At 39.9% G+C, this 144,179-nt stretch overlaps 2 protein-coding genes and 1 long non-coding RNA gene across 4 annotated transcripts in view; 2 read left to right on the forward strand and 1 right to left on the reverse strand.

Moving 5' to 3' along the window:
* Positions 1 to 4,991: 4,991 nt before the first annotated feature.
* Positions 4,992 to 90,708, forward strand: PTCHD4 (patched domain containing 4). 2 transcript variants are annotated; one of them, XM_065679204.1, is made up of 3 exons: positions 4,992 to 5,591; positions 33,253 to 33,733; positions 89,075 to 90,708. In XM_065679204.1, exons 1-3 carry the CDS (start codon positions 4,992 to 4,994, stop codon positions 90,706 to 90,708), a joined length of 2,715 nt encoding a protein of 904 aa, XP_065535276.1. The 2 variants fall into 2 exon arrangements, with proteins under 2 accessions (XP_065535276.1, XP_065535277.1); XM_065679205.1 differs by having other exon boundaries at positions 4,992 to 5,417.
* A 45,011-nt stretch (positions 90,709 to 135,719) lies between these two features.
* LOC136014454 (uncharacterized) lies at positions 135,720 to 144,150 on the forward strand. Its single transcript, XR_010612718.1, has 3 exons — positions 135,720 to 135,851; positions 136,551 to 136,716; positions 143,676 to 144,150. It is a non-coding gene; the product is annotated as an uncharacterized LOC136014454 (long non-coding RNA).
* OPN5 (opsin 5) overlaps positions 141,198 to 144,179 on the reverse strand; it is an 18,067-nt gene continuing 15,085 nt past the window's right edge. Inside the window, exons 5-6 of the mRNA XM_065679207.1 lie at positions 142,558 to 142,790; positions 141,198 to 141,271 (exon numbers count right to left, since the gene is read on the reverse strand). Coding sequence (XP_065535279.1) covers positions 141,208 to 141,271; positions 142,558 to 142,790 — 297 coding nt within the window. The 3' untranslated portion in view covers positions 141,198 to 141,207. The remainder of the gene's footprint in view (positions 141,272 to 142,557; positions 142,791 to 144,179) is intronic.

Raw genomic sequence — 144,179 nt, forward strand, 5'->3', positions numbered from 1 at the left:
GAATATCTCCAGTGTAGGAGACTCCACAACCCCCCTGGGCAACCTGTTCCAGTGCTCTGTCACTCTTACAGTAAAGAAGTTCTTCCTGATGTTAACGTGGAACTTCCTATACTCCAGTTTACACCCATTGCCCCTTGTCCTATCACTGGATATCACTGAAAAAAGCCTAGCTCCATCATCCTGACACCTACCCTTTACATATTTGTAAACATTGATGAGGTCACCCCTCAGTCTCCTCTTCTCCAAGCTAAAGAGACCCAGCTCCCTCAGCCTCTCCTCATAAGGGAGATGTTCCACTCCCTTAATCATCTTTGTGGCTCTGCGCTGGACTCCTTCAAGCAATTCCCTGTCCTTCTTGAATTGAGGGGCCCAGAACTGGACACAATATTCCAGATGCGGCCTCACCAAGGCTGAGTAGAGGGGGAGGAGAACCTCTCTTGACCTACTAACCACTCCCTTTCTAATGCACCCTAAGATGCCATTTGCCTTCTTGGCCACAAGAGCACATTGCTGGCTCATGGTCATCCTCCTATCCACCAGGACCCCCAGGTCCCTTTCCCCTTCACTACTTTCCAGCAGGTCAACCCCCAACCTGTACTGGTACATGGGGTTGTTCTTCCCCAGATGCAAGACTCTACACTTGCCCTTGTTAAATTTCATCAAGTTTCTCCCCGCCCAACTCTCCAGCCTGTCCAGGTCTCGCTGAATGGCAGCACAGTCCTCTGGTGTGTCAGCCACTCCTCCCAGTTTTGTGTCATCAGCAAACTTGCTGAGGGTGCACTCAGTTCCCTCATCCAGGTCATTGATGAAAATATTAAACAGCACCGGTCCCAGCACCGACTCCTACCCTACCTGCCTGGCTCCTGCGTACTATTGGCCCCGCAGTTCAAGGAAGTTCAGTATTAAATGAGAATTGCTCAGGGATTTTCTCCTAAAACCTCATTTCTAAAACTGAACTCAATACACCAGAGCTTTTCTTTCCCAGTTTGACGTAGAAAATCACATAAAAGTAGGAACGTGAACTGCTAGTTGGTCTGAATTCTGTTCTATTTACTCTCATTACCTCTTTACACAGCTTCTGGGGCTATTCTAACTATTTCTTTGTTTTTCACTGTTCACTGTCTTTTTGTACAGTTAATTTTCACTATATCCACCCTGCTATTAAATTATAACAACTTAAAATCACTGTGTCAATAGGACTGTTTGTAGCTCTACTTGTTTGTGAATCAGCATTTGGCAATCTGGCTCTCAGACACAAAACTTTACCTTCTTCAGTACCTAATCAGTGCACCTATGTAAACCCTTTGAGCCTGTTAATAATTCTTATTTAAACTATTAACAAGTTTACTACATCTCAGTAACCCACCAAGCTGAACACAGTCCCTCAGTGCAGCCACATCAGAGTCATACAGAGGGACTGTTTCCTCTCTGCTTTAGGATATCTCTGCAAGTAAGTTTGTATTGCTTGGACTTTCTGCTATGCAAAGTTTGGGGTTTTTTTTTCCAACACCATCTCTACCTTGCTTTGTGCTGTAAAACCTTTTTTATTTTTTTGTGCTGAATCATTTGTTCCCAAAGTTGTCTCCTCTCTGGGAGTAGGCAAATCCAATTATTTACCCCAGATACAGTCACATGTTTTCCAAGCTGAATATTGTTCCAAATGTTTCCAAGTCTTTTGAATGTCCGTGGTTTGTTACTTCTCTGGGGTCCAGACTCTGTGAATCATCATTCAGTTCCCCCAGTAGCATCCCTGACATGTCGGTTATTCCCCTTTAAAAAGGATTCATTGGATGACACCAGGGAGGATATAAATATCAGCATATCCCTACACTGTTTTCAGAAAAGGTGCTGATGCCCTGCTTGTTTCTGAGACGTACTTCAAATTGACTTTTTGGATCCTCCATGGATTTTGCCATTTGAGATGACCAACACAATGCATTGGTCACTTTATCATCCACGTTACCTGCGGGGTAACATTTGCAAGCACCTCCAGATCAGCAGTATCTAGGCCACTGTATAGAAACAGCCTGAATGTGAAAGGCATGATGTGCTTGCAGCACCCATTCAAATATCTAAAAGTTAAGCCAGTTTTACCAGCACTAATACCAGATTACACTTTGTTGTTGTGTACTGCCAGGGACAGGCAAGGCCAACTGTGAGTGCCCTTTGGCAATATTGCTTTATTTTCCTGCTCAGGAAGGAAGCAGCATGTACTCAGTTACACCTTTCACTGCACATATTTCTCTGCCCTTTTTTTGCATGGTCTGTGCTTCAGCAGTGCTGTTTCTGAATGCTCCACTGCAGTGTCCTGTCAGAATAAAGTTATACAAGACTGGGAGAAGCTGTAGAAAACTGTCCTTTGCCATATGTTATTTAGGCACCAGAGGGACCTGCTCCTCCTAGGGTGATCCAGACTGCTTGTATGGTGTTCCTGAACTCCTCCGGTGGTCAACAGGAAAGTCTGGCCAACCTCCTGAGCAATGACCAGTTCTGTAGAGGGCTTACTGGGCAAGGCCACAGTAATAAAGAGAAATGATTAAGGCTTTCTCTTTGCCAGACTAGGTACCAACTCCATATAAACCACAAAAGCAGTAAGTATCAAGGATCAAAAGGCTCCAGGAAGAAATTCTGCCACTTGTGTTGAAGCCCATACTGCTAAGGTATCTCTGCCAATAGCACCTGTGGCTTAGATATGGTGACATACTCTGTCAAAGGCTGTTACAAGCCTGCATGTGTAGAAGCTCTGACTTTCTGCTCAAGATCTCACTTATGTGTGTAAGCACAAAAGCTCAATAAAGACTTTGCATTTAGACTTTATTCACTTGGAGCACTCAACCTTGAGCGTAAGAGCGTCATAAAATAGACCAGTGGAGCCTGGGGTTGTTGAGGCAGATTTCCATCGTGGGCAATGCTTTAAGATAGGCAAATAGGAGGTTAATAAGGTCTTTTCTACAGAATTTCCCATTTTCAGCTGCTCGCTCTTGTTGCCTGTAAAAATTCCAGGCCACATTTGCAAGCCCTCCAGTTCAGCAGTATCTAGGCCACTAAATAAAAGCAGCCTGAATTTGAAAGGCATGATGTGCTTGCAGCACCCAGTGAAATATCTAAAAATTAAGCTAGTTTTACCAAGGTAGTTGCGAATCTTAGCCACTTATTTCAGTTAGGCAAGTTTCCAGTCCAGTGATCCCAGTCTTTCTGCTGCATCCCACGGAAGAATTTAATGCTTCCAAGCTTCTGCAAGACCTCGGGCTCCCAGTCTGAATCACTGTATCTGAGGCCTAACATGAACCCTCCAAAGCCCTCAAAGATGGGCTCCTGCTTTGCATTCCTGTTCATCCACAGAGAAGTGTGTGTGGTAGCAGTGTCTGAATATGCTGGTTTTCTCTGAAACACTGGTAGTTACTTCAGGCTGAGGATAGACTGCTGTTAGTCTTAGTCCTGGATCAGGCAGTCTGCTGACAGTCTCGAGCTCCCGATCCCACTCTCCCTCCTTCTGTTTCAGTAAGGGTTTATTATGGAAGAACCTCACTCTCTCAGGCTTCGAACAGCATCCTTGGTCGCATCCCCAAAATAAATCAATTTCTGTTTGACAAAATTAACTAAAATACAGCAAGAATTTGGTGGAAGGGGAGACACCGAGCAGAGATCTGCATTCTTTGGGTTCTGTTTTATAAGTTTGCAATTTAAGCTTATGGATTAAATATAAAGCTCCTGCAAAGCAAGGCTGCCTTTTTTCCTGCCTTGCCTGCAAGGGGCTGTCAGGTCTGCTGGGGCTGGATTTGCTGTCCCGAGCAGTCCTGGCTGAAGCTCTTGGAGGAGCATAGCTTGCTGCCTGGAGAGTTGGTGGGCAGCTCTCCTACTGCAAATGCATGCATTTGTCTGCTGCTCGCCTTTGGTCCGGGGAGCTGCAGAATTTTTCTCCACTTATGTAATGGTCTGCTGGTGTCTTTGCTTGGAAAACCTCTTTTTCAGCTGAAGGGTGTCAGGAACCCAGTCCCACCTCTCTTGGGTCACTGCTCAGGGAGCGGCTGGCGGAGGGAGAGTGGTGCCGGGCAGAAGGGAGCAGCTCACTCCCCTTTCCTCCCCTTGACCCAAGCCTCTCCCGGAGTCACTCGCAGGAGCAGGGAGGCAGCTCCCCCTTTGTGACCTCGGGCTGCAAACGGGGGAAAGGGAGAGGTGGCAGTTCGGGAGCTCTGCCTGGGGCGGTGCCCGCGTGAACCCTGGAGCCACAGGCGCAGGGGCTGGGTGAGGAGGGGGCTGCAGCAGCCGTGGGACCGGGGCGCGGCGGCCGCGGACGCTGCCGCTTTGAGAAAGCTCTTTGTGAAGTCTCCGGGCGAAGCTCCCCCTTTACCGCTCCGTCCCTCCCCGCAGCCGGCGGCGAGCAGGAGCACCCGCGGCGGCCACGCTGCTGCGGCCGGGCGAGGGAGGGGCGCGGGAGGGGGGCTTGGAGGACGTTAAAATGCAGCATCATCCTCCCGCCCCGGCAAATGCCGTGCGTGTGTGTGTGTGGGGAGGAAAGCGAGCAGCGGTGCTTTGCGGCGGGGGATGGGGAGGAGGGGGGTGCGCTGCCTGCGATCGCCGCACCGCCCCGAGAAGCGGAGCCGGCCGCGGGGCTGCGCGGAGCGGCAGCGGCGGAGGACCGGGCACTGCAGAGCCGGCAGCGCTCCGGTTGCAACGCCCGAGCCTAGCCGGAGAAAGGGGGGCACCCGGGCGGGGAGGGGGGACGATGCTAGTTGGCTGGGGGGGGAGGGAGGAGAGAGGGGGAGAAAAAAAGAGAAAGAGAAAAAAAGGCAAGGACCCCCCCACCCCCTCCTCCCTCCTCTGCCCGGTCCCTTCCAGCCCCGGCACACACACACACCCGCACACACACCCCATTGATCAATATTTGGCTGTCTTGCTGCAACTTGCTGCAGTCTTTTAAAGGAGTAGTAGAGAGAGAGGGAGAGAGAAAGGGGAACTGACAGGAAGGGGTAAGGAGCTACACATGTCACATGTGCTTTCTAAGACGGCCAGGAGCATCTGCAGGCTGGATCTGGTGGAGGATGCTGCGGCAGGTGATACACAGAGGGCTCCAGTCGTTTTTCTACAAGCTGGGCTTATTCGTGAGCAGGCATCCGGTGTTTTTCCTCACTGTGCCCGCAGTCCTGACCATCATCTTCGGCTTCAGCCTGCTCAACCGCTTCCAGCCTGACACTGACCTGGAGAGCCTGGTAGCCCCCAGCCACAGCCTGGCCAAGATCGAGAGGAGCTTAGCCAGCAGCCTTTTCTCCCTCGATCAATCCAAAAGCCAGCTCTATTCGGACTTGCACACCCCGGGGAGGTATGGCAGGGTGATTCTCCTCTCCAAACCCGGAGGCAATATTTTGCACCAGGCTGATGTGATCCTGCAGATCCACCGAGCCGTGCTGGAAATGAAGGTGAACTACAAAGGCTATAATTATACTTTTTCCCATCTGTGTGTGTTGAGAAATCAGGATAAGAAATGCGTGCTGGATGATATTATTTCAGTGCTAGAGGATCTGAGGCAGGCTGCCCTCTCCAATAAGACAACAGCCAGGGTGCAAGTGAGCTATCCCAACACTAAATTAAAGGTATGCTCTTACTGCATGCTTTTGCCAATTAAAGAGGCAGCACTTCATTTCTTGTCCTAAACAGCAAAGAGATATATAATCATATCTATCTCTCTATCTCTAAATGTGTATGATCTGGGCTTTCCTCGGGAAGCAGCTGAAACCGGTGCCTTGCTATTGTTCTGTCCGAGGAGGGAGGGAGGGGGGACTGTACGCTAACCATCCAGGAGAAGCAGGGAGTGGAGAACAGCCTCGGAACCGGGAGAGCTTGCAATGCTTTTAAGGGTTAATACACCGGGGAAAGGGGACAGGAGGTCTATGTGTGTGTGTGAGAGAGAGAGAACTGGGGCTTCGATATCACCTTTTCCAGCCCCACTGTCGGGTTGGGATAATTTCTCTTTAATGTGGCCAGAAAAAGCTTTCCTCAAATGCACAGTTAGCTCCTGTATCTCCCTGCCTCTGCGAGTGCTGTAGGAGCGGCAGGAGGCATGGGCCAGAAGCGGTTTCAGGTGTCCTGCCTTCTTTTTCTTTACCTGCATGCAAAGAAGGGGAAGGGAGGAGGAATTTTTTCTCTCAGTGTGATAGTAATTAACTCTGCCACTGACGGATGGGCTGGAGTTTTGGGATAGAGCCCGTCAGCTAGAGGCTTCCAGTGAAGGCGAAACAAGGTAAAAGGTGAAAGAAGTTTCAGTGCTTACAATTAAAAGAATAAATAATCTGGCACAAATCATCTCAGGAATATTTCTCTGGGACACAAGCACCCATCTGCTTCCCCTTTCATGTGGAGCAATCCAGATCACCCGGACTAATCTGCTATGAGCAAATAAGGTGCAAAGTTTGCAGGTGGCTGCTAAAAGAAGTTTCTATGAATTACAGTATACCATGCACAAGAGGTAGGATTTATTTAACAGTGTAAGAGACTACTTAGAACACTAGTAGCTCACAGCTCAGGTCACAGGGAAGAGGATATGGTTCTTCTTGGAGCAGAGGGGCTCTTTGGGGTCTCCTGTCCCCTTTTTCTCCCAAGAGCTCCTCAGGGATGAGGCAAGTAGTGCTCTTACAAGTACTGGCCAGATCATAAAGTTTTACTTTTTAATTATTGTTCATATACCAAGAAAAAAAGTAAAGCCAGTCCCTGCCCCAAAAGCCAAAGCAGAGACATAGATCGATTTTGCTCTAGATGTTACAGTAATTGCTTTGTGCAAAGTTGTGACTGTTTGAGTGTGTGGAAATGAAAAGGTGTCCTTGCTGCTGCAGGAAAGTCCCCAGCGCAAGGAGTGCTCAGAAACAAGAGTTATTCCGGGTTAAATATACCTGCACAAATTTTACCTTTTAACTCACTCTGAAGACAACCCTGCTATTGAAGAATTAAAGTGTTTTATTTACATCTGCTTATTTTGAAAGTCAAGATTAAGCCAGCTCTGTGGACAACACTGATAGTCTAGAGTAACATCATTATAAACCAGCTTTTTGCAGAAATAGTCATTCTACTCTCTGAATCCAGATTAATTTTGTTGTGTACAGACACCCTGACTGAGCTTCACAAAACTAGGGTGGGATCACTTGTAATGTGGGAGCTCTTACTAGGAGCATGCATACAACTCTTTTTTTAAATATAAAAGCAAATGAAAAAATAGCATGCTCTAGATTTGTGATCAGTAGGTAATTCACACAGAGGAAGGTTTTAACAAAGCATTGATATCTGTCTGAGTGCTGCTGAATACCAGCCTGGCAACTCCAGTTCCTCAAGTAGTTATGTGTCATCTTCTGGATGAAGGAATAAACACACTTAAGTATCTAGGTTTGAAGCTGGACAGAGCAGGCAGCTTTCTACCCACTTCTCAGTGAAGGGAGGTAAAGCCACCAAAATCTGTGAGTGCACTTTAGAATAAAGTTAACAATTATGACCCGTTTCTGCAGCTAGGGAGAGACACTGGTGTTACTGAGAAACATACTTGAACAGTTTTTCTCTTCTGGCATGGTAAGGACTCTTTGGTGGGACCAGGGTCAGCCCTGAACCTGGGCTGGCCTTAAGCTGTGGTGTGTCCTCAGATACTCACCTCCTCTGGTCTTCTTGGCTCCAGCTGCTGGGGATAAATTACTGCTTTGTATAGACTCACTAGGTCAACTACCAAGAGTTAGGAAGCTGTGCACAAATATTTCGTGCTGTCCTTCAAGCCATGGCCAAAATCTTGGTTTAATCCAGGCTCCCAGGATATTTACTGACCTACCTCTCTCTGCACCTCTGAGCAAAGGCTGTAGAAACCCAGGCCTTCCTTTGGGGTATCTAGGTGTCTTTAACAAAAAATATCTTGAATGCTGCAGGCACTGGGCTAGAGCAGTCTCTGGATGTTCAGCAAAGGGCAACAACCTCTGTGGCTGTAGCTACGAAGATTTCTTTTTACTTGAGTTGTGACATGAAGTTTTTGTGGTTAAACCTTATGGGTATGAAAACAAGAGGGCCAAATCTGCCTTCCCTTATTCAGCGTGGACTGTTCATCAGTCCACGTCCTTGGGAGCTTTCTCAGCTGAATTTTCCTGCACTATAGGACCCACCAAGGTCTTCTAGGTTGCCTCACTTTCTCAAAGGACAAGTTGGTTGGTTAATAGTGGTAGATTTTGCTCTGCTGTATTATGTTAATAATGGCCTCAGATTGGATAAAATTCTTCTAAGAACACTATGGTGGGTTTACAAACTGTGAAAGTGTCCCAGAGGTGCTTAGTTTGCATCTGACATGGGTCAAGTGTCAACCTGTAATGGCTTGGGAATCACAATGACAATGCTGAGCTGTTCCAACCCCTCTCCTGCTCCATCTGGACGCTGTGAAAACATCTTGTAGTTTTTTCTTTCCCTCAAGCTTTGTGAGGAACTTTCACTTTGTCCCTCTTCTCATCTCCTGCTAGAAGCCAAATTAGATGGATTTTCTCAGGTGTGGCTGGTTATGGATGAACTCTTGCTAGATCTTTCAAGGGAACTTCATGGGAGCTGTATGAGCAGGTTTCAGCAAACTGCTCTGGTTTTGAAACAGCTGATATTGGGCTGCAAAATGTAATGAAACTGCTTGTTTTTTCCTAAGAAAATCTGGCTGTGAAGGGTAATGATTGTTTAATCATTCCTTACTGTAGTGTTTCAGGAGCTTATAGACTTGAATACATCTGTCTTCACTGCCCCTCTGTAAGTCAGGAAGCCTTGGTCTCTCCACTCACCAGAGGAGCAGAGAGATGGCTGTTACATCCAGAGTTCAGACTGCAGTGTGGTTTCAGATGCCTGAGATGAGTTTAAAATCCACTCTGGCAACAAAGGGGTCACTGTAGGTTAGTTTCCTCTTCTGAGAGGCTCGGTGAACCAGGATGTAGGAAAATACCTGCTCCCACTGCTTTGGGGACTCTGTCTAGTCTTTTCACGGTTACTGCTATGCTACGCTGCAGTCTGCAGCCCAGCCAGAAGAGTGACTTGCCCAAGGTCATGCAGACAGACCGTGGCGGAGAAAGAAAACAAAGCTGGATGTATGAAGTCTTGATGAAGACTTTTGAGGTAGGTTCTGGAGCAAGATTGCTCATGCTTTCCTCAGCCCGGGCCACAGAAGCAGTATTCATGTGTTTGGGGTCTGGATTGTGCCCTAACCATGTAGTCTGGGCAAGCCTAGACTAAGCACCAACCACCAGTCACCAAACTGTGAAACTGCAAGTTTTGACAAATTCCAGCATCATTTTTGTCAATTAAGTCTTCCAGGACTGTGCCTGGGCATGACCTGGGAGATAGCACGGGAAAGGGTCCATTGCAGAGTGTATCTACTCCGTTCTGGGAAAAACAGTGTGCATCTGCTTGAAGACCTTGTACCCTGCCCCCAGGGCTGGAATATGGTCTGAGGCACATATTATTTATTCATATAGACAGAATTATTGATTACATGAGGATTACTTCTTGTGTGCCATCTGATATGAGGAAGGAAATGGGGTTTTGACCCTGATTTTCCAATAAACCCAGCAAATCTCCTGTCCTTATCAGGAAAAAAGAAAAAAAATAAATCACAACAAAGGCTGAAAATGCTTTCTGAACCCAGCTCTTACCCAAAGGGAAAACAAAAAAGAAAGGCATGAAAACATTTTTTCCGGTATTTCACCGTTTTACTGTTTCGTGTTTATGTGCTTAGTTTGTCTGAGGAAGGATATATAATAACTTACAACTTATCTTTCTGAGATCAGAACACATATGACAACTGCTGGTTAAAGGAAGACTTTGTAAGCAGATTAGTTTTTGTAATACTGCCTTCAATTAATTAAGTATCAGTCATTTATGAACGCTTGTCTAAACAGCAGCCAATAAAACTGACATCTCTATTACCACATTTGTGATAAACACATCAGTTGGATATTAAATTCTTTCTTAAGCAGAAAAGTTACTTGCATTCACTTAGCATTTTGAAACCTGTAGTTGCAGATAAGCTACTGGCCAAATTCTCAGTTTTTCTCACACTAACAGCTATACTTTTAAATGAGTCTTGCTCCGTTTTCTTTCATGGAGATTCTTTCCCACTGCTCTAAGATTAATCCCTCCTTGAGGCTTGGGCCACCCCTATGGAACAGAGAGGATATAAAAAGAGAGTCCACCTATATCGCGGTAGGCATCTGAGTAACAGAATTATCTGTAAGCTGATCATTCCTTCAGTAAAGTCAGTTCAAGTATAAGATTACTCTGGCTTCAAGGACCAGATGTTTCCTTGAAGACAATATGGCTCTGTACCCTTTTGTGTCACCACATGTCCCAGCCCAGACCTGTGGCTCAGGATCCTGTGAAGTGCTCTGTGGCAAGCAAAAGATGCTAAATAAAAGCAAAATAATAAAACATGAGCCAGGAGAAGATCAGAAGAGGAAGGCTGGAAGCTGAAGAAGATAGTTTTCATCTCAGCTTTTCAGATCAAGACAGACTTGGGCAGGCTGAGCTTGGAGTAGCTGCTCAGCAGCATGAAAGCAAGTGGAAAATATTTGAAGGCAAATAGCTTCTTCTGGCTCACGGGTTGGAAAACTTATTGGGAAAAAAAAAAAAAAGGAATAAAAAGAAAAAAGGCTCTCTTGCTCTTCCAGCTGTGTTTTTGTGTGTCCTGCAGGACCAGAAAGGGCCTGGAGGGGCTGATGGAGCTGGTGTCTGTGGCAAGTTAGCTGTGACCTTGCTGGATGTCCCTGCAGCTCCTGAGGACATGATCAGGCAGCCTGCCTGCTCCATGTGGGCAAAGTGAAATGTCTCCTTGCATTTTTAAGAAAAATTCTTCACTCTTTCCTCTGCTTAGCATACATTAGGAAAGATCTTTTTCTTATCTCTGATAGACCAAGTGTTAAGATGACCCTCTTGCCTAAAAGGAAGGCTAGACTATGAGCCCTGACTGTACCAGGGACACAAAACCAGATTAACCTGTACCACGACTAGCTATCCCAACATAAAGAGCAGAAAGGCAGAAGAAACTCATCAAAGCAAGGGTGGGATTTAAGGTGCTCTTGTTGCATTACTATTCTTCAGTTATGAACTTATATTTCCTTATTAGTCTCTGTGGTAAATTCCATCTTCACACCACCAGGCTGTAGACATCAGGTTCCTTGTATGTGGGGCTCATTTCTTCTCATCTAGCAGTTGAGAAGATCGGCCATGTCAAAGACTTCAAAGAAAATATTCTCCACTGATCTCCCAGATGACCTTGGTCAGCTACTCCATGCCTTTCCCTCACAGCTATTCCACTTTTTGGTTTTGTCAGCACTTGCCAGGGGACATGGCCTTTTTTGCTGTGCCAGGCCTTCTGGAGACCTTGCCATGATGTAACAATAAAGAAACAAATGCAAGTTTGCTTGGATAGAGAGAAAAGCAAGATGCAGTTGCTGGCCCTCTCAGTTAGTAACGACTCCTCATCACTGTGGATCTGGGATAGATGTCAACCACTTGCCAAAAGCAGGAAGTCCAGTAGCACTTAGCAATTTTCCTGCAACAGCTACTTCTGTAGCCAGGAAAAAAAAAAAAAAAAAAAAAAAAAAAAACCCAAACAAAACAACCCAAACCTTATTTCCTTTACTAAAAATTCAGTTAATGTGTGGCAGTGCTTCTGTGTGAGCACCTTCTAATCTCAGCCATACTTACGCCTTTTCAAACTGTCTTTGGATCCCCTCTCTGTACTGGCTGTGTGAGCTGTTGGAGAGCTCTGAACTTCTCCCTCTGGATATAAAATTGCTGGGTAATCTTTCTATCTGTAGCAAAAATTAAAACAAATTCAGGTCCTGCATGCTAGCAAGGCAAGAGAATGATGAGCCTTAGGAAAGATGTGCCATACTATCAGCCAGAGAAAGACACTTTTATGCAGACGAGAGGAGAGAAGAGAAAAGGAGAAGAGATACTTAACCGACATTAACTGATAAAATATATATTTTGTGGTAGAAGTGGGAGGAACTTTGTAATGACAAAATTAGATTAATAAATATGTCAAAAATTATGTAATGTCCTTTACGTATACGCAGTACGCATTGCATATGTATCTTCCTTAAGCAATGATATAGGTGAGGTTGTGTCATTTGAAAATATTAAGCTAAGAATAAAAACCTGTGTTAAATCTTTTAAGCCATTAAACCATCAAATATCCCTATGAAGAGCTCTGCACAGTTGTTATTGCAGAATAAAACTGAATAAACCTGCTGATTAGTTTTCCAAGAAGGGTGAATTGAGTTGACAAAATCATGATCTTGCATTTCCAGAGAAAGCTTTTAATTTATGCAGCCCCCAGACCTTGCACACTCCTAGTTCAAACAGTGAGACATGCTGTGCATGGCTGAGACCCGAGCTGAAAAGCAGCTTTAAATACAGATGAAACAAAGTCTTCAATAATGTAGGAAAGCAGGTGCTGGGTATGATGGAAAAGAGAGGGAAAGACAATGTGAAGCAGAAAAGGAAAGCTGTAAAATCTCTTACACCTCTGTTGCTCACTGTATTAGCCCTGGTCTCTCTTTTCCTATCTACCAACGTGCAAGATTCCCATGCAAAGAATAAATAGTAAAGGAAGTTCTTGGTAGTGGGGCCGTGAAGCATCCTACAAAGGGATTGAGGAGTAACATGGCATCTGAGCATTGCAGAAATGATCACCTGCAGTGGCACGTATTATTGCCAGGAATTCACTGGATGTGAATTGCCTTACTTTTACACTGGTTGGGCCATTTGAGAACAAGAACTTTGGGTAAAGTGTTTGGAGTTCTTTTAAGACACTATCAAGTGTGATCTGGTGACAGAGAGGGAGGATTTCCAGCTAAAAAGAATTACAGATCAAAGACAAACTGGGAATAGTTCATTGGTGGGCAGCTCTCGTAAGGCACAGAAATTCTGCTGAAGAATTTTGTAGTTGTTAACCCTGCTCACACGGTGGTGGGTAATCCTTGCACAATGCTAGTTCTGCATGCCCAGCAGCAGCTTGGCGAGATGCTGGGCAGCCCTCCCACAGCTATGAGTCTACCGGATCAGCTTTTCTCCCTGGTTTTATGTTTTGACACCAAACGTGCCCTCCTCCAACCTACTCTTGCTTCAACCAGAGCCAGGGAGCTGCAGGGGGGATAATGAGTTGTGGGACTGGCACGTCACTACCTGGTTAACGCAGAAAAAGTTTGGTCTGATAATGACCTATAACTAAGATGGCAAAAGTCAGCACCAGAGGTGTATAGGGTTTCCTGAATATGCATGATGCAAATGTTTTGGTGTCTGCCAGAATAATTCTTCTTTAAAAAATACAATTTTTTACAAAGTACAATTGCACAAGGCCTAAAACCTGCTTGTCTGAGAAGGCAAAGAACAGTCCTGCCTATGTGTCCCGTGCCTTTGAAGTCAAAGCACACTGAAGAGAATTTAGGTTTATTGCAGCCCACCTATGTAGGGCACACTGTTGGGATTAAAGATCAAGCTCATAATAGGCCAGTCTACCACAACTAATTTTCTTGTGCAGTTGGTGGGAGAACTGGGAGGTGGCACTGAATATCTCCACAGGGGACCCTGAACACCTAATGTGTATCCTCCCACAACATATAGGGAACATAAACAGCACCTCTAGGACTGGTTCATTGGACACCTAAGTGTGCCCAAGTTAGGTACCTAAGCAAGACAGAAAAGTTGCCCTTGTGTAAGACAGGGTTTTGCTTTTCTTACACCTTGCATAGTTGTTTCTACCAGCATTATACAAGTGTTGTCAGTCTGATGGGGAGGTGTTATTCTTACCGCACACATGGAGTATTTTTTCGTGTGTTGACTGCTTCACCCTTTATGGGTGCTACGAGTCCAAAGTGGCCATGGAATGTTTTGCTGCTTCTGTGCTAAATCATGCATTTACCCGTGCTGCATGTAGTGCCAGCCCACAAAATTTCAGCTGAATCTTTTTCTATCAGAAGTTACAGTACTCTTGAAATCAAAAGCATCTGTGAAGCAATGTCTACTTTGCCCTTAATTTTGTCTTGGAGGAAAAAAAGGGAAGGGCAGTTTCATTTTTGCATGCCCCTAACAAAATTATTCTTTTCTTTTTTTTTTTTTTTTTTATTTGAACATTTTGAATTTTTAGTTTATTTGAAATAATTTTTCTTTCAAAGTATTATTTCAAAATTATTTGAAAAATAGTTTGCTCTTACGTTATACTTCAGATTAGAAAATAAAGGAGAACACCAAAAGTTACTTGAAAAGGAAATGTTTTCCCATGTTCGAAATTTGGAGATGGAGACATCACTCTGAAAATCACATAGAAATGAAGCCACCTCACCAGCTCTGCCTGGAAGGACCCTGCATGGCTGAGGACACAGCCCAGATGCTGTGGACACAGTGTATTCCCCCACAGGGTGCTCTGTCTCTTGTTAATGCCATTTTTCATTGTAGACAATGGGCCAAGTGTTAATGGATCAAATTAGAGAATCATAGAATCATAGAATAGTTAGGGTTGGAAAGGACCTTAAGATCATCAAGTTCCAACCCCCCTGCCATGGGCAGGGACGTCTCATACTAATCCATGTCACCCAAGGCTCTGTACAACCTGGCCTTCAACACTGACAGGAATGAAGCATTCATAACTTCCCTGGGCAACACATTCCAGTGCCTCACCACCCTTACAGGAAAGAATTTCTTCCTTATATCCAATCTAAACTTCCCCTGTTTAAGTTTTAACCCATTATCCCTTGTCCTATCACTACAGTCCCTAATGAAGAGTCCCTCCCCAGCAACCCTATAGCCCCCTTTCAGATACTGGAAGGCTGCTATGAGGTCTCCATGCAGCCTTCTCTTCTCCAGGCTCAACAGCCCCAACTTTCTCAGCCTGTCTTCATACGGGAGGTGCTCCAGTCCCCTGATCATCCTCGTGGCCCTCCTCTGGACTTGTTCCAGCAGTTCCATGTCCTTTTTATGTTGAGGACACCAGAACTGCACACAATACTCCAGGTGAGGTCTCATGAGAGCAGAGTAGAGGGGCAGGATCACCTCCTTCGACTCCTTTTGATGCAGCCTAGGATACAGTTGGTTTTCTGGGCTGCAATCACACACTGAAGCCGGCTCATGTTCATTTTCTCATCGACCAGCACCCGCAAGTCCTTCTTTGCAGGGCCGCTGTGAATCTCTTCTTTGCCCAACCTGTAGCTGTGCCTGGGATTTCTCCGACTCAGGTGTAGGACCTTGCACTTGGCATGGTTAAACTTAATAAGAATGGTATCAGCCCACCTCACAAGTGTGTCAAGGTCCCTCTGGATGGCATCCCTTCCCTGCAGCGTATCAACCGAACCACACAGCTTGGTGTCATCAGCAAACTTGCTGAGGGCACACTCAATCCCACTGTCCATGTTACCAACAAAGATGTTGAACAAGACCGGTCTCAACACTGATCCCTGAGGGACATCACTTGTTGCTGGTCTCCAGCTCACCATTGAGCCATTGACCACAACTCTTTGCATGCGGCCATCCAGCCAGTTCTTTATCTACCAAGTGGTCCACCTATCCAATTGATGTCTCTCCAATTTAGAGACAAGGATGTCGTGTGGGACAGTGTCAAACGCTTTGCACAAGTCCAGGTAGATGACGTCAACCGCTCTACCCCTGTCCGTCAGTTCTGTAGCTCAATCATAGAAGGCCACCAAATTGGTCAGGTAGGATTTCCCCTTAGTGAAGCCACGCTGGCTGTCACCAAGCACCTTGTTGTTTTTCATGTGCCTTAGCATGCCTTCCAGGAGAATCTGCTCCAAGATTTTACCAGGCACAGAGGTGAGACTGACTGGTCTGTAATTCCCCGGGTCTTCCATTTTCCCCTTCTTGAAAATGGGGGTTATATTTCCCTTTTTCCAGTTGTCAGGAACTTCACCTGACTGCCATGATTTTTCAAATATGATGCCAGTGGCTTAGCTACTTCATTTGCCAGCTCCTTCAGGACCCACGTATGGATTTCATCAGGATCCTCTGTTCCAGTTGATCCTCTTTTCCAGTTTTCCAGGTTTAGTTTGCAGACCAATTTGCAATTCATTAAGAAGAAAGATGCTGTTAGCAGTACTTCATTATGCAATGCAATCTCTAGTGTGATAGGACCTGTGACTCAAATATAAATCACTCTTTTCCTAACTATTTTCCAGGATGCTTTCTTAGAGTAGCTTTTGATTCATTAGGAAAAATACATTAACAACTTCAGTACTGAGCAGATGCAATGTAGAAATATTCATATATATTTTCATCCTGAAAATCCACACTACAGCTTGCTCTTGTTAGAATCATAGAATCATATACTAGTTTGAGGTAAAGAGAAAGGAGGTTCTTGGTTCCTGTCCTACTGAATGAGTTTTTATTCACAAATAAATACAAAGTATCCTCCAAAAGAGATTGCACCACATGGACTTTTGGAATCAGATGACAAACTTCTTCAGCATAGAACGTATGGTAATAAATGCTCTACCAGTATTTGGGTTTTTGTTGGTTTTGTGTTGGGTTTTTTTTGTTTGTTTGTTTTGTTGTTTTTTGTGTTGTTGTTTTTTTTTTTTTTTTTTTGTTAAGTAACATTAGTTTTCCTGGCTGTAATAGATTTTCCATCCACACATAAAAAACACTGGACACCCAGTGAATGCACAACAGAGTTATCATTGTAAATTGCATAGAAAGTTGGCACAGCAGCAAAGAAACATGAGCATTTCTGAATATTTACAAATGTCTCTACAGTCCTTTTTTTTCCCCAGGCTTCAAATTAGCACAAGTATTAGGTTTCAGGTATACACCCTAACATAAATTTCATAAGCTTGACAAGCTTAAGAGTTCCGCTCTTCTTATAAGGCATTTGATGGTGTGTTGTTTGGGTTTTTTTTTGAGAAGAAGTCAAAGAAAAGGCTTCTTCTTTTTTTTTTCCCCTAGAGGAATAAAGCTTGTGTCCTTAAACTTTTCACAATCTTCTTGCCTCCAGTATAAGACTCTGGAGATAAGAGAAAGAGGAGGACATCATTGAAGGGAAATTAATTTTATATAAATGCTAAATACTGTAATTGCTTATGTTCAGTGGTCTTTTCATCAGAATATTCACCTCAAAAAGAAAGTTTGAAACAGGTTATGACACGACAGGTAATGTCACTACTTAACAGATCAGAAGAAAGCTCCTTTAGGAATGATTCTGATGCTTCTCCCGTGAAAACCCAATTGCTTTTTGAAGCAGCAAAAATGACAAGGAAAATAAGACAGGATAGGACATTTAACACTTCCTTTAGAACAGCTAAATAAAAGGTAACTGGGACAGAGAATAGCCCAGAATGAAACTCAAAGAAAGTCTACTGCACTCTTAAACCGTTTGAACGTTTTCCTATAGCTTCTTCAATGAAGATACAATGGACAGAAAGGACAACACCTCAGATGGTGTTCTGTGAAGGAGCAGATTGGGGTTTGGGATGGTGATTTTGGTGCAGGACCATATATATTCAAGAATATTCAAGAATTCATGTTCTGCTCTGCCTCAGATCCTTCTTTTCCCTACATTGATTTTCCCATCATGAAGGAGTGCTGTGGTGCTGCTGGAGAAACTCAGTCAGAGAGCTGTTGGAGTTTTATGGCCAATCTCATGCCTCTTCTGTGTAACATCAAGAGGTCAAAGACATAAAAAATTTATAAGGTCAGTCTAAACCCATTCCTTGGCCTATGCAGGATTATGAGGAAATCCTAATAGAAAAATTTATTCAGATTGGCTTGGATTGGCAATCAGTCATGTAGGCTGGAAACTGGCTGAAAGATTGTAAACGAAGAACCATGATAAATGAGGGGGAAGTCATGTATGACCAACCTTATAGCCTTCTATGAGGAAGTGACTAGGTGGAGGGATGATGGTAGAGCGGTAGATGTAGTTTTTCTTGATTTCAGTAAGGCATTTGATACTGTCTCCCACAGCATCCTCATAGATAAGCTAAGGAAGTGTGGGCTTGACGATCAAGTAGTGAGGTGGATCGAGAACTGGTTGAAAGGAAGAAGGCAGAGAGTTGTGGTCAATGGCGCAGAATCTAGCTGGAGGTCTGTGACTAGTGGAGTTCCTCAGGGGTCGGTGCTGGGACCGGTGCTGTTTAATATTTTCATCAATGACCTGGATGAGGGAACTGAGTGCACCCTCAGCAAGTTTGCTGATGACACAAAACTGGGAGGAGTGGCTGACACACCAGAGGACTGTGCTGCCATTCAGCGAGACCTGGACAGGCTGGAGAGTTGGGCGGGGAGAAACTTGATGAAATTTAACAAGGGCAAGTGTAGAGTCTTGCATCTGGGGAAGAACAACCCCATGTACCAGTACAGGTTGGGGGTTGACCTGCTGGAAAGTAGTGAAGGGGAAAGGGACCTGGGGGTCCTGGTGGATAGGAGGATGACCATGAGCCAGCAATGTGCTCTTGTGGCCAAGAAGGCAAATGGCATCTTAGGGTGCATTAGAAAGGGTGTGGTTAGTAGGTCAAGAGAGGTTCTCCTCCCCCTCTACTCAGCTTTGGTGAGGCCGCATCTGGAATATTGCGTCCAGTTCTGGGCCCCTCTGTTCAAGAAGGACAGGGAATTGCTTGAAGGAGTCCAGCGCAGAGCCACAAAGATGATTAGGGGAGTGGAACATCTCCCTTAGGAGGAGAGGCTGAGGGAGCTGGGTCTCTTTAGCTTGGAGAAGAGGAGACTGAGGGGTGACCTCATCAATGTTTACAAATATGTAAAGGGTAGGTGTCAGGATGATGGAGCTAGGCTTTTTTCAGTGATATCCAGTGATAGGACAAGGGGCAATGGGTGTAAACTGGAGCATAGGAAGTTCCACGTTAACATCAGGAAGAACTTCTTTACTGTAAGAGTGACAGAGCACTGGAACAGGTTGCCCAGGAGGGTTGTGGAGTCTCCTACACTGGAGATATTCAAGGCCCGCCTGGACAAGTTCCTGTGTGATGTACTGTAGGTTACCCTGCTCTTGCAGGGGGGTTGGACTAGATGATCTTTTGAGGTCCCTTCCAACCCTTGGGATTCTGTGATTCTGTGATAATGTAACAAGTTTATGGAAGGTATCTTGCAGGGTATCTGGAGAATTTGTGTTAGGTCTGGTCTCATCTAACATCTCTATTAATTATCGGGAAGTGGAATTGAATTGCACAGGAATGAAATTCACAGATAATATTAAACAAGGAGGACATGTCAGCAGCAGCTGAGTCAGAGAATTTACACAGACAGAACCTGAGCAGTTAGAAATCTGAACAGAAAATAAAACCATTTTCTGAAGAGTTTTGTTTACATTCTGGTCCTCAAAGGGCAGTCTAGTGTCATCCCTTGAGACAGGTTCCTCTTAGCTGAGTTTTGTGAATGTCAAATTAAAGATGCAGTTCTTAAATGATATGACCAAAGTCAAAGAAAAGTTGATGTTAAAGTTGAGATTTTGCAACTCCCACAGAAAGGGCACTTAGTTATATTTCTGACTCTGACACTGCTTTGCAAGTGTGGGCATTTCAGTACTTGGTGTTGTCCTTCATCCTTCACCTTCTTGCAGATTGAGTTCTGCAGGTCAAAGACAGCTCCATATGTTGAGTTTGAACAGTGCTTTGGAGGCTGTAAATGACGTGATAAATAATCAGTGAAGCCTTGATAGACTATAGTTTTGGCTTGGTCCTTCTGTTATCTTTCTAGAATTAAATCAGTCGGCTTCTGGAGCTTTGTGCTGTGTGGATTTTGAATGGGTCAACCTTGAGGTTGTTTTGCCATGTTGTGCCTCATCTGATTGTTCCCCAGCACTTCAAATTCTAATATCTTCAGACCCTAATTTCACAGATCGGCTCTATTTTATCCCTGTTGAGTATTGTCATTCAGTAATTATATTCTGGTTGTGCCAGGGAAAAAATTCCCATAACGGGCAGTTTTAAACTCAGTTGAGATGGATAGTTACAAAATATTCAGCTGGATCATTTCTACTATTTTCAGTCAAACTTGAGTGTGATTTCAGGCTAAGTCTCTAGGAACAGGTTGGTGATGTTTGTAAAATGGATTGTGGAGTCAGGCCACTGGGGTATTTGCTGCAGTGGATGTTTCCTAGTCTGGTCTTCAGAGCCAATCTGTGGCCCTGCCCTGCCCTGCCACTGGGGGTCTATGATGTAGAAGTTGTGGATGTTCATGCAGAAATTCAAAATGGGAATACTCATCCGAAAGATGGGGTAGATATCTTCTAATTTGGGCCCTCATATATTCAGCACCTCATCGAAACTGGTCCAGATGTGCAATGAGAGGAGAGAAGGGTGAACCTTCAGAAGCATTACATTTCACGTTTTCTAAACAACTACATTAGAAGGGGGTGAACTCACCCTTCAGAGACATCATGGACCAGAGAAAGAATGTTCATATTATGCATTTACCTTTCAGATTAGGCTAAAATTAGGTAAAAAGAATCCCACCATACATTTCTTTCAAATCACATGCAAAAAAAAACAAAACTAGTTCCATGAAATTTCCGTAAGCATGGCAATATGCTAAGTATGGAAATATTTATAGAAAATACTTATGTCATGTGAAGCATTTCTAAATGACCTAGGGAATAATCTGCATTTGAATTGACAGGAGAAAAAACTTTTCAGAATAATTTCATGGGGAAAATCAAGGCTTCTTCCCAAGTCCTTTGCAGCTTTGTCTCACACCGAATCTCTGAATTTTTGCAAATTATTATTAGATTGTTGCAAAAGAACTGAAATACATTCATCTGAATAAGGAATTAGCTTCCACTGAAGGAACCGGAATGAAATGCCACCCTTCTGCAAAATAGATTGCCAGAGATTGGCAGTTTATTGCAGCAATGAGACTGAGATTTTGCAGAGTGCTCAGAAAACAAATGCAGTGGTTTTATCATCTGGAAATGCTTTACCATCTGATTACTCTTTGGCTTACCTTATCAGAGTTTTTCCCTAAGTATTTATTTGTTTGAAAGCCAAAGGTGGCTAGATACCCTGAGGTCCCACCATCTGCAGCACTTTTGTTTCAAAATTAAAAGTCCAATCCTTCCTTTTCTGCCAGAACCAAACCCTTTCCAAATAGTTTATACTAATAGAAATTGAAAAATCACTTCACACTCCAGGGGACTTTGAAAAGCCCTTTCAAAAAGCATGTACTACATTAAAGTAACTGTAAAACACCTATTTAGGAAAGAAAAAGTTTTGATGTCTCGAAAGGAAAAGTCTCAGATAAGCTGAAAAAGTGGTTGCTATTGTTATTACTATTATGTACAATTAATACGCTACATTTCTCCAGAAATGTTTATACACAGTAACTAAATATTCATCTTGCTATCTTGAACTCATTTGTAACAATAGCATTACATTAATATATAAATCTGGAAACACATATAACTGAAGTATTTAATGAAGGTACTTAAATTAGGGTTTGGGACATTGTAGGATTTAGGAGAACTGAAGACAGTAAGAAGGAGATTCACTGTACTGAAGATCAAAATCACCCTCAGGAAGTGCCCATTTTTTAATTCTCCTGGTAGTCCCTGCATATCTAACCTTGCAGGTTTGGTTAAGCATCCTGACTCAGGACTTAGAGCCTAAGTTCTGACTTTTCATGGTTTGTGCCTTCTTCTGGCTGAAAAGGCACATCCAAGTCAGAAATTCTGCTTGAAGTTAATAGCTACTATATACTCCCAGAACAGGACAAATACTCAGCTGTGAAATACAGCCACCTTGAGGATGAAGCTATTCAGGTGTTATGTAGCTGACACCACTGCCGGACTTTGGGGTTGGAGCACAGGAATCAAAGAAACCCTCTGCCAGCTGGCAGCAAGGACAGCATTAAATCTTTCTCTCTTTTTTTTTTTTTTTTTTTTTCCTTTCCATTGAGTTTGAATAAACCTGGATTATTTTCCGATCCATTTCACCACATGCCACAGGAACTGCTGCTCCCAAGCTTGGCAGGGAGGAGGTGCAGGCTCAAGAAGGAGAAGGAAGAGACCTCTTCTTTGGCAGCATCACCAGTTTACACTGTGAAATACAGTGACTAAAGAAACTCTAGTGCCAGATGGGAAGATCTTTGGAGCATGGGCAGCTTTCTGCAGCTGTGCGTTTTGCACAGCACTTTGCACAGCAGTGTCCTGGGCCATGCCAGAACTTCACTGGTGACCTGTGATTATGGTGTGGACTGAGACCTCAGTGTCTGCTCTACTTTGTGTGGATCTTCCCAGGCTTCTGCAGCACAAAGGCTACGTCAAGATGAATAGTTTCCAGCATGTGGAGCTTGATCAATAGCAGTTGGTAGCAATTCCCATAATCTCTAGATGAAGGTTTTGGGCTGATACAAAATTGTAAGGTTGTTGTGCACTGTTTAACATTTGTTTACCATTGCAAACATGGTCTGTGCAGAGACAGCACGAGGCACCCTCTCCCACAGAGTATGGTTAAAGAAGCAAAGCTGGCCTTTGTAGTGTTATCAGACTTCCAGTGGGAGAGCTCTCCAGTGACAGGAGGCAATGAGAAACCCAAATTGGAGATCATACCATGAGCTTTATTTTTTTGACTGGAATGAGAATTAAAGAAAACATGTTAGAGAATCACACATGACAGCACCTTCATCTCTGTGGGCTACTAAGAGCATAAAAGTTTATCATGAAGAGCACGTTACAAGGTGATCTTGAGACAGATTTTACAAATATAAAAACTGCCCACTGGTGTTCATATATGGGGGTGAAAAATCTCTTTGAACATACTGAATTCAAAAGTACCTTGGGTAGGGGTCAGGTATCTCATATGCAGACTCAGAACCCCAGCTTCTATTATGTTTTAATGCATAAGTACAGGCCTACTTAAATGCCTCATTCCCACTCCCCTTTCCAAATTCTCATTCAATATTATTAAAAAAAAAAAAAAAAAAGGAAAAAACATCTGAAGCTAGACATTTTTTTGGCTCTCTCCGGCTAACAAATGGCCAAACTCATTAAAAACCAGTGTGTGCTGGAGGGAAGAGGGCGATGCTTTAGGGTAGAGAAATTGCTTCACAATGCCAAATTTGAGATTAAAAAAAAAAAAAAAACAAGAGGAAAAACTGACTAATTGTCTCTTTAAAAGGAGGAATATTCAGCTGGGAGTGTTAAGTGTCCTTAACTGTATCGGGTTTGTGCACTGACTTGCTTTATCTCATTGAGCACCGTGAGAGTGGAAGCTCCTGATAGGACTTTGGTAAGAGCACAGCAGTGCCTTGCATCTGGAGGCTGAGCTCAGTTAACCTGCAAACTGCTTAGCTGGAAATTAACCTCTAAACCACACTAGCTCCTAAATCTTGCCACATTGTGCCTGGCTCCTTGTCTGATTCTCCATTATTTCTTTTCTTCTTGCCTTTGATAAAACATTATTGCAGCATTTTAGTAGTTTGGCTGCTGGTCCCCAGAGAAACCAGGACGAGCAGAGGCAGAAAATTAGAGATGTTTGCCAACATAAAATATAATTTAAAAAGAAAAAAGCACCCTTTCCTGTGTCATTATTGAAACTTCAGATTGTAAGAGCTTAAATGGTTCTTGTGGATCTACTTTATTCCTCACTTTTCATTCTCTGCTGATTATTTTTTAACATTTCCTTTAGATGGAGTAATAAAACCAGACAAATCCAACTCCTTTTTCTTCCTGCCAGGTTTTCTTTCTAATTCTTGTGTGTATTGGACTTCAAGTGGTGTAGAGAAAACAATTAGAAGAGGTACACAGTGGGATGCAGACAAAGCAAGAAGGCCTACAGATCTTCCAGTGAAAACCTGTGGCCCCTTTTTAGAATCTCCTTTTAGGGACAATTATTGGATCCCATTCTCATTCCTAAAACCCTTCAGCTTGGGCATAAGAAGTGTGTGGTGAAGTTTCACAAACAATTTTCTGCTTTTCTGCCTTTATTTGTGTTTGTTTATTTATTTATGTATTTTGTTGATATGGAATGAAGAAGAGAAAGGAAGTTTTCTTGTTTTCTGTTGGCTTTTTTACCTTACTTTAAGAATTAGGTTCTTGTTTAGCCTATAACTTCATGGTCTTCAAAAAAAGGCTTTAGGATTGGATGCCTCACAAGAGACAGAGAGCATTTGGGTGGAATATTGTTCTGTTTACTCACATTTGGAGAAAGCTGTCACCCTCTTGAGACAACAAAACTCCTTTGGTTTTCACGGGGGTGCAAGATAGCTTTAATTCATTAATCTTTCTTTCTTTTTGTTGTTAATTTCATTCTAATCCCTGCATTTCTGAGAAGGATTTCTTTGTTAAAAATGAACAGTTGCATTCTTTCTCCCCCTTCCCTGCAGCTCATTTCACTTTTTTGTTTGTTGAAGAGCTGGAAAATCCACAATAACTATGAGTCTCTCAAAGGCATCTTCCAGCCATGTCACAGAAGACACTGTGTTGGTGTGTTGTGGTTTAGAAATGCACAGAGACTGAAAACTGGGTTAAATGGGCCACTGGCCTGCACTGAAAAAGCATTTCTTGTCCTTTCACGCTCTTTCTAATTTTATTCCTTTCCTTTGAACATTTTTAACACTAAGTTTGAGCTGTGGATGAAATCAGAATTAATATGGAGTATTCATTAATAGAAAGTGTTTATGCTATAGATCCCTAGAGTTTACAAAAAATGCGAGATGGTAAATGTGTTCTTCATACACATGCCTGCATATGTGAGTGTTTAACTTTATATATCCAAGTATTGGTGTTATATATCCAAATATTGGGGCATCTCCTAGAGACATTGCTGTCTCCTTAGTGATACCTTTCTACATTTCTTGGCACAAACAAAATCATTTGGGAAGATCGGTAGCTGTACACAAGACCACAGAGACAAGCACAGCTGTATTTTAATTGGACTTGAGTATTCTTCATGGCTTAACACCTGGCAGAGGCCATGATGTTGTCCCAGTTTGCATAGGTGGAGGGCCATAACTGTACCATGCAATGCAGGAGCCTGGATTTCCTCTTCTAAAGCTATGTATGTGGCACCTCCTTGTTAAAGCCTGCTTAATGCAGGATTTGAATATATGAAAAATATTAATCCTGTCCTGCTTGGTGATGTGAAGTGTGCAGGCCCTGGGGTAGAAAAAGTGGTTTTGAGGAAATTTCCACACCTCTGTGCAAAGCTCCTAGCTAGCTGAATCAACCCACCATGATCTGGAGCTGGCCTTGCAAATAGCGCAAGTGGGGAAACATGGCCCCTTTCCAAAATTTCCGGTAATCAGGGCATGGTTCTGTGCACGGTGAGAGGAAGCCACTTATCCATAAGTCAATTTCCTTTCTAGATAAGAGACAGAGCTGGAGTTATTCATGCAACCCTCTCCCTTTTCCCTCACTGATATAACATGTTGACCTGTTACAGGGCACAGGGGACACCCCAGAGCTGGGGATGGGGGTTGAACCCTTCTGTGCTGCATGGTTTGCTAACACACAGGGGTAGGGCAGCACACTACAGCATGCACAGATTAAAAACCAGATGCCCAGGAGTAGGCAGACACCAGCAGGATGAAATAACACGTTACCCAGCCTGAATTGTCACTTCTGGGGTGAAAATGCTTGAAATTTCCTGTTCTTCAGTTGGGGTGTTGAGGGGAAGGTCACTTTAGGGTTGAGCTACTGCCGCTCTGCTCAGTGCTACTGTATGGCCTGGGGTCCTGCAGGGAGGTGGGAAGGAGGGATGCTGGAGGGGGATGGGAAGGCAGTGACCGCTGAAGCAGGGACTGCAGTGCAGCGACTCCAGAGCAGGGCTGTGCTCGTCTGCTGCCACTGGCAAGGCAGCGCAGGGCATGGGAGACACAGGTCTGCTTTTTGCAGCGGGATGTCAAAGCAACTTTGCTTCCATCTGCCTTCTCCTGCTCTCTTTCTGGGTGGTCAGGGTGCAATGAGAACTGCTGCTTCATGACCTCTCATCCTGTATTTTCTCCCTCCTCCCTCCCTCCTTTCCACACCGCCAGTCTCTTCAGGGCACTGCATCCGGTAACCCCATTTTTATTCTACATTTACAACAGACTTCACTTCTTTTGCATCACTGACTACTTTCTTGCTGCACAAATCCCCCCCCCCCCCCCCCCCCCCCAAAGCACATTTCCCTCTTGCTTAGTTTGGCCACAGCCATCCCGCGGACAGGAGCCTATTCATGGATGGGCAGAGGAAACTGTTCTGGTCTTCAGTGACTATTTTCACTGTTGTCCTTCACCCCGGAGGATTTAGGGGCTAAATGCAGACTGAAATTCTGCTCCGTAGTACCAGAGAATGTCTACCGGCAGGGACAGGCTGTGAAAAGCAGAAGGCTGAGCCCAAGGCAGCTGCCTCGAGGGCTTTTGATCTTGGACAGGGCAGAGCACAAACTCTAAGGACAATATACAGTGGGGAGGGAGCTGTAGCTCTGTGCCTGCAACAAGAGGACAGCAGTATTTTAAAACCTAACCCGTCAGATTTATACACCCAGGTTTACCTACAACTTGAAAGGTCCTGCTGACACAAATCTCCTGTGGAGCTTGTGTCACCGGCAGCAAGTTGTATTGAGCCACCCACCTTCCCCTCCTCCTGAGTAAACCATCAAAGCAAACTGCTTTCTGGGACCCATCCCACAGGGCAGGGTGCAGCCACCAATTCACCTGCCTGAACTGTCAGTGCCAAAGCTGTTTTATGGCTGTGCCTGTGACCTTGCTCCTGATGGAAGGGAGAGAAGAGCCAGCTGTGCCCCAGCCACACTTTTCAGTGTTTCTTGTGCTGTCTGTAACCCCCCAATCTTCCAGCAATACCCTTCCCCACCCAGGGGAGGTGTTTAACCACAGCTAACACAGGTATTACTCTGCAGCTTCAAGGGTACCTCTGTGTCCTTGGGTGCACGGGTGTCATTTAGGACAGTTGGGAACAAAGCTGGGCTGGGAGTGAACTGGACAGTAGAAAGGTAGCCCAGAAAGGTCGTAGAATCCCCATGCCCTGAAGTGTTCAAGGCCAGGTTGGACAGGGGTTTGAGCAACCTGTTCTAGTTGAAGATAACTCTGCTCACTGCAGGGAGGGAGTCATCTAGATGACATTTAAAGGTCCCTTCCAACCCAAACTATTCTGTGATTTTATGAAAACCTGAGGAGTTAATAATGAAGGAACAAAGTGGGGAGGAACACTCAGAAAGACAGCATGCTCAGCTCCTTCACAGAGAAGAGCTCTCTAATAGGAATCACACTTTGCTATTGCACTCTTATGAATTCCTCCATAATTTGATTTGCTTGGAAGAAAAAGATCTGTGTTAAGAACATTTCTCTTATTCCCTGTTGTTAATCATAGATTATATAAGTCCCTTGAAATACTTTTCTTTTGTTCTTGTCTCTTTTCAAATTACCAGATCAAATAACCAGAAAACCAAGGCAATAAGGGAAAGGAGCACAGGCCCAGACTCATCAGAAAGAGCTGCCAGATGGTTCTGGTTGCCTCTTGGGTGTTCTAGGTGCACATCACACTAGGGATCTTTCATTTCCCTCAGAAAGGAGCTCAAGGTCTGAATATTTCTAACCTGCAGGACATGCTTGTGAAGAGGCCAATGTGAGCCAGGAATGATAGTGACAGATCAGCTAGTTTTGTTTGCATTTGTCATTGAAAGTGGGTTAATAGCTCCTAACTTCTTAGCCTGATAAAAGCTAGGATCGAGTCTTAAGTGATCTTATATACCTCTGCTGTAAATGGAGAGTTCATGTCTGGTTTTGACCTGTACTGTAGCGTATGGCGGATCATCCTTTAGATGTGCTTGACTCTTTCCACTGACTATAAAATAAGTTTTCTTGATTAGCTGGTGAGCTGAACCTCATCATTTCTGGATAGCTGGAAATAACTGAATTGCTGTTTATTGCAGCACAGACCTAGAGGATTGTTTCCTGAGTAGCTTCTCATGACCACTTTCATACATTTTATTTTTGCTGAGGGAACAGCCCACATGACCATTGCTGTATCACTGCTCCCAGAGAGCTGAGGTGCACTTTCACCTCAAATGTGTTTTGTTTTGGGGCTCATTTGTGCCAGATTCTCTCTCCATTGCTGACCTATACAGAATAGCTGCATAGGGACAAGCACAGCAAAGAGCCCAATGTGCATGCAAGAGCACGTATGCAACTCGGAGGGCAGGAAAGCTGCTATGCTGTCGTGTGTGACCATTTGAAAGAGATGCTTCAGGAACTTTTGGTAATTGGTGGCTGTGTAATAGGGATGACGGGTATAAGGTCTCCATGGATAACTGTATGAGGGACAGGTACAGAGAAATTGGTTCAGCTGGGAAGAAAATAATCTCCCTTCAAAGTTTAACTGTGAGGCTGAAGGGAGGCAGGCGCAACCCAATGTATTAAACCTTAAAGGAAAGGGGATCTCTATTTTTTTTGGTTTTTAATTTTGTTTTACCTTGAACATTTGAGGTGAACTAAAACAACTGACTACACCCTAATCTCTGTAGATTTTAGTGTAATACTTTCTACGACCTACATTTGATAGAGTAGGAATGTCCTTATCACAGGGAGAAACAACTGCATTGATCTCATTAGGATCTTTATCACACAACGTATTTTGACAGATATTCCTGGTTGCCCTCTGTTGAACACTTTAACGGTTTTGAGATAAAATAGAGTTTAACTAGGACTGAATGCTTTATCCTCACATTTCTATAATGCAGCTTGATAGTGACCCATCACTCCAGTTGATAAGAGGTAGCAGTTGAGGAAAATAAAAATAGAGATAAATTTGTTCACAAAGGATCTGCAAATGTACTTGAATGAGAGTGATCTGGCCATAGGATACAAGGACTCCTCTCCTAGTTGCCAAGAATCTGAAGTTACTTTTAAACCCCTCACCAGCTATAACCTGCCCTGAGCAGGGCGCTGGGAAGGCAGGCACCGTGCAAGTTCAAAAGTACCTCAAACTCTCTGTTTTTGCCATGAGAGGGAAGTCAATGGAAGATGATGCCATTCAAAGAAGGGAGCAGAAGGCATCCTGCCCAGGGCTGGTGTGACAGTTGAGCAGTGACCACACAGAAGCCCTAGGATGGGAGCTGGGGGTGAAACAGCCCCACTGAAGTTATTAAGGAAATAAAAAGGTCCCAGGTAATTTAGTAGTAAAGGAGTATTGTTACTATCCTTCTGGGCTGCATGCAGAGAGGATCTATGCCTACATTAACACCAGCAAAAGATATTTAGCTCATTAGAAGCAGCTGGTTTTGTTTAACCTGAGAGTTCCTGCAGTGGAGCAAACCAAACACCCCCATGTCATTTACACATCTTTCTAGGATATGGAAAGTCCAAACATCCTAAGGAGTTTGTAGCCTGAAATACGGTAGAAGTTTATTCTGCATCCATCCATTCACTATTAGTGATTTTTACTGTTAAATGGACAAGGAGTTTGGATTTTCAACCACATTCAAGGCCAGGTCTGCATAAACACAGGTGACAAAGGAAAAAGGAGGAGGATGTTGTCCCCACATCTCTCATTCCTCTGAGAGTCTTAGTTCTCATCTTTCTCCTTTTCAAGTCTAAATTTGCCAAATGGCCTTAGGGCATACAGGGAAAGAGAAAGGAGCACAGAAAAAACAATTTATGGTTTCTACCAAAGCAAAGATTTTTGCTTGGCTGCTGTTCAGATCGAATATCAGATGGCCCAGCAAGTGATGTATATTTCATACCATTTTTACAGATGCTCAGATCCGAAGAGAATTAGCTGCCATCAGAATGGACGATGACCCTTTTTGTCCTCTGGGAGAACAGACACTGTGAAGTTTTCATTAGATATTAAAAAAAAAAAAGAAAAAGAAAAACACATAGATACAGCCTGGGAATTGAAACTAAGGCTCCAGCCGTACCAGTGACCTTGCTAAAGACAGTTATCGTCTTGTGTTGTAGATCCTCCGGAGATACATGGGTTTAAAATGGGGTACAGCCAATAACTATTATTGTTACTCCATTTTTTACTTTGCTTTTTTGTGTATTGGATCAGAGAGTAGCAACATATATAAGTAAAATATGTAAGGGATCAGTAGTCTGAAACATGAAATTATTATGAAATTGAAAGTATCATCATGTAGGCATATACCAGGAAAGATGTGCTAATTATCAGCACATGCTTTTTTGAGTTGAGAAACTAAGCAGAATGAGGGATCTTGTTCAAAACCTTCCTGGTCTTCAGGTCTCATTTATACAAGTCACTGTGGCCTCATTCCCAAACTTCAGGGTTAGCCCAGGAGCTTAGCCATTCACATCTCCTTCTTTCACCAGTGTGGTCCTGGAGGACAACAGAGAACTTGGGATGGTGGATAACTTCCCTAAAGTACCCATAAGACACCAAGAGGTAGTTATGTCCCTGGGTTAGGTGCCCTTAGGAGATGCTGGAAATTATGTTTGCAGCTCTGGGTCTTCATTTTCCCACACTTTGGTCCCCAGCTGTAGAATGGGATGAAAGGCAATGTTTTTCCCCATCTTTTTTCTGTCTTCCTTGCTAAGATTGTAACTGTTGCAGTGACAGCCCTGCCTAGCATCATTATCTTTCTTGAAGTATATGGCAAAGACTACATATAAGATGTATTAGAAAAGAGCCCCATTTTCCCAAATGCCATGGTGCCAGGTTCGTGTTTGCATGCTATAGAAGTAGCAAAGGCCAAACCTTTGCATAGATAGGGAGCAATCCGACTTTGGGAAGAAAAGGATGGACAAAATGACCTCAAAGCAATTCAGCATCTCTGATTTCCTCAAATTCCATCTGAAAGCTTGCTTTCTATTTTGCTGACATATGAGCCAGCTGTCCTATTGTACATCAGTGTAACAAATAGCTGTTATCTTCTGTTTCGTGGGAGCTACATCAGAACATGATTTATTTGTGCCTGCTCTGTTGCCTCTTTTGAAATGTTGCCGTCATTCAGAGCACCTTTTGCAGAGGAAGGCAGATGGTCATCGCAAGTTTCCCATAACCTTGCTGGGTGTACTGCGTAGTGAATCAATGAAACCTGAATTACAGTCCATTGTCAGAGTTTGGAGCTGTGCTGTTAAAGTATCCTGCAGTGGCTGAAAACATTTGAATGTCAACACTGCATCTATACTGAGGAAATATGACATTTCTCCCTAAAGTTTCAAAGCAGTGCCAAAAGGGATTTTTAACTGTGATGTGTGAGCAGCAACTGCATTGCTCAAACCTTAATTACCAGCTTGGAAATGTACCTTTTGTGAGTATGTGAGTGTGAGGTCTGACCTCTTCTTAGGAAAATGAAAAAAAAATAGAAATAATGAATCAAACAGGATTCTAAGCTGAAATACCAGACACAAGGAATTTCTGGAGTCCAAGCAGCACCAGCTGCCCCTCTGTTCTACCTGCCTCTGCTTATATGACATTTGCAATGAGGCTTCAGGTGATTTGAGAAGCTGGCATTAGACTGCAAAGCACCTTTCATGTCAGCTCGTGCCAGGATACCCTGCCAGAAACCGTTATTTCAGTGGGAAATAACAACTGGGAATAGGGAAAAAATGAACTTCTGGAAAGCACTTTGTCACATTCCCTGGGCTGAAAACGGTGAGCACCTGCCATGAAAGCAGGCATAGACAGAAAATTTTCAGTGGGAGGATTACCTCCTTTACATACAGAGACAAGACAAAGTGAGTATACAAAACATTTTCAACACTCTCTCTCAATTTCTGATGTTTATTTGCTCTATGAGCAGACATGCCTGAAGACATCTATGTTTCATAAAGCCTGCTACTCTGCTTCATTGATTTTTCCTTAGGATGGGAATCATTGCAATGAACAGGTCTGGCATTTTCAGATAATGGCCTGCGTGCAGCATAGGTATTTCTAGAAATGGTTAACGTTGAATATAATAGATGTTAAAAGTGTCTCCTCCAAATGCGTCTGGACTTTTACAGATGACTGCTTCTGTGTGTGTGTGTGTGTGTGTGTGTAGGGAAGAGCATCTCCCAAATTCTGTCAGTCAGCTCATTCCCGTAACACATCTAGGCAAAGAGTATGATCTCATGTGAACTTGAGGCTGCAATATGTTTTGTACATTGACTGGCTTGAGAATTTTATGGTTTTATTAAAGAGGAAAGAAATCTGCAAACGTATAAAGCAATTTACAGGGAAGAAAAAGGCAAAATGTTGTTACTTGGTGTGCCACAAATATCTAACCAACGGGTTTAAACTTTTTTGATCAAAGAGATTACTTGTGCTAGGACATTCTTATCAGATCTACCAAGTTTTCTTTCTTTTTGCAGCTGGGTTTGATCTTCTAATCCACCAAGCTTCTCCTGTCTTGGAAGGGCACATCACAGTTCTCCTAGAGAACTAGAATAATCAGTGGATTAAAAGCAAGGATCCTCCTTACAGGACTTTTCTTACTAAAGCTTTCTTACAAAAAGAAAAAGCATCATCTAAATCATCTCAGAACTCTAAAAAAAAATAGTCTGGTCTTGTAAATAGATGGAGCTGATCCTGCCTGCACCTGATATGTCCTGAATGTAGTGGAGTCATTTATGTCCTAGTACACACTGAAATAAGTGAGACCAGAGCAAGATTGATATTCTTGAAATATAAAAAAGCAAATGCTGGCTTAATTGAGATGTAAGGTGGATTCTTTTCTTTGTGCCACTGACATAAATCCCTGAAATCTCAAACTCTTCAAAAAGTCTGATTTTCATTGCATTTTTATAGAGCCAGAATAGAAATTAAATTTCTTGGATCTGTCTAAATTTTTTGGATCTGTCCAAATTTACATCTGTATACTGAGGAACCAGGCCTCATTTTCTGTACACTTCCAACTTCTTAAAAGCATTTCCAAAGTGTCAGGAAATCACAAATCTTTAGAAGTTGAACTTCATTTCAAACATTTCATACTTCAGTAACTGGAGATTTGTTGTTTTCTGTCAGAGTTAGAAGGTGGAAAAGTAATCCTTTCCTGCAGGTGAGGAGCTTGCATGCTGCATTTCAGTCTCTGAACATCTGGGACCGCAGTGCGTGTCTGAGCAGTCCCTGAACTGCAGCACAGAATTGCAAATCAATCTATAATGAGTAGGGAGCAGATCTGTGGCAGGGAACAGGGATGTGTCCCAAAGCCCACTGAAGTGAATGGCACAACTCCTGTTGACAGCAGTGGCCTTTGAGTGGAGCTCTTGGCATGTCTGTGAAAGGACGGTACAGTCAAACGATATTGCTGTATCATATCTCAAGCAGGATAACCACATGCTCATCTTTTTCACTTTCTCTCTCAGGATGGAAGGAGCAGTTTTATTGGCCACCAGCTCGGAGGGGTCATGGAAGTACCAAACAGCAAGGACCAGAGAGTCAAATCAGCCAGAGCCATCCAAATCACTTACTACCTCCAAACGTATGGCTCTGTCACCCAGGACCTCATTGGGGAGAAGTGGGAGAGTGAATTCTGTAAACTGATGCACAAGATGCAGCTAGATCACCCAGATCTGCAGCTCTACTCATTAGCATCCTTCAGCCTCTGGAAGGACTTCCACCAGACAAGTCTCCTGGCCAGGGGCAAGATTTTGGTGAGCCTGATGCTGATTCTCCTGACTGCTACCCTATCGAGCTCCATGAAGGACTGCCTGCGTAGCAAACCTTTCCTGGGACTCTTGGGAGTACTCACTATCTGTATTTCCAGTGTCACTGCGGCAGGGATATTTTTCATTACTGATGGAAAATATAATTCTACTCTGTTGGGAATCCCTTTCTTCGCTATGGGTAATTATTTATCTTCATAATAATAGGATTAACAGAGTTTAATGACAGGATTATAAATTACATCCTGGGTTATAAAGTGCAGATTCTACCTTGAGTGAAATTCTAAGTCATTTTCATCTTGTTAAATTGCTCTGTGCCTTGCAAAAAAAGAAAAAAAAAAGAAAAGGAAAAAAGGGAAAAGGAAACAAAGCAAAGCAGTAGCAACAGTAAAGAGCAAATGATGTTGCTGGAATCTCAGCCAATATGAGAGAGGGGCAGTTTTATTGTTGTCTTTTACAAATTGAAGGAGAAATTGCTATTGAAAACTAGTCAGCTCAGCATAGAAAACGGTACATGTTGACCTGACTGATGGGGAGATCAGCTGAAAGAGTAAGTTAAAAAGAGAAGGGTGCCAAAGAAGGAAAGATTTTAGCACCCTTCTGGGAAGGGCTTCTCTTCCAGCTCTGTCTGAGAGGCAGAGGGGAATGGATTGGTGTAAGAATAAGATTGATGGACTTTATCTCAGAGAGGAGATTACTGTTGTAGTGTTTGTCAAACTGTAAGCAAAGGGGGCTGTCAGTGTATGTAGCACATAATTCCTTGGTCTGTGAAGTCCCAGATCAGCTGCTGAGATTTTCTATGCGTTGCAGCAGGGCAGAGGAAGGTCCAGATGAAGAGCAAACATTGACTTCAGCTTTTTTAGCAGAAGAACTGAGTTTGTTCTGTCTGTACAGATTTCTGTTCCAAGCACTTTTAGTGCATCTGTGTGGTTAGCGAGTTTGCTGGGAATGTCGGTTGGAAAGGAAGAAGAAAACATGCCCAAACCAGCTTGCTGAGGCAGTGCTTTCAGTGCAATCACATCCAAGCTTATTAGAGGTTCACTGTATCATGAGTCTGAACCCAAGCAATGACTATACAAAATCTTAACAGTGCCAACCCAAAGACCCAAACCCCTTCAAGCTGGCTTTTTGATGGCAGAAAATCTTACCTGTGGACAGAACTCTGCATCTTTACAGTTAATTTCTTAAATTCCATTCATGCTTCTAGTACTCAAGCCCAAGTCCTGTGCTTACAGTGAGAGAACTGAAAATGCAAAGCCACAAGTTGAAGTCAAGAGTTGAAGAAGAGTCTTATAGTTTTCTTAAAAATCTCATCCTCCCAAAACCCTATATATTCTTTCTCTTACTCTCAAGAAAATTCCTGTCATATATGCATCCTGCCTCTTACTTTGCCTGTCCCCTGATAATGCATCCATATCACTAACCAAGGGAACCCTACGCAATCCATACAGGCCAGGAGCATCAATTGAAATGGCAGTAATATTGCCCTCAAATTATTCATACCCTGCAGCCCAGGATGACACAAGGTTGGGAATTTCTGGAAGTAGGGTAGCTCAGTTTCCCATCTAGGATGGCGGTAACCCAGGATTTTGTTTGCTGTCTGAAGAAAAGTAATATTTATAACTTTCTGTTGTGTTTTGGCTGTCATTCTTGTCACAGCCGCTGCCAAGAGCAAAAGAAAAGAAAAGAAAAGAAAAAAAAAAACCTCTCTTGAAGTGAGTTATTTGCAAGGATTGCTTCTGTAACATTATATTGAATGATAGATTGAAAAAGAAAACATTTAGGTAACCCTTCTACAGAAATTTCAGTCAGGAATCCCAAACCGAATTGGCCACCAGCTATCATTATAGAACGGATTGCAATGCCTGGAAGCTGCTGCTGGTAAATACTAGGCAACAGTTTTATAGTTTGGTGAACTAAAAGCCAGGAAGCACATCTTGCCAAAGTCATACTGGGTTACATCCTGTAAAGTTCCATGTGTCTTTAGTCCCTTAAACGATCATGCCACTTAATGAGATCTTGCTCTGCTTGTGGTATACCCAGGGTGTCACAGACTTGGGCTCCCCACAGGGCAGGGATTTCTATTTAACCTGGTTTACTGTGAACTGATCAGACACCTTAGCGTACATCCAATGAAAATCCCACAACTGATAATTGTGTGGGTCAATACATAACTCTGGCCCATGTTGTACCAGTGTACGTTGCTAGCACAGCAGAAAGGAAACAACACATCAAATAATGATTGAATGAATATAGATTAAAAAGGGTGCAAAGTGGGGTTTCCCAGAACTGCAAATGCTAGATTTGCAAGTCAGACTTTCAAAGTTGAGCTATGTAGACTAAAAAAAACAGGCAATAACAGCCACAAAGTGCATACAAGTGCAATGTACGCAGAATACATAGGCAACCTTAATTCCGGAAGATCCTAGCTTTGGAACACTTCAACCTGACATTTGCAAGCTGTCTATTTAAAGTATATTTGTTTGGTCAAAAATATAGAGTTTTCTCTGACATTCGCTTTTCAAAGGATTAATTTGAAAGGAAATTCTGTGATGTTCTCCTGCACTTGTCCTTTTCCTTGAAGTGATGGAAGGATGCTGCCATCTGAATGACTGGAATAACCCTGAATTGTACAAATGTTTAGGTCCATAATTCCTCTTGAAGTGCAGAGATTCTGTGGGTTTCAGAAGGTGATAAAAGCCTATATAAAAGTGAAATACTTAATTTTTTTATGAATTTGGACTGAATGACCTACACATTAAGTATTTACTGTAGTCCTGCTGTGTGGAATGGTTTGCTGGGATAAAGTACATCTCTGATATACTAGGTGTTAGCTCAGATTGGCTTTTCTCTTCTTTATCCTGAAGGGGTAAAACTTCAGTCTTAAGTAAGGCATGAGGACAGTGGTAGAAAATCCTGCTTGTTCTGACTTCCTCTTCCCACTACCACAGTCTTGTCAGACACCTGCCTCAGGAAATCCAGTTTCACCAGTCCAGTATCTACCACTGCATTTTTGGAGTCAGTGAGAAGCAACTCTTCAGAAAGGTCCTGTGCGAATAAATCTCTGGCTGCCAGGATCTCCTGCAAACAGGAGCAAGAGGAGTGAATTTTTAGTAGTTCATACCCCATACAAATGGATATATGTGGTCAGTTAGGGAAAAGGTTCTTCTTTAGTTTCAGGGCTTCCTCCTTTAAGAACTGAACTGAACCTAGATATTTCGTTTGGTTTTTTTTTAAGTTGGGTTTTAGTAACCATCATGTGAAATCAGGATATGGGACAGTTCTACCTTGCATTTCTTTTCTGAGGCAAATAAAATTTGCAGTCTTTTCTGCGGGTTTGACACCAGCAGAGCTATCACCACAGATGTGTTTCAGACAGGAGATAGAGGGTCAGATTGAGTTTCAGGTTTGCCTTACATGTCAGAAATGGCTGGATGTTCACATCTGCCTTTTGTGTTTGGATTCACAACACAGTTTCAATAGGATGTTATGTACGTGACATAATTATGGTTTCCCATGCCTAATCATCATTAATTAATATAACCAGAAGGTTAACTACATAATTGAGGTATTATTGCTCCCATGATTTGCTTTTTAATGCACAGGAGCCAGACTGATATCATCAGAGAGATAATGATTTAACTCAGCTGAGGATCTGACTGTGTATTTTTAAATGCAGGTATATTAATTATGTCATTTTACACTGTAATTATTTTTGGCCAGTCCATGAAGTACCTCATTCCATAGATTAGTGGAAATCTTGTGTTAAAAATGTAAACACAGTGTAATTAGAGTGTAAATATGCTTTTGTATTATAATGTGTATATGTTTCTTAAAAGGCTGGATTCACAGTGGATGTAAGATATATTTCCTGCCCTTTGTAAGTCTAGACCACAAAGACCTTCACGAGAACAGCTGTTTGTCTTTGAATCTTTAGAGAACATTAAGGATGCCCTACAACACATTGTATACTGTTGTTGTTACTACTACCGATAACAACACCCATTACTCGCTGTGTAGTAAAGAGATAGATACAAATACTTTAGGAAGAAACAGGCTGCCCGTTTCCAGGGGTAACTTCATGCCTGATGTAAGAGTGCAAGATGGATGGCAGAGATTTCATTTAAAGTGCAGACTTTTGTGTTAAAATTCTCAGTTATTCCTTCCCATGAGGTATTCAACGGAAGGAGGAAGCAAAGCAAAAGCATGCAAGACTCCAGGAAGTTATTAGCATTTCAAACAGAAGCCATCTAACCTTTTCCCAATGGCAGCTGTTAAAATAATGGCTGGTGATCACCTTTAAGTAAATTTAAGCTGTGGCAGTATTAACATTAGTGGTAAAGTTGTGGGAAATTCCAGAAAAAAAATTCCTTGTGCAGATGAGTAAACTTCTTTTCAAACCTCAGAAGACAAACGTGGGTGCTAAAGTGCATGCTGTCGCTAGTTTCCTGTACATGAAGTATCACAGTATTTCTAACCTTTGCTTCAAGCAATGGACTGTCTGATTGCAACAGCAACTTAGAAATATTTCAGGAGTCACTCTGACTTTGGTTTTGTCCTTTTGATGCAGCAGTAAAGCAAATCCTATATGAATCTCATGTTATATGATCATCCTCTATCTGGATGAGAAGCGGATGATACTTTGGAGCATAAAGACTTACTGACATAAATTACCACCACTCCATGCCTTACAAATACAGTGGATCTGTCATTTTAGAGGTTACAGCAGTTCTTGTCCCTACCATGCAGCAGATCATTAAGGTCTTGGAAATTTCCTTGTCCGTAATTAGAAAATGTCCATTCTTGGCTCTTACAATGAGAAATAGGAATAACAAAAAAAAAAAAAAAAAAAAAACATGGGGCAGCAGGAGATATACAAAATGTTTAAAATTACCTGTTTGGATGGGCAGATATGAATATGAATTGGTTTAGATATTCTCCATGCTTGTAAAGTTGATTCCCCAATAACCTGGTAACCCTAGCAAGCCTATTTCCAGTTGCAGAGGGTTGGTTTTTTTAATTTCTATAGGAAAGGCTAACCTTCCTAGAACAGTCTTTCCTGGATTTTGTGTAAAAGATCAGTCTTCCAGGATAATCTAATACCTGCAGTCTGGCCCTGCAGCTATGTCCTGGTATCTGTCATGAGTAGGGAGAGGCAAGAAGCAACAGGACTGTGGCTGTTCTCCTCAAAAACAGACGAGATGAGGATATTTATGCCTCTGTCCTTTGGGCCTTTGCATGCCCAGGGATGCAAGAAGAAACACGGCCAGTTCTAATAACAGAGTTTGTAGCACCTAATTTCAGGTATCCCAAATGGTCCTCCCTTAACTGAAGTGACAGAATCTCAATTTCCTTTGAAGTCAATAGAGAGATCCAAAGTTATTTTGATCATCACTTTGCACATATCTGGGATGAGCTATGTTAATCTCTATAAGGCCCCATCCATCTTTAAGAAAACTGGAGTGACTGCTTAAGACCTTAACACCTAAGTTTATGTAACCTCTCACAGATATATATACATATATGTGTATCCCTTGATTCCCATACAGGTATATTTCTAGCTCTTGTTTTCCTGGAGAGACTTACCAGAAGGTCTTTTATCAACTCAAATATCATTACGCCTTACGGCAGTTGTTCAACCCCAGGAGGTGGGTCTGCAAGTCTGCTGGTCAGTGATTCTGAGGCTCAGATCAACTTGAAGCATTTATCCTTGGACCATTGCCCAAGCACAGACCATCAGTACCAGATCCTCCATAATAACAGGCAAATACTAAAGACACTGACTGTATTTGTTGTTTGAAGAGTCAGCTAAACTCCTCCTCCTGACTCTAGTGGGAACTCAACCCATTTGTCAAATGTGAAGCCTTTTATTTAATTTTTTTTTTTTTACTGTTTATATTCTTATTAAAACAGCTTCCTTAGCTCTCCATCTGCAACTAACAGACTGGTAACTGTCATTTGAGCTGCCTCAAATTTGCTGCAACCATTTCTACAATCCTTTGAAAAAAGTGGTTTGATAAGAGAAGAGAGTGTTTTGAGCTAAAAAGTCAAAGGCTAAAAGGAATGGTTTTCTTTTGCAGTTAAAAATGTATGTTTAGTACTCAATCAACATACAAATTTTCAGATAGCAAAAGTTATTTCCTCTTCTGATGCCTCACACATTTGTCTGAGCACCTCTTGCTTTCATTTTTCTACCCTTTCATGGCAACATTCATTCCTATGACTGCATTATTTCACGATATTTATTGGATGCACTTTTTCTGTGTGTTGGTCTCTTTTAGCAGGAGTTTCGTTGCTTGCACTTACTATGTATCAACGCACATTACATTTACATTTGGCTTATTTCAGCTGGAAAGGAGCTACACCATGGCAGAAATGATGTAGCTCCACGTATATCATCCTTAATAAGGCAATGACAAATCCAGCCTTGAATAGCACCATTGCTAGCAATTCCATAACCTGCCTCGACAGCTTGTTCCAGTGCTTAAACAGCCATACATTTATAAAGGTATTTCTTAATATTTTCACCGCTGCAGCTTATGCCTATAACTTCTGAGTCTGTCTGGCCTGTCTGTGGAGAGTAATTTTTCACAGTATCTATGTATTGCAAATACTTTTAGGATATTTTTTTATGTAGGGCTGTGCTTACTTCAGCTTGGATATAATTTCCTATCAGATCTTTTCTTTCCCTAGATATTTCACTGCAGTTTGCACTTTCTTGTGTGCTCCATCCGTACAGGAAGATTTGTGGTGGCTTCTGGTCTTTGATGGAGTACTGTGGATCTGCAGGAAAGAATAGATGTGGAGTAGTTCGAGCATCTGTCCTGTGCTCTTTGGTGTGTGGTGGGAAAATGCAGTCTTCAATTGTCTTTTCTCTTCTGCTGGGCAAGAAAGTTGGGCTGTGCTACCTGAGGAAGCATAGAGTGAATGATCCTATGCTCTGTCAAGCACGCTGCTTTCTTGCCTTAGGTACAGTGTTCCACTGTAGGGAAATCCAAAGTTGTGTCTCTGTTTTTTAAGCAAAAATTAAAAGCTGAAAATTCTTTTCCTTTCTCCTAGAATACACCTTGGGTGCAAATAGCCCCTGGAACTCACTGTTGTGAGATAAGATTGTGGCTCAAAATTCAGCCTGATTTAGAAAGGGTTGGATTTTTATACAGCTAGCTAAACATCTCCATTATTTTAAATAACACTGCAATGCTAAAACATTATGGTAAGACAGAAGTATAAAAATTAATGACTGTGTTCAAAAGCTAAGCTCAAAAATGGGTATAAAGAAATTTCACTTGTCAAGAAATTTTCCCATAAGTGCCCTCTTTGAGTCTGATAATTTTTCTCTGAAGAGTTAGGTAAAGGATACTGAACTCAATAGACCATTTGCCAAATGTTCTACGTCAATATTTATCTTCTATATTTGTCTGCAGCATCAAAAACTTTGCATAGAATCAAAGGCTTAAAGAGTCTATTGCTAATACAAAATCAACTAAAAAACCTTACTTTATATTCTATCATTTATATGTCCTCCTTTGTGCAACCACTAGTCAGTTGAGGTTTTAATAATTTAGTTTTATCCTTCCATAGCCAATCCCTTTTTTCACTCCATTTCTTTCCTGTGACGTAGCTTCTCCTCTTTGGTGGGGCAACTGCCTGCAGTAACATACAGCATGCTGAAGCTACACTGGCTCAGGGCTTGCTGCTCCATGAGTGGTCACAAATGACAGCAGCAGCCTACGTTATTCAAGAAGTATCTTCCATGTCCTTGGCATAAACCTGTGTTACTGGCATTCAAAGGGATACTCAGGTGTTCCAGCTGTGAGTTTCCATGTGTTAGTCCTGCTGGATGTGGCAAAGCAGGGCATGTTTCATTCACACTTGTCTGACTGCAAGATGAAGGACATGCTATTTTGGATGCCCGAAGTAGTAGTGAGAGCTGCAGAGCAATAGATATAGACACAGGGCTGCAAGTGGTACCACCAACTGAATGAGATGAAAACCTCAGGCCTTTGCAGCTTTGGATCACTAAAGATGCTCTTTATTTTTTGTTCTGCAAGAGTGGACATACTGTCCTCATTATCTTGGCTAAATTTCAGTGTGGGTAATTGCATTTCTACCTTCTTCATATCTCCCTTGCTGTGCAGGTTAAATACAGTATTGGTGAGCACTGCCTAGCTCAAAGCAGTGTACAAGTGATGCTCTTTTAAGCAAAAGTTGCTTTTTAACCCGTCATGGCTGTGTTTCACTGGTGAAATGACCACATTATGTGGCTCTGCAGTCTCTAAAATTATTCTGCATTCCTTAAGAATATGTAGCTGTCTTGGAACATTGCCATTGCCTTTTCCTGCAGTAATCTGTGGCATTTCAGCAGTAGGGAATTTTTTGCTCATACTCCATATTCTTAAAGCCCAAGGAGGAAACATTTCTTTACAGCCTCACATGACAGTTATACCTGCCTAACTCATGCATCTCAATGCATGCTCAAATGGAAATTTGCCAGAGAAATTTTAAATGCTGTAGCTTTTCCTGGTGTTATGAGCTCCTTTGCTGTTGATATCCTGCATATAAAGAAAACTCTTTTGCTAGCATGGGCAGTAAACCAATCAGTACTATACAATTTTGCAAACTTTACATAAATTCAGGCACTGCAGGTATAATCCTCTAGAAGGAGCACTTGCTATGCTCCCTCTGTTAAAGGGCCAAATGGCGGATTACTGCACATCTGGTGAGACCCTAGCAGGTGAAGTTTTCTTTGTTTCTTTAAGTTTCTATCTGATATTTTTACTATTACTGTTGAGAAATTATTGTCCTCCAGAGAGTATACAGAGTTGCAGAAGCTGAATGCAAAGAGATGGTCTGCAAACTGAGTGAAGAGCAATTAAACCTTTCTTCCTTCTAGAGGAACTTAATGCAGTTTAGCACAAAGTTTTTGGTTAAGGCAATTTAAACTTTCTGAAACTAGACTGGGAGCCCTGGGAACAAAAAATCCTGTTTGTGCTTCGAGTAGATACCGCAGCAAAAGGAAATGAACAAAGAGCAAAGCCAAAACCTTTGTAATGGACAATCTTCTCATGGGAGTAGCTGAAAGAGAAGTTGACCCCATAGGAGAGATGCTAACTACACTGCTGAAAGCATTACCAGAAAGTGCAGTGTTGGGGCTGTAAGAGAGAGGAATATATTAGGCAAAAAAATCCAGTACAAATATCCCTTCCATCATATTTCAGTCAACTTCAAGGCACTACTTTTAGGAATGAGAGCTGCTGGACTCGCCTAGTCATTGGCTTTTTACAGAGGCACTGCTCAGGGCCTGCTGTAATCCCTTATGCGGGCTTTCAGCATCTCTTCTGTCAGTGTTAAGAAACAATAAGAACTTTATCATGCCGTTAGCCTGCTTTTAAATGAATAACCTTGATAGGGTATTGAGGGAGAGAAGGATTTGCTAATCACAGATACAGATGTTTTACCTCTTTCTTAGGTTGTTTGAAGTCAGGCTTTGAGCAATGCAGTTAACGAAGCAAGTCTCAAAAGATGTCTATTATGTGGATTTTGACTTCTAATATACTTACGCTTTCCCTGAGGATAAAGTAATGGAATCCCTTTATGTACTCTTTTTTTAAAAAGTGTAGAAATTTATTATGATTGAAATCTTTTCTACTCAGCCACCGTTCTTGGTCAGGAGGTATAAAAGTAATTGGTGGACCAGCAGACCTTCTCATAGAGAGTATTGGTTTAACTTTAACATGACGAAAAAAAGATGACGTGTTTCAGGATGATACATTTCAGCCTATCAGCCCTCTACTCCGTTTGGTATATTGAGTAATATGTGAAACTGAAAGGAAGGTTTAGGTCATTGAATACAAATTCTTGTGACTGCAGAACCTTCATCTTAGGATACCTGAAATCTGAAGTTCAGTAGATAAGTATCATTTCAGCTGACTTTAACCTCCTAAAATTTGGGCACCTGTTCTAAACTTTAGTGATTTCTTACATCATTAAGACAGACTCTAAGAATGACTATGCCAGATTGGGCCAAGGTTTCATATAACTGAATAGCCTATCTCTGGCAATGCCTGGTAGCAGATACCTTGGAAAGAACAGAACTTTCAGGTTTGGGGCATCTAGGAAGCCTGTTCCAGTGCCAGACCAACCTCTCAGCAAAAATGCTTCCTAATGTCCATTCTAAAACTTCCTTGGTGCATCTTTGAACTATTCATGTGTCGTTTCTCAGGATCCCAAGCGAAAGAGCTCGGCAGCTTCCACCCCACTTTCCCTTCTCAGGAAGCTGTAGAGAGCAATGGGATTGACCCTCCTCCTCCTTTCCCTCAAACTAGAAAAGACCAAAGTCCTTAGATACTCATCATAGGACATTCCTCCCAGCCCTTTCACCAGCTTTGTTGCCCTCCTCTGGATGCATCCAATGACCTCGAAGTTTCCAGTTCAAGTTTCAGTTCAGGTTTCACCAAAAGTCAGCAAAATTAGTTATTTCTCATAAATGCCTTTGAAAAGAAATTGTCAAAATTATGGTTTTGATCCACATGAAGGAAGCTTTTTATTTCCTGAGAAAAAGAAGTGATAAGTATTTCTAGTTTTCATAATTTTCAAGTTCTTTATTTTCCACTCCTAAAATTCATTTTATTTTTCCTCTGGTTAAAAGAGAAATAGAAAACGGAAGTAAAAAGTCAGGGTATGAGGAAATAAAGGAAAATATCTGGGAGTTCCTTTTACATTTTAAATTCTAAACATGCAAGAAAGAAAAGAACACATTTTAGAAGATCAAAGATTTAAGTAAAAAAGTTCAAATGACTTTATCTTTGAAAATCTGGATGTTAAATATGATAGCAACAGAAGTTTAACACCCTACATCAAATATTTATCTGGGAAAAAATAGTAAATATAATTCCATGAAATTATTTTTTTACATGGTGCTATAATTATTTCCATGATATCATGGAAATTAGGCCTTATTAAATAAACCTGATTTTTTAAAAATTATTCTTCAAGTTTATACAAGAAAATAAATCATGCTTGTGTGGTACATTCAGATAATGGTAATTTGATTTACACCTGAACAACACTTTGACAGATGCTTGTATTTGTTCAACATTAAATCACTGTACCTTATATTAAATGCAATAACAGAACATTAATTTGTAAACGCACACTCTTCCATCTGGGAAGACATCAATAATCATGCAAAAAAAAAAAAAAAGTATTCTAAGCCATTCAACACCTTTCCTCATGTTCTGGAGTGAAAAAAAAAAATCAATAGCAGTAAAATTCTCAGATAATGCAAGGCTTGGCAGATAAAAATAATGAAAATGCAGCCCAAGCACATAGTCAGGAAGGCTCATTTGCCAACATGTGCTTTATCACAGTTAAGTGCTAGATTATGCATCTAGAAACAAAGAATGTATTCATGTTTGCAAGATGAGCAATTGCATCCCCCAAAAGAAAAACAATGAGATCACAGCAGATAATGCATTGAATGTGAATTCCTAGTGTGCTGTTGCTGTTAATATGGGAAGAAGAAATTCCTTTTCTGTAGCAAATGTGTGCTAGAGAAAAAAATTGGAAGGTGGCATCAGTTAGGTGAACCACTTCAGAAAGATGTTAATTGGCATTTTGAGTGGGATTTGCTTGATAACGTGCAGATGTCTATCATGTATACAGTATCTGTTTGGCATTGTTGAGCCCTTCCCAGGGTATATTTTAAGATACACCACAAAACCAGAGTCCTTGGCTGGGAGGAATGTGGTTTTCCTGTTGGTTTTAACAGCAGGCAGTTGTATAGGGCAGGTGGAGATGAACTAACAAGACCTAACGTTTGGAAAATGCAGTTAAACCAATTCATACCAGAATAAAAGTACCATTTTTTACACTGAAAGCAATAAACCACTGGGACATTTTTTCAGGTCTTGATGGACTCTGTATGACTCAAAACTTTCAGACTAAGACTGCATTTCTTAGCTTACAGGCTATACCTCAAAAAACTGTGATTTTGATGCAGAAATGATAGGTTACAATGTTTTGACAAATGATCACAACAGTTTTTCCTAATCTTTAAACCTTTGAAGTTTCTGTTACAGAAGAACACAAATTTTGTCTTCCATCTGGGTGACTAATCAGTTTTGCTTTTGCTCACCCTAAATTTCCACCTTCTCAACTTTATCACACTATTCCTATTTTATGCCCACTTTTAGGGAGCTTCAGATAATTGTCTTTATTCACCAGATTCCTACAAATATTACTCAGAATAATCTTATATCTTTATGTTACATACCTTTAATTTTGCAAGATATCTATAATAAAAAGGACTGTGTTATTTAATAGTATTTTATAAGACTGTCATATTACAACCAACAAATCAAAAATCCAAAATCACTTCCAAAAACTTTCTTCTTAGTTCATTTTAATAAATGCCCAAGGTCCACTGACCCACCTGATATACACAAATGTTTTGCTCTTTTGCTAATAATTGTTCTAGAACATTTCTAGCTTTTACGCTCTTCAGGACAGCTGTGACTCACCTGGCAAACTCTTCTAGACCTACATGTCTCTTTCCTTGTTCCTCCAACATGTGTGAAATATACTGGAAAGCTATTATTGTTCCTATGGCTCTCTGGCTTTGGATCACATTTTGCTTGTACTCATAACAGCACTGTGTGAAATGTTGCATCACAAGGATTTTCTCTAAGCAAAACATAACAGCATCTCTTCTATTAGTTTTTGTTTTCTTATTATTTTCAGCTACGCATTAGTCTTAATAACATTGCTCTTCCATAAACCCACCCACTGTTTCTACCTTGCGGCTAGTGTGGAGTCCCAACAGAGAGCCAGTGAAATACTCATATATCTATTAAACTGTGTGTTGCCTCTCAGCACAAAGATTAATTTCACTTATTTCCCTTATCTGGTACTTTGTAAATGGTATTCCTCTTTAATACTTATCTTTTGTTTGCCTGTACAAGAAAGCTAGTTTCAGTGATTATCAATTGCTGTACTCTACATGATGTACTACATCATTATTAGCTCTTCATGTCTTCAGTTCTTTGGCATCCCTTTTTAAGTCTTTCCAATACAAATCGGCAGCAATTCAGTGAAGCTGGTCACAACCATCAGTCCCTTCACACTGGTATGGTAGATGGGAAAGCAGAGTATTTTGGCTTTATGAAATGCATTGAAAAAAGCAGTCTCAGTATGAGCTGAAATTCAAGCTCTTCCTGGTCCAAGTTGTAGCACTTGCTTCTTAACACACTATCTGATTCTGAGATAATCACAATCTGGATTTCACAACAGTGTAAAGACCATGTATGGTGTCTCACAGAGTAACACAGGGCAAAAATAGACTACTTAAAGTTTTCTCTCAGAACAGCTGTTTATGACTTTCTTTTGGTAGTTTGCATTCCTCAGATCAGTGCTGGATAGTGAATTTCCAGTACAATACATGAAGGCAATATCCAAACCTTTTGGAACCTAGGACTTTCTGGAAATCCGAAACTGCTGCTTTATGCAGCCTATGCTTAGAATTACAGCAAAAGGGAAAAATTTGTAGGGGAAATGGAAATAAAGCAGGCTTTGGGTTTGTTGGTGGTTTTTTTTTTTCCCTTTTTATCTCTGTTATGGCAATTTTACTTGCTGCTGGCCATCTCCTGGAAACACTGCCATTATCATTTCCCTGTTTCCACAGATTCATCTAATAATACATATTTCTTCCAGTCTGTATTTGCCTCCTATACTCCAGGCTTCTTGTGGTCCTTCTAGTTCATTAAGTGTTCTTTCTTCATCCTTTCTTCCCACAATCTTATACGCCTTTGACTCTTCAGCATCAAACTGTGGTGTTTCTTGTTTCTGTTTCCAGTTACAGCATTTGATTTCTATTTGCATCAAGAGTGTGACATGTGACCATGAACCTCTTCTAACCACTTTGCAAATCTCTTCTTTGATTCCTAAATAATGCAGGATAACAGTGTTTTCCCACTACCTCTTCTTCTTAGAGGCAGCATCCTTGTAAATCCCTCTGTGCCAGCTGCATGCTGCAGGTGCAAATAATCCTCGGGTGAGGTGACACTGTTGAATCATAATCCACAGTTTCCTTGTTGCCTCTTCATATTTGCTAACTCCTTTCTTTTAACAGTTAGACACAATAAACTTCCAAGTGACAGCTAAAACCTCAGCTTATCTGCAGGCAGTGGCAGAGGATCAAAGCAGCAAGTAAGGCTAGAAGGGGAATTTGCTTCCAGCTCCATTCCAGCAACCATGAAATATGTGCTGCCTACTCAGCCGGGTGTTGATTTGTAGTGTTTCCCCACATCAGCTTCCAGGAACAGGGAAAATGCAGATTCCTGTGGAGGCTGGGAGTGGGATCACAGTAAGGAGCAATGAAGGACCTGACTGACTAGAAGATTCTTGGCTTTCAGCATCCTGGCACCTTTTCCTACATGTTTTGAAATTATCATATTGCTCTTCAGAAAATGTATTTGTAAAATGATCTAGGCTACACTATTCATCTGCACTTAACATTTGGGATTTTGGTGTGTGAAAATATGCCATGGGCCACAGTAGCTGTGTTGCTAATTGCGTAAGTGGGGTCTGTTCATGTTCCTTCTGGCCAAGTCCAGCTCTTAGGTATTACTTGTCTCTCAGACCCTCATCTTACTTGATCAGAGGCAGTCAAGTGCTTACAGTAAAGACCTCCATTGGCTGGAGGGAGCTCTGAAGAGCCCTGCAGTGCCTGTGTCAAGAAGGACTTGCTGTTTTGGTCCTGCTATGAGAAAACAAACAGGAACATCAAAACAGGAGAGCTCCTTGTACCAGATTCTTTTGAATGCTTGACTAAGATGTGTTTGTATTTTTCTGCTAAAATCCCTAAACAACTCCTAAAAAAAAAAAAAAAAATCAAAGAAAAAAAAAACCAAACCCACAAAAAACCCAAAACCCAAACAACAAATATGGTTGGCTTTGTAGTGAGACAAAAATATGTATGTGGCATATCAGAGAAGGGGCTTTTCTGCTTCACCCTTTGTCAATTTTCCCTCTTCCTGAACTGTTCTCAGTAAATCAGTGTGGAAATGACAGAAATCATGCCCTTTTCTCCCTGGCTTCTCATTGTCATGGCTGAATTCACAGGATGAGTCTATCAAAGTCAATGGAATTGCCTCAGAATTTAATTTGTCTAGGATAGGTTGCAACAGATGTGCTTTTGGCTTCTGCTTTTATTATTTCTGTGCTCGTAACATGGCCCTGTTGTGTGAGATCCATTCCAGGCCCTGAGGACCCTGCAACATAAACTCACTCCAGAGACTGAGAGAAAGGCAAACAGAAAGATTTGACCAGTGTTACAGAAAAGACCTGGCTTTAGAAATTTAACGTGGCCCTCGTGTCTTCCTTTCATGATCTGACTTTGGACCATGCCACCTAAGCTTATGTAAAACACAAGTGGGAGTTTCCACTGAGGAAGCCAAATGTCTGCTTGGAAAGATGTCCAGGGTTTGCCATCACTACATGAAGAGAAAGAACAAGGCACTCAAACTATTTTCTAATTTCATACTTGTGATTAAAATAGTTTATCTCACTACAAAGGAACCCCAGGTACAGCTACAGGTGCCTGAAGGGGGGCTATAAGAATGCTGGGGAGGGACTCTTCATTAGGGACTGTAGTGATAGAACAAGCGGTAATGGGTTAAAACTTAAACAGGGGAAGTTTAGCTTGGGTATAAAGAAGTTCTTTGCTGTAAGGGTGGTGAGGCACTGGAATGGGTTGCCCAGGGAAGTTGTGAATGCTCCATCCCTGGCGGTGTTCAAGGCCAGGCTGGACAGAACCTTGGGTGGCCTGGTTTAGTGTGAGGTGTCCCTGCCCATGGCAGGGGGGTTGGAACTGGGTGGTCTTAAGGTCCTTTCCAAACCTAACTATTCTATGATTCTATGATTTGTGATAGATGCAACTGAACTCGGTTGGAATCGGGATATGAATTACTTGGCTAAGGAGGATGTTGCAGAAATGGTGGAGGTGCATTGCACCACCAGGTTATAGGTGTTTGCTTCATGTTTGGCCATGAGGTACCACCAAACCTTTATCAATAGGGTTGAGACAGCTGCTGAAATTATATATATGCCCATGCTACACCCTCTGGGACCTCCATTTAAGTGCAGATTAGCATATAAGGAAAAAGAGGTTAAAGGATGGAAGCAGCTTGTTCATCTGCTGGTCTGCACCTAGCCATGTCCACCCAAATCATTACATGTAAGGAAGAATAACCATATACTCTTAGGAAAGCCATAATGACAAGGGGAAAGTCAGAGCCTTGTTGGAAATACCTCAGGCATACTAGACAGTGGCTGATAAAGCAGAAAAGAGGAAAACTCTTTGCTCAATGAAAAGGTAATGAACAAGAGTATCAGCCACAGTGCCAGCAGAATTGCTGCAGATGTCAGCTTCACTGGATAAATAACAACAGCAGTGGCAAATAATAGCTCATATAGCATCCTTCTGTTCAGGTATCTAGCTGAAGTCGCAGCATAATCAACCTTGGCTGGTTTGTAAGATCAGACACATCCTCAAAAGTCATGCACTGAAAAAATATATAGTTATATATGTGAGTAGGAAAATCATATAAAAATCTTACCAGAGAATTTTCATATGTCATTTCACAGCTAAAAATGAGTGTTTATAGGAATGATTATGCTAAAGGTGAGATATGAGGCTTAAGCCTTTGTAAGAGAACTTTTTATGCGTCTCAGAAATAAGTGCATCCAGAATCACAAATGGGATGAGGCTCAGGTACATTCTTTCATGGTTACCAAAGTACTAACTATGTAACTAACTATGGTTATCAAAGTACTATTGATTTGGTGTCTTCTACCTCAAAACTCAGTTCAGTTGTCATGTGCTTTCACACCAGAAAAGACACTACCTCCACAGACAACATCAGCAGGCAGCCTTGCACAGCTGTTCCTGCATTGTATAGTGATTTATGAAGAGAGTCTTATTTTTTGGTTTAGTGGCTGCCAGCCCATCTGGGATGGGCAAACACTAGCCATCATTACAAGGGTGTCAACAAGGCTTTATCTTATTTCATCCTCCAGCATTGTGATGTATTTAAGCAAGAAAAAGTATTAAAATTACTGAAGTTACCACTTAAATATGGATCAAAGCCAGATTTTCTCCTTTAAACACATTTTATTAAGAAGATAAGAAGGTTAAAACTTGGAAAATTATTCACTAGGTTTTTGGTCTAAGAACCGAGCCTGGAACAGAACAAGCAACCATAAGCACATTTATGGTCTTCCACCAGTAATACCTTTTTGTACACAAATGGAATATCTATCTAATATGTATAAAGTATGGAGATATACAGTTTAGACTGAAGGGTGTCCATGAATGGACGGAGAGATTCAAGATCAGGCTCAGGAGAGAAGAAAAAGAAAAAGAAAAAGAAAGAATAAGAAAGGGGAAAAAAAACACCCCAAAAGAAACAAACACAGATCCCAACTCTTTTATCTATTCTAATGTTTTCATGACTTAAGTTTCTACTTTGTGTTAGTTAAAATATTTTGAATATCTTTCTATAAAAAGACATTTCTACTCTGACAGAAGAAAAAGCATAAGTTATATGCTCTCAGGAACAGCTCCTACAATTACACTCTAGTTATGATGAGACAATAGCATAGCTAAACTGCAGTTAAGTTTGAGATACTTTTCATGTCCATTTTCTCATAACTGACAGTTCATCTACGTGATGGAGTTGCTGATGCTTTTCTCTATTTCATGATTAAAAAGCACAGTTTGTGGCATAGAAGTGGTAAGTAAAGCATTTTAGCCTAAAATACAATTATAAAGAAGCATCTTGAAAATTACAGTATAATGGTATTACCCTCTACAAGCAGTTTTGTATGATGAAATGTACAACTCTGAATGTAATACTAACAACTTTTGAAATGATCAGATACTATACTGGCAGTTCTGGTAGCAAACCTAAGTCAGAGATCTTGAAAATATCAATGGGTATTCCTTTATCTGGCATATCAGCTCCACGGAAGGGTCTATGCTTAAAAGCTGCAATTCACTCTCCCTTATTGATTTTAAGTAGAATATTTAAACATACAGATTAGTATACAGTATATGGATACTTTGCTCATATACTTATTTTAATATAACTTTACCTTTACCTTTCGGTCTTCCCAACATACTCCAGTATAACTAGGAACAGTTTGAAAGTAGGAAACTGACTTTTGAATTAAAATGTGAGGCTGATAATTAACAAACTACAGTAGAAACACTGCTGTCTATTTTGAGCCAAATGATATAAAGAGGCTAGGGGGATTCTTTAATAACAATAAACATGCAACTGTAATTCATTTTTATGCTGTGATCACATACAAAAGATCTAATAAAAATAATTGCATTAAATGTTCTATTTTTAGAAAAATGCATAGCTAATATTTAGGAAGACTCTTATTGCTCTGATTTATCTATTAATGAAGCAAAACCTAGTTAATTACCTAATTTGCGTGATATTTTGCATCCACATAGATGCTAGGATGAGCACTGGGGAGAGGTTTTGCATCAATCCATTTTTAATAAGGTAATGAAGTTGGCTGTGCTGACTCTGCAGATCAAATCATTGAATGTTTTTCTGCTGTTGGACTGAGAACTTGTCAGTTAAGGTACAGATCAAACAAGCTTGTGACATGGGGAAGGAAAGAATATTCCTCCTCCACTGCCAAGCTTGTGTAACTGTAGAAGATTTGCAAATCAGCAAGCTGCTTGAGGTTCCACAATATTGTTCCGTGGCCTAGAGTGGAGGCACTGAAGAGGATATAGTGGCTTGTATCTTCCTACATCTTACCTTCTTCCCTGCCTATTCTACTGCATTATTGCTCTGTTGCAAGATGAAAACTGCCAACCACAGCTGGGTCAACAATATCAAGGCAGAAAGTGGTAGGTCTACTGCTGCTTTTGCTTCCTTTTTCCATCACACCTTCTGTGCTCCATGGTATATCTTCCCACTCTTTGTCTGTCACTCCTTTGTCCCCCTGCATCAGAATGCCTTTTTTTCAACCTACCCATGCTCCCACAAGTGTGTGCTTGATGTTTTGGCACCCCACATATCTGTGAGGAGATTCTGCCTCAAGTAAAAAAAAAGTCAAAACAACTTACTCAATTTTCCCTGAGGCCTTCCTACACCCTGTGCAGCAGAGGGTCTGATTTGCAATGTAAAGATGATATTTACAAAAATGCATCTTCCCTAGCATTAGCTATTTGAAACCAAAGCACCTTTTCTAAGCCAGGTAGTTTTCCAGGCTGAGCCTGTGGTGGCCACACAAAAAGCCCCTCCAAGGAGAGCTTCTTCCCATCCTGTGGTTGGAGTGGGAAATACCTTTGAATCCCCATTGATTTTTTTTCCTCTCTCTGCTGACAAGAGGGGGAGGGAAGAACAACAAATTTAGATCATACACAAAACTATACAAGACTAAAGTTAGGACAGATTCATTTCATCATTGGGGTCTTCTGAAAGCATACTCTGTGCAAGTACAGAAGTGCCATTAAATACAAAATCTCATCAAAGTCTTAAAATGCAAACATCTGCCATTGCAGAAATTAGGGCATTTGGCAGGAAAGAGCTTTCCAAAGAACAGTCCATAGTTTTCTAATCTCTGCTGCTTCAAGTTACAGCTACATATGAGCCATTTAATACTGAAAAGAGGGCAGACTGTCATCACTGGAGATAAATTACTAGTTCTGGATTCCCATCAATGACACATAAGTAACAACCAGCTAAAAAAATATACTGTCCTAATTACACAGGGTCATATATTGAAATATGGTAATTTGGGTCCTGAGTCACCAAGAGTGATGATGAAAATGTTTGTGCTATAAAACAAAATTGGTGGTCTGTGTTGTCTGTTTTTAAAGCCATCATTGGGAATAAGATAAGTGAAACTACATGGGATTTTGATTTAATCAATATAATTATGTTTGATTTTCATCCACTGTTATTTTTAATACCTTTGGAGTTTTATTCAGATTATTTATGATTGGGTCTAAGATGAAGTTTAACAACCAATGTGATATTGAAGCTCAAAGAACAATCTGAAGTCCTTATTATCCAGGGCAGAAAGGCTGTGGCTATCTATCTCTGGACCCAGCTGAGAGAGGTAGATGCCTACATGAAAGTTCATCTTTGAATCTTAGCTATTCAAAACTTAAGCTTCTGGCCTAATTAGTTGCTTGACGTTTTGTAATTGCTGGTGACAAGCAGGTATCCTAGAAAGGTATCAATCCCACATATTTTGCCTGCTTAGTGGTCTGTGCCTGTCTCTCTCCACTGATTGTGTATGGACTCTGACAACTAGTTTATATTAGATGCGTAACTTCCAGACCTCTAAAATTAGAGAGATGAATCCCACACGTGCAGTAGATGGATAACTTTCCATGTGCACCTAAATTTAAAACTGCATTTTAAATTTAAAACTGCATTTAGAGCAAGCAAAGGTCATATTTTTTCCCTGATATTGTACAGCAGTCCATTCAAAGCTGGGGGACAAGGCGAGGGGTGTAATTTATTTGATCTGGTGCTGATGTGGAGTTATTGAATCAAAAGTTGCTAAGACAATGAAATTTCTAGCTTGTTGGACATTGAACATAGATACCATTGAAAGATAATACCTGCCTAAAAGGGCTTTCAAAAGTAAAAAACTACAGTTTAATACCAATGGAAGCCAGTAGGAATACTATTAACTTCAATTAGTATTTGCACCAAGATAGCCATAATCAAAGGAAATGTCTGATTAGGAAAGTACTTTATATTGATGTTAAATCATATAATCATAGAATAGTTAGGGTTGGAAAGGACCTCAAGATCATCTAGTTCCAACCCCCCTGCCATGGACAGGGACACCTCACACTAAACCATCCCACCCAAGGCTTCATCCAACCTGGCCTTGAACACCGCCAGGGATGGAGCACTCACAACCTCCCTGGGCAACCCATTCCAGTGCCTCACCACCCTAACAGGAAAGAACTTCCTCCTTATATCCAATCTAAACTTCCCCTGTTTAAGTTTTAACCCATTACCCCTTGTCCTGTCACTACAGTTGCCGATGAAGAGTCCCTCCCCAGCATCCCTATAGGCCCCCTTCAGATACTGGAAGGCTGCTATGAGGTCTCCACGCAGCCTTCTCTTCTCCAGGCTGAACAGCCCCAACTTCCTCAGCCTGTCTTCGTACGGGAGGTGCTCCAGTCCCCTGATCATCCTCGTGGCCCTCCTCTGGACTTGTTCCAGCAGTTCCATGTCCTTTTTATGCTGAGGACACCAGAACTGCACACAATATTCCCGGTGAGGTCTCACAAGAGCAGAGTAGAGGGGCAGGATCACCTGTTTCGCCCCACTGGTCATGCTCCTTTGATGCAGCCCAGGATAAGGTTGGCTTTCTGGGCTGTGAGCGCACACTGTTGGCTCATGTTCATTTTCTCATTGACCAGCACCTCCAAGTCCTTCTCTGCAGGGCCGCTCTGAATCTCTTCTTTGCCCAATCTGTAGCTGTGCCTGCGATTGCTCCGATCCAGGTGTAGGACCTTGCACTTGTCGTGATTGAACTTCATAAGGTTGGCATCAGCCCACCTCACAAGTGTGTCAAGGTCCCTCTGGATGGCATCCCTTCCCTCCAGCATATCAACCGGACCACACAGCTTGGTGTCATCAGCAAACTTGCTGAGGGCACACTCAATCCCACTGTCCATGTCAGCGATGAAGATGCTAAACAAGACCGGTCCCAACACCGATCCCTGAAGGACACCACTCGTTACCGGTCTCCAGACGGACATCGAGCCATTGACCACAACTCTTTGTGTGCGGCCGTCCAGCCAGTTCTTTATCCACCGAGTGGTCCATCCATCAAATTGATATCTCTCCAATTTAGAGACAAGGATGTCGTGTGGGACAGTGTCAAACGCTTTGCACAAGTCCAGGCAGATGACATCAACTGCTCTACCCTTGTCCATCAGTTCCGTAGCCCCATCATAGAAGGCCACCAGATTGGTCAGGTAGGATTTCCCCTTAGTGAAGCCATGCTGGCTGTCACCAAGCACCTTGCTGTTTTTCATGTGCCTTAGCATGCCTTCCAGGAGAATGTGCTCCAAGATTTTACCAGGCACAGAGGTGAGACTGACTGGTCTGTAATTCCCCGGGTCTTCCATTTTCCCCTTCTTGAAAATGGGGGTTATATTTCCCTTTTTCCAGTCGTCGGGAACTTCACCTGACTGCCATGATTTTTCAAATACGATGGCCAATGGCTTAGCAACTTCATTCGCCAGCTCCTTCAGGACCCGTGGATGGATTCCATCAGGTCCCACGGACTTGTGTGCGTTCAGGTTCTTAAGATGGTCTCGAACCAGATCCTCTCCCACAGTGGGCCCAAGGTCTTCATTCTCACAGTCCCTGCATCTACCTTCTAAGACCTGGGTGGTGCAGTCAGAGCCTTTGCCAGAGAAGACCGAGGCGAAGAAGTTATTCAGAACCTCAGCCTTCTCCAAATCCTGTGTAGCCAGTTCTCCCGAAAGCTTCCTCAGGGGGCCTATGTTGTCCCTAGTAAGGGGGCCTGTGTTGTCCTTAGTCAAAAGTAATATGTCAAAAGTGAAATGATCCTGAAGAAGAATATGTCCAACACATACTTAAAGGCTGTGCTGAACTGAGACATTTTGGATGACACCAGAGGACAGGAGAATGATGAAAAGATCATTCTCATGAAAAGCTGTTGTAGTGCAAGTATGTGTCTGAACTACTACTGCTCATGCAGACTTGCTTTTACAGTCAGTGGGGAGAGAGGCAGTTACAAAGTGCTTGTGATAACATTCATATCATGCTTTCCTGTTTGGATGGATGGATAGATCCTTCCTCAATACTTTTACCTGGTGTCTTTTCTGATTTTTAGCTCTAGCAGAGTGTGGACTAAATGACCTGCTGTGGACAAGGCCATTGTTCACCTGCAACTTCTCTGAGAACAATGTGAAATCTGGGTAGCAGTCATGATCATGAGATAATCCTCTCATGTCATTCTATGTAAACCCGGTGGCACATAATTCATAAGAGAAAGTCTTCCAAATACAGGCCTTAAAAAGTACTGGGTTTCACTGAAAATGTCCTGGCAGCTTCAGTTTCCCTTGCATTGTGCAAGGGAGAACAAATGCCATCTGGTAATGCAAAAAAGAAAAGTCTCAGCTCCATTCTAAGGGTAAGCAACAACTTCCTCTGTTTTCTAAATATCTCCCTGAGCTTAGTCCAATAATTGCCTGTGGGCACTTTTGAGATTTTGATCTGAATATCCTAATTGGCAGAAAGACAATTAAGTAAGGTTAGATCATGACAAAAAGCAAAATGCAACCCAACAGATTTCAGTATTAATCTTAGTTCTATTATCATAACATAGAAAATATAATACAACATTGGGACCCAGAATTCTGTAGCAATGTTTCCGTATACTCCTTCCTATTTTAAATTCTGGTCCTCTTGAGGAAAAACATAAAAATTTCCAGTTTGATTAGGCTAAAAATTCCAGTTCAAAATAGCACAAAAATGTGTGGCAGAACTAGCATAAGTCAGTCTCTTCAGTCCAATGAAGCTTACGATGAATTCAATTCTGCTGTTTTACCCAAGTATTTTTCTCTGAGCATTATTTTCACTCCTGAGCGATGCACCAGCAGTGCCCATTGCTTCACACAGCACAGGCTCACAGACACAAACACATACAACAGTACTGTGTTTATATTTGAATGATGGCATGACAACCAAATATTGATGGGCTACATTTTCTAACTAATATGCTGGAAAATTACACAGAAAAAAACAAGTAGTAAAACCCTGTTTGTTCCAGAATTTATAAGGAATCGGTGACTTGAGAAGCTTACTTTCATTAAACAAATTTATGAGAACAAAAAGGAACAGAAAATCATCCCCTAAATCCTTTCCTCTCCTTTATACATTTTTTTTTTTTAAGTTTTTTTTGGAAGAACATCTTTCACTGGCATCTTAAAATCACTGTAAAAGTCACCTTTGGGAATAATAGTTCAGGCATCCATGAGCTTAAGTTCTGCTTGAGAGCAAAATCATATGATTCCTCTCTAATTGCTATAAACTTAGCACACTTAGTGCAACTGGATGTCAAAATTTTAAATTCCCTAATCAGGCTGGTATTTACTTACTCTATCCTGTGAGACTGGAAAATGATCTTAAAATAGAAGCAAGTATATGTGTTTGTATTTCTAAAGATAGAATTAAAGTGTCTTGTTTCATTTGTGAAAGCCTTGCAGTTTTTTATGCAGCTGAATCTGAGGTCTGACAAAGCAGGAATATGCTTTGTGGGGTGTTTAAACAAAATGAATTTAACAGCCTTGGCAAATTAGTGTTGAAGTTCTCCTGACAGTAATGCTGCATGCTCCACCCCTAAGAGGTGGGAAAGGATTATTTCAGGTTTGCTGAGGGCTTGGGTTTTTAAGAAGTGTTTATTGCTGTATTACTCTGGGCTAAGAGATAGAATCATAGAATCACAGAATGGTTTGGGTTGGAGGGGAACTTAAAGCTCACCCAGTTCCAATCTCCTGCCACGGGCAGGGACACCTTCCACTAGACCAGGTTGCTCCAAGCCCCATCCAACCTGGCCTTGAACACTGCCAGGGATGGGGCAGCCACAGCTTCTCCGGGCAACCTGTGCCAGGGCCTCACCAGCCTCACAAAGGGAAGACTTTTTCCTCATCACTAATCTAAATCTGCCCTCTGCCTGCTTAAAGCCATTCCCCCTTGTCCTGTTACTATATGCCCTTATAAAAAGTACCTCTCCAGATTTCTTGTAGGCCCGTTTAGATATTGGAAGACTGTTAGAAGGCCTCCCTGATCCTATTCTTCTCCAAAATTAAAAACCAGCTGATAATGGCATTGTTCATGTAAAATTCTTTGTAGGACAGAATGAAAAAGGAGACCATTCAGATTTTCTGATGTGACCTCCCTTTCAGGACTGACAACAGAAATTCTTAAATTTTTGGAACCAACTGAATGAAGAGAGAAAAGAATGAAGGAAAATGATCTCTCATCCTGCTTCTGCTGTTCCTTACCTTAACTCCATTGAATTCGGTGTAAGCCCTAGATTCATGACCCTTGAGACAAACTTAGAAGATTTTCTCAAGATGGTACCCCAGAATAAGTGGAAATATCTGAAAATGTAGGCTGAAATCTTGTTATTCCCCAAGACCACTGCTTTCGGTCAGACAGAAGGAATCATGGAATCATAGAATAGTTAGGGTTGGAAAGGACCTTAAGATTACCCAGTTCCAACCCCCCTGCCATGGGGCAGGGACACCTCACACTAAACCAGGCCATCCAAGGCTCTGTCCAACCTGGCCTTGAACACTGACAGGGGATGGAGTATTCACAGCTTCCCTGGGCAACCTATTCCAGTGCCTCACCACCCTAACAGGAAAGAATTTCTTCCTTATATCCAACCTAAACTTCACCTGTTTAAGTTTTAACCCTTTACCCCTTGTCCTATCACTACAGTCACTAATGGAGAGTCCCTCCCCAGCATCCTTACACACCCCTTTCAGATACTGGAAGGCTGCTATGAGGTCTCCATGCAGCCTTCTCTTCTCCAGGCTCAACAGCCCCAACTTCCTCAGCCTATCTTCATACAGGAGATGCTCTAGCCCCCGATCATCCTCGTGGCCCTCCTCTGGACTTGTTCTAACAGTTCCATGTCCTTTTTATTTTGAGGACACCAGAAATACACACAATAGTCCAAGTGAGGTCTCATGAGAGCAGAGTAGAGGGGCAGGATCACCTCCTTTGACCTGCTGGTCACGCTCCTTTTGATGCAGCCCAGGATACGGTTGGCTTTCTGGGCTGCAAGCACACACTGAAGCTGGCTCATGTTAAGTTTGTCATCGACTGACACCCCCAAGTCCTTCTCCACAGGGCCGCTCTGAATCTCTTCTCTGCCCAACCTGTAGCTGTGCCGGGGATTGCTCCGACCCAAGTGTAGGACCTTGCACTTGGCATGGTTGAACTTCATAAGGTTGGCATCAGCCCACCTCACAAGTGTGTCAGGGCCCCTCTGGATGGCATCCCTTCCCTCCAGCATATCAAGCGAACCACACAGCTTGGTGTCACCAGCAAAATTTGCTGAGGGTGCACTCAATCCCACTGTCCATGTCACCAACAAAGATGTTGAACAAGACCAGTCCCAACACTGATCCCTGAGGGACACCACTCGTTACTGGTCTCTAGCCAGACATTGAGCCATTGACCACAACTCTTTGCATGCAGCCATCCAGCCAGTTCTTTATCCACCGTGTGGTCCACCTATCCAATTGATGTCTCTCCAATTTAGAGACAAGGATGTCGTGTGGGACAGTGTCAAACGCTTTGCACAAGTCCAGGTAGATGACGTCAACTGCTCTACCCCTGTCCGTCAGTTCTGTAGCTCAATCATAGAAGGCCACCAAATTGGTCAGGTAGGATTTCCCCTTAGTGAAGCCACGCTGGCTGTCACCAAGCACCTTGTTGCTTTTCATGTGCCTCAGCGTGCCTTCCAGGATAATGCCTTCAAGGAAAACAGGCAACAGGTAAAGAACCTAATGATGGTAAGGAACCACGTATTGAAAAAATACAACCCATCATCGTCATCACTGTTTAGATATTTCCCCACTTGCAGCACCGGCTGATACAAGCTTAGAGTACTCTAGAGAGCATGGCTGAGGCTGCATAACATCCTAGTTATTGATAGGAAGTGTATTTCTTTTTTCTGTTTTTCTTGTTCATTCCTACATGGACAGTGTTACACCTCGCTCCTGTAACAATTACCTAGTCTTTACTCAAACAGAAAAAACCCTCTTAAAGCAAATACTCCATCATAGCACAGGTTAGAAAATGGTGACATTAATACAGTAGGGTGAAGTTGGCATTGCCAGATGTTGCTTCCCTGATGTACATGCTCTTCTAGGTTTTACTATTACATTGCCTTTGCCTCATTTTTTATTTTCCTTAGAGAATGATACAGAAAATTCCACCTTGACTGGGTTTGAAGACAGAAAGTTGTCAGGAACTGTTTCTGAATTAGACCCTTCTACGACTGAAGATTAGTTTCTTAGAAATGCATCACATCTATTTGACACCTTCCTTTGATGCACCTTGAGGCCCCCTCTGCTTTCCCCTACCTTCAGGCACTTATCCAAGATAACCTGCTTTCCCAAGGCACTCTCAATAGCCAAAGGGAAAGAGTTATCTCCAGCAGGGGTTTCTGATCTCAGCAACCTCTCTTCCCAGTGATTATGAGGAAGGCCAGTGCAACTGACTGCTAGTGTAGGTATTTCTTATTTCTGAAAAATTAGGTGGCATGAAGCCAGAAAGCAGCAGCTAAAAAATAAATGCCATGTTACATGTAGAACATATACAGACATTGTACCCTCCCCATACCTTAGGCTATTGCTGACCTAAACTAGATGAACTTTTCTTTAAACCAGGCAATATGAAAATCACCTTCTCTATCTGGTATTTTTCAGCATTAACCATCCCTATTTATTCCACCATTACTCACATGAATATCCGGATCTTCTCTTCCTCTTTTTTATTAGATTGTAATTCTCCTAACAATCTTCATTGTGACTTTTTCTGTCCATGAAAATAATTTTGTTGAGTTTTGTCACTGGCATTTTTGAGACAGTCAACTCAGGCTAAGAGAAAACAGGTCGAAAAGAGATGATCTCCTTTACAAAGAGGCAGAGCACCCACAATTCCTGGTAAACTGAAGGTAATGTCTTATTCTTCAGTCTCTCCAAAACTTTACTTGCTTTACTTCTTAATTACTGAATCGTGTGTACGATTGTAAGCAATGAAGCTGGAGCCTCGGAGGCTAAAATATGAGAGCAAAATCTCATCTAAGCTTTGCAGACGACTTCTGTGATAATTGTAGCTAGTGTCATTCGGCACCACCAGGGAACATTCCATGATTTATCATTTTAATCTTTTACTTTGCTGCCAGTTTTTGCCAAAAGAGAAAAAAAACAGAAAAATCTATGGATTAACTATTTGACTGATGTGGATAGGAATATTCCAATTAACACTGCAGGCTTATGTTTTCTAACACCCTGCAGTGGATTTGGTGCTATTTGCGTCTCATAGAAGAATGTATACATGCAATAAAATAAAATACACCTTGACACATATGTGGTTTTGTAAGAGCCATGCTTCTGCAAAATGTTTTCCTTACTGCAAAATTGCACAAGCTTTTAACTATCATGTAAGTAAAAAACAATATTAGTAAAGTTACAATCTCCTTTATTCAAAAAAGAAATTAAAAAAAAAAAAAAAGACATACCAGATACTTTCAGGGGCCAAGCAAAAATTTCACATTTACTGAACTGGAAAGTGAGATAGAGCAGCCCTGAGAAGAGATTCAGAGCAGCCCTGCAGAGAAGGACTTGGGGGTGTTGGTCGATGAGAAACTTAACATGAGCCGGCTTCAGTGTGCGCTCTCAGCCCAGAAAGCCAACTGTATCCTGGGCTGTACCAAAAGGAGCATAACCAGCAGGTCGAAGGAGGTGATCCTGCCCCTCTGCTCTGGTCTTGTGAGACCTCACCTGGAGTATTGTGTGCAGTTCTGGTGTCCTCAACATAAAAAGGACATGGAACTGTTGGAACAAGTCCAGAGGAGGGCCACGAGGATGATCAGGGGACTGGAGCACCTCCCGTATGAAGATAGGCTGAGAAAGGTGGGGCTGTTGAGCCTGGAGAAGAGAAGGCTGCGTGGAGACCTCCAGTATCTGAAGGGGGCCTATAGGGATGCTGGGGATGAACACTTCATTAGGGACTGTAGTGACAGGACAAGGGGTAATGGCTTAAAACTTAAACAGGGGAAGTTTAGATTGGAAATAAGAAGTTCTTTTCTGTAAGAATGATGAGGCACTGTAACGGGTTGCACAGGGAGATTGTGAATTCTCCATCCCTGTCAGTGTTGAAGGCCAGGTTGGACAGAGCCTTGGGTGATATGGTTTAGTGTGAGGTGTCCCTGCCCATGGCAGGGAGGTTGGAACTAGATGATCTTAAGGTCCTTTCCAACCCTAACTATTCTCTGATTCTATATAATTAATCATATCACCTAACTGGCCTCCCAAAGGAAATTATTTTCTAACTTTTCAGTACTAGTGAGAGCTTCCCTTATTTGTATATTGCTTTAATAGATGAAAAAAATTAAGAAAGGCAGTCTGTAAAAGCATGCAACTTTCTTTAAACTTCAAGGTGTTGGTGTTTCTCCTAAGAATAAAATAGGCACATAAGTTTATGTTGTTGTAGTTTTATAATGGATGTCTCGAACAGATGGCACATTTTAACGAGGTTGAAAAATCCCTATGGGCTCAAAAGAACGGAACATCAAAAACATTTCATAAGGAAGCTAAATCCAATATATTTAAAAAACAAAAGAAGACTTTTTCTCAGTAGCTAGCCTATGTATTGAATGTTTTTATTCTCAAGGGTCTTTAAAACAAAACAAACCCCAACCATTTGAAATGTGCTTGAAAATCATTTTGGTCTCCTCTAGGATGTTTTTTATAAACGTTTTACCACTGGTATCCACCATAGGCATGCTTGAAGCATTCTGTACGGAATTCAAATACAACAAATTTAAATTTCCTAAAGTTTGTGATGGAAAATAAAAATAACACCCCTTCTTAGATGACTAGAGATTTACTTTGACTAATACGAAGCTGAACCAATGCAGCTCTATTTTACAGAAGTGAATCCAAAGTAATTTAAGAAATTTTAGGAGATGTGCTTGGGTTTAAGACAGTATAATAGAGATGGTAATTCAGAAAGGTATTTAAGCACAGACATAACTCCCTCTCTGTTCATGCTTAGCTTTAAACATGCATTTAAATCCAATCACTTAAGTACATGCTTAAGTATTTTCCTTAATGGAATACTTTTCTGAATTACAGCCTAGAATCTAGAGTGATGTTCACATTTTATGATGTGCAGTATATTTAGGTAATGTCACACTTCACAAGCACCCAGAATGGGAAACTTAAAGTGGTAGTGATGTTTTAGAGCAACCTTATTGTTTATTATGTTAACTTGGCTTGTGGTTCTGTGTTTAAGGCTGTTTTGACTTATTTTTCTACTGGGGAAAAAAAAAAAAAAAAAAAGAAGAAGTTCCTTATTTTTATTCCAGAGAGCTTCAGCTACTTCACCATTATGTTTTGACCTCTTAGTAGGCCTGGACAGCACCATGAAAGATGGTGAGGAAAAGCAGGTGAAACATACTATATAACGAGCAATGTACATGGAATTTCAAAGCTCTGTTGGCAAAACTTGACAAGTCAAAAAAGTTAACTATTGAGATAGCCACTATTGTTTCATATCCAAGCATTGACAAAGATTTCTTTTGAAAACGCCTTATGCCTATTTTGTCAATAGGCTCTGAAGTGCAAGATTTGTGATACTTAAAAATTTCAGATTTTGCTCACCCATCAGCCTTCGTAAAGACTCTTGAAATACTAACCTTCTTAAAGAGATCAGTCATTACAGGAAAGAAGATGAGGAACTTGAGAGAAAAATATCTCATTATGTCCTGTTCATTGTTTAGCATGATTAAGTCTTTAGAAATTATTCTAAAATAAATAAGCCATAATTACGATCATGTCCTGGTTTTGAGCAGCAGCAGTCATTTTTCTCCTTAGGAGCTAGTACAGTGCTGTGTTTTGATCTTTTGGCCTTGGAACAGTGGTGATAACGCCGATGTTTTCAGTTGCTGCTCGAATGTTTGGTCTGGCCAAGGACTTTCTGAGCCTCATGCTCTGCCAGGGAGGAGGGGAGGCCAGGAGGAAGGAGAGACAGGACACCTGACCCAAGCTAACCAAAGAGGTATTCCATACCACAGCACGTCATGCCCAGGATGTAACTTGGAGTTACCCGGAAGGGCTGGTGGGACTGCAGGGTTGGACGAGGTATCGGTCGGTGTTTGGCTGGGGGGAGTGGGGCGAGTTATCAGTCAGCTGGTGCTGAGGTGTTGTATTCTTTCCTCTTGTTATTTCCTTTAGCATTATTATTATTGGTGGTAGCAGTAGTGATTTGTGTTATACCTTAGTTACTAAACTGTTCTTATCTCAACCCGTGGGAGTTGCATTCTTTTCGATTCTCCTCTCCGTCCCTCCAGTAGCAGGGGAAGGGAAAGAAAGGGGGGGGGAGTGAGTGGACGAGGTTTGTGGTTGGGTTTAAACCACGACAGTTCATCAAATCACTTTGTAATATTCCTCAGTAGAAAGAAGTACCTATCTTAAGTATCTGGAGGATGTCTTTTCTCTCTTCAGTGTCCAATCAGGGAGCAGAGGTGATCATTTTGGACCAGATTCCTTTTAACTTGGCCAAAGACTAGGCAGATGACTCCCGACTACCCTTGGCGTCCATAACATTATCTTCGCTATGGACTGATCCACTACTGCAGCAAAAGTGTCTCTATTTCCAGACACTTCTCTATTCTCTGAGGCTACAAGGCAGTAGCTGAGGAAGTCACAGTGTGGCATCAATTATGGCATTCATGCAAGCCAGTTTTAGGAATTTGCATTTACGTTTTCTCACTTTTTCTTTCTAAAACGTAGCTGATCAGGGAAAAAAAAAATGTTGAAACCATGCTCAGCTAAAGAATTTCTCCAAGAAGTACATACTTTCCTCCTGGGGTAATGCTTGTTTAACAAAAGCAAAAGAAAATTATTGACTCTGCATTTCAGCAAACACTTGTTTCAGGCAAAAAGCAATACTTTTGACTGGTAAATATCTGGTGGTTTCTGAAACTGGTTAAAAGATCCAGCTACCTGCAACTGGAAACAGTAAAAAATTTCAGACATCCCTTGAAAAAGCTTAACCAAAAGATGAGCTTTCTGTAGAAAATAGCTTGTTTTTTCTCACTGATTCTGATATTCTGAACTGTTCTTTATAAGCACACCTTCTTGAAATGCTGTGTGAATGGGATTTGCCGTGAGTGTGTGGTTAATTTTGTAGAAACATATCTACTGTGTTCACCTACATCTGTTTAGATATCTTGCATAAGAAAAGAGAGTGGGCTGATATTTCCTCACGCTTCAGGCTCTTCATGTTCTCTACACCCTCACATTGCTGAACTGATAGCATTACTGGTGCCGCTACCACAACACTGCAGCTGAATGCTCTTGGCTACTTTTGCAATTAGGTTTTTGTTAGATTAATGTAATAGAAGAGGACTTCTTCCTTCCCCGACTTTGAATCCTTTCAAATGATGTATATTATACTCTCTGAGTTATAAAGAACCTATGCTAATTCATTTCTAATCCTAACAGATGTCTCAGGACAATATTTTAGTAAAGTACATTTACTGCCAAATGGCTTTTCAAACTTAATGGTCCATTGTTAAAAATGGTATCTCATGGTAATTTGAGTTCTTTCTGAATTTAAGACACTTCACTGTTCAAGAATATAACCTCATCAGAAAGAAAAATGAATTGAGTAGTATCCTGCTTTAGTTTCGAGTTTACACTTTCTTGCTCAATACAAAATAGATCTTTTTTGCAAGAGAAACACACAGAGATATAAAAAACTTTTTAAATCTAAAAAGTGTGGTTTCCAAACCTATTTTTATGAAAGCTTGCAATATGTTTTGCTGGTATTACATCTGAAAGAGAAATGTTTTGGGGCTTCCTCATCTGGTCTTTTTAAAAAATGTTGGCAATCTGATCCAGTAGAGTAGGAAAAGGGAAAAACACAAGAGAGGCTGCAAAGCTTTTTCTGCCTCGTGACACAATGCATACAGTACAAATGTATTGTATGACAGTATTGGTAAGACATCCTTTGTCACATTTCCTTCTCTCAAACTACAACCCCTCTAGTAAATTAGTGACTTTTTTTTTTTGTGATTTGAACTCATATTAAAGTACATAACAACTGTAAGATGTTGTAAATTTGTCTCCAAGCTGAACTACAGATTTAGATCAAGATAAATGCTTACAAATGTAAAAAATGGTGTTTCTTCATATCTCCACCTGACCATTGCTAAGATAGAAAGGAGGAAAATAACATTTGATCTCTTCGTTCCCACAGTTACAAAGAGAGCAAAGCCTAAGTTTTCTGTATAAAACTTTTTCATTTATATTTACTCTTTTTTGGTCTTGATGTGTGCAAGACTCTGCCAATGTTTGCTGACCTCACAGAAGAAAGCTTGCTGAATATTGATTGAAAAACTTAACTTCCAGACGTCTTAGTTAATACAGATGATGGGTTTATAACAAGGTATACAATACTTTTTTTAAAAAGGCACCTTGAGAGATTGTCATATTGCACTAAGAACGTCTTCTTGCATTGACAGCATATCCTTAGTCTATTTTTTCTAAGAAAGTATTGCAGTAGAAAAATTAATTACAAAAGCTAGAGAGCAAGACCCAAAAGAAAAATAGTGGAGGAAGACATTCTTTCTTAGCTTTTGAGAAAAAAGACAAGCCAAATATATTAATTTTCCCTGAGCTGTAATGGTAGAGAAAAACATGTAATGATGGGGAACACTACCTATAGGTGGATAAGCTAAAGAAACATCACTGATGGAACTTGGTACCTGCTAGTGCTGTTGAGAATTATTTCCAAACATATTCTGAGAGTACCTATAAACCACTGAACCTTTGGATCATTTTCAGTTTTCTGGAAGCAAAAAATCTAGTTCTTGCTTCCACATTTGTTTAATATGGCATAAACCAATGAATGACAAGATAAAAAAATCAACCACACTTACCTTTATTTTCGACTTGACAAGTACTGTTATTAACTTCTTACGTACTTTAACTACTGCTATTCTTGGAGTTTTCTCTAGTCATTATCATATATTCATCTTACATATTATCCTCTTTGTAAGTATTAAATTTACACATGGAGATTATACCAGTCAAGTCTGTCATGGCAAACCTGATAAGGAAGGGACTCCAAATGGGATCTTCCAGGAAGAAGGTTTTTCTTTCTTTGAATGATTCTTCATAGCCAAACAGGGGTTACATAGAATTTCATTGCCAGACCATGGTAGCTGTATGAAAGCAATCACAAAGACCATTTCTTGACATTGAAAAAGAATCATGGCCAAGAATGGAGGAGAAGGAGGTAAGAAGATGGGAGAAATGAACCAGAGAAGGCAAATCCAGGTATTAGATGAGGTTTGCATCTACCTGTCTCTGTTTTAGAGAATAATAGACAAGTTTGTCTGTTGCAGAATGTTCTTTGCAGAAGAGTTCACCTGTTTTTTTAAATTTTGCCAAGGAGATATGTCTCAGCTTGCAAAGCTTTCCTGTTTGTCCATTCAGGAACATGCAATCAAAACACACAAATAAAAGAAACATCTTCTCTAGGCCTTCAAGTCACAGAGAAAATGACACTCAAGTCAGGAAAGATAATTGAATACAACAAAAACACAGAACCTCAAAAATATTTCGATATCAGCCATTGATAAGGTGAGGGTTAAGTTCCTGTGTATTTAGGAAAGGCCAGAGGCTTTTTTATTCATAAAAACACTCTACCAACCAGTTAAAGGGAGAAAAAGCATAGAATTACTGAACTGTGTTAACTATTTATTCTGACAGTCTGAACAAGCAATTGAATTGAGACAGTTTGGGAGTCTCAGTTGAATAATAGGCGAGAAATATTCAAGGGCTTAAAAGGAAAGGAGTGACTTGAGAGTGAGTGTTTATTAATACATGATCAAATTTCCTACTCCAAGGAGAAGTTTATTAGGATATTATAGCTCTTTGGTCTCCATTTACAGAAAAGGATAATTTGGAAGGGCCTTAGAATTGTTAGGCAGACTGAATCATAAAATCATTACACCACTAAAAAGTTAGAGGGAAAATCCTGAAGGAGAGCAGATAAATTGTGCATTGATCATTAGTCCAAAGCAAAGTGCAAAACTAGACAGAGGAAAGAAATAAGGTAACTATTTTTTATCTAGTGAAGACCAAAATCAATTACACAGAATAAAACAATTATTAGCACTGAAACCCATAAACAAAACAGACTAATCTTGAGATTTTTTATTTGGTTTAGGTCTCTTGTTTCAGTATTATGTTGCCAACTAACTTTTGTTTAGCAGTAAAAGCTTTGTAAAAATCCAATTAAAATGCATTTATAAATCCTGAAACTCACAGAAGCCAGAAGAAAAAGATGAGAAATGCACAGTATAGCTGTCTGAGCTGGTTCCCTTTGTAATCAGTGGGATGAAAAAGGCTGTTCTGCTTTAGAAGTCCTCTCAGACAGAAATGAATTTTCCCCTAAAAACATTCCTCTTTCATGGACTAAAAAGAATGTCTAAACAGCTAGCTCAGATTTACATGTGTTCAGATGTACCCTACTCCAGATGGTTTGTCTATTTGATTTTAGGTAGAATTTATATGTAGCAAGGAAGAAAAAAAAAATACTTATTTATAGCTTGGATTACCATTCTACTAAGTATTTATGCATTTAATAACCACTTGAAGCAATGTCTGCATCCATACCACTTACTAAGACTGTGCTACTGCTATTTCTTTTTTCCCGAAAGCCAACTGGCATTATTTGACAACATTCATACATTTCAAATCTCTCAGAAGAGTGTGGCCATCTTGAAATTTCCTATTTGGAATGGTTTCTCACCTACATTACATCCTAAACTGCTGCGAACTCCTCGTGAGAATGCTACTTGGCCCAGACCAATCTTGTGCCAGGGACAACTCTGACAATCATAAATGTGGCAAACAGATTTTCAGTACCCATTTCAGGATGTTGTTTAACATTCTGATATAGAGGTACCAACTGAAAACAGCTTTAAGAAGTTGGCTTCAATAACCCGTAGCACACTTCAGTAGAGACAGTGGCAAAAAATTATCTCAGTGTATGCTGGATCCAGCTCCAAATTATCTTGTCTCCATTTTGCATAAAACATAGAAATTTGGAAGCTACAAAACAAATTGATGATATAGTGAGAATGAATGACAGCTGGTGCTGATAAAGGGGAATATTTGCTGAGTAACCAAAGTATATATGAATATAGGACTTACAATCAATGGGAAATGGTAATTAAAGTGATAGCTGGCAAATAACTGAAGTTTAAGCTGACCAAAAGAATAGAAAATGACTACATGGTTTATTTCTGATCACTTCATATAGTGACATGAAGTAATCACAACAACATAGAGTTAAGCTTACAGCTTATCTTTTGAGTCAAGAAAAGGATAAACCTGGAGTTCCACAATATTACACATTGGTAAATGAGGAGTGGTTTAGTCTAACAGTGGGTATGTTCTAACAACTCAGGCTTGATCTCAGTAGGAATAGGTGGAATATGAACTTCATCAGCCATAACGCTAACAGAATATCTAGATGAATGTGAAAACACAGACTTTCAAGGAGTGCAAATGTGATTAAAAGCTAGCTTGGGCTCTTGGGGAACAACAGACAACACCTGGATAGTTACCACCAGGCTTTCCCTAACATCACGCTAATTTTAAGTAAGCAGTACAATAGGATTAGTACAAAACATTAACTTTCATAGAGGAATAATATTATAGTGAAAACAGTATTTGAAAAATGAAAATAAAAAGAAATTATTTTACTTAGGAATAATAGTTGATTACATATCTTGTGCAACAGAAGCTGATTCCATTGTTTAAACAACTCTGTCTACAGCTGGCAGCAGTTGAATTATGTTAAGGGACATTACTTTAGAGACCTATGGGAAATTAATGCTTTTCTTAAGTCACAGGTAGAAACCCACTAAGACGTGAAGAGACCCTGTGTCATTCTCCCTCCCTTTGTATGTGTGTTAGGCGCTCAAAGGTATCTAAAATGTCAGTGTATATCTACTTTCCCACTACTGGATTTCATCACTAGTAAACAAACATAGTAAAGATAGCTTTCCAGTTGATCAATTATATTGGTCCACTTCAGGATGTGCTGAATATTTTTATAGATTTCACTGACTTTTGAAAGTGCTTCCGTTGACTATGAGATCATTAATACTTACCTCCCAGGTGAATGCCTGCACTGCAGACACTGATATTTATGTTCCTGAATCTGTACCTGAATCCTTCCCCTTGCAGTGAGTGTCTGAATCTACAAATAAATTCCGCTTTCAGGACCCAGTTCAATTTTCTAAGGCTATGAATCCAGTCAATCATGTTTGAGTATCTTGAATACTGAAGTCCTGACACTTATGTTTAGGCATCTGAATGGAGTCACTAGCGATTTGGGGTAACTGTATATTGTCAGGTAAGATAAATGTTTCCAAGCCAGCAAAACCTAATGAAATTTATTTTCTGAAAGTTCAAGAAACTATCTGAAATAATCTTGTAAACTTTAGTAATCATTCTGTTAGAAATTGTAGAAGCCAGGGCAAGCCCCAGAAGGTGGGAGTAGGGAAACATTATACTTATCTTTACATAACATCAAAAAGGGAAGGATCCAGAAACTTACAGACTAGGAAACCTAACTGGGAAAGTCAAAAAGATAGAGAAGAAGATTGTTGAGCAGTTAACACAGGATGAGACAGTGATAAGAAACAGCTAACATGTATTTGTCAAGAACAGGTCACATCTAACCAATCTGCTATCTTTCCCTGATGGAGCTGAAGCAAAAAGTTTAATGTAAGGACATATAAAGCAATTTATTTTAGTGATACTTTTATTTATTTTCATTTCCCCTTAAATAATGGATGTCAGATCATTAGTCTCTCTTCATGTGCTTTTTATATCTTGCATGTGGCAAATGTCTCTGTTTAATGTGTGATGCATTTGCTAGGAAAATGTCATACTGTTAACTGACACTCTGCAGTCATTGCCATACCTTGGTGAGAATTCTATAAGGCATATGTACCAGAATTTGTGATGGAAGTATTGCCACCATGAAAAATTACTCACATCCTTGAGGGGTTTCCCCACTTTGAATCACAGTTCTAGATCTGCATCTACTATGGTCAATATTTCTCAGTTAATCACATGCTGCATTGATGCTGTCAGCCTGGTTTCCCCAGTACTTACACTGGTACTTAGAATGCCATGATAATTAAACTACAGTGCTGTAAAAGAAATATGGCTCATGCTCTTGATTTACAGAAACAACTAAATTCAAAAGGCATTTTAGGGGAAAAAGGTTTCAGTAAAATTACTTATGAAGATGCAAAGTCCTTAGGATTTAATATGAAAATTATTGACTAGAATTTTTTAAAGCCCAAGGCTTTACTTAATGCTTTTCTGCTACAGCTGTTACAAGGTAAACGTCTATAGTGTTCAAATTTCCCCCCTGCCACCCAGTGAACTTTTTAGAATGGACTCCTATTCATATTTCAGCACATGAAACCTGCACTGAATTATAAGTTTGCTTCCAGTAAAGATTTCAGCAGCTAGAAAGATGTATGAATACTTAATAAGCTTGGTGCACTCATCTTTTTCTGCATATAGATTGTCCATATTTTTGCAGCTATTTTTTAGTTTAAAATAGTTCTCAGGAAAATTGCTAGGGTGACACTCATGAAGTTGAGCATAACTTATATTTCAGAAGTGTCTAAGGGAAAAATGACAGATGTTAATGTGTCTACACATTCATACATAGCAGGATTTTAAAAAAGCCTTTGAGATAACTGAAGAAATTACTTAGATGTCTATCAGCCAGTTTAGAGGTCTACATACATTTTCTTATTGCCTTTTTAATGTTATGAGTGCCTAAAATCTCGATGTTGGCTCACTTACAGTTAGCAGTCTGAAAGTTAGATTTCTAGACTCCTTCAATAGTCAGTGATGTAAGGCAGGTGTCCCCAGAGGACAATCCATCCCATCCCACCTTTTCAAAGATCCAATTAATCTGCCTTTTTTTTTTTTTTTGTTTCCTAAAGAGGAAGCTCAGGTGTCTATCTTTGTAGTGATGTCTTTGAAAAACAGACAAGTAATATCGGGACATACCATGTACAGCCTTGCAGAGAAGACAGCTAGGGATAGGAAGTAGGAGAGCAACTGTCTGGTTGTTTCCAGTTTTACTTAATTATGGACTAAAAAATGAATGTGAACAAGCTGAGCATGTAACATGTTAGAGTAGGACTGTATATACTAAAGCATCAAAAATTAATATGAAAGTTCTCTGACAAAGAAATTTCTAGGTTCTTCTTACAGTCTGCTTAAAAGTTCTTCAAAGGTATTTTCAAAGTTTCTTTGAAGTCTATCAAAACACCTGAAGATTTTCTACAGGATAGTTCATCATGGATTTGTAAAACTCAGGTTCAAGGTGGGGAGTCTCAATCTTAAAAACTTGCACCTAGCGGTCCATCATTTTCTTGCCAAAATGCTGGAAAAAATAAATTTGACATAAAATGTTCAGTTCAGCCCAAATCAAAGGACTTTCTTAGACCCTCGGGGAAAAAAAAAAAAAAAAAAAAAAAAAAAGAAGGAAAAAGACTGTGTTAACAAATGATAAAGATTATCCCTTTCCTGTCAGTAGACCAATGGAAAAAGCACCTACACTTTTTTAGAGCTGGATTCAGGGTTAATTCCCTCGTATGCCTGAGAGCATCAGTGCCCACTAGGTTCACAGTTCAGCACAGTCTCCACAGCACCACGCAATAGGAGTACTGAGGCTGAGACAGTACCTGTCTAGGCACCATTAGTCTTCCCTGGCAATATCTGTTGAATCAGTGATTAAATTCAGGTATCGTTGGATTCAGTCCCAGATGAGTAACATAATTCCCAAACAAGGAATTCTCTGTTCTACTCATTTTGTCTCACCTCACAGGGTTTATGCCTTTAAAGGGCACTTTTATAGCCGACTAATAAGAACAGGGGAGGAAAGAACTATATGTTTTTTTAAAAAAAAAGAAAAAAATCACAAAAAACATTAGTTGGTTACATTTGTACTCTGTAAATTTATAACAAGCCAAAACCAAACTTTATGGTACAAGACAACAAACAGAGTGAGACATAATCACAACGATTCAGTCCTGAAAGAATAACGATAGAAAAAATTTCCCACCAAGATTCCTCAGTTTTCCAAATCTACTCTCAAATAAGCCTAAAAACACTCCTATGGATGCTGAATGTTTACCAACAAGACTAAAGTAATTCCTTTTCTTTAGAAACAGTAAGAGATGGATGGAAATGATTATTGAGACATGATAGGGTATTTCAAGAGCAGTGAGAAAAATTGCCAAGTATAGCCTCAATAAAAAAGTTTGCAGCTAACTTAGTTTTATTAACTGCCTCTTCAACTAGATAGTCAAGTAAATCTGTAACTGTGCAGGTTAGAATATGTCTCCAAGGTTCTTCTTCAAAGGACAGTGTTTGTGGGATAAATTACAGTGTGAACAATTTCCCCAGCTAACAAACTTGGAACAGTAGCCAAAACAGGACCCTTGCCTTAACTAACTTTTATACGTGTGTTTTTCAGTTTAGGTTCTTCACCCCTGTAGCTCAGGAACTTATGATCGTTACTTCCTTTGGAAAAAAGTTTGTGACTTCCCTCAGAGGTTTGTCTTCTGTTTAATGCAAGCTCAGGCTGAGCTTTTTGCATTTACAGACAAAAGTGGGGGTCATGGAAGAAGTGCAATCTTTTACAGCAAGGCTGGGACTGGGTTTCCTGCCATGCTGCAAGAATCACTGCAGTGGAAGTCACCAAGTGCCAGGGAACACTGAGCACCCTTCTACCAGTGGATAAACACTGGAAAAGAAGAAAGTTACACCTGAACAAATAAATCTGTAAAAAGCAATTGCAAAAGGTCTCTCAACCACCTATGCTGAAAGAAAGAGAAGAAAAAGAGATAAAAGCGCCAATAAGAGAAAGAGTATTTTGTTTTCTGTTCTACTTAGTTCATACCTGAAAGCCCAGGAAGCAGACAGAAAGGAGATACATGAGCATACCCTGCCTTCATCTGGGCTGCTGGCAAGTGTGCTTGAACATACCACCTCCCATTCTGCTGTTCCAGAAGTAATAAAATCTGCCATCATCATCGTGATAGTGCCAAAGGCAAAGAAGAGCTTTCTGCAGAATGGTTTGTAAGAAAATTAATTGATGACAGGCTTCTTGGCAGTTTGCAATCATAACATTTACATGATCTGCTGACACCATGGTTTTATTCCGTGCTAATCAGATATTGCTCTCTTTACTATGAAAGGGCATCTCTTCTAGCTACTGTGGAATGGAGAAGGCAGATCTCCGAACAGTAATAACACAGTTCATATCAGCACATATTTTTATAAGGTCTCAGAATACTCAATGGAAATAACCCCAACACATAACAGCCAAAATGTGACAATCTGCCTGATCACTTTATATTGTAGATATCCAGCTTTTCCAGCCATCTCCTTATCTCCAGTACCTCACCAAATGAGCCAGCTCCTAAGTGATAATTTTGGACTTCATTTACACAAACCTGAACTCATCCCACCTGACATAACTGAGCTGTGTACAAGAGAAGCTCTGTCTTCTCAATCTTCCTCTAAGTAAATGGAAGGAGGCAGACACCTGTAGATTTCCAGACAGACATGTGAAGTCATCCTGTACTTGAAGGGGAGGGGGAATAATATCAGACCTGAACATGACAAGCTGTGGGATGGGGTGCTAATGAGGGCCGTCAGCTTGTTACTCTGAGGTGTGGTGGGTACACTGGAGCACACTTGAAGTGTTACAAAGATGAGACAGGGATCCTGAGGTACTAGAAGCAAAGAGAAAAACCCTGGTGAAATACCTCAAAGAATTAAAAAGTGTTCCTCTAGGAAGGTGACATGATTGACAACCCAGCTGAAGTGCCTGTACACCAGTGCCCACAAAGCAGGCAACACAGGAGGAGTTGGAAGCCACCATGTTGCCAAAAAGCTACAACCTAGTTGCCATTACTGAAATTCGATATAACAAATCCCATGACTGGGGTGCAGCTATCAGTGGCTACAGGCTGTTCAGAAAGGACAGGTGAGGAAGGAGAGGTGAAGCAGTTGCCCTACTTCAAGAAATGGATAGATTGTGAAGACCTGTCTGAAGAATAGCCATGAGCTGCTTGAAAGCTTATGGGTACTAATTAGGACCCTGTGATTGAGATCTACTATAGGCTGCCTGATTAAGTGGACCTTATTGGTGAAACCTTCTTATCACACCTATAAGAGGCATCTTGCTTTCAGCTCTTGTCCTGTTGCGGGACTTCAACCAGCCTGCCATCTGCTTGAAAAGTGACATGGCTAGTTGTAGGCAGTCCAAGGAGTTTCTTGGAGTGCACTGAGGATAACTTCTTGAGACAGGTAATAGCCCTACCACAAGGAATGGTATACTGGACCTGATGCTCACAAACACATTCGGTGACACCAAGACTGGAGGCAGCCTGGTCTGCAGTGATCATGAGATGATGGAGTTCACAGTCCTGAAGGATATGGATCAGGTGAAGAGTGGGGTCAGGATCCTGAATTTTCAGAAAGCAAAATTCCAGCTGCTTAAGGACTTAGTAAATAACACCCCATGGGAAACTGCCCTCAGGGGCAAGAGAACAGAAAAGAGCTAGCAGTTCTTTAAGGGCGCTTTCCACAGAGCACAAACATTCTTGATCCCCAAGTGTAAGAAATCAGGAAAAGATGGCAAGAGACCATGTCTGAGGGATGGGATACCACCCAGAAGGACCTGGACAAGGTTGAGAAGTGGGCTCATGTGAACCTCATTAGGTTCAATATGGCCAAGTGCAAAGTCCTACACCTGGGTTTGAGAAAACCCTGCTATCAATACAGGTTGGGGGGCTTAAGGTATTGGGAGCAACTTTGTAGAGAAGGGTTTGGGGGTACTGGTGGATGAAAAGCTGAACATGAGCTGCAGTGTGTGCTCACAGCCCAGAAAGCCAATCATCCTGGGCTGCATCCAAAGAAGGGTGACCAGCAGGTTGAGAGAGGTGACTCTGCCGATCTACTCCATTCGGGCAAGACTTTAGCTAGGAAATGACATAGTCCTGTTGGAATGGGTCCAGAGAAGTGCCACAAAAATGATCACCATGTCCTCACAGGAGCATTTCTCCTGTGAGGACATGGTGAGAGAGTTGTGTTTGTTCAGCCTGCAGAAGCTGAGAATAGGTTGAAAGTTTCATAGCAGAACTCACCATAAAGTTGGCTTTAAATTTCTAAGAGTGGCACAGGTGAAGAGAAGAGAGGAAAAGAAAGTAATATTGTGGCTGTTTTCTGCTCTCTTGGTAGCCACATGTCAGAATTTAGGTGCCTTCTTTGCAGACTACAACTGCAGAAAGCTTCAGTTTGCTCATCTGAGGGTCAGGATTCTTGCATACTCCTGGAGCTGTTGGAGGAATCCTGGGTACCACTATAAGCCCTGAGAAAACAGCAGAGGCTTGCAGAAACCTGGTGCTAGAGCAGCAGGTCTCTGTGTATAATGACAGCGCAGCTGCACAAAGGTTTCATCTTCCCATTTAAAATGAAAATATATTTAATATTTTTAAACATTGCCTAGGTAAGAATAAGCTTATATCTAAAAAGAGGTTCCAAAATGCAGGTTATGTAGTCATTTTTTTATGGGTAAATGTCTGTTTCAGTAACATACTGCTTCTCCTGAAAAACATACTTTGGAAGACACAGGGTACATCTTGCAGGCCACAGATAATGTTGTAAGAAATTTCATTTTAGTACTCCTTGCTGTTACATTTTTAACTTTGTCCTAATGATCTGGTTTGTATTTAGCAATCTTTTAAGTTTATACAGTGCAGTTGGAGCCTTATGAATGAAAATACCATCATAACAATCATTTATAAGCTTGAGAGATACAGGCTGAAACTGTACAAGTTTCTGTCTCAGTCTTATAATGATAACTTATGAAAATAGCTAAAATCACTTTTAGTTCTTTAAAACTGAAGGGAAATAGTAATTTACAATGTCATAGTTTGGATGAATGAGCAACATTCTCAGAAGAAATCATCTAAATAAACTGATACATAGGCTGCTGGAGGAGGCAATCTTAAAATTGCTTTCTAAAACAAAATATATCTTTGCATTTTGTCCCAGATTTAAATTGCAGTGATTTATATAGATATAGTTTGTTCATTCTATATTTACCGTTATTTGCCTTTCTGAGTAAATTCAATGTACTGAGAGCACATTGTGAAATGCTACTTACAAAGCTTTGCTGACATAAAAGTAATAAAGAGAAGCATGCTGTGAGATCAGTGATTCATTGAGAACAGTCAGCACCTTGCTTCTGGTGTAGATTAGAACTTTGTTCTGAGCTGAGCAAGCAAAACCCTCTTTCAGTTACAGGCTAACAGGATGCCACTTTCCAGATTTCTCTCAGTTACATCTACCAAGCAATTAAATGTGGTCTGTAGTCTGGGTTCAGGTTATCTCTGCCGTACACCTATTGCAATGACTGACAATGCCACATTTGAAAGTGTATGAAAATCACTAGAAACAGAGAGCTTGGATGAGTTTGATTCAGCAGCTTCCTTATTCCTCCTTTTTCTTTCACAGCACTGGGCTTCTTAGAAGAGATAATCTCTTGTTTGTTAGACTTTTTAGAGATGAAGGATACCTGAGTCAGCGTATCAAAGAGAGTCAGAGATCATCTCCTCAATTCCTATTACAATTAAAAACTCTCTTGTTTCTAATGGGTCAGAGAAATTAGTGAATGCACACAAGAAAGTGAGGTGAGGGTGATGGCCTCAGAACAGACAGGGTTTGATCCTAAAGCTGGTGCTAGTGATATACTATCATGATTTATTGCGTTCATGGCACTTTCCCAAATAATTCCCAGGTGCAAATTAGGCTTTGGATATGGATATTTTATTTTAGAGGCTAAAAATGTAAAATGCCATGATGACTCTCAGATTGCACCAGCTGGTCTTTGTGACAGAAAATTAACACTAGAAATATTTAATTCATTAGAATGGACGCAGATTAGGAACCACCAATGAATTCTGTATGGACCTCTGCACAACAAAAGGTTCATCAGAGAAAGGGCTTCCTCTCCAGCCCTCCTTGAGGTACCAGGAAAACACACGTGCAAGCCAATTTAATGTTCAAAACTATTTAACTCTGGAATTGTGGATATTCAGAATAATAATGGGAAAAGGGTGGTCAGCCAGCTGGCTCACTGCTCCTGAGCCAAAAACACATCCCCAAGAAAAAACACGAAATGTTCCTTAGATATTGTTTTAAGTCTATGATGAGTTTAGCCAGTGTAATAATTAAGTGAAAAGCTTAATTATACCCTCTTGAGACAGACTACTGAAGGTCAGGTTTCAGATACATTAATGAGCTGCTAAATGCTGCTGACTGGGAAAGGATTTTTTTAAGGCCTGCACAAGTTCAGTTATATTTCTAAGGCCAGCACTGGGCATATTAGATGTCTGTGGGAGTTTTGCCAGGAAAAGAAAGCTCATCTTGTCCTTTATGTACAACCATTTCACCAGGTTTTATGAGAAGCAGCTTGAAGATGAAGCCATGCACCACAAAACTGGGAAAGGGCTTGTTGGCCTAATTCCCTGGCCAGTGATTTAGAAGGAGAATCAGTGATATGCAGCGAAGAAGGCCTTTTCTGGTGACACTCCTGCCTCTTGAAAAGGCTGACAAGCAACAGGGGAAGGAGTCTAGGGCTTGTGGAAAATGCAGCAGTCATGCTATCTTCAGAATTGGGAAGCAACATATTTTAACAGATGCCTATTAGCTTGCACAGTTTACTTCTGTGTCTTGGTCTAACACCCAAGGTGTGACTCCCCAGAGTATGACATATGCATATATTAGATGATATCAGGCTTTAAGTATATATTGCAATAAAAGTCCTGGGTTACATGAGAACAGCAAGGCCTGATCAACGACAAGTGCACACTGATGGATCCCAGTAATATTTTAAAACTAGATTTCTTTTTGCCTCAATTTCCTTGGCAAAAAATCGGTGTAATACCCATAACAGTGTCACAGAGGTCATTATATTCATAAATGTACATAGTGGATGTAGGAACGAAAGCACGCACTGCCATATCGACCCATGGCAATATAATTAATCAATCTGTAATCAGTGCTGTGTACAAATGATAAAGGTAAATAGGACCTGAGACCATGCAGTGAAAGAGGAAAGTGTTTGTATCAGTTTAAAGACAGGTTTCTGAATGTTATAAGAATAAGATTAAAATTAGTAAATTCAAAACCACAAGTACCAGAGTTAAGGGCAGGGAGACTCGCACAGTTTTAATTCATTCTTCACATGCATATGGATTTTAATGCAGTCAACCCCAATAATACAGAAGGACGTAAAATCATTCAGACTGATTAAGGCCAAAGAGTTTATCTATTTCAGTATCTTATCTCTAACAGTAGCCAATGGCACATGCTTTAAAAATGAGGCTTTCAATGGGTTAATTGCACTGTAAAGTCATCCTTTTTCAAAACATTCCCCTTGGCTCCATCTGCTACATGGCTTTCTGGCTCTCACATCCAAATGTGTTGCTTCTGACTTTAATGACCCTTTCCATGCAGTTTTCCTCCATGAATACATGAAAGTCCTCTTATCCTCCTGAATGGTCTATATATTAGTGTTAAAGGTCTTTGAGCAATTGTTGTGCAAGTCTAGCTGCGTGCAGCTGGCACAGCATCAATATGTTTCAGTTGTAATTTTTTAACAGAGCTGCATAAAGAAACATAAGAAATAGGGGTTTATTTCAGTCATTTCAATACGCCATTTCTTCTTTCTTTGGTTCATATTGCTTTTCACTCTTTGTCTAATGAAAGGAAATTCTTAGATCCAAGGACAGCCTTTTGCCCATGCAGAGGCATGCTGAGGACCATTATAACCACCTGGCAGCTTGGCTAAATTAATATCTACACCTACAGCATTTCCTGGCACTGCTGTTTGACAAATGGAATAAATGTAACCTACACATCTTGGATCTGCAACATGCAATCTCCAGGCTAGATTTTAGGGACAAACTGGGAATATGAGAGAGGGATGTTGCTCCCCCACAGCATTACTGAGTGAGCAGCACAGCTTGTGTATCTCAGCGTAGGGCAGCAGTCACATTGCTGCAGCAGCTGCTTGGCAGCAGCTGAAAGGGAAGACACTTCCCAGCTCGAGCAGTCCCACTGGTGGGATGACCTGAACCAGAGCTGCAGTGCTGCAGCGGGGCACAGGCAGCCCAGTGCTGCAGTGCACAGAACACCTCCTTCCTGGGCTTGGCAAGGGCAGCAGAGCAGCCTTCCTCCACATCCTTGTGCAATGCAGAACCTGGGCTTTTGGGGAAGGAAAGGGAGATTTAATACATATTTATCAAATCGCTGAATGAGTCCTCCTTATTTCCTTCAGTCCCAGCTAACGGAAGCAAAAAGCTAACATTGCCTCCTGCTCTGCCTCGCCACCCCTGCTCTGAAGTAAACAGATGTCAGCAAGTCCTGCATTAACAGCACTGCTAAAAATATCAGTGTCAGCAGATGGGTTCATTCCCTTTGGTCTAGAGCTATCTCTTCATTGCTGAAAAAAGTGTGGTTTTACATCAAGATATGTAGTTTAGATGGAAACCTCAGTGGCTGCATGAAGAGCAGGCGTGTTATGCCCTGCACCTTAGCGTTCACCAGCTGGAGTAATTTCCAGATAGAAAATATTAGAGAAGGAATGGATTTGACCTGTATTGACTATCAAGATAGAAGTTAGCCCTGCTTTTCTCAGCTAGAACCTTGCCCTAGGGTACCAATTGAAAATGGGCTGCTTCAGCCAAGATGCAGCAGTTGTGCAAATCCCTTGAACCAAGCTAATTACAGGACCAGATCTTCAGCACTGGGGAAGAATGGTGCCTCATTAGGCTTTGGAGATGTGTGGGGAATATCAGACAGACTATATCTCTTTCAAAGGGAGATAGATGCCCTCAAAGTTCGGTCAGCCCGATGACTAGATTCACTGGCAAAGTGAAGGGTGAAATTTTTCTTGCTTATTACTTGTTACACTCTGGCATCCAGATTGCACAGACAATTGTGTCTTGTCACCAAAAGATAAAAGTTTTTTGCTTTCATAACTAGATCCCACCACTGAAAATATTATGCACTTCCCTCATGGGTAATTCCAAAAGTTGTCTCACTCTCTTCAAACGCTCTTGTGCTCCCTTCATTTGCTCAGGCTTAGCAATGCACCAGTCATTTTTCAGACACACATACTTTCACACCTTTTATTTGTTTCTCCACTTCTATTTTGTTCTCCAAATATTAACTATTTTATTGGTTTTCTGTGAGGAATCCACAATTGGTTTCTCTCTGCTGGAAAGCAGCAAATGACTGAACTCATTGTTTGAGTAATATTTCAAGTATAGATTATTTTTTTCTGAATGACAGAATCCACACTTGATAAAAGCATTTTTGGTTTTTTGGGACTCACTAGTACCTTATTCATCTGATTTTCCTTCAGATGTTACCGGATTATCAAATCCAGGTTAAAAACAAAGCATTCTGATCAGTGTCACAAGTCCATCCTACTTTTATCATCAATTAATACATAATCAGTTCACTAATAACTTGATCTAAATTAATTCCTTGTCTTCTATATATCACTTAAACTCCCATCAATGAATAGTAACTTCCATATGTGCAGTCCTTGTTTACAATGTTCATTAAAAGGCTTAGATGAGAAACAGCTAAAAGCATTTTAATTCATTGCTAAGCACAGCAGAAAACTAAGCAGGATTCCAACTTTATATACAATTTACAAGCAGTATATGTGAGCTCAAACATAAATCTCTCATAATGAGGTTTGCAGCCTGATGACTAATGACATCCATTTAAATGTTCTTTGCATTCAGCTCTGTTTCAATGCATAGGGTGAGGGGTGTTGCTATTTAATATTTCAGTTCCTTCTAACAAGAAATGGAGCTTCTAGGCATTAAAAACTGTAAAATTTGACCTTGAAATAAACTGTAGCAAACAAGCGTTGAATACAACCTGTATTCAAGTGCTGTCAGTAGGGTTCAGTCAGAAACATGTTTGCATCTAGACAACCAGGTCTTTGGTTGCCTCCAGTGCTTAACCCCAGGGCTTCTACCCAGGGATGCTTCTGGTGAAGTTCTGGAAAGGCCTTGTCAATATGAAAGATCCGAAATTGGATAAGATATAAAATCAGAGATATCAAATTCATATTAGCATTAATTATTCTTGATTCAAATCAAGTTCCCATTGCAGTGGTCTCTGTGCAAACAGGGATAGCAGTGTTTGCCTTGGAGTCTGAAAAATGAGAACAAACTGATAGAAGATTGAGGATCTGCCAAAGGGATGTGACGTGTAAGTAAATGATCACCATGCAGTTTAGCCCAGTTCTTAGTCTAGGCTTTCTATTTTGCCTGGGAAAAAAATTATTTTGAGGTGGATGGGAAAGTGTAAAGAGAGACGGCTGTCAAGGACCGTGGACCTGATTACATGAAGAAAGCAAGTAAAAAAAAGGAGACCAAAAGAGCAAGCGAACCATTGCTTTTCATCTGTGTTTCCAACAGACTGCCATTAATGTAAGTTACAGATTGCAGCTCCTTAGGATCTTAGAAATCGAATTAACAGTGGGACTCTTCTATGACTGTGGCATCGCTACATCATTTTCTTCTTCTACAGGCTTATGTATAGACTTCCTTCTGCAGTGGGAAGATTTAGGAAAACAGCGTGCAGATGGAAGACACCAGTCTAAAAGTCAGGCTCCCAGGCTAAAAGTCTCAGCTCCCTTTCCAACAGGTGAAAAGAAAGAGGCATTTTCACAGCTATAGCTGTGCTTGAGAAGTAGGCAGTATTTCACGGGAGTAGTGTCTGGCTGATGCTGAGCTCTCCCGAAATGCCATTATACAGCAAACACCAAACAGAATCAAATGTTTGCCACTCTCTCACTGTTTTTTCAGCCTCAAACACTCTCAGGGTTGCTATTTGCCAGGCTGCACTGAAATGCCCATAACAAGACTAACTCTTTTATGTTTTGGTCTTAGCAGAATTATTTAAAAGGCCTTTTGAAGTGCTCATGCAAGCAGAAATAAATGCCATCACTTGGAGCGCACATGAAGGCATTGGTAGTAGTCTGTGTGTTTAACAGAAGTGCCCCATGGTGCGGTTACTTTTTTAATTAGGTTCATGTTGTAATCGGGATGAACCAAAACTTGGGAGCTGAGTGCCACTGATGTGTTCAAGCCTGCAGAGTGGCCATAAGCTGGCAGAAATCACATTATGGTTCACAAAATTGTTAAGGTTGGAAGGGACCATCTAGTCCAACCTCCCTGCTGAAGCAGGTTCACATAAAGCTGGTTACACAGGAACAAGCCCAGGTGGATTTTGAAAATCTCCAGGGAGGGAGACTCCACAGCCTCTTTGGGCAGCCTGTTCCAGAGCTCTGCAACCCTCAAAGTAAAGTTCTTCCTCATATTCAGATGGAACTTACAGTTTGTGCCCATTGCCCCTTATCCTGTTGTTGGCTACCACTGAAAAATATCTGACCCCATCCTCTTGACACCCACCCTTAAGATACTCGTATGCGAACAGGCTATTCTCTGCTGCTTTTATTCCCCAAGGCATTTATCCTAATTTTTCCAATTTTTATTTTTAAATTTCCTTGTCCACAGCACAGAGCTGGAACTAGATGATCTTTAAAGGTCCCTTTTAACCCAAATAATACCATGGTTCTATGAAAATATCATGTCCCATTTTAAAACAGTGCTCCAGTTTATGCCTCTATCATACTAGAGTAAGCAAAATTATTGCCTCCAGATTCTTATGTTATTGTTGTTTAATTCGGCTTCTTACGTGTTGTAACAGAATGCACTTTACATATTCTCTTTGAAGGTCTCCATATCCTCTAAACAATCTTCTGTCTCACTTCTTCTTCCTTTATTATTTCTCACTATGAATTTCTTTCATTTGATTTCCTAACACAAAGTTCCTTGCATTTATCTTCATTAAATTTCATCTTACCACTTTCTGATGACTTGTACAAGTTTGAAGTCCTGGTCTGCAGAGGGCTTGAACTCCTCTTTAGTATAGCCTCTCACACAAATTCCATAAGTGTCTATATCATTAGCGGAAAAGATCAAAAAGAAACAGGCCCAAGATGGACTTTGATGTACTCTCTCTGAAAATGTCTCTGTGAAAATATATATGATATGATATATCATTGGAAAGAACTTTATATATTCACACTTTCAATCAGTTGAATATATATTTCCTATGTTTTCCTCTAAACAGTATTCCCCTAATTTGCTTGTCAGAATACAAAGTACAATAGTATTATAAACTTTCTAAGTTCAGTAGAAAGATATTAGAAGGCTTACTAAAAGAGATAGCTTCTGTCTTTACTCCCATTAGACTACTTGATTTTCAAAACAAGGAATTAGATTGACTTAAGGTTATTTGGTTTGATAAGCCTATATCAGCTTTTTCTGACTACCTTCCTATCCTCTCAGTGATGGTATTCTATTATCTTTTGAGACAGATAAGAACTAAGCTGGTGGATATTCAGTTCTGCAGGTCATCTTCTTTCTCCTTTTTGAAGATAGATGCTATACTTGTTCTCCCTGTTCTTGGACCATCCCATCTGCATTCATTCTCTAAGGTGACTGCTAATAGTCCAGAGATTGCTTTGGCTTAGCTTTTTATTCATATCCCCGGGCTCTTCCAGCTTGAATAAATTTAACTGTATTAAGTGGTCTTTAATCTGTTTTTTCACTCTTCTTGTTTCTGTCCCTATCCTCTTCAAACTTATTTTAAATATCTGCTCATAAGTACCTTTTTGTTTTGAAATGTGAGGCAGAAAAAGCATTAAATATTTCTACCTTCTCTGCAGCCTCCCTTACTTGCTCTCATAACCTCACAAGTACTAGAAAAAAAATTCCTGTTATCTCCTTTCTTCTTAAGTAGTCATAGGCCATTGCCTGTCTGGCAAATAAAAAATTGCTGTACTTCATTCATGTCATGTTAGTACCAGGGAAATTTGGCAGTTTTGACCGAGAGCAAAAGACCCCATGAACCTTCCTAGAACTGCTCAGTGAACTTAAGTCCACTTTCAATGTTGTCAGTGACATTAGTGATGAAGTTGAAGGAATAGAATTTTACAGAGTGTCTGTGGTGTCTGAATCATAAGAAATGTCAGATAATGTTCAGAAAAAAATGGATTTGTATCCTTGTTGGGAAAGGAGGATAGACCTGCTTATCTGAGGAGAACAACAAAGGCTGTCTGGAACACTTGATATTGGAGTAATGATGTGGGAAAACTAGTCAGGCAAACATTTCTTCTCGTGGCAGCAAGAGAATTTCTGCTCTGTATTTCTTAATTCCTGTATTTGTGTAATAAAGCTGAAGTTATCTGTAAAAGGGAGATAAGTGGAAATTTTAAATCTGTGTAATAACAATCATAAAAACATCAGTGCTGATTTTCACCCTCAAAGAAGCTACAAATATCAAAATTTTGTTTCTTTAAGAACATGTTCTATTAGAAAAAATCTAGAGTTTAACTACAGTATTTTAATTTTCAGTATTAACAAAAGCTCATGTATGAATATTAGTATATACTCTTGGGTAGTCTTTGCATACAAATAATCTTCACAATGAAAACTCTTTCTATTAATCATTACATACCTACTATAGAATTAGTTGCATTCATCACTGAGAATGTGATACTCTAAAACTTATAAATTAGTAACAATAAAAACGTGCTAAAGATGGAACTATGAATATAATCTTACAGGTGGGCAGATAAGTGAGATTGTGGAATAAGAAGAGAAAAGTCAATATTACTGTAAGTTAATAGAGTTGGTAGAGCATTGCTTCACCTATGGATTCTATGGAAAGTGCCAGTCCAATGTAACTTAAACCATTTCTGCAAAACTACTTATTTTCATAAATTTCCAGTCTGTAAACATTACAATGATCCACACTATTTTAACATTTTCAGAATCTCTTATTTTTTATTTGAGTTTGCCAATCATTTTTAGCTTTGATCTCTAACAAGAGACTCCGACAGTTATCCTCTCTATACATTTACATGTATAACCACAGCGTGCAAATAATGGACCCATTTCAGTGACATTTAGAATGGGGATAGATATCTCAGACACTACTACAATCTTGGAAGCTTTGTGAAAACTCATGTCTACAAAGTAGAAAAAATCCCGGGTTAGTACCTCCTAGTGCTAATCTAGGATCTACTTCCTAGTACCTAGGAGGTAGAAGGCAGAACTCAACTATTTTGTATTTTATTGGTAACATCCAGGTGGCAAATTAGCTCATGCATCTTAGCCAAGAAACCCACACCTAGCTGGTAGACATTTGGCTGAGGACATTTAGACTGGATATTAGAAAAATTTCTTCACCAAAAGGGTTGTCAAGCACTGGAACACTTTGCCCAGCAAAGTGGTTGAGTCACCATCCCTGGAGGTATAGAAAAGATGTGTATATGTGGTGTTAGGATATGATTTTGCAGTGGACTTGGCAGTTGGACTTGACGATCTTAAGTCCTTGCCAACCTAATTGATTCTATAATCCTTATCCCACTATATTAAACCACGCCAGGACACGGGCACTGGAAGTGGTGACCACTCAGCCTTGTCTGCAACCTGCATTATACTTGAATGCTTGTTTTAAGCATAATATAAAACTGCATTCAAAACTGGATTCTACAACTTTATGCAACCCAAGGAGCCAATTCTTTCTGCTTGACGGTGTGAAAGTGACAGTGTGCAAGACAGTCATGCCTTTAGAATTTGAACAGACTGACCCTAAATTTACCGGGGAGTTCAAGTTCCCTTCTGAACCAAAATGCTGATTCATAAGACAGCAGGCTTTTTGCTAACTGCAAGACTTCTGTAATACTGCATGCTTACCTTTCACTGGGGATGCTGATTTGCAGTAAAACAGGTAACATTCACAGAACTTGACGTTTATGCTGTAATTTTCCCTGTCCAGTATGACTGTCAGGAGTCTCCTTTGGGGAAAATAAGCAGCTGAAGGAATCCAAAGAATTAAAATCAAAAGGCAAGCTCAACAATCTTTTTGTTCACTCTTATACACTTCATTATTTGCAAATATCCTGTTGTCATATTTCCGGTTATGCTACAACAAAATTACCTTTGTGCATGCTGTGTTGCATGCACTTCTTGTACTGCAGACAATGAAGGCACACAGAGGCAGAGGCATCTGCAATCTGTTTCTGCTTCTTTATTTGCTCAGTAGTGTGTTTCCTTACATTGACCAGAATTTTGTCAGGGATTGATCCAAAGTGCAGAGAATGATAGAATTGAGGAGATCTTCCCACTTTCTCAGCAAAGCCCAAATATATGGTTTTCATTTTTGATCAGGAGTTTTAGTTGAAAGCCAAACGCTTTGGGCTGTGTTTTTTAATGTCAGTTTTTGTATTTGCCCCCAAATTGAAATTCTCTGATAGGAAATAAAAGACTATGGTTGTGTGCATATATATTCAATATATAAGTTATATTAAAATGTATACATGAATAGCCTTTACTAATTAAATATTTTCTAGTAAGTTTAGTTTCAACTTGATCATTCTGTCCCAAAGTTTAATACCTGTAGGACTGTGATTGTGATGAGTAAAAAGAAAGTAAGTCCGTAGCAAGCTTTAATTTACCAAAAAAATTCATACCCCTAAAATACTTCTCAGTTTGGAATACAAAGAACTTGTCATGGAGCACTGACTACATCTGACTCTTTTCAGAATGTCCTCTCATGTGAGCTAAAGGAATTCCTTCTCATCCAAATGAGCTCTGAATGCCTAAGAGAGAGACAGATGGAGACAAAATAATCAAAAAAACCCCAAACGATATGTTTTCTAGACAATTAGTGTAGACCAATGATTTGGCCAGTATTGTACTCTCCATCCTTACCACCAGCATGTCAAACTTTACAGAGTATGGAAACTTGTGTACTATCACTGAGGGGTTCCAATTTCACTCAATAGGTAGAGAACCATCATATAATTTAGTCTGGTTATTTGTACTTAATGGCAATGTATCTTTTCCTTTGTCTAGCATGAAGAACCGAGATATCGCTTTCTTGGTCACACCTGCTCATTTCTCAGATAATGCCTTTAATTTATACTCCCTGGAATAAATTCTTGTTGCTTGCATTTGCAAGTGTATGAAACTGAATCTTTTGAATGATGTAGTAATACCACAAGAAATTTCATGAATGAGCCTCAGACTTGTATTAAACTTCATGTTCTTTTATATCCTATATACACAGTTCATACGAGAACTAATTCAATGTCCATTAAAATCAATGAGTGTCTTTTAAAGGCTATTTTATAATTTTATTTCTGAGCATGGAGAGTCTCAGAATGTCAGCTATTAATTTAAGCAGCTGCATATGAATTCTGGTATCTAACTTTAGACGGACACCTCATAATTTTCCATTTGTTTAACTAGTTTCAAAATCATAACAAAATTTAGCTGACAAAATTTTTTGACTGCTGGAAGATGAAAAACCTTCCCAAATCTGGAGGGTGGTAGGACCCCCTTTATATATGGTACATGTACGTACTTTGTTTTCTCATTCCAGGTCATGGAACCAAAGGAGTGTTTGAACTTCTTTCAGGATGGCGTCGAACCAGAGAGAATCTGCCATTCAAGGACAGAGTAGCAGATGCCTACTCAGATGTCATGGTCTCCTACACAATGACAAGCTCCTTGTATTTCATAGCCTTCGGCATGGGTGCAAGTCCTTTCACCAACATTGAAGCTGTAAAAGTCTTTTGCCAGAACATGTGTGTCTCCATCCTGTTGAACTACTTCTATATCTTCTCCTTCTTTGGCTCCTGCCTGGTCTTTGCTGGCCAGTTGGAGCAGAACCGTTATCACAGCATCTTCTGCTGCAAAATCCCTTCAGCAGAATACCTGGACCGAAAACCTGTGTGGTTCCAGACCATGATGAATGATGGCCATCAGCATACTTCTCACCATGAGACTGACCCTTACCAGCATCACTTTATCCAGCATTTCCTCCGAGAGCATTACAATGAGTGGATTACCAACATATATGTCAAGCCATTTGTGGTGATACTTTATCTCATCTATGCCTCTTTCTCCTTTATGGGGTGCTTACAGATTAGTGATGGAGCCAACATTATCAACCTTCTTGCCAGTGAGTCTCCAAGCGTCTCCTATGCCCTCATACAGCAAAAGTATTTCAGCAACTACAGCCCAGTGATAGGTTTTTACATTTATGAACCTCTTGAGTACTGGAATGGCACTGTGCAAGAAGACCTAAAAACACTAAGCCAGGGGTTCAATACAGTGTCCTGGATTGAACAGTATTACCAGTACCTTCGTGTGGGTAACATCAGTGCAACCAATAAAAGTGACTTTATCAGCATTCTACAGAGCTCCTTTTTAAAAAAGCCAGAATTTCAGCACTTCAAAAATGACATTATTTTCTCCAAAGCTGGAGATGAGAACAACATAATTGCTTCTCGTTTGTACCTTGTGGCCAGGACTAGTGAAAACACACAGAGGGAGGCAGTAGAATTGTTAGAGAAGCTGAGACCCCTCTCTCTTATACAGAGCATCAAGTTCATTGTGTTCAATCCTACTTTTGTTTTCATGGACCATTATGGTTTATCAGTAACTATGCCTGTCCTGATTTCTGGTTTTGGCATCCTGTTGATGTTAATACTGACCTTTTTCCTGGTTATCCATCCTCTGGGAAATTTCTGGTTAATTCTCAGTGTCACCTCAATAGAGCTGGGTGTCCTTGGCTTGATGACTTTATGGAATGTAGACATGGATTGCATTTCTATATTGTGCCTTATCTACACTTTGAATTTTGCCATAGATCACTGTGCACCCCTGCTTTATACATTTGTACTAGCTACTGAGCACACCCGAACTCAGTGTATAAAGAACTCCCTCCAAGAGCATGGGACAGCCATTTTGCAGAACGTTTCTTCTTTCCTTATTGGGTTGGTCCCCCTTCTCTTTGTGCCTTCAAACTTGACCTTCACACTGTTCAAATGCTTGCTGCTTGCCGGCAGTTGCACACTTCTGCACTGTTTTGTTATTTTGCCTGTCTTTCTAACCTTTTTCCCACCTTCCAAAAAGCACCACAAGAAAAAGAAACGGGCCAAAAGGAAGGAACGAGAAGAGATCGAATGCATAGAGATTCAGGAGAATCCTGATCATGTTACAGCAGTCTGAAAGGCTTAGTAAAAATAATAGTATATTCTCTTTTTAAAAAGCATTGCACAGAGATGCAGGGAAAATAGAGCAAAGATCTCAGCTGCTTGTGCTGGCCAGGTCTGACAAGGCAAAGGAAGATCAAGAAGGGGTATTCATGACACATCAAGGTGCAAACTTTTTTAACAAAAATAATGAAAGTAAAATTAATCTCAAATGTTTCCTTTGGATCCTCATTCCTCACCAGGGAAGAGTTTGCTAACCATTAAGTGTTCCTGAATCTCAGACTGTAGTTCTAATGGGTATTGTTTGATCTGTCATACTGAAGTAAAGGTGAAAAAAAAAAAGAGTTACAATTAAGTAAAGAGCAGAGAAAAAGGCAGATTTGTTTGATAAAAATTGTCCAAAACCATTTCAAATGAGAAAAGGGAACAAGTCCAAGAAAGATAAAACAAAATGTCATGCTATTTTTTTCTTATTTTCTTGAGAAGCTGGTTAAGATGAAACCTATGCACTTGGGAAGTAGATGTTTAAAACAATCTAAGCCAAAGTACTTCCCAGTTATAGGATACCATGTATATCTGTAACACCACAATTAGAGTGTTATTGTGAATATGGATGGCAAGGTTACACAGTTTAGGGATAGAAGTACTGCTTATATAAGAGAAGAAATAATCGTAGCCATTTGGAAATTTAACATTTAGTTTCTTTAAATGTAACACATGACTTTTATCCCACAATGTTACAGCTGGTAGTTAACACCATGCTTACATTTTTGGTAATTTCAAATTGTGAAATTCCCCTTGAAATAACAGATCTCACAAAACTAACGAAGGTCATCACTACTGCAGCAGTATTTGCAGTTCCTACAGTGTGACATTTCTGAATTCTAATTTCTCAGTGTTGATATTAAATACTGAATATTAATCAAGCAGGCACTTTAAATGTAATGATAGATTGCATATCACAGGAATAATGTGATCATGTAACAGCTGAGTCAGCTCTGGAGCACCTGCACAGTATTATCATCATATGTTCGGTCCAGTGGACGAAGGTGTATGTCTGCTGGCACTTGCAATATGCTGCAGAAAGTGGGATTTTCCCCTTCTTTAAGCAAAACATCCGTCAAACACTGGTCACACACAAAAAGACCTTGTTCAGGTTTGCATGGGGATGAATCACCTCCTGGTTGTAAAAAGACAGATTGGTCCCCTGTGGGAAGGGGAGTGTGAAATGTCTTTACTATTATTATTCCTAATTATTTGAGTGTTGATTATCTGCAACATAAAGCTTTGTTATGGCAGTTGAAATTTCACAGGAGAGTGCAGTAAATCCGCAGTCACTATGTGACACTAGAAATCATACTGTAAAGAACTATGAATGACTTTCTTTGCTTTGTAAACTATACAGCTTAAAAGCCCAAGAGAAGGGATGAAAACAGATCTAGTGATTTCTGTCTGCTCTTTGCTCAGTTCTGCACTGGAGCTTGCCATGTCCATCTCTCTTTTCAGTATTTTAAAAGGGCTTGCATTCTACTCTCTGGAATATGGTATATCATCACCTACATGAGCAATGTCTTCCTGAACATAAAGTATCCATGTGGACACTATGTAAAGATATCACTATATGGAGTGTTTATGTCTACTCTGTATTATTTGTTGGTACTTTTAAAAGATGTCTGGAAGCTTTCTGCCTTCCAAAATGTGTATACTTGTTTATTTGTGGCTGGTTAACTCAGTCTCAAACCTGCAGAGCTTGCTGATGAGGGTGTGTACATGTGTTTTACTAAAAATCCCTCTATAAGAAGTTGATTCGTTGCTATGTGACATCTCATCTCTTCCTGCTATTTCATGGTTAGGGAGAGCCAGAAAAAATTCAGATGCAGTACAGAAAAGCCATTTGAATGCCAGTTCTAATGTTCATTAGCTGCTTCTCTTTCCAAGAAATGCAGTTTTCCTCTTCTCTATACTTTCTGTATTTGGCCATTGCCATTTGCCAAAAATGACCTCTGTGTTTTAAGAGTGGTCAAAGGTCTTGACTCTTCAAGGAATCTTTTGTGTGCAACAAGTCTTAGAGAAAGATAAACTTTCTAGATAAGCAATGCTTACAAAGTTTGAATCCAGACCAAAACTTCAGGTGTAGCTAGATCAAGGCTATTGGTTTGACCCAAGATATTCAAGGGCCAGCTGAAAAACTGAGATCTTAAAAGTTTAGTAAGGTTTAGGAGCAGGGGATGTTTTCACGTTGGATTACGGCTGAGATGCATCTCTAGCTGGGAGGTATTTGCCAACCTTGATCTGCACCTTGAAGACATTGTGCAATATCCACAATTTTTAGAGCAGTTGGTTATGAATGTCAAGCTTTCCGTATATCTTCTTGCACTTCCTCCACTGCCCATACAAAACGTGGATTGCTGGACCACTGTGACCCTTCGTTATCACTTCTGGATGTGTCACAGATGAAGTTGCTGGTCTTCTCTTGTACTACACAGACGTATCCCAGGGATCTCTGTCATGCATTGTATTGAAAAAAGTAGCATCTTCTAAAGCCATCAAAGCCAGATTCATCTCTTCTAACTTTGCACATTGCAAATGTAGACATTTATACCTGACCTTCCTTTACAACCAAAGGAGAAGGACAGATGCTTCTGACCCAGCTGTTCATTAGGTGTAAATGAATTGCACTTTAAAAAAATTAATATTTTTCTGTCTATCTCTGATAAAGGAAGCTCACATGAGTTCAGACACAGACATCAGCAATGCAGACTCTACCAGATTTGGTGAAAGTAAACCCACTTAAAACAACCAAATATCAAGTGAAAGAGATAAAAAAAGAAAAATAAAAATAGAAACTGGCCTCCTAAGCATCTATTTTAGGGATAACTCCCAGGAGTAGCTCAGCTCAGATTTTATGTTTGACTTACAAAGCTTTTATGTAGAACAGATTGTTTAAAAATTGCCTAGCAGAAAATGATGAGCTAAGTCAGAAGATGTCAATACTGAAGATGGGCTTACATAAATGAGCTAAAGTTTGATGAGATGTCAGACCAGCTTCTCTCTCAATATCAATGTAATGCATGAGCAATAACACTTGTGTACACCAGACACAAGGTATATAAATTACACCCTGGGACTAGAAGTTTTTTATTTCTATGTCAACGCTGGAGTGGAGCAGAAAACAAACCAGATCTTCTATGGATGTCACTTTATTATTTATTTATGAACCATTCTCCAGATTCACCAAGAAAAGTTATTGCAGCTGTTACTCCTGCAGATACGTCAGTCTTTTTGGAACAAGGAAAACTACAAAACTACTATGAAGCTACAAAAAAGATCATTTGCTTCTATAATTCAGTTCATACTGGAGTCATTTGGGGATGGGAGTTCATATTTTTTCATTCCTTTTTTTTTTTTTTTTCTTATTTTGCTTTCATTTTTTTTCAGTGAATTCTACCCTTTTCTGCATCGCATTTTCATTTCAGCTGGAGCTGCATAAGCACCGGTGAAGAAAGGACATAGCCCATGTAAATCAATTGGACACTCTGTTACATGCTGCACACTGGGTCTTCATTACACCCTTGTTTTTCCAGTTGCCATAAGTCCCTGGGATACTGAACATATTCCTTTAAAGTCTGGTTTTATGTATCGTCTACATAATCTGCCAAGAACCCTGTGTGCATTTCCTACTTGTTTTGGTTTCATTCCCTCGAAGTATATTGGTTTGAATTCATCGTTGAGATAACTCTGTTGAAGTCAACAGATTTATTGCCATGATATATCTGGCTTTGCATGCTTTCTATCTAGTAAGAAGTGAAATCATGACAAATGAACCTCTTTCCTACATTGTTGATATGACTGTTGAACATTATATCTGTTTATACTCTATAGTCGTTGCATGCTGCATTCAGGAGGCTGTAGTGAACGTATATTTCTGTATTTTTTTTCTTTACACTTTCCCATGTTGTCTATTTTAACTTTCATTAATCTATTCCTCCTTTTTCATTAGAATTAAGTCTTCACCTCTGCAGTCCAGGACTTGATGTTTTGTAAATTTATTGCTTAAGAAAGCAACATAGTTTTTATGGCCAAGATAAGTATGGATGCATGGCACCTTGCATGCATAATTTAAAGACATTATTTTCAGGGTTATTGTTCTCAATTGTTTATTTAAAAAAAAAAAAAATCCTTTTTAGGATGTAAGCTGCCACATGCGAATATTGATTTGGGTTCACTTCAACAATTCTAGTTTTGAAATTTTCTCCAGTGGGGAGAAACAGAACCAGGGGAGAAGGAAGAAATATGCAGTAAAGTAGTTGTGTAATCAGTGTTGTTTTTTCCCAAAAGGTTTTCACTGCTCTATTCTTAATTAAGTCACACTGACTAGTGACTCTAGCATAATTAAGATTTATTTCAATGGAGTTACTCCATATTTCACTATGACAAGAGCTTGGCTTATTGTCTTTATGCAAGTACCATGCTAAGTCTCTTTAATTAATTTGTCTGTAATTATAAACTTTAATAAGTTCTTTTTCATTGCAACACTAGGTTTTGAGTACCTCAAGCTCTCATTTGATGTCCTAGGAAACATCAAAAGGAAGCAAAGTCAGGCAGTTTGTGGGCAAGTGACATGTGGTAGTGCTGGGGAGAGGGGATATTTCACAAAGAGGGAGCACATCCTCCAACAGGCTTTTAATAGAAAATAGGTTAAGGCTATCTCAGAAAATTAAGGTGGACACCAAGCAAAACATGTTTTTGGGGAGGTAGTGTAATCAAATTATAGACAGACAAAACTTTGATTATTCCTCCATACCATCTTACACATGCAAGAAGGCATCTGAACAGGGAAGGACACTGAATATGGGAAGAATCTCATCCATTGCCTAAAATGCTTCTTCTCACTGAAGTCTTGTACAAACCAGTCTGTACACATTCACAGGCCAAGTGTGCGCAGATTGTCTCACTTCAGTATGGGCCTCTGTGTGACCTGTTTTCCATTTATAGCAATGTAAGGATCCCATCTCGGGTTTCACACACCCCTGGGGAGAAGGGGAGGAGATTCGAAGCTGCTTCTTCACCTGAAAAAGCTGTGAATGAGAACTGAAAGGCACACACTATGCTGCAAGCATAGGTGTTCCATGTCCCTGTTGTTCGCTCTCTGCCTTATAAGCAGCAACATCACAGTCTCCTGAAGATATGCAGAGGTACCTACCAGGAACTGAGTGCCATAATGCATAATTTCCCCAGGAGTAATCTGGAATTTATGATCACAGCAGCTCACAAACATACATTTCTGACCAGGAAGAGTTCAGGGGCTTTTTTAAAGGTGTTCTTTGAAACATCCTCATTTGTCATTACAGAGCTCCATACATCACCTCACCTGACTAACACTGAAGAGGTGCAACCGCTGCTTCCAAAACATCAGTCAGGTAGAAGAAAGTTTTCTGGAAATTTTTCCTTTTAATCCTCAAGGCCTTCTTTACCCCAACTCTTTCTACCTCCTTCATGGTTTAAAAACAAGGATCCAATGTGAAACTTGGATGCTCCTCCTACTCATAGCATGAAACGTCATTGCTTCACCATAAGGTTGAGGTATACTGTCGGTTTCAGGCCAGACATGGGGATATGGCCTTCTTTCCCAGACAGACAATCAACATCCTGCTGAAAACAAATAAAAGTGAAGCAGTTTGGAAGATCAGCTTTCCTTGCTTGATTTGTTTCCTCTCTGACATACCGATGTACCCACAACACTATTCCCATTTTCTTCTTGCTTCCTCATTAAATACAATAAAGTTTCTCTTTCCTGCTCCCCGAGGCTATCTTTCCTTTGCACTCAACTTATTTCGTATTTTAATCTTCTGTGTGTGCTCTCAACCTTTTCAAAATTTTCCTATTTATTTTTTAAGACTCTGAGAGCATAACCCTGTTGACATAAATGGAAGAAGCTTGGATGCATCAAAGTGCAGACTCTGGTACAGACTTAACTAATTTATAGCAGCACCTAAATAGCTAAAAACTTTCTTCAGAGAGAAAATTGTCTGTAAGAAAACTTAAAAAAATATTTAACCCTAAATTTCCATTTTTCTACACTTTTTATCTCATAAACTTCTGCTCTTCCTGGTTCTTTTTACTGTAGGCATTACTTCCTTCTGAATGCTTTTATCACAGAAATGTTTAGATTTTAGCTGCATTTCTGTCTCAGAAACAAAAATAAATGAGGATTTCTTCATACCTTCAAAAAGAAAATATTGCCCCTGCTTGGAACATTTTGTGCCAAGTTTCTGTTCAGAACACATTTTCCAGGCTGAATTATACAAGCCTCTGGAAATAAGTATTTTAGTAGAAATGCTGATATAAGCTTAACTAGAGAAAAATTACTGGTACCTCAACGGTGTTCTTCTTAACTTCAGCACCTCTACAGCACCATGATGGATACTCCAGGCAGTATTTCTAAAACAGACTGATAATGGGCTCTCCATAATTGGCAGCAGCACTATTTTGGCAATATCAGCTGTAGAGTTCGCTGGAGCACACATCAGAGCCTACCCTGATTATGTATGAAAATCATTAATAGATTAGCACAGCTTTTGCTGGAGAAGGGATATATCCCAACACTAAGGTAGTGTGGCAGCTCTCTGCTGTAAGCATGCTTCTCAGTTTCCCAGCTGCATGTTGGATATTGCACTCAATTCCTCTGTAAAGGACAAGAAGCATCATTTTTCTTTCAATAAGCTACTTGAGAATTAGACAAGAAATATTTTAGATTTAGTCATGGATGGAGACATTTTACATGGGAATTTATGTAGACATGTCACAGAACCACAAAATCATCGAATGACAGAATGCTTGAGTTTTGAAGGGTCTACTAGAGGTCACCTATTCCAACCTCCCTGCTCAAGCAGAGTCACATAGAGCACATAACTCAGGATTGTGTCCATTTGGCTCTTGAATATCTCCAGAGAAGAAGGTTCTACAGCCTCCCTGGACAACCAATTTCATTGTTCAGCAGCCTTTACAGTAAAGAACTTCTTTCTTATCTTCAGTCAATTAAATAGATCTTGATTCAAAGAATTTTTCTTCTATTTCTCTTGCAGTTCTGTCATGACACTTCTTCAATCTTATTACCTTCCATCAGTGAAGGCTGAATATTTTTTACACTTATCACACTGAAAATGATCTCTGAGCTGCAAAACATTTTCTCTGAAAAAATCAGACTTTGGCTTAAAGGAAACCCCATTGGTTTCAACAGCACATCAAAGGAAATGTTGCAGCATCTGGCACAGCAATACCAGTAGTACCTATTCAGACCACAGGCCCTCATTCCCAATGTGTAGACCCAAATACTAAATATGTAGAACTTGTGGGATGCGTGATTTTGTCTCTGCAGAAAAAGAAGAGGTAGTTGCAATATTCAGTTCTGCAACCAGATCAATTTTCCACCATGAGGTGTAAAAGAAATGAGTGACCAAGGTGCCAGCTTAGCTGCAATTATTGTACTTTTGTGAGAACTTCAGAGAGGGCTTAGGTAGCTGTGAAAGCCTAAACAGCGACAGTATCTAGCGCTGAACAAGAATTTGTTCTCTTCTCACTACCTCAGAGAGCCACATGTTTAAAAATAAACTGTTATCAAACAGCACCATGAATCCCGATCTAATTCCTGGTCATGATAAAGTCAGTTGAGGCACAGAACTTAGGGTGCAACCAAGGCAGTTGCTTTTATAGGTTATTCCAGGTTTTGCAATGATACAAGTATTGGAATTTAATATTCTAATCTATTAAATATTTAGGGATGTCCTTGGCATAGCTTTGGTCCAGAAAACCAGTGCTGGCATGATCCAGGGACCATTCTCACCAAACAGCTTTTTATAGTTCCCCATCCTTTAGACTACCGGAATACTTAATATTATGGACATTGACAGCCCATGCCAGCATCATTCAGGGCCACAGGGCAACTCCTGACATTGCTTGGTTTCCCAGCAAAGTTATAATTTTAAACACCAATGCAGCCTATATTCATACTAGTATTCCACTTCTGAAGATGTTAATCTGGCAAAGCACTCAAGTAAGTGATTTAGTTTAATCAAATTCTTAAGTCTCACGAACTGGGGCATCTCAAAATTTAAGCATGCATATAAGTAGTGAGCTAAATAAGGATGCACTTATCTCTCTGTGCTTCAACTTAAATTTGAGCTTTGAAGAAAAAAAGGCCTTAAAAGAAAAGGTATTTTCCCCATAACATACTAAATCCTGCAATTACAGTAGGAATTTCACAATATATATAAAGACCGTGCCAAGAACATATATTTTTCAGGGTTTCAATTTCCCTGACGTGAGACATCTCAGGGACATTTTAGTGATTTGTTACAGTCATACAACACTCAGGCAAGAGCAAAGTTTTGCCGAGCACTTTTGCTGGAAAGAACACCAAGATATTTGACTCAGAATTAGCATACAGGATTTGATGACGTTAAAGCTCATTTCTTAAAGAGAAAAAAAAAAAAAAAGAACATTTCATTAAATGTAATTCATTATTTCTTTCAAGTGATACTCTGGAGAAGTGCTGGGTATGCCTTTATAATGGAGAAGAGAGGGATTGCTTGAAATTAATTTCAGCTTTGTTAATTACAAAAAAAAAAAATAAAAATTGAAAGATGACTTTGTGCCTAGTGTAAAACTTGCCATGGCATCAGCTATTGCTTCTTTACTAAATTAAACGTGAATGGTGGCATGAATGGGGCAGAAGTGAAGAATTCCGCTATACATATCCTTCTGCTACATCTGGTGAGGAACAGAATATGCAGGGGAACAAAAATCAAACCCCAGATCCTGCAAAAACAGAAGCAACTAACAAGCCATAAACACTGTGAATAATACCATTGTCTTCACTGGAGCCATCAAGATGTATATAAAAATATGCTTAAATCTTTGCCAGTCCGAGGACTGGGATAAGCAGATATTCTAGTCTGGAAAGGAAACAGAGTCTTAGATATTCCCTCAGCGTCCTTGAAAAGGTTCAGTGCAATTGATCTCTGCTTCTTACTAGAAAAGTGTCTTTTTTAAAAAGACATTGCCCTAAGACATAAGCTGGATAGAAACACAGGCACCATAAGCCTCTCATAAGAGAGTTTAATGAAAACTGTCTTTTCATGAAATGTCTTCCCCTGTGACGTCTGTAGCCAATACTTTATTGGAGCACACGTCCAGCTAGAGAGGGACATGTAAAAATCACATATCAAAGGTCTCCCTTCCTAGGCTATAGTCGAACAAGAGAAATACGTACTGCAATTCGTCTAGCTCAGGTAGCTGCTGTAGATGAGGGCCCTTGAACACATCTGATGGCAGCTACCAGATCTGGAGAACAGTCTAAGATAACTAGTTCATATGCTTGAGAGCACATGTCTAAAGTGGTGTCAGACTAATCCTTGTGAGGCATCTCTGGTCACTGCAACTGCAATGAAAGTGTTGAGAAATAATTTTTGGGTGACGGGCAACAATCAGCTTGACTGTTCACTTTCTTTGTTGGTGGTTAAGTTGGGTCACTAGGGATCCAGCATGGCAGCTGAGTGGCTGGAGCACTGCAAACAATGCAGTTGAGAGTAGCTAAGAGTCAGTACAAAAAATACTGAATTAATCAAGTACTGTAGGGAAGACGGTCATTTTTTCCCCAGTTGTTACTTATGTCCATTTGCACCCAATTTCAATCTAATGCTTGTTTTGGTTGGTTGGTTTGGGTATTTTTTAGCCCATAATTGTCTTTTTTATCTCCCTTGAAATTGCAGAATTTGCTTAACCTTTTTCTGTTTAATTACTGGGATTTCTCAGGTGTAGGCAACTTTAATATGCTACAGATAAACACAGTAGGTCAATATTGATTTTCTTCCCTTGTAAAACTCCCTTGTTGCTGAAAACTGTTAATAATTTTCAGGATTATACCATGACCATATTTGTATAACAATCTTTGCTGATCTTGAAATTCTATACCAAATAGTTACGTCTTTTAAAGACTGAAATCTACAATAAAATGTTATTCTTAAATGCTAGAATTTTCCTTTTCTTTACTAGAAAGATATTCAGTATTAATGTATATTACAGGACCATTTTGTCGGCTGCCTTTCCCCTTACATTTAGTTTTAAATGAAATGAACAGGGAGTTTTTCAAGAGCAAATGTAGCTGAGACCTTGGGCAGCACCAGGGACTGGCACCTCCTTCCTCACAAAAGATACAGGGCATTTCAGGGCTTGGGAAGAGTGGGTCAGAGTCAGGTAATTGGCAACCCTGTGCTGGCATATGGTCCCTCACAGACTATCAGAAGATAAACCAGCTACAAGTGCCCTGAAGCTGCACTAAGTGCAACCAAATGTTTAAATTTTCCAAATGGAGCTGACCAAATAATAGTCTCTACAGGGCATAATCCAGTTCCTTTCTTCTCCAACTGTTCATACCAACAGCTTCTTTCTTGCCAAGGTCTCTCTTGTTTTCACATTCAGGCTTCTCCCCTCTCCTCCTAAGCCCTGATAGCTCTTAGCTCCTCTTCCCACAGTAGCAGAGTCGTGAGTTCAAGCCCTAACAGTGAAAGGCATTGGGACATGGTTTTCTCATGTTTTCTCTGACCATCTCTGGGAAGCAGAAGGGAGCCTGCCCACATTGTGCTCAGCACTGCCTCATGGCTATGATATCTGCCCCTACTTCTGTTGCTCCCGATAATGGAACTACCAGAATAAGCATCTCTGGCCCTTGAGTAAATAAGGAGCTTAGAAAGGTACATTAATTGTGCATTTCACATTTATTCACGTGTCCCCATAAAATGCAAATGGTAACCTTTTGGTTTTGCCTTGAAATTTCTGCCTGTATCCTGAAGTCCTGGTTCTCAGTACCCTGTCTAGAGGGAACCTACTGGAGTAACACTCAGTCCTTACCCATAGACCTGCTTTTCTTTCAGATGAAAAGGAGGGGATGGTGCAGGATCAGAGGACGTGGCCTCGTCAGTCATATTGAAAACACCACCTGACCCAGGATGTAGGCCTATCCATCTTCATCAGGCTATTTTTCACAGATACACTTATTTTTCATTTCTAAATCAATCATCATTACCACCTAATGGCCCCAAAAGGAACTGAAAAAAGGGCACTGCTCAAAACCTGACTCTCCTCATTGTTGCTGGGGATCTTTTCTTGGTGAGAGTGGGTAGTTGTCATTTCATGTGGTGAAGTAACAACTCTATTGTGTATTATTTGAGCTGCAAAACATCTCCATTGCCAAACATTGGTAATGTCAATTGCAAAATTCAGGTGCTAGTAGAATAATACTGAGGATGTTCAGCTTAATTGCATGAAATTATTCAGCTGAAATATTTTTGTCATTTAAATTGATTCACTCATGTTGCAAACCAATAGTCATACTAAAGTAATTTACCAATTTTATGCCTAGAAATTCAGGACTACTGAGTAGTGCAACCTACACAATAGACACTCAGCTATAGCAACATATCTGCACTGGTCCTGTGCCAAGTGCCCTCTTGTCAATCTATTGTACAGGCTTTTCTGAAAATCAGACTAATTAGTTTATTAGAATGGTTCCTGTATGTACAGCCAGAAATCTCAGCTGATCTAAGTCAGCCTGGATTGTATAGCTGCAAATGAAGCAAACTTCTTTACCTGCTGAGGCCTTAGTCCTCAAGCGTCTGTGTCTGATTTAAGGCTGTCATATCATAAATGTTTAACCAACCGATTTATAGCATTGCCATGAGTTTCTTTCTTTTTCTGCCATTTCCTCTTCTCATTTAATTTAACTAATTTAGTGTAAAGTACACAATTTTCTCCATCCTTCTTCTTCTGATAGATTTATTTCAAGGGGAAACATAAAAGAATTTTACTTGATTATATCATAGCTACTTATACAGTCTTTCTTGGGACTAGATGTTCACACCAGCCAAAATGAATGAAGCAGAGAGCTACTGTTGCCTCAGAGGCTCTGGCTTTGCCTGAAACTAGAAGTTAACACGGTTTCTCCTGGCTGGAGCTAGGTGCTGCCATTTCTATTTGTATTTATTCCGTGATAGTTTCACTTTCATGAGGGAGGATGAAGATTTGACCCAAAGTAACAGAGATACCCTTGAGAATTAAAGTGCTTTCTTCACTGTTTTCTAAGGAATACCTTGTCCAGAAACTTCATAGGTTGCTGTGATGAAGAAAAGATAGTCCAGAACTTTGGCATTTAATTCCCTTCTTCATTGTGAAGGATGTAGAAAAGTTTGACACAGCTTTCTGTGCATGTTGCAAATGAAACAATTAGAGCTTGCTTTACAACAGCAATTGTACCCTCAACATTAGATCCATATGAATTTAGGTGGTGTGTTGATTGATGATGATGAGATCTGTTATGAGTCGTTGGTTCTTTCGCACACACCTTGGAAATCAGTGTACAGTGTGAAAGATGTAGTGTGAAAGATGGCACCTTTACTGCAGCATGTGAAGACATAAAACAGTGATTGTTAGCATCTGAAGGTTCTATGAGCTCATAGCATCAGGCAACAAAAACATATATATCATCTCCTGTTACTCAAAGGTTTTGGCATAGTTTCTTAACAGTGACTGAAATGTTTCAGAAACATTACTGATGTTGCTGCTATAAGAACCCATCGTCTGTAGTGAACTGATCCTGATTGTGGGGCATGTGGAAGCATTAGAGATTGGGGAAAAAAAATAACGTATTTTACTCTGTCCATCTCATTCATATTCACTTATAGAATCATAGAATCATGGATTAATAGCTGCAATGTACATTGTACTTGGGAATGCTACAGTTGTACTGATGTCTATTTCTCCATTTCTCATTTAAAGGAATACAACTACTAAGTACTTTTTCCCCAAGATGCATTGCAGAGGTATGACTGCAGCTCATACAAATATACCTGAGTTTTAGAGTACAAGATGCAAATAAAAGCATTTCTGACAAGCTAAGTAAGTGCCTGAGTGATTGGCTTGGGCAGAAATCTCTGTTGATCTGATTATCAGTAGCAACTCTTCTACTGCTGTTTAAATTAAACTGCGACTCCCACACATTGCAGCACTCTAGTTTTGTACAGTCAGGACAAACTGTCAAGACAGGACAGGTCAGTACTCCTGTGGTCTGAATCTGAAGGAGGTGGTGTAATATTCTCTTGCTGAAATCAATGAGAAGCAGATACTGAATGTGTTAGATGCAAGATCGCAGAATCATAGAATGAACTGGGTTGGAAAAGACCTTTAAGATCATAATGTCCAACCTTTATCTCAGGGACCCCAAAGTCCATCACTAAACCGTGTCACTAAAGGCATCAGATCAGTCAAGGCTAAGCAGTTTTTCAACTGCAATTCAATGATTGGAGACCCAGTGTGAGATCTTATGTTCACAAGATGCCACTATATGGAATTAAGTGGTTTCTTACTTTTTATTATTCTGGGGTGGTAATTTTACCAATCTGTGTGGTCTAGACTTCCCTGTAATAGTTTTGAAGAACTTAAACAGGACTGTGTGATATCCGGGCAGAAAAATTGCTGTGCAGATCATGCTCACTGAAAGGGTTAATATCTAAAAAGGTTTGCTGGATTTAGGTCTGGCTTTCAGCAGCCAGCTGGGGAAACAGTTTTATGTTGACAGATGCTGTGCCTGAAGGTAGCACTGAAAAAAAGGCCCAGGGATGGAAAAATACAAGACCTAATACCACACTAGCACTTTTACATCCTTTATACAATTGGAGCTGCCCTCATAATTATCTCAGTCTGGGCCAGGTTAATGGGAGCCTTCCCAGCCATGAGTCAGTCTCACACTTTTTCTGCACCTTTGTTAATTAAGAGAATTTTCACCTGTTCTATTTGCTTTAGCATTCAGAGCAGTTTGCCATGGACTAATTATAATCACTGAGTGATGGTTATAGAATTTCATGTTTGTGACGACATTTTATCACATTAAATTAGAATCCCATATTACCTTTTTAGATGTGATAGACAAGGTCATCTCTATTCTGGATGATATCCACTGCACAAATTTGTGCTGATACTGAGCATCTACTACATCTTCATTCAGAACCATTGCAATCTCTTCAACTGAAGAGACTGGAAATCCAACTTGTTCTGGACAGAAGAACACGAAAATATTGAGTTCAAAATCAAGGGCACAAGCCCTTTACTTTCATCCTATAGATGCTCTTGCTTTGTGTGGCGCGGGAGAAGTGGATACCAGAGTACTGAGGGACAGAAGGAAGAACCTAAGGCGACATATCCTTCTCATCATTGCTCCTTCATTTCCAAATCCATGGCATTCTAAGAGCTTAATCACTGATGCAATGTAGAAAGTCTTCACTCTCCTTGAGCCAAAGGGGCAAGTAAAGGAGTTCAGTCTGCAATATAGTCATTGCTCCTTGCAATCAGTGCTGTATTACAGCTTACAGCAGCTTTTCCCTGTGATCTGCAAAAGCTCCTGCAGTTACTCTCAGAAGCATCCCAGCACTGGTGCTTCCCTGGAGTAACTCTTAATAGTTCTCAAAACTTGACACCAAGGTCCTGAAACATCCTCTTTGCTGCATGGCCAATAAGTTTGCCATTCATCACTTTAACTGTAACCACTTGGCCTTCAATCCAAGCTTGACAAGGCTGGAAATAGCCAAATCAGGGCATGAAGTAGAAGAAACATCACTGATTAATATAAGCATAGTTTACTTAGAAACATCCTACAGTGCGTAAGGGAATATGTTTACTGAATTCAAATCTGTGCAAACTTACAGTCTCACAGAACGTCTTTGTACACTGAGTACTGCAGCAGGTGCTGCAATGATGAGAAGACAAGGCAGCTTTGCAAGTATAGATGCAAAGCTGAGTCATCATGACACTGTGCTGGTGCTCATAGCTCCTACTCAGAAATAAGGCTATCATGTGTGTAACATAACACAACTATGCCATTTTCAAAACCAAACTAGCACCTTTATACAGATCCTCTAGAACTAACACTGGTATCTAGCCTGTAACTTTACAAGAATAAATATTCCCACTATTGCTCATATCTTTCAAGCACAGACTCACATCTCACTGGCATCTGTGGGAGAGAAGCACGTGCTTATAAGTATTGTTCACTTTGTTCATGCAGGATTTGAGGAGTTTATTGAACTGTAAGTAGCTGGATATTCAATACCTTCTAAGGCAGCAACAAAAACCAACTGCAAATGGGATTTACTTTTTTCTCAGTTGAGGAAAAAATTTATAAAGCTGAAAATGAAATATAGCAATGCAAAGAAGCATTTATATCATAACCATGCTGTCATTTCTTCTTGGCTTCTTGCTAGAAGACTAAATGTTTCTGGATAGAGATGATAAGGAAATAACTCAGAGCAAATCAGAATTTGTTGAAGTGCCTTCTTTTCAGTTCATGTGAAGCTGGAGCCTGTTTTACCAGATTTTCAGACAGACTTGAAAATTTGTATCTAAGAGGGTTTTTTTTTGCCGAGGAAATAACGTCAAAGATTGATTGAGTAGCTATGACTGTAAATTTGAAGCTTATGACATATGACTGATCAGATACATCAGGCTCACATTTCTCCTATCTACAAATTGAGTAAATATGGCTCATATCTCTCTGCCTCTGTTCTGTTTTACTCTAAAGATCACAGTCTGTGCTAACTAGTTGACAAAACATAATCCCTCGAGTGCATGTGTGTACCACCTCAAATTTTACCTGACTTGTTTAGTCCCTTCTGTGCCAAGCAGCCATGAGATTTTTTGGAAGCCAATGCTTCCTTGTGTCAGCTTAAAGGAATAAATAAAAAAACCTGAAGGTAATAGTATCAGCAGAGGTCAGCAGAAACAGATTTGAACAGGACTCTTTAAAATACTGCTAAGCATCTGCTTTCTTAGGACTACTCAGTTCCACCTGTGGTAACACAGTACTGCTACTCTAGAAAACCTCTCCAGGCTCCAGCTTTTTCGGAATAAGGAGTTTCAGAGCCACATGGCATTTTCTTTCATATATTCTTGCAATATCTCTCAAAAACTGGCTGGAAGTTCACAGTCATAGTCATTTTCTCAGAGTGCATCTTTAAAGAAAGCTTCTCCAGAGGAATCTGCGCCTCTCAGAATATTAGTAAAACTACAACTGTGAAGACAAGGGAAAACTCACTCCCTTCCTACCTATGTAATGTATAGCACCAGCCAACAAAAAGATTAATAGGAATTGAGAGAAGTAGATCTATTTTTAGAGCTTTAATTATTTTTTTTCTTTCCCTTCCTGGCAATTCTCCAAATTTTGGAGGTTGCAGTCATTTCTGTTGGCAGAAGAAATCAATAAAGAATTCAGCTATTACTTCAGTGTCCTCCTCTTTCACCTACAAGACATGCAAAAGACACTGCCTCCAGGCAGGAGGAAGCAGTTTTTCTGGCTCACAGAAAGTCCTTTCTTTTCCCCCAGTTCAAACCAAGATATTTCCCATAGGCATTTTTCAGAACTATGCTGCCAGACTGGCTGTAGTCTTGGTTATTTTTATATCTCTGCTTTCCTAGTGTCTTCTACAGCCTACCTATCTACAGAGAGGTTCAAATACCCCAACCAGTCAAGTCACCCCTTCTCACATAAACCCTGAATCCTCTGGATAAGGTCACAGGCTTGCCGTGGATGGAGTTGCACAGGTTGTTTTAAATTTCCGGTTCACTAAGTGAGCTGCATACTTCCTTTTACTGCCTCAGCCTTCTTTTTCCGTTTCCCCCAAGGCGTATCCTATGTGATAGCTTATGAAATATAGTTAGGGTAAGCAGGCAACACCAGCAGAATCTCTTAAACTACATTACATGATTAAGAATAGTTTGGCTCATCCACAGTATTGTCCTTGACTTCTAGGTCAATGAAGAGCAGGGCTTGACCTCTAAGAGCTCTAAACTGAGCTAAATACAAGGTTTGATATTTACAGACTGTTCAGATCAGAGTTGCATCCAGAAGATAATGTGCTACATCCACCAGGCAAAATAATTAGTGTCTCATTGAAATCCTTTTTCTTGCTATCAGCAATTTCTATTAAGCTATTGCTGTTAAATCAGGATTATAGCTGTGATCATAAAAATGCCGTTACACTGGCACATACTTCCCATCCGTATTCAGCCACAGAGATGGCAGACAACTTTCTAAATGAAAAGGTATTAATTTCTATCTATAATTCACTGAAATATTAAAACTCTTCCCTGAGTCGATTTGTACATGGATGGAATAAAAATAAGGATGACTTCATCAAAATTTTTTCTGACAACCTTATAATGGAAAAGCCTCAAATTAAAAAGGATATAATTCATAACAACTGACAGCTTGGTAGCATTTGATTTTTGTGCGCTTCTATGTTTTATTATTCTCTTATTTTTCAAGCATTTAATTCACTCCATGACATTCAGACATAGGTGGCCCTTCCTTCTTCAGGACTTCATTGGGGTATTTTATGCAAAGGCCTCTAAACAGCACTTTTCTTCCATGTGATCTTGGCCATCCCTTTATATATAGCTCATCTCCTTAGCATAAATTTGCACTTATGTTCTCAATTAGCCAAGTTTCTATTTTTAATTCTTCTGAGGAATTCCCAGAGGAATAGCTTTCTTAAGACTGCAGAAGTGTAAGGGATCTCCTGCTCATGAAATCTAACAAGCAGTCCCTTGACAGCCTGTTACTGGAAATGTGATTCCTGTGTCGACTTGCTAAAAACAGATGTGTCTGAACTAAAATAAGTTCCAATATAACAGAAAACCTCTTGAAAGACTTCAAAAAATATGAGCAGCCTCCATAAAGCACTGATGACCCAAGATGGCCAATGCCTACAGAAGTCAGGAAATGAGGCAGATTTTTTTAAGAGATATCTAAAGACAGTGTTTGAATCCAACTGAGACTTACTGCTTAGGAGCTTTTAAAAGCCTAGCAGAAATATTCTTCTATAATTCTAAAGGCTTTGAAAAGTCTGGCTATACAGCACTTTTGAGATTGCCTTGTTAGTGGAGCTCCCCAGACTGAGAGCTTCAAGAAGCCTATTTTTCAGAGCTTGCATTTTTACAACTTTTGTACCAGGAATGGATATCTCACTAAGGACTTAAAAATCTTTAGATGTGTTTGAAAATCCTGGCCATCCTAGTGTTAATGGGAGAACCCCAAAAATATGAAATTGCCTAGGAATAAAATCGAAAGAGAACAGACAAATTTCATTGCTTTTGAAGAAAGAAATGGGAAGCAAAGCCTTAAGAATGCATTAAACTTTTAAAAATTCATTCATTTTTAATAACATAAGGTATCAGTTCAAGTATTGATGTAGATAAAGTCAATTTGAAGAGGCTTTCTTTAAAATCTTGCCAGAATTCCTTTGATGTCTCAACCCTCTGACTTCACTTAATGGGAAGGAAAAGCTCAGTCCTGTTCCCTCAGTCTAGACAGATACTCACTGAAATCAGTCACATTATATAGAGCTCTACCCAAGTTGAAACACTTGAATGATCAGATACTCAAAAACAGTAAGTCTGTATTCTGGAAGATAAATCCAGGCAAAAATTTAATCCTGACTACATCACAGTTGAAGTGCTCAAAATGAAAATGCTTTGGGAAATGGACAGGACACATCTGTGGAAACTGCATATAAGTGGAGACCAGGCAAGAGGCATATGTAAGTGAGAAGAAATTCAGTTCACGTTACAAAAGCCTCTCCTGTATGTGCTAAAGCAGAGAACCCATACAAATTAGGGTTTTTTAATACTCAGGTAGCGCATTGTTCTCCCACCCTCTATTTTGCAGGTGGCCTGCACTCTCCTGACACATCTCAGGTCATCAGGGATTTCTTCGGAGATCTCACTGATGGCTTAAGAGCACTCAGCATGCAGCCATAATCCTTGGATTGTGCCTTAAAATTACAGAGTTTTTTAATTAAGAAATGAATCCCATCCATACCACCATTTAGGTAATTCCCAAATGGAGACAATCTGGACTTGGCTTCACTCACTGCAGAGTTTGGGATTAGGTGTAAAAATGTGCCCTCAAATTATTCCTGCTTGAGTCCTGTTTCAAAGTGTGACAGCAACAGGATCTGAATCCTTGATGTCAGAAGGCAAAAACCACATAAAAAAGAGCAGAACAAAAAACGTCCAGTCACTGAGTAACTTTTAGCTGAGTAAGCCAAGACACACAGTAAATTTTCCACTGAACTCAATAAAGTTTGAGCACATCAAAGCAAAATAAGATATTGCTTTTCAATAAGATAAAGCAGACAGAAGAGAAAATCCAGTTCTATACCAACAGCCATTATCAAGAATATATTTTTACAGGCATTTCTGTCATAACTAACATCATAAATGAAAACCTTTGACAAATGAGGGTTCTGTGCAGACCACAGGGTTCTAAGAAACTTGATGACATGATAAATTCATATACAGCGTCATGAGGAATGGCAGAGAGAGAACATTGTGTATTGTTCTTGGTTTATTATGTCCAGATGATACCATTAATTTTTCTAAGAACAATAGGAATGAAATAGTACAAAATTTCTAAACTGTGTGAAGAGGAAGATCTGAGTCTTTGGATAACAGCATATCAGAAATGTCTTTCTCTTACGTTATCTTAGTAGCTGTAAAAACTGATGGATTGACAATCCCAGAAACATAATGCTTTGATGTAGAGCAGAGATAAAGTCTGCAATGCCAGATAATGCAGTGAAGAGTGTCTTCGGGAGGTGGTGGAAGATACAACAGATAGCAACAAAGTAGGAGGGTAGATATAGCAACAGAATAAGAGGACATTGTTAGACTGTTAATCTGTATGAGCAGCTTCTTCAAGGAATTGTGCTGAGTACACAGAATTATTTTGTCCTGTGAGAGATTATGCTTCCTTGAAAGATATTCATGTGTTCCTCAATGTGCACATCTTGCTGCTTTTGCACATTGCCAATGGTGTTACATTTGCACAAATGCTTTTGCATGGCTGTATGAATACTCTGAAACAAGGTTCTCCTAGATAAAGCAGGTTTGCTTTGGTAGCTGTTGAAAACTTTTTTTTTTGCAAAGATATAATTGTCTTAGGTTTACTCTTGTGACAAGTAGGATTAAAGTAAGCTCAACAGAAAAAGAAAGAAAAAAGAAAAAAAAGAGAGAGTAAAAATAGGGGATCAAGATGCCACTGCTTCTCTGCTTGAAAGCCTGAGCAAGGAGTACCATGTGCCTTCCCATCTGTTTTGCTGATTGCTCTGGGTCAGAATTTAAGGGAAGAGGTACACCAGGGATTTTATTTCAGAAAACAGTCTTGCACAGCACAAGCAAGAAAATTTTCAGTGAAATTTTGCATCCCTTTCTTTTTTTTTTTTCCACTGCAGGGATAAATAATGGATGAGCACCCTCATGTTTTATTGCCAAGTGTAAAATAATTATTCATTTATTTTATATGTGTGTATATATATTTAAATAGCTGTTTGTAATCAAATTATATATTCTACTAGCTCACGACCCAGAGTTTAGTTCATGCTCCATGAGGAAGAAAATTTACAGTATGAATCAGCAAACAGTTCTGCTTTCTCTGCTTTCTCAGCACATTCATTGCAAGGTGTGACATCTCATGCATCATTCAAACAGAATGCAGTGCACACCATAAAAGAGGAACTCCTCGTTTTCTGTTTCTGTGCTCCAGAATTTCTCAATATTAATTACCACTGAGCATTAAAACATCCAGTGTTTTAATAAAACCATTTAGATGATAATCTGAGAAGGGTAGTGTGTCCTAGTGCTTGTTGAACAGCTGTTTATGAGGCTCTGTAGATGATTTCCTGTCATGGCCATCTCTAAAGTATAAGAACATCAGACATTTTGAGTCCTGCAAAGCTTATGAGAGGATAAGCTACATGAGACATCCTAAGACTTGAGTCCTTTGGATGCAGGCTTCCGCTTTTCCTCATTCTGTCATGATTTGTATTTCATTTGCTTGCACTGAGGATAGCTCCACAGCTTCCTGAAACTGTGACTTCAGAAGGTTTTTGCACCAGCTGCACAGGGGATGTGTGGGCTATTTCCAAAATTGTTGGTATTACTTGACTGAAATATAAGTGACCACAGTCTTTTTTACACAGGTAGATAGACTGAACAGCAATGCAAGGACAAATGCTAGCATAATCCCCAGGGGAACATCACTTCCATTAGTCTCATATTTTGTATCCAAATCTTTCCCAATATCCATTCATTTATTAATGATATTTTCAGGACAAAGAGGAAGTAATACCACACTTTCTGATCTATTTTATTTTGACCTTTCCTTGTTTTTTTTGAATTTCAGTACATAAATTAGGAAGGGAGAGTGTTGCATTTATTACATGAAGTTGCATTTATTACACAAAGTTACCTTCTGAACTCAAAACTCCTCTATTTCATGTCTGAAATTGAACACCAGCAAAATGAAACACAGACTTCAGGGACACCTCACACTAAACCATGTCACCCAAGGCTCTGTCCAACCTGGCCTTGAACACTGCCAGGGATGGAGCACTTACCACTTCTTTGGGCAACCTGTTCCAGTGCCTCACCACCCTCACATTAAAGAAATTCTTCCTTATATTCAATCGAAACTCTCCAGTCTTATTTTAAACCCATTCCCCCTTATCCTATTGCTGCAGTCTGTGATGAAGAGACTCTCTCTGGCATCCTTATAGGCCCCTTCAGATACTGGAAGGCTGCTATGAGGTCTCCACGCAGTGTTCTCTTCTCCAGGCTGAACAGACCCAGCTTTCTCACCCTATCTTCATACAGGAAGTGCTCCAGCCCCCTGATCATTCTCATGGTTTTCCTCTAGACTTGCTTCAACAGCTCCATGTCCTTCTTATGTTGAGGACACCAGAACATGTGGAAGAGCTTGAAATACATCCATATGTTTAGCCTGCAAATCACCTGCACACCACAATGTTGATTCTTTTGATAATGATTAGTTAGTAAAAAAAAGAGATCCCAATTTCATTCAATTTTCTTGATGGAATCTCTTATCCAGCTGTATTTTCTTAGCTAAGGCAAATTCATCCTCTAGCAAATCATGTGGTTTGGAACCTATGTGCAATTTCCAGGGGGCAGTTTCCAGAAAAGTGTGAAAATCAAACCTTTCAGAATGTCTGAGCTAAACAACCCCATGGGGTTCTGCAGTTAAACTTCACCTGACCTTGATCAGAGTTGACAAGTAAATGATGAATGCTTTTAAAACTTCACACCCAAGAATATAAGTAGGAACCAAGACTTCAACATGAAAGCCTGGATTCTTGTCACCAAACTAAGAACATTTGCAGAGTCCATGTTTGGCCAGGAGGCAGAAATAGACATTTTCTGGCCACAATCTATTGTATGATAACAAAGGTGAAATAAAGGAATTGAACCCTAAATGTACCTACTTCTTTCTGTTGATGAGCAAGAAAGCCTAGTTGAGGCATAGATGTTGACATTGCAGAGGTGAGGTCAGGTGAATACCCTGTGACTCTGAAGGGATTTTTTTTGGACTATGTCCCCTCTGAGGATGGCAGCCAACAGCCAGAACAATGGGTACAGCCAAATGTCTAGCGAAACTTATTCCCAAGAAGTAGCAGGAAAACTACAAAGATCAGGATGAGGCACATATGAGACCTGCCTGAAGCCTAGCAACAAGAATATTTTTATGAGCATCAGTGGGCTTTGGAGCAAGCCTGCTGAGAGGGAAATCTGAGAATGTGTTGACACATGCACCTCAGAAGGGGCATGGATACATACAGAGGAATCAGTAATGAAGTATCTAACAAGAAGAGCTGCATTATTGCTATATTCATTGCCGATCCTGGCCTTGTGGTGACAACAATTATTTTCAGTAGGGCTTCTATAAAAATCCAGATTTAAAACTGCATATTTACTTGTTGCTTGGGGGGGGGGTGTGGGGGGTGGGGACAGAAACGACTTTACAGAATATTATTTGGACAGTGTCTAAAAATTGGTAATTCAACAGTGACGATTTTAGACAGTGCAATATACTTAGTCTAGTAATAAATTATGCACAGTTTGCCAAGTAATTTACCTAGTCCTCTTTTCATCATTTCAGCATCAAAATGCTTTAAATAAACTGTCACATTACATAAATGAATGTGTATTTATTTAACTGTTTCTCTTAGACACTAACCACTCAAGCAAGAAAATAGCAGGTATTAAATGGACTATGCAAATAGATACAAAATCCCAGACTTTAGACTCTATTCTATTAATTAGATATGAATGATAAATTGTTCATAATTTTACTGAGGAGCATAAGTTAATGTAGATACTGTACATTCATTTTTTCACACGAGATTTCATTTCATCACTTGTACACTTCTTTCCGGAAAGCAGTTGCTTTGTAAACATTCTGTAAACAAATTCAGCTTTTTTCAAGTACCGTTGCATGTCGGTGCATGGTTGAGTTAAGTAGTGATCACGTTATTTAGTGCAGTTCTATAAAGCTGTCCAGGTTACAGTCCTGCACCTTTAGTCAAACCTTTGTGCCAGTCTCATGTGAATGGAATCCCTACAGTGTTCCGCTGGAGAGTCCTGATTCATAGGCATGCCCATACCTCGTATATAGCACAACACACCAGCACAATGTTAGCAGCACTCAGGTGCAAAAGCTATATGTAGAATTGAAAGTTTTACTGTGTAATTGATTTCAGTGTTTTAATGCTAATACTTGGATTTTTCTTTTTAAAAAGACAGTGTTATATTCATTAAATTTGACTATGTGCTCCCTTGCAGATAGTTTTTCAGAGTTCAGAACATTGAAATTCCATGTATGGATTTAGGTCCAAACCTGCTGCATTTCCACTCCATGCACTCAGAGTCACAAAAATTATGAATAAATCATCACATATTAATAGCAACCCTTCAAGTCATAAAAGGCTGCAATATACATCTATAATATTTTAATAAAAATTGATTACTATAGTCTTTTTTGTAAAAGGTAACATAGTAGGGGGGAGAGATAATCAGATGAATGCTGTTATTTATTTTAACTTTTATATTAGGTTCATGGAAAAAAATATTCTCTCTATAACCCACCAAGATTTATCAGCCTGTGAAATTTTATAATAATGAAAAGACTGATTTTCTAATTAAAGGTTTGTCAAATAAAGAAAATAAGTGTGCATTTATTTTCTCTCTCTGGGAGACAGTCGTGTGACAAATGGTTGAGCTTCCTTCGCAAAGTCCTGTGACAATGCATTTCACTGCTCTGTGTAGATCCATTCAAACTTCTATGGACCAAAAACAGTTGTCGATGCATATGTATAAAACACAGAACAGGGTTATCTCTCTGAATGCTTAACCTGGAATTAATTGCAAGTTTATCCTACCCATTTTTAGATGCAAGTGCCCAAGGTTCTGAAAGCAGCAGAGCTGTGCCAGGGGATTATGCAATAGTTACACTGATGTATGACAGATGATCCTACACTTACCTCTCTCCACTGACTACCCAGAGAGACTAGAGAGACAAGGTTTCTGACATTAGTACTCATTTTTTTTTTTTGCTCTATATGACATGAGATAAATCTAAGCTCTAGATTTCCATGATTGAAGGGAAATTCCTTATCAAGTCCTACCCAAAACACATACTTGCTGCATAAGCCTAACTCATTGGGAAAGGACTTCTCAACTCCAGAATGACAGAGTGAATGACCACCAGTCACTAGGTGGGAATCAGGTATCTGGTATAATTGGATCCTTTTGCATTTAAGCTTCCAAAATCCTTTTAGATATTGTGATGAAAGAATTTGCTGAATAAATTGGAGCCTTGGGACTTTGGAGTCTTGAGGCTATCAATAATGAGCAATTGGTTGTCAGACATTCAGGACAAGAGAACAGAAATGGTGAAAGGGTGGATTGCAACAAAATGAAGAAAGGAAATATGAATACTAATTCAGTTCTGCCGTTAACATCTGAAGTAAAAGCTTCTCTGGACCTTGATTTCAGCAGACACAATCAGTTAGAAATACATAATTAGCATGTGGTGGTAATTCTGTGAAGATCTTTTCACATCTTCTTGGCCAATTCAGAGAAGAATATTAGCTGCATGTGATAACTAAAATGTCACTTAGTTAAATTAAATAAATTAAATAGCAAATTTTGACCTTGCTGAGACAAGAAAAATGCACAGAATGTTAATAATTTTTTTAATGCTCAATATCTCCTTCTTCTTCCAATTTTCAAAACTTTTGGGCTCAGATTTTCCATCTATTTGGACATAAAAAACCTTTTTTTAATTGTCCTGCCATTCCTCCTTGCAGACATTACACCCATAAGATAAGATATATTAAACTTTTTCCATCATGTTGACCAAAATCTACAGGAAGATATTATCTGCCTTCACTGAACAGAAGTATGGCCATTCACTCTGCAGTACCTTGCTAAGACATAAATGGCCAACAAAAATCCCTAAAGAGTTCTGTTCTTGGCTCCCTTCCAGCAACTCCTTCTTCATTCATGAACTGGATAATATCTGTGCGCCCACGTACTGAATGAAGTCAACACTTTACTGTAAATTGTATTAAATCAGGCCTAAAACAGCACATCTTCTCTCAAATGCTATGGAAACCAAAAAAAGGTTTAGCTTACATTACAAAAGCCATCTTGTCTAAGTCTATGTTTGTGTACATTCTTGACAACACCAGAAGAACATGAGGTTGCTGTACTGGCCCACAACAAAGTTGCATCCAATTATATACCCCATTTTAAAAAATGGCCAGGACAGATATTTATGGAAAGAATATAAGAAAGTGAATCCATATATGGTAAGCTTTTCTTGTATACGCCCTCACAGTTTCTACCTGTATAAGGTTTCTACAGAGAATATGGTCTCCACATTCCTGATCCCATTACTTATGAACACAAATTCAGATGCCACTTTTTCATGGTATATGAAAGATGGACCTTCTTTAGGCTCCACACTTGTCTAGAGCTGTTTACATCTATCTCCATGATGCAATACTATTTCCCTGTCCACTCAAACAATACCAGATACACGCTATTCCTATTTGGTTTTGAGAGACAGTCTTGACCTGCTGTTATCCATCAACAGTTTTCTTCTGGGCTCAACATGTTTTGGATTGACTCTGTAGAACGTCACAGAAATCTGAAGAGCTACCACACTGTCTCTACTTTGGAAACCATTCCTGGTATGGTGCCCATGAAAAAGATTTAGCATTTGCTGGAGTGCTGCTGTGTGGAAACAAGCCACTCATACTGAACTTTTAGTGCAAACCTGCCCTCTTTCACTCGCTCCCAGCCTGCTTGCATTCAGCCCTTGTCCTTTGCTTTCATGTTCAGATATTAAGCACTTTGAGCAGGCTTTGCTCCTGATAAATACAGCATTTGGTACAATGGGTTTATGATTTAACACCATTTCATAAATGGCACAGTACCAATCACAGGTTGCCCCTTTGGCCCTTATACAGGCCAAAGTACAACATTGTAAATCCATTTGATATTTTTTTAAGTCCAAGCAAATTCTGTTCCCAGGATTTCTTTATCAACAGTAATGTCTTCAGTTTCTTCATTATCATCAGATCACTAATATATTTAACCAATAGTATACCTATTTTTAAATGTGAAACACCACTAAGTAAGAACATAGCACCTTAGCTATGTTTGACACAATGGACAATAACAAGTTTGAATTCACAGCCTCAATTTATGATGTCAATAGTCTACAACATAGCACTAGTACTGCAGCATCTGATAATATAACAAGCACCATAGGCTGACTATTACTCCTGGATGTATAATTTAAGATTAGATCTCAAGGTCAATTATTCTTTTAGAAATAGAAAGTCTTAGAATTTGGAAACTATATAGAGGGGACAAAAAGGATGAGAGAATACATGATTCCCACTGTCTGAACACCCTCTGCAAATCACCTGCAGGCAAAGGAACACTTTGGAGCACTTTTCCACCAGACTGTGTTTAAATGCATCAAGACAGGCTCCAGAGCTGCCCATCTGTGGCATGAGACTGCTTGCTCTGGGTTACTGTGCTCCTCTGAGAAGCAGGTGACATAAAAAAACCACCAAAAATAAAGAATAAAAACGAAGAAGTGCAGTAAACTGTCTCCACAATAAAATCTCTTCTGGTCTCCTATTATTTAAAGAGAAATTAAATGTCTGAAAGATGATATATAAACCCCCTAACAAAAGCCTTTTTTGTTCTTGTTTGTTAGAATTTCTCTTGCTATTCCTGTTATCCTTGGAATTAGTCAGGCCCTCTGTGAAGGTCACTATGATCCACATAGAACTGCTGAGAGCGCGAATTCCCCTGACCATAAATCACCCAAAAAAGATGCTGCTTCAGAGTGTAAAATTTGCCACCTCTTGATTTCATTGACAATCTCTTTAGCCTTGTGCTACAGATTTCTCTTTTGCTACCCCTAAATCATTCATCGCTATGCATGTTCTTATGTCTCCTCTTATAAGCAGATCTAATGTTCTGACATTAACAAACTATACCAGAAAGTCAACATTTGTTGGTGGGATCATGTGAATATAAAAAATAAATAAATAAAAATCTCATTGTTTTCTCCCCTTTAACAGGTACAGAAAATTCTCATGACACTCTTGTGACTCCTGAGAAAACGCAATTTTCAGAGAGCACCTATATATTTTAGATGTCTTTGATACGCTTGCATTTTTGCCCTTTCAGATAAAGGTTAATCATGTTGTCTATCTTTTTGTTTCACTCTCCCTTCCTCTATTCTGCTGTGTGCTTCATCTTTGAAATATGCAGGATCACCCTCTTGCTAAAGGTAGCTCTTTGCAGACACATCTAGTCCATTAACCCCACTTTGGAAAGCCTACTGCATCTCATTTCTCTAAAAGCATACTGTCCTGGGTTTACCAGGAGCCGTTTTGCTCTTTCTTAGTAACTGGTGCAAGCTCTATGTTTTGACTTCCAGCCTGGGCAGAGGGCTGATAACACCGATTGTTTTTAATTGTTGTTAAGTAATGTTTATTCTGGCCAAGGACTCTGTGAGTCTCATGCTCTGCAGGGGACGAGGGGAGGCCGGGAGGAAGCAGAGACAGGACACCTGACCCAAACTAGCCAAAGAGGTATTCCATACCACAGCACGTCATGGCCAGGGAGGTAACTGGGAGTTACCTGGAAGGGAACACTCTCTCTTCGGGGGGGTCGAACTCGTTCGGCGGTGGTATCGTATTCTCTTGTTATTTTCTCTTATCAATATTATCATTGGCGGTAGCAGTAGTGATTTGTGTTATATCTTAGTTACTGGGCTGTTCTTATCTCAACCCGTGGGAGTTATATTCTCTCGATTCTCCTCCCCATCCCTCCAGGAGCGGGGGGGGGGGGGGTGGACGAGCTGTGCGGATCGGTTTAAACCATGACACATAACTAAGCAGTGGTCATATTTCCTGGCCACAATTTATAACAGCTGCAACACTGAAAATAAGTTTTCTGATGTCCTCTCCAAATTGATACCTACAAGATAATTACAACATCCCTAAAATGTGAGATAATGTTAGAAAATCAGCATTATTTAAACCATTTTTGTATTACTTAAGCTTCTATTTTGATTATTTCATGTTCTTGGCTTTGCTTTCACATCAGTGTTTTGCAAAAAGGCCATCAATTTTCTATCATTATTTTTTGTCTGGAGTCTGGGAACAAAGTTGAGAGTTTTTGCTGGGATCTCTGTAATGACTGATCTGTGTGGAACAGGAGACGTTCTCAAATGGTGTGATGAATTCTCTCCTAGGTAGCTGTGCCATGACTGATGTGTTTACTCTAGATTGAAGTTCTCTCTGATGTAGCTCCATAGATATAGACACCTAGGCAGGAGTCTGAATATGAAGATGAGTCCTCCTGCAAAATTAAGCATGGAAAAGTATCCAAATAGGGTCAGATTTTAATCATTTGCAGTTTTTTAAGTGATTCACTTTGCATCATGGTAAGGAAAGATTTTGTGAGGGTTACAATCCTGCTTCATCTTTAGTTATCTGGAATGGACATAAGGCCAAGGGGTTAGCTGGAGAAACACAGCTACTGTTCAAACCCATCAACCAGATGAGATACTTGTGGAAATGCATATTCTTAAAAAATGGGATACCCCCCTCGTACAGTGTCCCATATTTTGAGATATTAGCGTCAGTATTGGTAAACGCGGAGAAAAATTGATACAAAGCTTTTGGGTTTAGTTCACCAAATCATGCTGTCTTCAGTAATAAGGCTTGCAAATGAAAAACTACTTCAATGAGATTGCTCAACAGAGTTTTCCTGGATGACTAAACTCTCTGGGATATCCAAATGATCATAAAAATCCATATTTTCCTCCTATACATTATGTATATATGAATTTCAAAACAAGATATGCACTCTCCTCCTGGTATATAGAGTAGAATAGTCCTGAGTTAGTAAGAAATATCCTTCTTCTCTCTTTAAAATTCAGATTCTTCTCTAGTGAGTCTTAAAATCTTTGTTCCAGGAATTGATCATCCTGTTTTGACGTCAATAGCCAATACTGAAGTTCCTGAGTGAAGCAGTTTTACAGCCAACTCCTTTGTTTTCCATTATGTTTTACAATTAGCTGAAGTTTTAGCAAAAGACTCTTTTTCTGGGAAGAAAGACTCTTTCTGAGGCATTTCAGATTCATCAGCTCCAGAAGCTACCAAGAAAGGTCAAAACCAAAACCAAAACTATGTCTCTGTATTTACATTTAAAACAGGCAGCCCAAAGAGCAGAGAGCTCTTTGCATTTGTTAAGCACAAACAAAGCATTCTCAAGTAGTGTAGTGTGAAGGTGACTGATAAATCAACTAACAATATTTTATGTTAAGTGTTTACAAAAAGAAGAATTTAGGACAGAAAACACCATTTTTCTCCTGGGAGTATGCTTATTTGTGCTTCCACCTTGAAAGTGATGGCTCCACATCAAGAAGAAATCTATCTTAGTATTTTTCGTTTGTTTCTATTATTTATCTATGTGCCAAATTTTCCTTTTATTCCATCCTTTCTTTTTTTTTCATCTGAAGACAAACCTTACTTGGTTTTGTTTATTAACTAATTCAACATTTTCTTTGTGAACCAATAGGTAGAGCTGCACAGGTGAAAAACCAGAGCAATGCAGTTATTATTTTCCTCCTTTTTTATATAAATCACCCCCAAGCTAAGTTTTCTGTTCACCTGAAAAATGTGCACAGACCTTTTCTAACACAAGATCAAACTTGCTGACATTCTTCAGTGATCCAAAGTCTGAATGAAAAACGTTTTCATTTTTTATTCTCTGTAGTAGCAGCGCCTATTGCCTGAACAATTTGTGTCATGAGTTACATGGCTGTGCACTGTGGGATACATAAAATGGGCTCAGACTGCAAAGGTGTGAATGCTCTGAGATCCTTGGCTTTCTGCAGCAAACACAATCTGAAAACCTGTAGATAAAGCTGTAAATAATAAAATACCAAAACTATGATCTCTGACAAACAGTCACTCTGTCCAATATAAAATAATTTTCGTTGAGGGAGGTTTTATTCCGCTAACAGTCCTGCTATATGCTTTTTATTTCATCTGCCTAATATCTTGATTCTAGTGCCAGGGCCATGCCTAGCCACCAGTACTCAGTTATCTATACTAGTGACCTGTTAAAGTAGTCCTTGGCATGGTTTTGGCCCAAATTTTGCAGTGTAGTACCATTATATCCTTCCCTCCCCTAGAATAAGGACATAGACAAACTGGGTAGATACCAGTTGAGGGTCCCTAAGGTGGTCATGGGACTTTCATGACATACACAGACAAGCTGCAAGAGTGGGGTTTATTCAGAGTGTTAAAAAGAAGGATATGTGGCAGATATCATAGCAGACTTCTACAGTCTAATTGGGGTTAAAGAACAAAGATAGTCAGAGCTTCTCAGAGGTGCAAAATCAAAGCACAAGTGACAACAGGCACAAAATGCTACGTCTAAAAGAGAAATTTTGATGAGATACAAGGAGAAAAAATTTCACCATAAGGGTGGTCAAATACTGCTCTGAGAGCCCATGGAATTGCCATCTTTGGAGACACTCAAACTCAGCTAGATATTGAACTGCCCTCTAAAACTCAAGTGACCTCGAAAATAGCTCTATCTGAGGGCTTTGGATTACCTGACCTCCAGATGTTGTCTTCTTCTTCCTAGCTAAATTAGTCTATGATCCCATAATTTTATATATTTATACCTATTTTAATACTATGGATCTGTCCAGATTGTGGCAGTTGACTTGTGCAAGAGAGAATGGATACTGATGCTATTCAATTTTAGTAAAAATATAGCTATTCTGCTCCAAAAATTGGGCACTGTGTGCTAGAAGTTTCTTATTTTTCCTTCATTGTCTTCTGTGATTATTCACAATGTCCTATGTATAGCCTTATATACATATATAAGGTATATATCTGCATCAACAAACCTTTGTGGGGAACAGGAAGTGATTTTTATATTATTAGGCAAGACTTTTTCTATTTTTATTTCCCACGGAAAAATTTTAATGGCTATTGAAAGAGAGAAAAAAGCATTCATATGTCTTGTCTTCTATTTTAGGCAAAATGAAAAAGAATTAAAAGAACAGAATCCCACGCTGTAGTTTTCTTGAATATTCAATGTATTTAACCAACTCCTCATCTAGAAAAAGTAATGAAAACTCTGCCATGTTTCTGAGGTCTCCGTTTTAATTGTATCAAGGCCAGCTAGCTTGCAACAATCAACTAAGATATATCAAACAAGTAATATCTAAATTGCATTAAACACAAAATTTAATTCCAAGTTATAACAAATCTTTACTCACTTTTAATGCTGTACACAAAATGCTTTTGAGTATTAGAATGTTCTGAAATGTCTTGCAGATGATCCATTGGCATACAGGCCGCATGGTAAGGAAAATAGAGTTCTAGAGACCATACCAGAGAAGTCATCTCCATGACAAAATCAGCTAAGGAGAGAAATCTAATAAAGCATCAGTTTAGGCTGATGCACAAGCTGTATGCAGTTGTTTCCTCATTTTCAACTGACCAACTTTGAAGACGGACATAGCAAGTTTCTTCTCCTATGCTCTTTGCTTTTGTTGAGATCAGTGATAAATTTTCATTGGCTTTCCTGGAAAGAAAGCTGGATCTACCATGTGTATACCATCTTTGATGCTTGAAGGATCAGTAAGCTCTTATATAGATATGTATATGGAAAGACACACATCCAAGTGACCATTCAAGTCTTTTTCTTCATAATTATCTGGATAATAATCTGAATCACTGAAGTAGTTAATATATACAATAACCTTTGTACTGTGCCTTTACCCCAGAGGAACAATGCCTGTGATTCATAAGGTTCATTATGTGCTACATTTGGCACATTGTCAACAGTACTACCTTTTAAAAAGCCAGGATTAAGGGTAATGGAATGGAAAATTTCCTTTTATCCCATTACTGGGTCAGTCTTGGTATATGCCATGTATTAGTTTGCAACCAAGTGCAGAGTGTGTGTCTTCAAATCACGTGTTCTTTGAACTTCTAAAGGGAATACAACCAACATGAAAGGAAACAAAGTAAAGTATCTTCAGTGACTTGAAAGAATTCTTTACTTTCATTTTCTTAGTTGGCCTTTCCAGTTTCTTACTAAAAGCATAATTTAATCAGAGGCTGCTTTCCTATCTAATGTTAAATATGTAGGTTGAAAATGACATATTGCCTCAAATTCAGGGTTACAGATGAAAATTTTGACCTTCCTCTGACAATGCAAACAGTGTTTAGCACTAGAAATTGTGTTGATTTCAGAATGTTTTACAAATTGCCTATGCAAACCCCACCAAATACAAAAGTTTCTTTATTCAATCTTAAATTACTATTCCATCCAAGCCAACACTGCCATATTCTGGATATTATCTAACAGACCTGAAAAAACCCTTCCCCTCAGTTGCCTGTCTTTCCTACTATGCAAGGCAATCTAACTGTAGTGCCAACTACAACATCACACAGGTATACTGGTAGGATTATCTCACTTACTATAATTCTTAACTGTTATTAAGTAAAATGTTGATATTCAAACCCCTTGCTAGAAGTCATCTTGACTATTACTGGATATAAATTCAAGAAACCAACAAATAACTCCTACTCTTCATGTCTTACACATCCAGGTTTCCTCCAAGATAACTGGAAGATTAGGCAGGGTTGGACAATGAGATCAGTTATTACTTTCCAGGATCCAGTAGCTTTAGATAGAAAGATTAGATCCTTTGTGAGAATGGGAATTACCGAAGATAAATATTTACAGCAATCTGACATTCTAGACAAACCACACATTTGCAGTTGCTGCATCATGAAAACTGGAGCTGAAGGCTATATGAACACTCTAGTTGTTGGATAGTCACACCAAGAAGTTAATTTCAGGAACCTGTCATTTGCACAAAAGTAGTGGTGATGAACTCAATGGCAGAAAACAATTGGAAAAAATAATAATAATAAACAGTCCTCATCCATCAACACTTTTGTTTGAGGAACCAGATATTGCACATCATGATGAACGGGATCCAACTTCTTGCACCTGGTTATTTTCTTTTTAGTTTGTTGCATTTGCTACAGGCAGAAGCAAAGTTACCCTATGGAAATCATCAAACCCACTCTTTGAGAAATGTTATTCCCTTGTATTCTCTTAAGCTTTATGGCAAGTTCTCTGCCTTCTTGTCTCTCTAAAATAATGTGCATGGCCTCAGGAATGTCTTTATCTAATTCCTGCTGTATGTTAGGTTATATTCCATTCAGACAGCCTGATCTGTATGCATTTGGATTTTCCACCTAATTGGAATCACAGAATCATAGAATAGTTAATGTTGGAAAGGACCTTAAGATCGTTTAACTCCAGCCCCCCTGCCATGGGCAGGGACACCTCGCACTAGAACATGTCACCCAAGACTCCATACAACCTGCCCTTGAACACTCCAAGGGATGCAGCATTCACAGCTTCCCCGGGCAGCCCATTCCAGTGCCTCACCACCCTCACAGTAAAGAACTTCTTGCTTATAACCAATCTAAACTTCCCCTTGTTTAAGTTCAAACCCATTCCCGTTGTCCTGTTGCTACAGTTCTTAATGAATAGTTCCTTTCCAGCATCCTTAGAAGCCCCCTTCAGGTACTGGAAGGCTGTTATTAGGTCCCCACGCAGCCTTCTCCAGGCTTAACAGCCCAAACTTTCTCAGTCTGTCTTCATACAGGAGGTGCTCCAGCCCCCTGATCATCCTCGTGGCCCTCCTCTGTGTTCTATTTTTATATTAATTTTATTGTTGCTCTTTTTAAAAGGCTTTTCTTCCCAGGTTTCGTTGTTGGGGTTTTTTTATTTTTATTTTTATTTAAGTAATTTTTCCTGAAATACTGACTTACTGGAGAAGGAAACAAGACTTTTGTGTTCCTAATCATAACCTCCAGTTTCTGAAACCTTTAAGTTTCCTCATTGCTACTCTTCAAAAGAAGTATTTAAAAGCTGTATTTAATTTCTTGATGCCTTATAGCAAAACCAGGTTTCCACATATAAAAATTCACATGCACAGGGAATTTGCAGGTTACCCTTGGAATTTTAAATGCTGAATATAAAGCACAGAGGACTTGATGCAATGAGGAATCTTATTCCTCCAGGTACAATACCATGTCAGCTTGCTTTTGGAAAGGAACAGCATATTTGTACCCAAGCAGTGCCCTGTCACCTTCTTAGATAACACCAGCCACTACGCAATGGAGATGTATTCTCACTTGCTCATGCTGCTTGCATGAAAGTTGCAGTGCTTTTCTTGCCCAAGTGCTGTGTAAGAAAAAGACTCGAATGGAACGGCTGTTTGATTTGTCTTCCTATTATGCTGGCACACTGATAAAAATAAAATTAAAAAAGCTGAGTGGCTTAGAAAGGCTGAGCTCAAAGTAAGAATCTGGGTTTTGGTATAACTCGTGCCAAATTCATCTCCCTTTGCACAAACTGTAGTCAGTTATTCTCCAAGAAATAGCCAACTGTCTCCATCTGTCCTTCAAAGTCACGTTTGCGGAAGCTCATTAGGTTAAGGTGAGGACCACAGTAGGTCATCTGCCTTTGGCTTCTTCCATGCCACCACCACAGTGCAACACCCAATTGCTCCTTTACAGCAGCCCATACTTTGTATATATGGCTAAACCATTTTTTCATAGAATCATTGAATACCTAGATTTGAAAGGAACTCATAACAATCATTGAGCACAGCTCCCCACTCCTCACCGGGCTACCTAAAACTAAATTATTTTCCTTAAAGGCACTCAAGTTTGAACTAAAGACATCCAGGAATGGGTAATCAACCCATTCACTCAATAGTTTGTTTCAACTCTTAATCAAGATCAGTACTTAAAGCCGCTTACCTTTTTTCTATTATTTATTTACAATTTATGTTCATTTTTTATATACTGCAAACCCAGTCTTCTCTGAAATATTTGCCAGACACAGTAACTGGACACAGTAATTACAGTGATTTTGATCTGGGATGGAGGAAGCGTGCTTATGCTCAGTTGTTGCTGAAAAAGCTGCTCATTGCCACCCTACAGTGAAGTTAGCAGTCAGCTGGCATCGCTTAACCTGCTGCTGTGTCTTGATGACCAGGAGGTAGGTCAGACTTGCTGATGAAGTTTGGCTGACCCAAGCACTCTCAATAGTGGATCCACTATTAAGAGCTATTGGGGCTAACAGCCCCAAACAGCATTAGAGACTTACTCTGATTTTGTGGGCATTGCAGCAAAATTTCCGAGAGCAGAAATAGCATGTTCACTGAAACCCTGAAAACATGGAATCATAGAATGGTTTGGGTTGGAAGGGACCTCAAAGACCGTCTAGCTCCAACTCCCTGCCATGGGCAGGGACATCTGCTGGGAACTGATATAACTTCATTTGGAATTTACCCTAGATTTCTAGCAATAGTAGGGCAGGCATCCTAAAGGGGTTAATGTTAGTAATTACATGCACATTAAATGTAGGTATTTCAGTTCAGGTTTATGATGCCATCTACATGGTACTAACTTGAATATCAATCTGTTTTAATGAACACAGTCTTCACTGTGTTATGCCTTAAAGTTTATTGATGTTTCCTTTGTTTCTGGCAGACACATGGTCCCTATTAACAGCAGAGGAGGAATGAAATCTATTTGTGGTTGGCAAAGAGATTTTTCTCTGGACGGTAACTTTCAATTCTTAAGCACTTTCAAAGGCTTGAGGATCTATCATTTTCTCTTACAGAAACACTGCTTTTCCAGGTATGCCTTTTACTAATACAAGTATGTTGGAGGTTTCACATTCTCCTACCTTTGGAACTTGACCTTGGAGGAGCATACACTCACTTGGTATATGACAACAGAAACACACCCTGTCTTCCCCTAGCTTCCCCAATACTTGTTTTTCAGTCAGTTGTCATCCTTAGCAAGCAAAGAAGCTTTGCATGGAGGTTAGCAAATATAATAAATTGGTCTCTTTGAAGATGAGTTACACTTTTTTTTTTTTTTTTTTGTCATTTTGGAAACCTTGAGGACTGAAGTCCTCATAAACAGCTCTTCATAAGATATCCGCTGTCACTTTTTATTTGCCTGAAACACTTTTTTCCCATTGGCGTATTTTCCAGCATTTACCCAGACCAAAAAAATGCTACTTACCGATATAAACAAGCTCACAACATTCAAGCAAATTAGATAACCTATTCTACAAAAGCCAGGTTGACAGCAACATTTAAAAAATGAGACTATAATGTGACAAAAAACATTATCCTGGCTTGTGTCTGCACGGAGAATAAGGAAATTAATAAAACGTAGCAGCAAATGAAGACTGGGAGAAATTTCTAGGGACGGGAAAAACTAAAGTGGAACTAGAGAAGAACAAAGCAAAACCTTCTGAAAAGGCCCTGTTTGACTACAAGAATTTATGGCATCTCATTTTATCTCAATGGAAACTCTGTGAAAGCACTCTCCATGCCAAACCTGAATGATTTGTCAGCTGTCAGCTGTCAGCTAAACCTTTTTTCTTCTAAAGGCTTAAACCCAGCTATGTGCCTATTGCATTTCCATACAACGGTGTATCCCTGTTTCAAATAACAGAGTTCAATGCATCCCTGAAAACATCCCTGTCACTGATGTTAGCAGTAATAAACATGGCAGGCTGAAGATATTTTCCCAGAATCTGACAGTGCTTAATATAAGTTATGCTGTAATTTGCCTTAGTGTCATGCAGCTTTTTCTAGTATTAATCCCAGCAGCACCCCTGGAGGGTGTTTGTCTTAGCCCAGTGTCTTTGTACAGATGGAAACGGGATGAGTGATGAGAAACTGCATAGTTACGTAATAATATAGCCAATGGACTACTGCGCAATCTGTCAATATAAATGACTCAAATTAACACTGAAACTGAGTGGAAACCTTTGGGATAATAATAGCTCCCTCCTGATATGAAGAAAATGGCAACCAACAGAAAAATGGGTGCACTGCAATGCAGCCAGAATATTAGTGTGTTGTAAATATTTTTGCTTTCCTGTCTTTGAGAGTCATTGCAAGCTTTTGGAAGACTTAGCATAGCCATGAAACTGTCCACCCTTCAAGCTATCACTTCACTTGGAGTATTGTGTACAGTTCTGGGGTCCTCAACATAAAAAGGACATGAAACTGTGGGAGCAAGTCCAGAGGAAGGCCATAAGGATGATCAGGGAACTGGAGCACCTCCTGTATGAAGACAATCTGAGAAAGTTGGGGCTGTTCAGCCTGGAGAAGAGAACCCTGCGTGGAGACCTCATAGCAGCCTTCCAGTATCTGAAGGCAGGCTATAAGGATGCTGGGGAGGGACTCTTCATTACAGACTGTAGTGATAGGACAAGGGGTAATGGGTTAAAACTTAAACAGGGGAAGTTTAGATTGGATATAAGGAAGAAGTTCTTTACTGTGAGGGTGGTGAGGCACTGAAACAGGTTGCCCAGGGAAGCTGTGAATGCTCCATCCCTGTCAGTGTTCAAGGGCAGGTTGGATGGAGTCTTGGGTGACATGGTTTAGTGTGAGGTGTCCCTGCCCATGGCAGTGGAGGGGGAATTTGATGATCTTAAGGTCCTTTTCAACACCAACTATTCTATGAGACTGTGCACAGGAGAAGTACAAAAGGGATGTAAAGCCAGGTTAGCATACTTCTATTTCTGTTCAGCAGTGTTCCATTAAATTAGATTCAACAATATGTTGATAATTTTATGTTTTGGACTCTGAGGTTTCTGTGTTCATGTAGTGCCACAGTAATGGTGCATTGGTAGAAAAGAGGCAGGTGGTAACTATTCAGGTCCTACACATGTACTGCTGCGTTAATAGTAGACCATGAACAGATCCACTGGTGTGATCAGTGGATAAGCAACTGCATTTCACTCTTTTAAGCCTCAAGTCCAGTTCAACACATGCTGGAAGCTGACACCAACATTTTTCACTGTTGAAAATGCTACATGGCTTGCTATCTGCTCAAAAATGAGTATGTTGCATTAGAGCATTAGTGCAAACCAATTTTTGTGCAAAACTCCATCTGACTAAAACCGAGTTCATATTTTGCACCTTCTGAAAGACTGTGCATTGGATAAAAACAGAACAGGAATGGAAAATTTCAAAGCTTCAACTTCAAAACTTATCTTTTTAAAAACTGTCAGTTTTACCTCTGCGTCATTCATGACACCTTTATCCTTTATTCCACTTTCTTTGCATAAAAATAAATCAGACTTAAAAAGAAAACTTAACTTTTTTGCATTATCCGCACATCTATCTTACTGTACATAAGCTAAAGTATAATTTTTTTTTTCCTGTTTTTTTTTTTTCCTTCTGATTTTCTTCTTTATATAGCATTAAATCATTTTGGTTCCTGAGACAGACACAAAACTATATCCTGTGGCTGTTGATTCATACAAAACCCTAGACACCTTTCCAACCACCCCACTAAGGGGTTTCAAAGCCCACAGAATTATTCCAGGATAAGTTCTAAGTATTGCATCTCTATTTAAATTAATAAATCTCTTGATAAAAGACTTTTCTTTCACCATGGTAATGAAGACACTGCCTAGGAAATAACTTTAGCAAATTTTGATTTCATAGTTTAAGATACTGGTCACTGAGAATGAATTCAGTAAAGGCAACATTCAGAGAAGTAGAAATTGAGATTCACATCCATATCAGAAAAGTTTACATGTGGGTTTGGGGTAGTTCTGTCAAGGTTGCAGTTTAATTCCTTAAACAAGAATCCTTGTTGCAGGAAGGTCGTCTTTAGATTGATAAGAAAGTAAGAATGTTTCTTGGAAAGACATGGATGTTACTCTCAATTTCTACTTTTCAGTCACTTCAGACAGGCAAATCACATTGGCTAAACAATTAAATAGTAAGTGGGCCACAGAAAAATAGATAAACTAACTGTACAGGCACGTTGTCACAAGTCTTAGAAATACAGCAGGTTAGAATGCCTTTTCCAAATAGGAGGGAAGAGACACTTGAAACTTCATCATCCACTTGCTCTGTGTGCACCCTACACTACTTGCTATTTGGATGTCAAGAAAAGCATTAAAAAGTCACAATAGAAAATAGGAAAAACATCATTGTTACACTTGGTGCATAGGTGAGACATTTAGACAAACATCAGGATTTTACTGAAGTCTGACATCTGTCTCCCACTAGATATAGTCTTTAATACATCATAGCTTTTCCTCTGATTGACAAATACGTGTCATATGCTTCACATGGTTTTGAAATATTCTTTTAAATTCATGTATGCACCATTCCAAGTGGAGAAATTATGCACACAACTTTCCACAAAATATTACGTGGAAACACAATAGCGTACTTTCAAATATCTTAAGAAAGAAATTCTGAAAAATGATTTGTAGCCAGCACAGCTGAAATCAAAACTTCTCCCAATCTGTGAGCACAGAATCAAAATTAGAAGAGTCAAGTTATAAAAAATACTACTCCAGAAGAACACCAGTGAGCAACCCACCTGAAACTTTGTCCATTGACTTATTTCTCTTTCTGGTTTTGTTGTTGTTCGATTCAACAGCTGAAAGTAAAGAACAGGAATTGAGGAAAAATATCTAACTCAAAACTTAAATTTTGGTGATCAACCCTAAAATATCCTAAAAGGGAATTGTCTTCCATGAGGTGAATATCCATCTTTTTTCAAACATTAGGTGCCTAAAAGATAACTTGCCTTCAGCACTCCAACAATTCTTTCTGCCTACTGAACCCCTAAGGAAATGTCAGTAAAAGTAAAGATGGGTTCACAGAAACTTGTTTTCTTGTAACACAACAATTTTGTGAACCCATTCTGGCCTGACCAGATTCCCACATACCGCTGGCCTGCACCCTCAGGGGCTGCAGCCACTGCCGAGCAGGGAGAGCTCTTACATGGAAAGGGTTTTAAGAACTCAAGCTTGGCCCAAAACACCGACTCTATGAGATTTAGGACTGCTCCAGCCCCTCGTCATGGAAGTACTCATGGTTCACAGTATTTTATCCCTGAAAATCAAACTCTGGTAAAGAGCAAGCCTTAGTTTAATACAACAGTGAAATCAACACTTTATACTGAGATTCAAACTCCTGTTTGATTGATAGCTGCAACCCCTGGTTGTTTTAACATCTATAAGTAAGCTTTACATGAGCAGAACCTCTTCTTTTTTAAAAACCTGATTAAATTCTTTTATTCCCAGCTTCCACTACAAAAAAAAGCATAATAAATAATAATAAAAAAAGCTTACTATAAGCAGAAAGCTTCTCACTAATCTCCAAATCTCCATGGAGAGTGCATCTGCTATGGTGTCCTCTCTGATCTCACAGGTTTCCTTTTGATCTAAAAGTAACTTTTTTTGCTCATAATTTGTTTTACAAAATCTGTTGTTTCTTTTTCAGTATATCAAAGTAATAACTATGAAATAACCCCCCCCCCAAACCTGCTCTTTTATTCTGTCATAGAAGAAAGCTAATAGAAATAACCTGACTCACTCAGAGAACTGTTTTTACACCATTTATAAGCACAGCCTTCAAAGAAAGAATAAATGCCTTTAGTGCCTTGAAATACCTGCTGTTGGACCTAAACTTGTATCAATGAAATCAAAGACCAGTGCTGTTTGGTGGATACATACTATGTAGGAAGGAGGATCCTCTCCCCAGGGCCTTCAAAGCAAGTCTGTTCAAGCATCCTTGAACACTTTGCTGGGTAACATGCTTTATCTCACCTCTGTGGAAACAGACCCTGCCAGGAAGACCTCCTGTGGCTCCCACAGAAAAGTCACTTTGTACCTTTGCCTTTGTATGATCACAGAGCGCCTCTGTGAAGTCGGCCAGCAGCCCAAACTCTGCTGCAGGATGAGTGCCCCCTGCCACGTAATGATGTGCTACCAGGACAATGCACATCCTTTCCTTTGCCTCAAACCTGCTGGTTTACACTGGGATGTTTCATTGGTGCTTTCCAACTTCTGTGCCATGAAGAAAAATGGTAATCTGTTCCTTTCAGCCTGTCCATGCTATCTGTGGTATCTGTATATCCATTTAGACTTCCTCTCTTCTAAGAAGAGTCTATTTATCCTGTCATTGTTCTGAAGCTGCTCCATGTCTTGTAAAAAGGTTTTGCTGCCCTTCATCAGATCTATCCCTCTTCCAGTTTACTCTGATACAGGGCATTAGTGCTGCACATGTACAGTGCCAGAAATGCAGGCAGCAGCTTGGCATTATTATCCCATATGAAGATAGGCTGAGAAAGTTGGGGCTGTTCAGCCTGGAGAAGAGAACCCTGCGGGGAGACCTCATAGCAGCCTTCCAGGATCTGAAGGGGGCTATAAGGATGTTGGGGAGGGACTCTTCATCAGGGACTGCAGTGATAGGACAAGGGGTAACGGTTTAAAACTTAAACAGGGGAAGTTTAGATTGGATATAAGGAAGAAGTTCTTTACTGTGAGGGTGGTGAGGCACTGGAATGGGTTGCCCAAGGAAGTTGTGAATGCTCCATCCCTGTTCAAGCCCAGGTTGGACAAATGCTTGGGTGACATGGTTTAGTGGGAGGCGTCCCTGCCTATGGCGGGGGGGGTTGGAACTTGATGATCTTAAGGTCCTTTCCAACCCTAACTATTCTATGATTCTGTGATTATTTTTTAACTCATCATGCTTTTGACTGTAGCTGAGCTCACTGTGGATGTGGAGCAAAGTGAGATGGAAATACTGCCATGTCCATCAATACCACCAGATTTGCACTGGTAAAATCTCCTCCAGTTTCTGAGCATTGGCTGAACACATTTATGGATAGATACTGCTGAAGGGGAGAGGATGATTCTGGGAGGAATCTGCATCCTCTCAAATCATGGTGAAATGTTTGACTACAGACACGTAGATATTATGGCTTACAGTTAAATGGATCCAAAAGCTGCCTTGATTTGAAAGCATACAATTTTGTAATCAAAACCCAGAGACAAAACAACAGATAACAGCATTGATCCATTCTCTTGCTTTATTTGAAAGCGCATTCAGATAACAAAGTGCGGGAAATAAAGTCTGCCCGTGATCCCATCCATCTGGTTGTGTGTTTAGAGGAATAAAACAGGGCAGAGAAAAATGAAAATAACTAATCTGTTGTTCCAAACCAGTGACAGCAACATGTCCCCTGGCATTAAGCACAGCCAGTAAGTTAGGTTCTTTACTGCTTCATTACACAGTGTTATATATTAACAACATATTAACTGAGCAATACACTTGAGAACTTACTTACACAGATATTTACAGATTAACTCCATAAATTCTTTCTTACAGTCTTGATTGCAGTTCCAGGACATTGCATTGAAACACAATGTGTTGGAAACTGTCATGGACACTAACAATTGAATTCCATACTGTGACTTTCAAAACTGTAACAGTTTATGAACTCTCCCACCACTTTGACCTCTGAGGTTCATTAGTAACCACACTCAAATCTTACACAACACTTTGAGTTCCAGTATACTGATGAAATGCAGTAATAAGTATTCCAGAAAGTTCTGTATAAATTTTTATAGCCATACACAGCTTAGAATACTGCTTGCAACACCAACATGCTATTACTGACACTTCAGCTGTGTAGTGCAGTAGGCCACTGGGAAGGTTAAGTGCATTTTTAAAAGAATATAATGAAGCAGAACATGGAGGAAGCTGAAATCAGCAACAAGAACAAAGCCGTCATCAGCCTTTCTCACCTTTATGCTGTTGACCAAGGTCATTCTTTACTGCAGTCAGCACCTCTTCTCAGGAAGAGGGACCCTCTTAGCTCAAAGTCTGGTTGTCTAAGTCAGTGGTGGAGAACTAGCCCCTAGACAGTGGTCAATATGTCTGGCATTTGTTGGATCCAGCATGCTCCCATAAAACTGAAAAGACACTTTCTCCTTTCATTTCTATCACAGTTTCAGAGCATGGCCATTTCCCTGATTTCAGTGGGTTGTTCCTGATTTATCTCATATCTAATCGTGGGAGAAACCCTAACCCTGCCTACTTTCCCTTTTCCCTATGGACCCAGTCCCTTTACTTAAGGTATTGTAAACCAAGTGCAACTCAAGCGAGGCTGGTAAGGCTGCTGTGTGGAAAATGTGCAAGACAAATAGGAAGTGCAAGTCCATTTTTTACATTAAAAGCTGGAAATAGATGTAGACCATGGACTTCTAAAGATGTGTGCACCTATTTTCAGCAGGAAGGAATCCAGTCTCCTAAACACATGAGAAAGCTAGCTAATACATGCCGGTGATTTTTTGCTCTACAAAACTAAGCATAGACCAGTATCAGGACATTAAACATGAATGGAATTCTACTGGCAACAAACTGAAACAATAAAATAGCACATACACTAAAATTACATTTGAAATAATTTCTTAATAGGACACACTTTCAGTAGTCGGAATATTTTTCTGTATGATGAATACACCTATGCTTTGAGATGACAATCATACTTCAGTTACTTTGAATCAGTATCACTAACAGTCTATTGATATATTTGCAAATTTAACTCTATTAGAAATATAATTGCTAAGAATGAAAACACAGATCACAAACTACTAATGAATGCTTTTGCAACGGTAATTGTCTCATGTAATTTCCCTGTGAGTATTTGATATATTTTAATTTAATCATTTTGAGATTACAGATTTATTATCATATTCTCAAAAGCTAAATAGCTTGACTGAAAATATTTTATTCCAATACATAGTCTATGGTAGAAATTACGGCACTTAATTTCAGCTTGAACTGCAAGTGTTGCAGAATGATATCTCTCTGAAAAGCTCATCTAATAACTGAGAAAGCAAAACTACTTTCATAACAAAGTTTAACTTGGCTTCTGTATATGCCACTGAATTGCACCAGCTTTGGATTTTGAAACCCAACCATCAGAAGTGAAGTTCCCCTGTATAACAGGTCTTTTGAAGCTAGTTTCAGTATATACAATTTAGCTGTCAGTACAGCAAGGTCAGCACTCATTTCCCCAGCAGTCCCCAGCAGTACAGACAGGTTCTAAGGTGAAATACTACCAATGTTTAAATTAGGAAATTGTTCAGAAAAATCAGATGTCGGGACTAAAAATGGCCATTTAGAAGTACTTCCAGCTGTAAATAATTTCTGCTAGTGGATTAGCTACTCAATTCCTGAATATCTGGTCAGTCATACCTTATCTTCATCCTTTGAGATTTCTTCCAAAGCCTGATGGTTCGTGTAGTTCAGAAAGTCTCATCTGAGCTTTTCCTGCCTTAGCTTCCAGCTTTGATTTCTCATTTTATCACCTTCTGAATTTACAGAAGATGACAGAATAAGAAATCATTCCCTTCATTTACATTCATTCCCTTCATTTACACTATTATTGCCTTAAAGCGATTTATAGACTGACTCTCAGAACTTTCCTCTTCTAGGCTACTTAGCTTAACCCTGCCGTCTTCTCCTTTTAGCTTCAATTGCTTATAGAAAACCTTTTTTTTTTTTTTTATTTACCTGCTACGCTTCCTCTAAAGCTTTCCTTTGCTTTGGGGACTAGAACTGCGGGCAGACAGGCAGGTTCTCTACACACTGATCAGTCGAAGATAATGGCTTGTAATTCAGGACCAAGGATTTTCAGATGCTCCAGAGGAACTAGGTGTTGTAAATTACCTCCATGAATGCAAAACCCTACGGTAAGATGACTTTCTTGATATGTTTTGCAAGATTGGTGCAGAAAGAGCAAGACTCGCATCACCCTCTGATTCTAGGATGCTAAGCCTCTGTGTAACCCCTTTTACAAACTAAAAAGACCTTCTCATCTCTATTTTCATATCTATTTCCTACACATACATATGTTTAATATTTTCATTAATGTAGGATTATGCTTGATGCAACGTAAATATTCTTCATCATTTAAAATGTATATTTTATCACACTCTATATCCACCATCTATGACTGAAATACATTCCGTGAAACAGATTTGGTTAATGTAATGTTTACTTGAAATTCCACAAATTTCTTTGTCATTTTACACAAAGACTTAGGGACCTAGTCCCAAAATTGCCTTTAGGCATGTTATGTCCAAAATAGAGACCGACAATGTGTGTTACTGACTCAGGAAACATACAAAACCTTTGTTATTTATTAGTATCTTTCATCCAGATGTTGCAGTTACCAGATTTTATACTGATCTTTGAATAGATCTCTAATTGTGGGTGCCAGTGTTCTAGTGTTTTATTCTCTGCACACTTGAGACACAAAACTACAGTCAGTGACTTATAAAGTCTTATTATACATAACTAGTGAAGAATGTTTTAAATTCAGAAGTAATAAAAGCATGAAAACCTGTAATTAAACTTTGTATTTCAAAAGATTTTGTTCTAACCTATAGGTTCAAGACCTGCTCCACCATCTATAAAGTGAAAAAAAGGCATAACTGGGCAAGTGAAGATCATGCTTGGCAATTACAAAAATAGCCTTCTCACGGTATGCACCATGTCTGAAGTGAAGGGGAATACAAGTCACCCTGAAAAGCAAAGCATGTAATTTAGAGAAAGGTCAGTATGGAATACACAATGGCTCAAGAACATATGTAAACAGGGTGATGATAATAAAGGCCTCTTCTCTTCATCGCTTAGAAACAGCTCTCCAGCAATTCTGGTTTCAGGTGCTAAATTGGGCTGGAGAACTGAAAAGATTTGTGAAACTTTGAAAGATGAATATGTGTAGGAAACCAAAGTAACTGAAAAGATGTCAAAGCAGCTTTCCTGAAGGATGCAGATAGACATGTGTGAAAGTTCCCTGGCAGGAAGAAGAGGTAGAAGCACAATCGTAAAATTAATCATGTAGAATTAGAGAAGAACTAAATGCTTGGTTGGTTAAGAGCAATACAGATTTTTTCTCATGACTAAGATCACCCTGCACACTGGAGATGGATCATCCTCCAGAAGACACTGTCCATCCAAGAAAAACATTCTATAAGAGAATCCGATTCACTAGCATTTGCCTGTCAATTCTCGTACTCTCATACATGTAACCATACTCTCTTCATATGAAGATGCATCAATTTTCTTTTTCTCCTTGGATGCCACAAAGCCCAAAATTTTATGCAAGGCTCCAATTATACACTGTAGGCCATAAATATTTTTAACAAACTACTTGTTAGGTTTGGGTTTTTTCTTTGTTATTTCAGGTATAACTTTTGTTACAGCTGCATTCATCTGCATGGACAAAGGGTCTATACTCTTTTCCCAAATCTCATAAGCATAACTTTTATTTTTTATGCTTTACTTTTTTCCACTTTTTCTGTCATAAAAATTTGCTTAATTCCCTTATTTCAAGTGTCTCTTCAAGCATTTTAAATCTCAATAGCTCTACATTGCCAACAGATTTCCAATTCTGAGAAAAAGCGTTATAAGAATTCTTCATCTATGACTGAAAAAGGCCAAATTTAAAGTTTCCATGTAAATGTTTTCCGTAATTTCACTGTCTGTAACCTAACAATACAGAGTAGTGGCTTACTTTCACTCGGACAAATTCACTGTCCAGGTCCACCCATTACCTAAATAGAATCTTAACCTGTGGCAGTTATTTCTTTCAAGCCACTGACAGTGAATTCAGATAGTATTTTACTTCTTGGCAGATCAGTCTAAATTTGCACATAGGATACATAACAAAAAATTAACATTTATAGCTATTGTACTTGATGACACTATTTTCATTGAAAAACATTTGGTTTAATGTTAACAGATAAAATGAGGAATTTTCTTAATACAACAAAGAGACTGAAATATTGAAAATGCAAAGAAGAGACTTTCCTTCAGAGCTGTATCCCTTACTCAGTCACCATAGTGAGAGTGCTTTACTTTGTTGGTGCTTTGACTAAGCTCAGATCCCAAAACAGCAGAAGTTTGAACCCTGCAAAACATGTAGATTTCAGGAACAGAAAATGAGAGATTCACTCTCCTTTGATGACCTCAGACCAAAGTTCCATGTCTCAGTTTTATATAAACATTAATTATGTAGAAGTCACGTAGAGCACATGTAGAGGGCAAAACTGTCCTGACAAAACTGGCAAATGATTACGCTTTGAACCACCAGCCTACAATCTTCAATTCCATTCAAACTGGACTTTGAAAATTTAGATCCATGACAAGGCCTCTTATTCCTCTACCACTGTGATCCCAAATAGAGCTCAAACTAATTGTATGATTTGTTTTATACTAGTGGACAACAAAGGTGCCTTCAGTTTCATCATTCAATCAAAATTGATCCCAGAGCTCTTAGGTTCAGATTCCACATTTAAACTGCAGTACTGCATGCTTGAATTTTTATGTCTAGGTTGATTCAGGAAAACATCTTTCACTTTAACACATGTTCAGTATAAACACGTCCCTAACTCCTGCTCAAATTGAAGGTCTATTGTTTCAAACAGAGCAAGATATTACTCAGCAATGGTAAAACTGTGTCTTCAAACAAATGTAATTATGGGACTGAATAAAAATAAATATATTTAAATAAATAATATGAAACATTTTTATCATTGTTATGGAAGTTGGTAGGTAGAGTTTACTAAACCTCTGAACTATTTAAATAGCACATGTATCTAGTACATTCCCTATAGTGGAATCAAAAAATATTTTACAGTCCTTAAGAATAGAAGATTCAGCCCCACCACAAGTATGCATCCAGTTCTGGGATGACCCAAGAGAAAAAGAGAGCACCTAATTAAAAACAATACAGAGAAAAGCTTCCCCAGTTGAAACTACAGGAAGGGCTCATACATAAACTGTGAACTGATATAGCCTGAAATCTGGTCAGCCTAGTGGGTGACTTCTACAGTCTTAGCAGCAGCTCTACTCCAACTAATCTGCATTCATAGGGCCACAGTATATCTGCCTCTACATCAGACCAAAGTTACAATAAACATCTATATGTACCAACCAAAGTTTGCCTGGGTGATTAAAAGAACAAAAGCTGCAGGACGATGAGGAAAGATTGTTAATGGCTTCATAACCAGATTTGGAAATACTGTGGATCAATTCTTGGGTACAACTTGCAACCATAGTCAAGAAATAAACTTATAGACCTTATACTGAAAGATCTATAGAAGGGAAAGTACTCAACTCCTGGGTAAAAAATAACACAAAACGTTGCATAGGTAACATGGCAACTCCTTGTACCTCTGTGAGTTCTCCCAATATTTATTCAAACTTCTTTTTGTGAAATATTGCAGAGAAGGAAACAATATTTCTTCCACTCAGCTTAGGAAATTCAGGAAAATTCAACTTCTCCTCCATTGTCTAAACATCATTTGAGAAAATGGCAACTGCTTGCACTGCAGAATGGTAGTACTGGGACATGCCAACAAACATCAGAGTACTTTAAACCTTCATGATATTATTGTATAAAACAGTATTAACATCACTACAGATCAGCTACAAAAGAAGTTCAGTATGGCAGGGAATACATGTTAAACACAATTGAGAATTAACAGTATGATAAAAAGCACCATTAAAAGTTAAACAAGAAAGCAATTGAAACTCTTTCATAAATGCTTTCTCTCCTTAAAGGAACAATTCAGCAGAAAAATTCGATCCTTGCAACTTTTTTTTTTAACAAACAGTCAAAACAAACCTGTGTAGGACACTTTCTGGTGGTATTTTTTACCATGTCATACTTTTCCCAAATAAATTACATAAAGACATCAAAATCAATATTTTCATCATTAAAAATCTGCCTATACTGGACTGCTAATTTTGAGTCAGTAGCGATGCCTTAAGGTCTAGAGCAATTTACCTTAAAGTAAATCCAAAAAAGAAATATAAGAAAATGGGAATAATTATGGCTCAGATCCAACACAACTGTTTTGGCTGCCTTACTCTGCAGGTCAAGCCACATTGTGTTTCTGTTTAGAGTATTAGGAACTTACAAGCTCTTTTTAGTAGGACTGTTGTTCTAAATCATTCCTAATCCTTATCCTCTCAGGGCTTAGTGGTTAAAAATTGGAAACAATTGCACTTAAGAAAGATTCCTCTTTTACCTATCCTGTAACCTTTCTCATGAATTCCCTAGTTTTGAATCAGGTTCCATGCATAAGATTGAGGAAAGATTTGTCTTTTATATTAGATAGTAATCTCATAAAAAAGGGTGAAAAGTGAAATATGACCTGAAAAGAGGCAGTTCCTATTCAAGAATTCAAACCTGTCTGATTAGTGCCATCACATTCCACTGTAATTTTGGCCAGAGTAGTAAAAAGGTGTGCAAACTACTGGTTGATTCCATTTGGCTTGTAAGGCGCTGATTTCATTTAGTTTCTGCTTCTTTATAGCAAAGTCATTCATGATTCCAAATTGTTTAAATAAAACTAGCATCTGAGCAAGATGCCTTTGCTCTCTCATTCACAAAAACCATCTGTGGTGTATGAGTGTGGCACTTCTGGTCTTGCCTTGACTAAACTCAAAATATTTCTGAATACTGAAGGACTGAATTCAAAGTGGTTTTAAAAGCAGCCACTGGAGTTGGAGAGATATTCACAAGGGATCATCAATGGGCTAAGGTTTCTCCACTGAGTGATTTGGAATCCTGATAACTGAAGCTCCAATTCAGATTTGCCCTCTAAGGAATCCTTTCTCTCACACTCTAGATCTCCAGCAATTGCAGTGGGAATCTAGGGAGTTTAGCTTTAGCAAAGTAAAACTAGCCGTTGTGAATACTTCCCTTTCCATGTGGGAAAATGTTATCCAAACTATCACTTCTGTTAGTGCTAAAAAAAAAAAAAAAAAAAAAAAAGTATTTTGAAGCCTCTGAAGTGATTTTTTTTTTTTATACAAATGAATCTTTTCTGTTTGTTCTTCATCTGAGTACTTCAAATATTTACTCAGCAATAATCACGCTATTTTGATCAGAATGGAAAGAACTACATTTACATAGGACTAGGGAATAAAATAAAACTGTCATCATATTTTAATTTATTTACAGAAAGAGGATCTTGGAACAGTATGACTGCTTGTCATCAGGTTTTCATTCACTATATGTGAAATGAGCCTTCATACTTCCAGTTGGGTTTCGTGCATTGCTGTCGAGTCTCTGTGTGCAGATATGGTATACATCCTATGGGAAGGAGAAAGCACAACAGTTTGTTCATAGCAAGATGACAATTAAGTTCCTAATTCTGGGAAACTATTTTTCCTGATAGTTTTGTTCACTGCACAGGCCTAGGAAAACCAGTTCGCATTCAGCATGAGGGACTGGGTGAAAAGTCCTTATTCCTTCAGCTAAACACAAATGCAGTTACCAAAGATTCGCAGAAGGCTACTTCAGGGTTGTCTCCCATTTCCCCAAAACTGCAGAACGGTTTATGGTAAACTAGAAATTCAGCACCTCAAACACTTACAACATAAATAGTCTCTGTATGTTCTGCAGATGAGATAAATCTGAGTGTAAGAGTATGGCATAATCTGCTAAGGAAAACTGTGGGAGCTTGAGATATTGACTCACTGTACATACTGAAGCACATATGTTCTAGGCTTTTGAAGCAAATTACTGGAATTCTATGGCTTCACCACCACTTATATGTGTTAGGGCATTTGTGGCCTGTGTATCAGTCAACACTGTCAGATTAACACCCATCATTATCTCATTGTTCAATCACAGAACACACTTGACTGACATAAGACAGAACTAGAAGCATTTTTCCTCCGAATGGACAATTAGTGTTTTCAGGAACTCCAATGGTGGTCAGCACCAATCTTACTGGAAAGTTGTAAATAGAAAAGAGGTCTTTTTAGGAGACCTTATTACTCTTTATTTATTTATTTGTGGTTTTGGTTTTGGTTTTTTTTGGTGTTTGGGTTTTTTTTTTTGGTATGAGTTACCACTCATACCCTAAAGGGTGATTAAAGAACTATTGTCTCTCCATGCTAATTTTGTAGCTGAAAGGCATAGTATTAACAGGTTAATTACGTTAGGAATTAACACAATTCTCTCCCATTTACTTATCTGTCAGTGGAGGTCATCAACACCTTCTGGAGGTAACCAGATACAATGACATGAAAGAAAAGGAACAGGAGGACAGGACTGATCTAAAAACCATTGCAACGAATTGGACTTTTTTTAAACTGTATTAATGCAGTTACAGCAGGATTTAAAAGCGGAAAAAAAAAATCCAAACACACACACACAAACAAACAAAACAAAAAAATCCCCACATCTCCTTGCTTCACTTTTTACACCCACCATCACTTTACAAATTTCTATGGCAAGAAGTACCCTGAATAGTTCATGGTCAAAACCAAGAAATAAAACTCAAAGAGCTGTGACTTTTGGTAGATCTTAGTTTGGTACTTTTGGGAATATTGTGTTCTTAAAGATACCCTACTTCTCAAAGAAGGAATTACCTTGATTTCTTCAAAGAGCTCTTCTTCAACCCTCCTGATCGGCAACAGGCAAACTTACAATCAATGACCTGGTAAATAATTGGGTTGTACATGGCCGCTGACTTTGCAAGCAAAGTTGGTACCACTGAAAACTGGATGGGAACTGAATCAGGCTGCCCAAAGGCTGACCAGACAGAGACCACAGCATAAGGGATCCAGGCAATGAGGAACCCTGCACAGATCAACATTGCCACCTTGTGAGAGGAAAAGAGAAAAGAGAAAGGGTGGTTAGCGTAGCAGTTTTGACACTAGCAGCGCAGCACAGAGCAAGGCAGAGTGCAAGGGAGCAGGCCACAGGATGGAAAAGAAGAATGATGACTCTCTTCAGGCATTTTTACAATATGAACAAAAGCTGTCACACATTTCTCTATCTAACGTCTGTCTGTTTTTCTTTCACCTGATACAGAGCGGTCAATCAGTCTGTTATCACAGACCTTTAAAAATGCTATAAGATCTGACTAAGCATGAGGAAACTAAATGAGCTCTCAGAAATTAAAATTGGGTTTTTACATAAAATTTAAATTACTTTATGAGAGTCCTTTCAAAACATACAGGCTCTCTTGTTTAGGATAATATATAACAAAGAGCTGTGAAAGTTTTTGGAAATCCTTGAAGCCTTTTAATCCTATAGTTTCTTCCAACCAAATATTCCTCAGATTGTCAAAAAGAAACTCAGTCTCTTTTCCATTTCATCCAAGCATGCGCTGGGAAAACCAAACCAAACCAAACCAAACCAAACCAAACCAAACCAAACCGAACCGAACCAAACCAGTGTTAAACACAAATCTTCCAGATTCTGGGTTCTTTGAAATTAGATTCCAAAGTTCACAAAATCAAAGTCTTTGAAGGAGTTTCCAGGATGGAATTAGGTTCTGATGGTGTGTGGAAGTAGAAGACCCTGAGTGTTTGTGGGTGAGTTTATTTAGGAGGGTATATTCTTTTCTGTATCTGCTATAGCTCCTTTTTCTGTATCACTCAGCACCAGTCACTGAGGCAAAACCAAAGGAAAATAAGAAAATAGAAAAAGAGAAGATATTGCAACACCTTGATCTAATGCAGGACTTCTTCCCCTCTTGTAGGCTGCGCTTATGTCCCATAGAGAAGGTGCAAAAACCCAGTAGGACCAATAACTTGCCACAGGGATGGTGACTGGCAACAGGAGGAAGGAGAAGATTTTGATAAACTAGGTCTATCTTCTGACAGCACCCATGAGAGGGTCTATGGACTACCTTCAACTGAAAAAAAGCCAACCCTCTGAATTCCTTTCAAGACAAACATGGAAAAAGTGAGCATAAAGTCATTCAATAAGGCATGAGCTGTAAAGTCTGTGGGTCTCCCTCCAGCAGATAAAAAGTGACTGCATTTACCTGGCTAAGCCAAAATCGAAAACACTGGTAATTTATTTGAGAGTGAGAATTCTAGCACAATGGCTAAGGTTTTTTCTTCTAACCTATATCATGGATTTGCATTCCATTAGAACTCCATTAAAAAGCAAATTTCTACTAGAGCATTTAGGTTGTTTACCTGGAATGCAGCAAGAAACAAGAAAAGGACTTCCTTATAAGATGTAGCCAAAGGAACGT

The sequence above is a fragment of the Lathamus discolor genome, chromosome 5 (genome assembly GCF_037157495.1).
Source record: "Lathamus discolor isolate bLatDis1 chromosome 5, bLatDis1.hap1, whole genome shotgun sequence".
NCBI lineage: Eukaryota > Metazoa > Chordata > Aves > Psittaciformes > Psittacidae > Lathamus > Lathamus discolor.

Excerpts from the sequence above, each read along its gene's own strand:
- PTCHD4 (XM_065679204.1), top strand. The coding sequence starts at position 4,992 with ATGTGCTTTCTAAGACGGCCAGGAGCATCTGCAGGCTGGATCTGGTGG. Across the intron at positions 5,592-33,252 it reads ATCCCAACACTAAATTAAAG|GATGGAAGGAGCAGTTTTAT; the intron begins GTATGCTCTTAC and ends TTTCTCTCTCAG. Across the intron at positions 33,734-89,074 it reads AATCCCTTTCTTCGCTATGG|GTCATGGAACCAAAGGAGTG; the intron begins GTAATTATTTAT and ends TTCTCATTCCAG.